Source organism: Anguilla rostrata, chromosome 15, assembly GCF_018555375.3.
Source record: "Anguilla rostrata isolate EN2019 chromosome 15, ASM1855537v3, whole genome shotgun sequence".
Classification (NCBI taxonomy): Eukaryota; Metazoa; Chordata; class Actinopteri; order Anguilliformes; family Anguillidae; genus Anguilla; species Anguilla rostrata.
In genome coordinates, this window is record NC_057947.1 from 23,205,431 (window position 1) to 23,327,326 (window position 121,896).

Here is a 121,896-nt window from a genome sequence, read left to right on the forward strand (position 1 = left end):
CATGTTTGTCTGTAATCATGTTCCAGATCAAGGGCTGTTAGTGTCGCAGTACCCTGGGGGGTACTCTCCTATCTCCACAGGCTGCTTCGCCCCGCCCAGCCCCACCCCACCCTACCACGTCATGCCACATCACAGCATGCCCACGCCCAGAGGACCCGCCCACAGGACAGCCCAAAAGCCAGTTAAGGAGCAGGTGTGGGCATACAGGGGGCAGGGCCAAACAGGTGTCACTCAGACATCAGAGCCCCGCTCTCTCTAAAGGCCTCCGACCCGCTGGAGCTCAGATGGGCGTGGCGTTGGGCAGCACTGTCTCTAGATGGCAACATCTCTTTCTGCTTCCGACCGTGGCTTATTGGCTGACTTAGCTGGATGCACCAATGGCAGTTTACTTGTAGATCAGGCCACAGTAAAACACTTTGCACAGAGACACAAGTCTATAGCTGTCATTCATGAGCTTATGGATAGATGCACCTAACAGGCCAGGTCATATAAACGATTGGGCTCGTGAGCAGAGTGAGCAGAAGCTGGCGCAAAATCAGGAGGCAGATCTGGCCCACCTGCAGCACGATTTCCCAGCTCTACTCAAGCATGCAGAGCACACTGTACAGGAACTGCACTGACTGCACCCTGCAGTGTAGAGCCTGTACCTTACACTGACCAGAGCAGACTGACTGTACCCTACACTGACCAGAGCAGACTGACTGTACCCTACACTGATCAGAGCAGACTGACTGTACCCTACACTGATCAGAGCAGGCTGACTGTACCCTACACTGATCAGAGCAGACTGACTGTACCCTGCAGGGTAGAGCCTGTACCCTACACTGACCAGAGCAGACTGACTGCACCCTGCAGGGTAGAGCCTGTACCCTACACTGATCAGAGCAGACTGACTGTACCCTGCAGGGTAGAGCCTGTACCCTACACTGATCAGAGCAGACTGACTGCACCCTGCAGGGTAGAGCCTGTACCCTACACTGACCAGAGCAGACTGACTGTACCCTACACTGATCAGAGCAGACTGACTGTACCCTACACTGATCAGAGCAGGCTGACTGTACCCTACACTGACCAGAGCAGGCTGACTGTACCTTACACTGACCAGAGCAGACTGACTGTACCCTACACTGATCAGAGCAGACTGACTGTACCTTACACTGACCAGAGCAGACTGACTGTACCCTACACTGATCAGAGCAGACTGACTGTACCCTACACTGATCAGAGCAGGCTGACTGTACCCTACACTGACCAGAGCAGGCTGACTGTACCTTACACTGACCAGAGCAGACTGACTGTACCCTACACTGATCAGAGCAGACTGACTGTACCTTACACTGACCAGAGCAGACTGACTGTACCCTACACTGATCAGAGCAGACTGACTGTACCTTACACTGACCAGAGCAGACTGACTGTACCCTACAGGGTAGAGCCTGTACCCTACACTGACCAGAGCAGACTGACTGTACCCTACACTGATCAGAGCAGGCTGACTGTACCTTACACTGACCAGAGCAGACTGACTGTACCCTACACTGACCAGAGCAGACTGACTGTACCCTACACTGACCAGAGCAGGCTGACTGTACCCTACACTGACCAGAGCAGGCTGACTGTACCTTACACTGACCAGAGCAGACTGACTGTACCCTACACTGATCAGAGCAGACTGACTGTACCTTACACTGACCAGAGCAGACTGACTGTACCCTACACTGACCAGACAGACTGACTGTACCCTACATGATCAGAGCAGACTGACTGTACCTACACTGATCAGAGCAGACTGACTGTACCTACAGTGTAGAGCCTGTACCCTACACTGACCAAGCAGACTGACTGCACCCTGCAGGGTAGAGCGTACCTACATGACCAGAGCAGATCTGACTGCACCCTGCAGGTAGAGCCTGTACTACATGATCAAGCAGACTGATGCACCTGAGCGGTAGAGGCTGTACCTTACATGATCAGAGCAGACTGACTGTACCCTGCAGGTAGAGCCTTACCCTACACTGATCAGAGCAGAGATGACCTACACTGATCAGAGCAGACTGACTGACTGTACCTACACTGATCAGAGCAGACTGACTGTACCCTACACTGACCAGAGCAGACTGACTGTACCCTACACTGATCAGAGCAGACTGACTGTACCCTACACTGATCAGAGCAGACTGACTGTACCCTACACTGATCAGAGCAGACTGACTGTACCCTACACTGATCAGAGCAGACTGACTGTACCCTACACTGACCAGAGCAGACTGACTGTACCCTACACTGACCAGAGCAGACTGACTGTACCCTACACTGATCAGAGCAGACTGACTGTACCCTGCAGAGCAGACTGACTGTACCCTACACTGATCAGAGCAGACTGACTGTACCCTGCAGAGCAGACTGACTGTACCCTACACTGACCAGAGCAGACTGACTGTACCCTACACTGATCAGAGCAGACTGACTGTATCCTACACTGATCAGAGCAGACTGACTGTACCCTGCAGAGCAGACTGACTGTACCCTACACTGACCAGAGCAGACTGACTGTACCCTACACTGATCAGAGCAGACTGACTGTACCCTACACTGATCAGAGCAGACTGACTGTACCCTACACTGACCAGAGCAGACTGACTGTACCCTACACTGACCAGAGCAGACTGGTCCATTACATTACATTCAGGACTGACCCAGTCCTCGCTATCCACAGTTATAAAATTAACAAAAAAGAACCAATTTTGCATGCATATTTTTTGTAACTATTAGACATTGTTAGGAGTATGATATAAATAGTCATGTTGTTTGCCAAGTTCCACGGTGCATCATAATTGTATTCTCAGTAAGTTCTAAAGGTCATAATTTATCACCATCCTCTTCAACATCACCACAATCATAATAGCAAAATGACAAATAATAAGCACGACACTGTCATTATCACTGTTATTACCATTACCGTCATCATTACCAATACTGCCATCATCATTACCACCATCAATCTACCCGCGACACCACCTACTAATAATAGCACTGACATTATCATCATGGCATTAAACCAGCTAATAATAAAAGTGACATCATAACCAAAACTACCAAAGGAGTGACATCACGGTGATGGGACGTGCAGCGGTACAGACAGGACAGTAACCGAGCCACAGGGGCAGGCCGCGCCGGGGCGTCTCACCGATGTGGTACAGGCCGATCCAGTCGGTGGCGTCCACCTCCTCCTTGATGTCCCAGGAGATGATGAGGTTGGGGGCCCTGCCCAGGGTGAACTCGTAGGTGGAGGCGGTGAGGGAGGAGCGGCTGTCGGAGGTGACCAGGTCGGTGTCGCTGTTGGCGCGGGTCAGGCCCAGCGTCTCGGGCGGCCCGCCGCTCTGCGGCGCCAGGCTCTGCAGGTTCTCCGGGCTCAGCGTGTAGCGCATCTGCGGGCTCCGCCGCCGCACCACCAGCAGGTGCTCCCGGGCCGTGGCCGCCATGGCGACGGCGGGGGGATGCGGCGGCTGGGGGCGGGGCCGGGGGGGGAGGACAGCCGTGGTGAGGGAGGGGCGAATGGTGGACACCCGGCGCGGCAGAGAGCAGGCCAAAAAATGGTGGAGCTTTGCGGGTGAGGGGACGAAGAGAATGGGGGTCCAGAGACCAGAGGAGAATACGAGAGAGAGAAGGAGAGAGAGGGAGAGAGAGGGGGGGAGAGAGAGAGGGAAAAGGAGAGGAAGAGCGCGAGAGAGAGAGGGAAAGAGAGAGAGGGAAAGGGAGGAAAGGGAGAGGGAGAGGGAGAGACAGAGGGCACTGGGGTGGTGAGGGTCGTGGGAAGAGTCCGCTCAGTACGATTTATCCGTTGTTCGTCCAATCATAGATGGGTTGGCGTGGGTGAGCCACTCGCTAAAGAGCTGTGGTCAGTCCATAGCCGTTTGTCCAGGACTTTAATCATGGCCTCTCTGTGCACGCATCAGCATTCTACGCATTCCTCCTGTGCAGCCTGTGTGACAGGCACGGGACAAAGTCAGCCCAAAAGAACGCCCCTCACCAAAGCCGCTGATCTGCAGTCAGCTGCCCAGGTCCCAGAGCAGCGACTCCTGATGTTTTTTTCGGGTAAACAGGTTCCGGGTTTGGGAAGAGGACAGGTCCAGTTTGGGAGGGGCTTCCAGGGGTGGAAAAAGGGGGAGGAGTCTCAAGGTTGAGGAGGTAGGGCCTGAGCTGGTTTCCTAGGAGAGGTGGAGAGAGAGAGGGAGGGAGGGAGGGAGAGAGGGAGGGGTAAGTAAGTTTATGCTCCACTGCCTGAACATAACAGGACTAAATTCAGCTGTGGGAAAAAAAAGCTTTGTTTGAGGAAAAGCTGCTGATCTCTGTACCAACAGTCCTTGGACTGCTGAGTATTGTCAGGAATTATGCAATAGCAGAATTATGCAATGGCAGGATGCTAGATGATCCTTCATTCAATCACTGTTTCAACTCAAAATGGGGGGTTTACAGGCAACCTTGCTTTCCTCTAATGTTCTTCAAGCACACATGCTGCTCATGTGATGAAATCCTCACAGCGGAATCGCGGGCCGAACATCATTGCAAGGCCGTCTGTAATCGCTTCTGTCAGCCCTGCTAATCCGCCCGACGACAGACCCACAGCCCTGCTTAAAATCGGGCTGTCACTCTCTCATCGCCTCCAGTGAGAAGAAGAGACCCACATGCGGTGATGGGAGACCCCAGCTTTGGCTGAAGGGGAGGGAGGAGAGACAGACGCTAGGAACCCCAACCCCCCCCGGCCCCACCGACAACAGCGCTAACCAGCACTGCACCTGCAGAGACAGACCCATTCTCACAAGGGTGGGGCAGAGGGAACAGGGCAACAACCTGTCCCTCTGCGAGAGACTGACAGTGGTGTGTTGGGCATTCAGATTCTCCCTGTCCAACACCCGGAGAGTCCGCCCCCTTTTCCCCACCCACTCAGCACAGCTCAGTTGTGGGGCATTTCCTGTCTGGGTGACTGCACCTCCCTCCTCGCTGGCCTGCCTGCCTCTGCAGTCAGGCCTCTGCAGCTCTCTGAAAACAGCGCTGCTCACTCGACCTACGACCTCCCCAGGCCCAGCCATGACACTCCCCTTCTCGTCTCCCTCCACTGGCTGCCAGTGTCAGCTCAAATACACAACCCTGGTGCTCGCCTTCCAGGCAGCTAAAGAGGCTGCTCTGGTATGTCATCAGAAGATCATCAGACCGTACACAACAGCCAGGCCTCTCCCTTAAGCTATCTCTTGGTGCATATTCATACTGTACACACTAACACTGAACATACACATTCTGTACAGACTGATACTGTGCGCACTACAAAACACACTGTATGTACTGATATGGCACACACTCACACACTGGTACGGTACACACTCATACTGTGCACACTGATGTGGTGCACACTCATACTACACACACTGATACGGTACCCACTAATACCGTATGCATCAATATGGTACACTCTCCTGCTATAAGGACTGATACTATACACTCGCACTGTACACAATGATATTGAACAGACATACCGTACACACACTGACACTGTACACATGCACACCGTGTACAGTAATACTGTACACACAGACACAGTAAACATATGTCCAGACACTGTCCACGTTCTTAACATACACAAACCTGCTCTAAATGTGCTGTGCCCACTGATACTGTACCCATACTAACGCTACTGGTTATATAAGCACACACAGTCCTCCACAGCTCAGCTGAGACAACCAGGAAATAGTGCGCTGCTCTATCTGAACCAGAGGAATCCCACTAACCACCCCCCCCCCCAGCCCTATGAACAGCAGCTGTACTAAAATTAAATGATTACACATGGAACCTTGAACTGCGCTTCTGCTGTGAGGATAACAGTCTCTACTTTCTCCCTCTCATGCTTTGTCTACTTCTTTATCTCTCTCTCACTCTCTCTCGCCCCACATCTCTCTCTCCAGTTGATCTGGAGCCAGCGGAGTGGGGGCAGCACATGACAAATTCCAGCCAGCGATTTGTGTTGTAGAAATTTTAATCTTATCTGAGAGTTAAAGAGAGGGAGAAAGAGTGAAAGAGAACACGAGAGAGATTGCGTTACAGCAACTAAATCAGCCAAAGACAGCACCCCACTATTGTGTTAAAAATCACTTTCTCTCCATCCCTGTCCTCAATGACCCTCCTCTTTCTCTCTCTCTATTCTTCTCTCTTCCTGTGTACAGGGTGTATTTTAAGCAGCATACTTTAGCAGCATGCTATATCAGGGCAACACTGACAGAAAGAGGTGACAGAAAACAAACATACAAATATGATTAGAATTAGAATTACATACAACCCAAAATGAAAAGAATCTGTACCCCCTGACACTGCTGCTCAGAGCTGCCGATCAGATCTGCTTTCCAAAAACCCAAAACAGCCAGGCGGAGGAAAACAGGGCCGGGGGCTCCCAGGAGGATCCTGAATTAGCTCCATTCCGACAGGCCTGTCAGCGGAACATCGCGGTGCGGTGTCCGACAGCGCTGAGCGCGGCTGGCCCCGATGATCCCCCAGCCCCACCCCCACCCCCGCACACCGCGGCTCGCCGTCCGCGGCCAGCCTGCGGGACGGGCAGCCACCCAAACGCTGACGGCGCGGCCCCGCTCCGATCCGACCGCCTTCCACCCGCGAACGCCAAACGCGCTGTCTGCGAGGGTTGTGCTGAGGCAGGGCACAGCGCTGCTCTCCCATCCTCCTCTCCTTCCACTGTCTGTCTGAGAGCGGGAGGAGGGGGGAGGGGGCGTGCAGCGTGAGACGCTAATGTGCGGTGTCAGGTCGGCTCATTCACACATCCTGTGCAGCCGGAGCTCGGGCCTGCAGACCTCTGTCTGAGTGGAGCTGAGTGGAACGGTTAGCAGCCCTGGACCTCAGCGTGAAGCCATGTGTCAGACTATCGGCCACCGGCCCTCCAGCTACAGTCTGGACAAACACTGAGCCTCGTTGGCCCAGTTACAGGGAGATCAAGGGGTCGGGATAAAGCAGCGAGGAGGGGTTGGGGTGGTGTTGTGTGGGGGGCTGCAGAGAGGGCAGGTTGTGGGCGGCGCTGTGGGCGGGGTGTGGGCGGGCGCTGCAAAGAGGGGAGGGCTTTGTGCTGAAGGGCAGGGCTGAGATTCGGGGCATTCCTCAGTGTGCTGTGGAACAGGAGCACTGTTTCTGATGAGAGGAAAGCCAGGATGTCCCTGGAGCAGCAGAGCGGCCAGCCAAAGCACTACTACAGCTGGAGTCCTGTCACACACACACACACACACACACATACACACACACAGGCCCACACACACACACACACACACAGGCACACACACATCACACACAGGCACACGCACACATCACACACAGGCACACGCACACATACACACACACACACACAGGCACACAGGCACACACACACATACACACACACAGGCCCACACACACACAGGCACACAGGCACACACACACACACAGGCGCGCACACACTCGCCCACACACATGCATACATACATTCCCCCACATTCAGACTCTTAAACGCTCTCTCACTCACTCACACAGGCCGACACTTCTGTCAAACTCTCGCACTTACAGTGAGTTGCACATTCTCCCACGCTCACTCTCTGCCCCTGCACAAACTCACAGGCACAGAGAAACAGGCGCACACACTCCTGCTGCTCCTGTACAAGTGTGCTGGGACTGCATACAGCACACACACACACACACACACACACTCCTGCTGCTCCTGTACAAGTGTGCTGGAGCTGCGTACAGCACACACACACACACACACACACTCCTGCTGCTCCTGTACAAGTGTGCTGGAGCTGCGTACAGCACACACACACACACTCCTGCTGCTCCTCTACAAGTGTGCTGAAGTTGCATACAGCACACACCCATTGGAATGTACGAATACACGCACGCACGCACACACGCACACACACACACACACACACACTCCGTTAACATCTAAGACTTGCTGCAGCATACTCGCAAATGCTCAGATGGTTATCATAAATATGCACAGGGCCCGGCGGAGACAGATGGAGGGAAAAGGGAGAATAAAGGAGGGAAAGAAGGGATTGACAGAGGGAGAGAGGGAGGGAGGAGGGATTGGCGGTTATGCAACTGTGAAGGGAGCTGGTGGACGGACAAAAATGGAAAGGCTGGCCTCCCACAATCTCTTTATCAGACCACAATATGAGGATAGGGGGAAACTAATCTATAAGGTTAAGGGGGTACCATTCTATAAGAGGGGGTACGTTTCTATAAGACAGGGGTTCACAAATTGTGGGTTGCCCAACCTAACTCAGGTCATGGGGGACAGCTATTCGGTTGTGGTATCGTGTAGCATACCACAGTACTGCAATGCAATTAGGCCTGCATGAAAAGGTGTTAGCTAGTATGCATTAAAGTTATTCTGTGTTTGTATAAGCAAATGCTAAATATAAAAAAAATTATTTAAACTAGTTAAAATGCATTTTTATTGTTTGCATTTGACAGTGCATTTCATATAATAATCTAAATGCCTGCTTTAATGTTGATTGGTGCGTCATTCCCACTGCATTAAACAAGATTCCACCTATGTAACTTCTTCACTGCTCGTACAACATAGGATAGTTAATGGCTTTAGCTAATCATAGGGGAGGTGGCACCCTTCTATAAGGGCAGAGGGTGGGGTGTGCTCATAGAAAGAGGGCATGGAGGAAAGCTTCACTTTGGCTGCTGGGGTAAATATTACCTTTTTTTCCCCCACTCTGGGTTTTAAATGTTCATAATAAAACTGAATTCTGAATGATCAGTGTGAAGAGGAAATGGGGGCCAGAGAAATGATCAGTGAGAGTCACAGGGTTCAAATCCCAGAAACAGATCTAAAGACCGTGTGCCCTTGTCTGTGGGTGTGTGTGTGTGTGAGCAACAGGTGGAGGTGGAGTCAGACGAACCCACAGAGAGGAGCCCTGGGGTAAGTGCTCAAATCCGCGTACTAAGGTGTCTAAAATCTATAGCTCAGGCATTAGGGAACCCAGCTGGGAACAGAGGCAGGCGGATGAATGAACGCCAGGAGAGAGGGAAGGGGAGCCGGCACCCAGCACCGGATCTCACGTGCCCTTTAACGCAGCTAAGGACAGAGCGGCCAGGGCTAGCACAATCAATAGGCTGCAATAGAGGCAAACTGAAGCATTTAGTGCTTGGAGAAGAATCAGCAGCGGATGAAGCGAGCGGATTCTCTCTCTCTCTCTCTCTCTCTCTCTCTCTCTCTCTCTCTCTCCGTTTTCTCATATTCGCTGCCCTCTCATCTCCGCGCTGTCACGCGGCTCGGTGGGTCTCGCCATGGCTGATGGCACGCACGGCGTTGCCGTGGAGGCGGGGGCGGAGAAAGCCCTGCTCCTGCGGGAGGCCACCCGGCTGTTGGCCAAGGGTGCTGAGGTGTCACCCGGAAGGGGGGGGTGTCTCCGTACTCCTACCGTTTGAGCTTGTGCCCCTCCCATCTAGCACAGGGGAGTCCAGCCCCAGTCTCAGAGGAGCCGTAGGGTCTTCCACACTTCAAATTCACCTTAAAACCAGTTGCCCAGGAAACCAGGAGAGGGGAACCAACTGTGTATCCAACCGCTCTACGCTAAGTAGCAAGGAGACCCAGCAGACTCCGTGGCTCTCCAGGAGCAGGACTGGCAACCCCGAGGCTGAGAGGAGGAAGCACCGCAGCTCTGCTGAGTGTGTAAGATCGCAGCGAGGAAGCCCGGCGGAAGGCGACTTCCCTCGGCCAGCCCCGCGACGCCAGAGACGCGCCAGGCTTATATTTCAAGCATCCCCCGTCCGGACAGCGGGATATTTGAGAAGGGTCATTCCAACAAGGAGGGTCTGCCTCAGAGCTCGCCCGTATCAGATCTCTGCTCGGAAGATGCGCCAAACTGCGCGCAAGTTTGCGGCTCAAAGATCGGATCGTTTTCTTTATCAAGGGTCAAGCAAAATGTGCATCGTTGCAGCACCGTATCACATAAAAAAATAAAAGCTATGGAAAAGCTCTCTGTGCTCATTTTGAAAGCAAACGGTCATGTGTAGCTCTGATTTGAGGATTCTGTCCTGCTTAACCACTTGCACATGAAAAAAAGTGGTTTTAAATATCAGTGAACGAATAAACAGAAAGCGTTAATGACGATAATAATTGATTAGACTGAATGTCTGCAGCCTCACACTTAACTTTTTGTGTGTGCACAGCAGAACCTTCACTAGATCTGCCATTCAGCGTCTGGTCAACCGTGGAAACCTACAACATTGTCTAAGTGTTGTTCTGATGTTGCACTAAGGCAATGAGATGCAATCAAGCATGAAAATGCGCCAACTCCACTGCTGTGGGTACTGGGCTGATGATGTCACCTTTAGTGTCCCTCTATGCTGGTGGAGGTGACTGCAGTGCTGCCCAGACTATGCCCAGAGCGGGCACACTGCAGAGCTGCAGATACACACACACACGCACACACGCGCACAAAAACACTTACACATACGCACACTCACAAATACACACTGCAGTTTGTAACGACAGTTCCCAAGGCCCACACAAACGCACAGACATGTACACGTGCACATATGCGCGCACACACACACACACACACACACACACACACACACACGCACACACACGCACACACACACACGCACACACACGCACACACACGCACACACACGCACACACTCACACACACACACACACACACACACACACACACACACACGCACACACATGCACACACACACACACACACACACACACACGCACACACACGTTCACATACGTGTACAGAAGGTGAGAAGCTCTGATCCCTTGTGTGGGATTAGCAGGAGAATGGATGACTTTCCTGCCCGCAGACTGCCTGCACTAATCACTGTATTATCACTAAACTCCCTACTGCTGGCCTGTCCACTCTCTTCTTCTGCATCACACTCCTCCTCTCCCTCTCTCTCTTCTCCCTCCCAGTTTAGATTCCCTGTGCTACCACCAATCCTCCCTCCAATCTCTCTTCCCCTTTTTCTCTCTGTCCTCTTCTCCTCTCTCTCTGAAAACTCTATTCCTCTCCACTTTCCCTCTCTCCTCTCCAGCATTTGTGGTTATTTAATTCAATAAATCAAAAATAAATTTTTTAAATTTATTGTGTCAGGATTCCAGTCTTAACAAAAGGGCAGAGAGCTGACCAAAAAGGACTGTCAGCCTGTCCCCACACACCTAATGTTTCCCAGAATGGTGGGAAACAGGGATTATATATGTCTCAGATAAACACACTTTAGCAGTTGATATAAAAACAACAGGTCAATTGATAAGATAATGGATTGATTTAAAAGGGCAATACAGACAGTAAGACATATGTTCCAGCAATGATAGTCTACATTTTCCAAGAAATTCTTGAAGCAAATATAATTTTGTGAGATTTAGTCTGATAAACTGGCAGTACCGGTTACTGCGAGAGGCATTGGTAACATAAGAAAATGAATACTGGTATGAGAGTGCATTTGCTATTATAACCATTTTTAATATGTTTGCATTGAGAGAAACAAATTCCAAACACTGTATGTTCTCTGAGCTAATACACCACAGAAGCAGCTGGGGGGCGCTCTGCAAGTCGGCTTTGAAACCTGACACCATTTTTGCTTCCTGTAAGGCTGCTGTAGTTTTTCCAGCTCAACGCTGTCATCACGGTTTAGAGCTGTTAACCAATGAGCAATAAAACCCCCGCCCGCATCCCCCGCCTACTCGCATCAGACCCCAATCCCATTAACGTGACACCCTTCAAAGAAGGGGCGTTCCAAAGTTAGCCTTCTCACAGTATACAGAGCTGCGATTGGGGAGGGCTGGATACATATGGGGTGAGGGGTCAGGAAATTAGGCCTTTCTCCACCCCCCAGTCTCCCAGCTAGCCCCACAGGCCAATCTGCATCTGTGTCCCAACACCCGCTATTTATATCCCGGGCAGGGCTACACTATTTATACCATATATATACATATATATATCCCCAGCTCTGAGCCACATCACTGCCCCGTGTGCGGGCGTGGCCCCAAACTATGCCCCACATCTCTGCCCCCTCTGCGGGAGTGACCCCATACTCTGCCCCACATCTCTGCCCCCTCTGTGAGTGTGGCCCAGAGTTATGCCCCATATCTCTGTCTCGTCTGCGGGCGTGTCCCGAAGCTCTGCCCCACATCTCTGCCCCCTCTGCGGTTGTGGCCCAGAGTTCTGCCCCACATCTCTGCCCCCTCTGCGGTTGTGGCCCAGAGTTCTGCCCCACATCTCTGCCCCCTCTGCGGTTGTGGCCCAGAGTTCTGCCCCACATCTCTGCCCCTCTGTGGGCGTGGCCCCATACTCTGCCCCACATCTCTGCCCCCTCTGCGGGTGTGGCCCAGAGTTCTGCCCCATATCTCTGTCTCGTCTGCGGGCGTGTCCCGAAGCTCTGCCCCACATCTTGCCCCCTCTGCGGTTGGCCCAGAGTTCTGCCCCACATCTCTGCCCCCTCTGCGGTTGTGGCCCAGAGTTCTGCCCCACATCTCTGCCCCCTCTGCGGTTGTGGCCCAGAGTTCTGCCCCACATCTCTGCCCCTCTGTGGGCGTGGCCCCATACTCTGCCCCACATCTCTGCCCCCTCTGCGGGTGTGGCCCAGAGTTCTGCCCCATATCTCTGTCTCGTCTGCGGGCGTGTCCCGAAGCTCTGCCCCACATCTCTGTCCCCTCTGTGGGCGTAGCCCCGAACTCTGCCCCATGGGGATGCTAGCATACACATGGATGGAGGGACGTGACTCTCTAACGCCAGGAGACCACATGGTGGCAAAGTAGGGTTGGCAACAATCCCACAGCAGCCATGTCGTCCCTCATTTCAGTCGAGAACAGCCTTTCCTGTACAGGACGCTCTTTTCTTAAGTCTTGCAACATTTTGCACAGCGTTAATGAATGACCATTTGTAAATTGCTAAATTGCCGGTTTGCGCTGGGTCTAACATTTGAGGGAGGGAATGTTGGTAACCCTCCGGTACAGGAAGAACTTCCGCCGCCGTCCGTATCCACCCCGGCGAGGTCAGGGCGGTGGTAGCCTCGCAAAGCAGCGTGGTTCGGCATGGTAAACCCGCCCACATTTCAGCACACAAATATTTTCTGAACAATCACATCAGCGCAGTGGCTCTAAGCTCAGTGCAGTGATTCAAACCAGAAAACAATTCTGGGAAGCACCCTTGGAGAATCTGACCGATGTCTAAGATAAGCTGGCACATCCCCGGCATGCGAATCGTTGCTGCAGTAAGTGCTGCTCCCAGATGGTAAGACAAAAGTGTCTGCAGATCTCTGGCGATCTCAAGAGTGCCATAATCTCGGAACTCATGCCGTCTTTGCCTAGGGGGCATCAGTGGACGCCCCCCTCCTCAGAGAACAGGCCAGGGAATGCCCTCGCCTAACAGGTCATTCGAGGGGACTCTGGGCAGGGACGTAGCAGGCGGGTGAGCGTGGGAGCTCTCCTTTTGTGACCCCAGCTGTCAATTTCCGAGTTATTCATTGCCAAGGAATTCACTTTTCCTGTCGAGCACTAACTGAAGCCTTAACCTTTTCTCAAAAACAATGGCTATGCAAGCTCAATCACAAAGGCGCATGCAAAGCACAAAAACAAGTGCGCACGGAAAAGAGACCTTGCTTTGAGACTGTGTGTGTGTGTGTGTGTTGTGTGTGTGCGTGTGCGTCCATGGCTTGGACTGATACTGGATTCTGTGACCAGCTGATATTCTTGATTTATATTTTTTTATACAGGTTCAGCAAAGGGCCTCATCGCAGTTCTTCATTTCACAACACGTAGGCACCTTTCTCAAGGGTGAAGCAACACCCTGCTCCGCACAGAAATGGGACCCGTAGCCCCCTGGTTGCGAGCTCAGGTCCTCCCGCTTGACCAGGGCGGCTTGCGGGGGCTCCCGTGCGGCGGGGCTTCGAGCGGCTGACAGCAGACTCATAATTAGAGATGAAAGAGGACGGCCGACCGAGCGGAGATTAGACCGGCGATTACCGCTGGCCTCTGCCGCTGTCAGGTCATTTTCTCATCTCCAAAGGGCAACGGATTTGTCTCTCCACTTCTCCCGCAGCTGGAGGAATTGAGCAGACAGGAAATGACCCGGTGGTCGCCACGGTGATTTCACGGCACCTGCACAGACAGCGCTCGTCGAAATTCCCCACGGCCAGAAAAGCCCGTCAGAAAGCATTTCACTCATCGGGTTTTCTCTCCATCGTATCATTTTGCGGCGATGACAAAGAAGAGGGCAGATGTGTTGTACAAATGAGCCGTTCTGAAACATTTCTGTAAAACAGTAATTACTCATCTGAAATGTTCGTGAGAACGCAGCCACTTCTCTACTAGACCCAGAGGCATTCCATGTCAATAGAAGTATCACTCTAGGAGGAATAAGGGATTTTCTGTTAATCGGTTTTTGGTGGAAAACCAAAACATACGACAGTCAAGGTCAGTATAGCAAAGCAATCTCCTAATGAAAAACTACAAGTTGAACAATAACCATCTAAATAAAAGTATCACTTTTTCTCTGGAACATCAGAGTGCGAGTTTTCATTCTGTATTTCCCAATGCAGCAAACCTTGGGGTTTCTTCTGATAGCTTAATAGCCTGCATAAAAATAATAATAAATATACTATGTGGATGAGCATTTCCTTTGCTAATATTTACAAACGGCCTGCCTAGTGCTTTAAATATTCTAGTTTCTCGCAGAATCGCAATTCACACAGTCTCTTCAAAATTATTTACATTTCATAATATAATTTACATATTGTAGTGTACTGAGCAAGCTGTCTGACATTTTGTCGATGGGGAGACTTGACACTTGATGTCTGCGGTCTCATGCTAATGAGGAAAACCAGACTGTACCTGTAACCTCTGCTGTTGCTATGTGTGAATTGTGAATGCTTTAATATTTGTGGAATGTTGGCCGTGCTTTAAAATGAATTCAGTTTTATACGGACTCCAGTTCTGAATTACAAACCTCAGCTGAGGAGAAGAAGCATGCAGGCAGCCACTTGGCGCAGTCGCTGATGGGCATGTGATTCGATTACGAACCCTAACACATGCTTACATTTCCCGCAGTGACTCAAGCGCAGGTTTAAAGTGGGCTCGGTAATTATGCCACACCCCCCCCCCCTCCCCCGGTTAAGAGTTATACTGCAAATCAATGCAAATGCCTCATACCTCAAAGGTGACCCAAATCTATTGAAGTTGCAGAATATTACAGGGGATAACAGGGGGCCGTCAGATATCATAGCCAGACATCAGACAACTGGAGACAAGAGGAAGAGGCTTCCCTCCTGAACCCAACCTCCGCCAGCCCCTCGCCATCCCACTGAGCTCCCACTCCAGCCTGATGCTGATGTCCAGCGACAGTCAGGGGGCAGGGAAGACTGCCAGGAGCACACATCTGTGCAGCAGTGTTACGCAAAGCCTGAGGACCTGTGATTGAAACCAAGTGAACAGAAGGCTTTAAACCTCAAGCAAAGCACTGCCATCATTTCATCCTGCGAAAAGGATGAATCAAAAATGCTTCAGTAAATATTCAGCTTGGTGGATTTTTGTGAGAACATGGCATGTAAGTAAGCAAAGACAATAATATTGCTACAGTAAGGCCTTGGCCCTCTCAAAGGGTAAAAGGTATTACTACTTGTTTCAATGGAACTGAAAGCTCGGAGTTGTGTGAGAAACTGAAACTGGGAAAGGGGGGGGGGGGTTGTGTTTGGCTGACCTCAGATCAGTCCCACTCTTTCCACCAGCACAGGAGAAAGAGCATCTGCTAGGTCACGCTTAAAACTCCGGAAAAGAAAAAAATTAAGAAATAAATGCAGGTTTTAATTAAGCCCATCCAACCGGTAATGGACACATGAAAATAGTGAGCCAGCCTTCACAAGCTATTATGTGCTGTCAGTCATTGCCAGATTTGAACCAACTGCAGTGTTTCACTAAGCAGAGAAAAAGTCTCCTCATTAGTCCAGACGCGTCACAGCATATCACCCTACCACATTACAGGGCAGGCGACATCTCACTCCAGCCCTGCTGTGTGGTGTACCTCACTCCACAAAATCAGGCCAGGATAACCTACTTTAGGACACATAAGGGTTCTGACATTGCTTCCAATCAGACGACACTTCTGATATGTTTTCCAGTCAGATGATAGTTCTAACATGGCTTCAAATTGGATTATACAGCAAGACAGGGTGTTAAACCCAATTCCTGTAGAGCTAGTGTGCATAACATTCTGGTTTTAGCTGCAAATTTCTCTCTTTATGCGTTTCACTTGACCAATCCTTCACTCAAAGTAGTATCTTACAGATGAAGAGTGGCTGATTTCCCAAGATATTGTACCACAATACATATACAAAAATGTGCTCTGCATTAAAATGAATGTAGTTTGGCAATTAATTGGTAAAAGAAAGTAAAGGGTAGTTGGTTGGAACCAAACATCAGGGTTATAATATCTGCAGGTTTCTGTGATTTACTTTCAACAGCCAATTTAGATCTTGGTAACAAGGTGTATAGACATCTTAGACAACAAATGACTCAAGTGCTGAAACAAAAACAGACACAGCACTCCAGGACTGGAGTTGGGGTCCCTTGTACAGTGTCCAATGCAGGTAGGTGTGTTGCAGGGGGTCAAGTCAGCCTTATGCCTCCCTATAATTCACCAATCCCTGATAATTGGCCGTCTGGCTCCAGTGCCCTGGGAATGCCCACTCTAATGAGCGGAGGTCCCAACCCCTGGGCCTGGAGAGTCCGCAGAAGTACTGCTCTTCCTTGTGTCTCATCACTTGACTAATCAATTCAAGCAGTTGATTACAGTTCAGGGTTCACATCTGCCTGGTTTCTCTAGTCTAAACTGCTGGCTGGTGTTCAGGCAAACATCCAGTGGACCCTGCAGTCCTCCAGGACCAGGATTGGGAACCCCTGCTATAGATGGTTTTCCAGAAAACAAAAAGGACTCTCAGACCCCTTCCAGAGATGCCCCTCTGTAAAGGCCAGGGGCACCGATCTAATTTCCCAGCGGGCTGTGTGCAAGTTTCTGCTCCAGCATCTGCTCTTTACATCTCAACCTCCCCAGCCACTTACTAGATTAGGTCCTTTTGTTAAAGTCATCATGCTTGAAGATCTCACACGCTCCTTAACAATCAAACCTATTTTGCTGCAACTTGTGGAAGAGAGGCCCATATACCTGAATGAATGCCTAACACAGCACCTTTCACACACTGTTATAGAGGTATGCTGGAGAGCAGTGTGCTCTCCATGACCGAGGGGTTGGAGGCAACAGGACCCCAGGGGTGGAACCTGTTAACGTTGCCCATGGGACACTCAGCGCAGGAAATTCCAGTCATGTCTACAGCGTTGTTCTGCCTCATTGTTCCCTATCGCGCGGTGGGTATTTTTAACCCCTCTAACCCCCCCACCCCTGCAGCCTCACTCCCAGGGGAGGCGTTCCACCGTTGCTCCGACCCCCCTCCTCCCCAACCTCGGGCCAGCGAGCGCTCAACCAATGAGTCGAGCCTTGCTGCTCAGCCTGGCTCAGCTGCTTGCAAGCTCATTTCCTGCCCCCCACCCCCTCCCCATCCCTTTCTTTCTATCCCTCCCTCTCCTCCTCCATGCCTCCCACTTTCTCTCTATCTCTCCCTCTGTCTGCCAGAGATGGTTCTTGCAGCATTCACAACTGCTTCTGCCACTCTGCTGCACTCTGGCAAGAAGGTTACAGTGAACAGGGGCAGATTTCTCCCATCAACACTCCAGACATAGAGGCTGATTAAGCACACTGACTGTCCTGGAGAGGTTAGGGAAGAAACCAGGCTCGGGAAGAATTCACAGATGTATTAAGTCGCATGTTGATGACAATGTTTTGAGATAGGCAAGCATTAGTCAGGAAATGCAGAAATAGCCTATTTAAGGGTGAGGGTCTGGTGTCCGTGACACTGGCAGAGATCAGACGCAAAAGATTGTAGGCTATTTCTGTTTTGTATTTTAATTCCAAGTGGGGGGGTTAACCATTCGTCATGAGAATAACATGGCTGTCGCTGACTGACAGATTACGCGTCTTTTCAGAAGCCAAAATCAGAATCATGTCAGTCTTGGAGATAGGAGGGATGGAAGAAAATTGTCACCCCTCCCCTCTACGAAAGACAGCCTGTTCGGTAAAATCTAGGGCCCTCCTAGTCGGTCTAGATAAGTTTTTCACTGTTCCCTACCCACCGCGTCAGGTTTGAGAAACCCACAGCGAGCGCGACTCCCTGCTGCGACAGCCTCGAATGCCCCTGGTCCTGCTGTCACAGCTCCACTACCGATAAGATTCACCATCAACAGCTCATATGATCTGGAGCAGTCACTGTCACTTAACATCACGATATAGGCTACAGTGTCACGGTATCGTTTACGCATTAAGGCCACGGACTAGCACAGTCTACGCATTTACAGTACAGACATATTGAGAGATAAATAAATAATAACTCTCTTGTGTGTTGATGGCCCTAAACTCTCGTGAATTCAATTGCAAAGCTTGTTGGAGTGACGCCGGTTGACAGGCACACTGAAATCCATAACATTGCGTTTGTCATGAGAAAACTGGATACATACCTCACAGCCATCGCTAGTGTCCGCTACAGAGTTACTTAGGGAATTCCCTCTATGATTTGGTATTTATTTGTTTCCATCAGTGTCTCAACACAACGCAGTAGGCTACAGCTCATTGTAATGTCGGCTTCAGTAAACAAACTAAACGTTTTCTTTTTTGTTCATTTTCTTTTTCTGTTTATTTATTATAAAGTGCGGTTTCCACGCATAACAGTCAACTGCAAAAAAAAAATGTCAATGCCAGGTTTGTTATATTTTACTGCGGACCATATGCCTAATAAACAACGCCTTCATCGTTTGCGAGCGAAGCTATTTGTTTATTTTTGTACTGTACCAAGAAAAAAACAATTTCTGGGCATTTGAAATCAAAGCAAGCAGCGCATTACGTAAGCACACACCTCACCACTTACCCTCAGAGGGACGTAAATCCGAGGAAAGAACGAATAAAACAAAGGTGTTCAGTACACCGGCTTGAGTTAAAATGGTTGCGTTTCACGGTTCTCATGAGATGCAGAATTTCTTTGTAATTCCTGCTCAGAATCGGGGTCGCAGGCGACGTTTTACTGTGGGCCCAACCCTGCTGTCGAGAGTCAGCCGTGATCCAGCGCTCGCAAACCGTAGCGACGTCTCCCTCTATACGAACAAGGATTTCACAACACCGTTGGCCGTGGTTGCAAGGCTGGGGGGTGGTATACGTCCGTGTCTGTTATATTTCGCCGTGCAATGGTTCTGGAATTGTGTTCGGTTATGACAGGAAAGCTGGACCAGTCTCCCCTACATTGCTCAGCTCATCTTTTATTTATTTTGAAGACCCGTATCCGCCCGTCCGTTTCCGCTTTTGCAGCAACAGCAGCTCGTTCTTGACGGGAGCACACTCGGTTTCATCTGTCCCGACGGTGGCCCAAAATACACTGCGCTCTATCCCGTCCCTTTCGTGTGTATGAATACGTACATTGAGAAAAAAAATGGACTATTAATTAGTCGTATCCAGTTTTTGTTAAAACATATGAATAAATAATTCGACAAATATTCTTCTTACTACAGCCTACAGACTCACGTAGCGTTAAAGGGCCGTTGCCTATGGATATCGTGTGTTGCGTGGACCCCGGAGCATTCGTTTTTTTCTAACGTTTGACGTGTTCCCGTGTGTGAGAAAGACTGTTGAGGCAATGAGAGGGGATAGACCAAGCCCACAGAGAAGGAGGGGGATTAGGGGCTAGCTGGTCCCTGGATACAAGGTCCTTTTATTTAGCGTACCTCAAGATACATATTGCGCGCATGTTCGCCAGGACTGTCTCCACTTAGATCATTGTTTAATGATCTTATGAAGTTCTCGTAAGACGTGGTTTCGTCTGCGATTTTACATTGTCACGTGACGCAATAGCACAATTCACACCAGAATTCATTTCAAGAGGATAAACTCTTTGTCTACGGCAGTTTTTATTTTATTTTTTATTTGCAGTCCTAATTAAGCGGTTCGACAAAGTGAGGAATTGTGCCTCCACACCAGTAATGTAGTCGAGACTCCAAGCAAGGTTTTATATATTCTCTCAAATTGTAAAATCGAGAGCAACAACCATATTTCTTTAAAATAGCAGCGTATAGGTTAATTTTTTATAATGTCTCCTGGAAAAACCAAGTCTGACTTTGTTTTATAATCGAATTCCATAGGTTCCTCAGTCAAATCGACTTTTAAAATCAGGAAGCCACCTGTAATGCCACTTCAGACTGAATATTAAAACTTCATAATTAAGATTTGTTATTTATGATCTTATCATCTGAATCAGATGAATTCTATAACTAATTAAACAATCATATTTGTAAACATGTTTTAGATGCCAATATTATTCACAATAAAATGTCACCCAGAAAGTTCTGTCATTTTCTGGGTCAGTGATCTCTTTCTTTTACAAATAAGGCTACATTTGCAAGCTATGGTTTCTGTGTGTATTATTTTAAATATACTCTTAATCATTAAAGAGTTAGAACAGACATGTAACATAATTGTTAGGTATTACCGTTTAAAGAAGCATAAACAGAGAGAGAGAGAGAGAGAGAGAATGCATGTATTGTGCACACAACCGCTCACACTGAAATACAACAATAATATGGAGTAGTGACTATAGACAATCACAAGTCTTTCACACGAAATGTCTGGTGGTTTTGATCATGGAAGAGTATATCTGTCATGGAGGCAGCATGACATGTAGCAAACATAAACGAGTATGTGTTGATAATAGTCATGAAGCTGTGCCAACAGTTTGTCTACTCAAATGTGAGAGGAACAAGAGAATATTATGATAAATTATCCACAAGTCTAAACAGGCTGTTAGGAGGTCATACTGGTGGGGTTTTGTACCAAGGTCACATTTTGTGAACACAGTGAACATGTCTGGTGGTCAGAGAAAGAACATAAAATGAAGTCACACCCAGCTATTTGCATACATCTACAGACTGTGTCCGAACTATTGTGCCAACTATAAGAAATAAGTACCTTAAAAAATTCTTCATATGGAAAAATAGATTTGATAGCAAAAAGAGTTCAGTGGCACTAGACCTCCTCACAATGTTAAATATTTTACCCAGATATGTGAACCAATGAATGTGAATCTGGAACCAAATCAGACAAGAATAAGTTATGCAAGGAAACTAAGGAATATAAATTAGGAGCAAACTGATTTGCTTTCAACAACAGCAGATATCAGGCCTGACAATAGCCTCAATACACATCGTTATTGGTTTTGACAGCCTAATTACGGTAGCTGCAACTATTCTCTTCCAGTACTGAACTCGCATACTCAGTATATGCCTTCGAGCCAGCTCGTTAGTTCCAATTTGCAAAACAAAATAGTATGTTAGTGACCCCCAGTGGTTGTTTTCATAACAGCATCTCAATCTACAGTAAGAAGCTTTTGTCATGGAACTGGAGACCTGCCTTTGTCTGAATGGAAATCAATAGGGAAAAATGGATCACAAAGGCAGCAATTAATTTTAGTTTGACAGCATCCGATAATAAAATCCATCATGTATATAAGAGAGTCCAAGTGACTAGTGCCTCCGGAAACTAAGAAAGATGATTAGCCTACAACAGCCTGGGTTGTTAGGTAATTTACTCATGTAGTCTACGGGAATGCATTGATTCGGACCTGTGTTAGATATACTCTTCATCTTGGCTCATAACTTAGTCTGATTCAAGTATTCGTCGCGATTGCATATGACTAATTTAATTATATAGAAACATGTTTGAAGCTCAAAAGTTTACACTTTTTATGCACTGTCGAACATGGCCAGAGAAAATGGTCACGCGGAAACCAAAACGCTAAAACGGCCGCAAATTGAAAGTACAGAACGTCGGGGTTATCATGTAGCCAAGTGCTTCTCCATACGCAGGCAATCCATTCACATTTTACAGTACAACTACAACACAGTCACGGAGACGTTAATAACACCGGACGTTCCAGACTGGTGCAGCCTATATGCCACGCAGACCCTGTATTTGGATTGGAGCATAAAATAAACTTCGTGCAGCTTTTTCAAAATGAAACGTGATCCCACAAAGGCAAATCAATGTTATTGCGTTATTAATTCCCAGACGGATATGCGCATTGACCCAGTCACAATAGCAGCTTTTGTTTACTGACGGTTACAGTAGGCCAAGTAAATGTTTTTAAATGTTGCATATGAATCATGTGCAGTCTATTACTATTGCATAAGACACATCTCAAAGTAAACTGTTAATATTGTATATTACAAATATACTTGCATTGCGTTCTTTCTTGAGGCTATTTAATATTTGTTGTAGCATTGAAAATAAATTTGGCCTTCTATAACATTGCTCGCTTTAATTATTATTTAATTTATTTTATTATTATTATTATTATTATTATTTAAACGCTCACATTCAGAGCTGTATACTATTCGATATTTCATAAAGTGCTCTCGGTTGACTGTCAGACTGCGGCTCACATCGGAGGCGTGGTTTTTTGTCTCCGAGATGAACTCCGCACAGCGCAAATCTGGAGAAGCGCCAGATCGCAGCAAGCGCTTCCAATATCTGCAGACCCCGCTGCTAAAACGTACAGCATCCGCAAAAAGCTCATGCCGACAAAAACCAGCTGTGACAAAACTGACAAAAACGCTTACAAATCCCATGTCTTACAAAGGCCAGGTCCTCTCTAGCCCTCCTGAGAACTCTACGGACACTGTACGGATGACATTAGCGTTGCGCTGCAGTCTGTTTTTATGTCATTGAGCTCCTATACACTTCAATATCGCTTTTTTTTTTAATGTGCTAATATAGTTTGATGAAGATGACGTTACCCACATGCTACAGGCATTCTGGTGGAATTTTGCATTAGCAGTACTGGCTAATAAAATCCACCTATGCATTTAGCATAGTACTATACATAATCACAAATAACATATCTGACATGTTTTATTTTACAATGATTTTCTTAAAAAAATAAATGTATTTTTCAAGTCCAACATTTGTACAAAGGAAAACTACAGATCACACAAATAACCACGGGAGTGAAGCTCCATGATCGTGGAAACTAAAACATTACCCAAGTGTTTTCTCTGATCTTCTGTCGTCACATCCAGAGGGGAAAGGTGAGGTCCAGACCTATGCTCAGTCCAGACTCATGTTGAAATACTAGTCAAAGTCTTACAGATCTCTGACAATGGAATAAAGAAATGATCTACCCACAATATCTTTTCAGAGCAAAATTCTTCACTCACAACATTGCACGGTCTCGTACGTAACATGCTTCTGTAAAAATCCACAGGAATCTGCAGGAGCATTTTCTAATTTTACCAGCACCTGGAGTTACAGGCTCTCCTGTTCCTCCTTCCTGTTCCTGCAGGTGCCGTATCTGACAGCAGGTGTAGATTCGGTGCCAGGATGGAGGTATCAGATGGTGCAGTAGGTGTACAGAAGGTGGCGCACCATCTCTTTGTTACCACTTGCCTGGTATATGAGTGACAGGTTGAAGGCAATTTCTCGGCGCAAGTCTACCTGGTCGTCTTCAATACCCTGCCAAGTTAGCACGAGGGATAGGTAACAGAAAGAGAAAGAGAGAGAGCAGAGAAAATGCAGAGAGGGAGAGATGGGGTATGAAAGGAACAATAGAAAGAATCAGTGTAGACAGACTGTAAATTCAAACTGAAAACTAAAATGCTCTCCAGGTCGACTGAAGCTTACAGTATTTCAATAACAGCTGCAGTGATACAATTTTATCTATGATTTATGCTCCTTATATTTTACTGTCTGACTGAGTAAAACATATTAGAGTTGTATGTAGCATTTCGGCGCTTACTACTGCTTTTCAGATTTTACGTGTGTGTGTGTACGTGCGTGTACATTTGTAGGTGTGTACGTGTGTAAGAGCTGTTTTGAAGGGGAGTACCTCCAGTGAGGGTGGGGGGGTGTTCAGGGCCTTCTGGTAGTAGTGTATGGCCAGATGTGACAGCCCCAGCTGTTGCAGGGCGCGGCCTATGTTGTACAGGCTCTCCTGGGAGTGGCCACGGAGCTCCGAGTATCGCGTCAGGAAGGAGAAGCCCTGGCAGGCAAGGGGGGGGGTATTACTAGTGCTAGTGCTACACACTGTATGAGCCATGCAGTATAAAAACCTCAAATAAAAAAAGAAATTAAAACCATCACCTCTCTTCCATTTCCTTCCTTTAAATATTTCTGCTTACCGTTTGAAGAGAAAAATGCTGACTGTAATGCAAAGTTTAAATTCAAGTTGAATGTAAGGTGATATCGAGGGGGCGGAGCTGAGGGCCAGCGGTGCCTATGGGACTCCTCCCCCATCATGGACCCCTGACCTGTAGGAGCAGGGGGCGGAGACGAGGGCTGCTGGAGTCAGCCCTCCTCCCCCCTCACGGATGCCTGACCGGGGAGACTGACCTGCAGCAGGAGGGGGTGGCGCTTGACCACAAACTTCTGCGAGGCCATGTGGAAGAAGGTGAGCCCGATGCACAGGTTATAGAGCGGCTCGTTGGGTCTGGTGCGGAAAGCCTGCATGTACTGCCCTGTAGAGACAGAGAGGTCCTACATCAATGCACAGGCCTTTATCAGCACATATACATATACATATACATATGCCTGTAATTACCGCCTCAATGCACAAAACCCTTTCTAAAGATGTGCATGCATACACCCACAGATGCATGCATGCAGACCCAGACACAGTAACTGCCTCAATGCACAAACCCATGTCTAAACTGCGCATGCACCCACCCACAGATGCATACACGCATGCACGCACATACAGGGTCAGCATATCGATGCACCTCGCTAACCTTCACTAACACAAACCTTTAGTTCAGTGCACTAGGCATAGCATTTTACATTCGGGCATTGGACAGATGTGACTCGCACAGCTTGTACTCTTTGCACAGGACCCATTAGCACAGCTGGACGTGGGACCGCTTTCTCGCTGGCGTACCGAGCGCGTGCTTGAAGCTGCCCGAGACGAAGCCGTTGTGGCCGTTGAGCACGCACAGCGCGTGGTTCTCAGGGTTCTTCAGCATCAGCCGCAGGCAGAAGCGATGGTGCCGCACGTCCTGGGAGTGGATGGTCACCTGATTAAAGACGTTCCACAGCTGAGGCCGATCCACACTGTCCATCAGCATCAGCCTGCAGCACACAGACACACGGACATGTCCTATAGACTTCACACTGTGAGCACAATATACACTTACATGTCCTATAGACTTCACACTGTGAGCACAATATACACTTACATGATCTATAGACTTCACACTGTGAGCACAATATACACTTACATGATCTATAGGCTTCACACTGTGAGCACAATATACACTTACATGCCCTATAGACTTCACACTGTGAGCACAATATACACTTACATGATCTATAGACTTCACACTGTGAGCACAATATACACTTACATGATCTATAGACTTCACACTGTGAGCACAATATACACTTACATGATCTATAGACTTCACACTGTGAGCACAATATACACTTACATGCCCTATAGACTTCACACTGTGAGCACAATATACACAAACACACGCCATTATAAGAGCAATATATTACACCTGCACACCATTATAACAGCTATTTACATACTTACACACCACTATAACAGCGATACAAACACCTACACATTACTATAACAGGCTTATCACCTGGAACAGCCACACACACAGTACACAGTTACACACACATACATATACAAACAACAGCAGACTCCACTGCCTGTGAAACACATCAGTGTATGCATATCACAAACCGTCACACCCCCACACACACACACACACACACACACACATCATTGATCTGACCTTATGTAGCCGTAGGCCCTCCTGTAGTTGCGGTCCAACATGGTGGCTGACAGGCCAAAGTACTCCAGCTCCTTCCTCTTGACGCGGTCGTCATAGAAGGAGTAGAACTCCAGGGAGGAGTCCACCAGAAGCTCCGCCTCCTCGTACCTGTGCAGCTCACAGAGCACGCACACGGCGCGCAGCAGCAGCTGCCACCAGTCGTCCTTCGACAGCACATTCGTCTTCCCTGGGGAGGGGGAGGGGCAGAGGGCGGGGCCATATCAGTACCAGCGTGAGAGGGCGTGGCCATCTCAGTACCAGTAGTGGGCGGTGCCATCGTTCCTGTAACCATAAGCAGCTACAGGTTACAGTTTCCTGAGAGAAATGACAGACAGGTGCCAGGGAAGTGCCAGTCAGGGACATTACCTACAACATCCAGGTAAGCGGCCTCCTGGTCATCGATGTCAGAGACCTTGTCTGGGGTCACCTTGACGAGGTAGAGGTGCTTCTCTCCAGAGCGAGAGCTGGAAACCACACACACCTGGGCCCTGTTCATCGCCACCTGAACACACAAACAGAGGAAGAGGGACAGAAAGAGCGAGAGAAAGAAAGGAGCCACAGAATGAGTAAAAGGGCACCACAATTTTTCACAGAAGGACAACTTTAGATATATATATATACACATTGTCTTTGGTGCTGGGTCCTCATTATGTGCTGAATGAAACAGAAGCCCATCATTCACAGAGTGATTACACACAGCATGGCATTAGAGGGACCATGATAATACACTCCTGTACTGTGGAAACAGAGACGGGAGTAGTGGGGACCTTGAGCAGCATGGCCAGCATGGTCAGCACTGTGTCCATGTAGTCCTCCAACCGGCCCTGAGAGTTCAGCAGGGTGGAGCGGTGGAGAAGCAGCTTCAGCTCCTGTACACACACACAGCATGGGGTCAGAAACCAGGCAGGAGAAACACACGCGCTATACATGCACATTCACTATACACACATGCACACACACACACTATACACACACATTTCACTATACACACATGCGCGCACACACACACACACACAAACACACCCCTCAGACACACACACTTTGTACACACATTCACACACACTCAGTATATACACACACTCACCCCACAGACACACACACACACACACACACATGCACGCACGCACGTACGGACGCACACGGCGCCCCCTGCTGGTACCTGCTGAGCGGCGGTGGAGTCCTGCGCCAGCGTGTCGGGGTCGTGCATGGACTCCAGCGCCTGCAGGGCCTGCTCGGGGTGGCCCAGCTGCTGCTGCAGGGTGGAGAGGGTGAGGCGGGCCTCCAGGTGCAGGGGGGCCATCTCCACCACCTTACTGTAGCTCTTCACCGCTACCTCCATATGGCCCAGAGCCTTCAGACACTCTGCACACAGCACACGGGCACACACGTGTTCAGAGCACAGGCTCGACACAGGCACATGTGTGTACAGAGCACAGGCTCTACATGTGCTGTGTGTACATTGTTGAGAGGTGTGTACATGTGTACATTGAGCAGCAGCATACTGCATTGAGGGCAGGTGTGTGTGCGTGTGTTCAACAGTAGCGTACTGCGTTGGGGGGCAAGTGTGTGTGCGTGTGTTGAGCAGTAGCGTACTGCGTTGGGGGGCAGGTGTGTGTGCGTGTGTTGAGCAGTAGCGTACTGCGTTGGGGGGCATACCCGCGTGTCGGAGCCACACCACGGCCAGGTTGTATCTCTCAGAGCAGACGAGAGCAGACAGCAGGGGCAGGGCGGAGCTGTACTCCCCCTCGTCCAGAAAGGCCTCGGCCACGTCCAGGTACAGATCACCCAGCTCCTCCGGGCTCTGCTCCATCAGCGCAGTCAGCATGGGCTGCAGCAGGGAGACACAGTCAAATATACGCACACTGAGTCATACAAACACACACAAGCCAAGGCATATATACCCACCACACACACACAAGCACACAGGCATATATACCCACACAACAGAGCATTATAACACACACACACAAGGATAATCCAAACAAGCACAGAGGGATTATATAGCATAACCACAGCTATACACACGCATGCGCCACACACACACCACGCACACAGACAGAAGGAGCACTGGACGAATGAGCATGAGACGAGAGAAGTGAGCACTGAGACAGAGGGCACGAGACAGAGAGAAATGAGCACTGAGACAGAGAGAGCACTGAGACAGAAGAGCACTAGCAGGAGGAGAGCACGAGACGAGAGAGCACGAGCGAAGTGAGCACTGAGACAGAGAGAAGCCTGAGACAGAAGGCACTGAGACAGAGAGGAAGTGAGCACTGAGACAGAGAGGAGCACTGAGACAGAAGTGAGCACTGAGACAGAGAGGAAGTGAGCACTGAGACAGAGAGGAGCACTGAGACAGAAGTGAGCACTGAGACAGAGAGGAAGTGAGCACTGAGACAGAAGTGAGCACTGAGACAGAGAGGAGCACTGAGACAGAAGTGAGCCTGAGACAGAGGAGCACTGAGACAGAGGCATGAGACGAGAGAATGACACTGGACAGATAGGCGTGTCCGTACTTACGCCCAGAGGTTTGAAGATGTGCTGGTGAATCAGGCAGACCATCAGCTTGATTCTGATGTCCACTGGGATGTGTTCTGGGATCTGAACACCCTGGACCTCCCCTGGAGAGGAACACAGTGAGGATCAGTCCAGTGTGTCGAGAGGGGTTATAATGTGTGATAACTACTCATAAGCAACTTCTATATGCTTTCATTAACCCAGCAGAGGCTGGCACCCTTGAACAGCTTGGCCTGATAAAAGCCAGCCATATGCACCTTCCTCTTCCTCCTGCGGTTTCTCTCCCTCAGGTTTCTCTGGCTCGCTCTCTCCGGCCTCGTCCGGACGTCCCCCTGCTGCTTCCTGTTTGGACCCGTCTCTCTGCAGCACGATGCCGCAGAACTGCAGCAGAACCTGGGAACGAGCGAGACTCACTGTCCTCCACTGCGTCACAGCTAGCGCCTGACTGTCACTGCACAAGAACACTGCATGCTTACACTACCCCTGTACACACACACACACACACACAGCTGACCTGCAGGGCCTTGGCGTGCTGGCGGTTGACGATGTATAGCTCGGCGGCCATGTTGACGCACTCGTGCGTGACGAGGTCGGGGTGGCGGGACAGCGCCTCCTCGATCACCCCGATGGCGGCGGGCAGGTCGCAGGTCTCATAGTAGCTCCTGGGACAGAGAGCCACACGGCCGCTTCAGAGCACGCTCCGCCTCCTCTCACCTCCTCTCACCTCCCTCACGCTTCGTTTGAAATGCACTACGCTCTTATTTCAGTCTGACGCGTTATACACAGCTGTATAGATCATAAGTGTTCCACAAAATAAACTCTTAAAAGCATTAAAGTCAATGATTTTCCCATTATAACAGGCTGAAGGGTTGGGTGTGTGTGCAGCGTGAGGCGTGTGTGGTGTGCTTCTATGTGTCTGTATATGCGCGCGTCTGTGTATGTGCATGCTTGTGTATGTGCGTGTGTATGTGTGTATGCGTGTGTGTATGTGCATGCTTGTGTGTATGCGTGTGTATGTGTGTGTGTGTGTAAGTGCACTGACTTGGCCATGTCCCGTGACAGCTGCATGAAGTGCTCTCCGTCTGTAGGGGGCAGCAGGCTGAGGAGGCGTCGGTATCCATCCATGGCCAGCTTATGCTCCCCTATCTGCTCATACAGCTTAGAGCGCTCCCACAGGTAGCGCACGTTACTGCTGTCATACTTAATGGCTGGGGGGAGAGGACGAGGGCAAAGAAGAGGAGAGGGAAAGGAGTCGGCGGGGGGCGGGTTGGGGGTTTGAGAGAGAAAAAAGAGAGAGATTTACTGGCTATAAACACAAGCAATAGCATAAAAGGTGCGATTCACATCCGTAATCCACAGCAGAGAACAGCTGACTGATGCATGCACCAGCAGAGCCAGATGTCCGGAAAGGTGCTTCCCGCGTGTCCTAAGACGCCCAACACAGGGAGATGGAGGGGCTCTCCCCTTAGAGTAGCAGATGGGGGGGGAGGGGGGCTCTCACCCTTAGAGTAGCAGATGATGGCCTGCTTGATGTTGTCCTGCTCCAGCGACATGTCGGCCAGCTTCACCCACTCCTCGCAGTCGCTGGGGTTGAGGTGAGCGGCGATGAGGCCGAACTGCAGGGACTTCTCCATGTCGCCCTGGTCCTCATAGATCATGGCCAGGGTGGAGAAGGGTTCATAAGCCAGAGGGGCTGGAGAGAGCCAGGGACAGAGGGAATGAGGTTGGGTACAGGACACATACAGGGTAAGAGAGGCAGCACAGGTGAGCACAGAAACGGTAGTGTTGGGGACAGGAAACAGATGCAGGGAGAGGGTATAGGAAACAGGCGGTAGTGATGCGTAGAACACTCAATCTGCTTACATATGTCTGACTACTCTGCTGATTGCCAGAATGAGCTTTACTAAGCAATCACCCTAGATGAATAATTCTCTTCCTTCTTACTACCTCTAAGATCTGTTACAACTCCCACTGCTCTCACTTAGAGAGCGCTGTGGGATTATCTCATTGTGAAAAAGAGTGGCTTTAAATAAAGTTGGAGTGATTGAATCTCACCCTGCCTGATGATCTCCATGCACATGGTGATGGCGTCCTCCTTATCCCCACGGGCGTAGCGGATGTTGGCCTCTCCCATGAGACCCCGCAGGGCTCGGGGAAGCTTGCTGCGGTTCCGCCTCTCCTGTAGCACACACACACACACACACACACACACACACACACGCACAGACGCACACACACGCACACACACAGATACAGACACACACACATTAAGCCAAGTTTCAAATCTACCAAGATCAGGCTTGAAATCAGAATGCGTATTATAGTCTATTAAAGTTAAAGTACAACACACAAAGCTTAATGAAGAGCATGTGCTTGAGCGTTATGATACAGGACAGCATAGGGCCTGAGTGCTCATGTGTGCCCACACACAGTCCTCACCCTCATCATCTTCTTGTTCTCTCGATTCAGCTCCATCTCCAGGGCGAACACGTCCCCAGCGGAGGGCAACTCTATCCGCTCCTCATCCTCGTCCTCTCCCGCTGCCTCCTCCTCCTCCTCCTCCTCCTCCTCTTCCTCTTCTACACCTCCTTCTCCGTCGTCATCGTTGTCCTCCTCCTCATCATCATCCTCATCCTCCTCCATCAGTTCCTCATCTTCCTGCTGAAGCATGGAAGAAAAGGCCTTGTGGACGCTGGGGCTCACCCCCTCTTCCACGCCCTCTGTAAGGCAAGAGAAGAGACGCATCAAGCTCAATTTCTGCGGCGCTACTCTGTTCAGAATGTGGATATGAGGGAGGCCCTGAGACGGGGAGGCAGACGGACGCACCTGCCTGGCGCTTGCGAGTTCTCCGGGGGACACGGGACGTGCTGGGGACAGCATCGTCAGGTGGAACCGCATCATCTTCATCTGAGCCCGCCTGTCAGAGAATGAGAAAATAAAAGCCACCCTTTGATATTCTCCGTAAACACAGCTTTCTAGTCAACAATAGCCATTTCTGATAGTATCGCAAACCTATAAGTCTAAAAAGTTAGGCAAGCATGGATAAGATAAGGCCAATAAGATATAGTATTTGCAATACTAATGGAGGCACATGACTTCATACCAGTCATACCAGTGAATTTCAAAAGCTATAGCTCAGGGGCTAGTAACCCTTTCCGTTCAACCTTATAATATATAATTGTCTTAATTAAGAGGCTTAACAGATGTGACTGTGTGTTAGAAGCACACCGCGTTACACCACTGAGACTGCATATTCAGGTTCATAACAATCCAACTCCAGTACCAAGCCCAAGGTTTGCTGGTCCTGCTGCAGCGAAACAAAAATAGGTTGCTACATATAAGCTAATATTATTAAGTTAGCTATTATGCGTACGAGACTTAACATAATATGACTACTGATAAAATAGCTAACAAGCAAAGTCAGCTATTAACGTTACTTCAAATATGAATGCTTTACAACTCGGTCAGATAGCCGGTCAAGGAAAAAACTTTACCTTCTCCTTGGATTTTCGCTCTTCTCTCCGTTTCTCAAATTCTTCGAAAGAGATTTTGCCTTCTAAATAGTCAATGAGTTCCGGGTTAAATCCAGACATAATGCACAGAAGTCGTACAATAATACTATAAATGCTGATGTGGACTAGCTCTGTAGCTTGTTACTGTGCTTGTTCAACTAATACCAGCTTGGACCACACTCCGTGGTATTCAGGGAGTTAACATGTTAACATGTATTGGTATCGTGAGCTTATTTTCATATTAACTTCATTGAACTAGATGAATGCATAAATTAAGGACATGTGTGATAACTTCAGCTAAATTAAATGTTGTTGGTATAGTAGCTAGCCACAGCAACTAACACCGTGAACACAATTCATGCATGCCACACTGAATTGATGACAGCAAATCAACAAGACCGCGGTAGTAGGTAGACTCGCGAGAAATCCAAGTCCTATCACAAATACCTTCCCCCTGCATCCAATAACGTACATTCGTTCCGTTTTTTATCAAGCTATTTTATTGTTGGATTGTTCACATTGAATAATCAGAAGTGCCATCTAGCGAGCTGTTTTTCAAGATCACAGTAGTTCCACGACGGATTACAGGCAGAACATAGGTAAATACGGGGCAAAGGGCTTATCCTGGACTGTTGGGAACTCTACAGTTGTGACAGTGAAACTGATGCTATCCCATTACTTAGTCTTGAAAATATTCCCAAATTAACAAAATTTCCAATAGCTAAATTGAGTTTATCAGGTCAAACACATTCAGCATAGCTCTCTGCAATGCATTTATGAAATGAGGGAGTACTTTCCTGCTTCTGTAGCGTCCTGCTGTTTCCTTTTCAGGGTCGTTTTGAATGGTTTGTTCCAAGTTTACAAATAAAATACAAGGACAGACAGCTTGTTTCCCTCATTTATTTGTACTTTCATTGGAACAACAATAGTGTGCACAAATTGCACAAAATGTCAACTTAAAAAACAGTATTTTAAAAACTGTGAAACGAAAAAAAATAAACACCACCACCTGACATCATCTTTAGTAACAATGCTTACACCTGAGAACTGAGTACGTGTCTTCGTCATGTGACCTTGACCAGATAAACCAAATGGTTACTGCTCAAAGAGAGATGTCTTTAATCTTTGTGACCGAAACAGGTTAATGAAAACAGTTCAGAAGGTGAATTGCAAAGATTCACATCTTCAATCGACTCCACCCCCCCCCCATCTTCAACTGACAAATTTAGAAAATTTCTCCCCCTGCAGCATAATTCCCCTAGTCAGGTAATCCTGAGGACACCTTGTGTTTATAATTGCCGTGGTCACATGTGCAAAAAGACTGAGAAGTACTCTGACCATCTCCACACACAAATGAGGAAATGACTTAAGTAGATAACCTCACTAATTCGCTCATAGGAAGATAGGAGGGCCATTAAGATTTATAGCTAGGTAGATTCTCAGGTAAAAAAAGAAAAAACAGTTACAGCATTGATACTATTAGGCATTTATAGACATTTAATCTCAAGCGCAATACCAGAGGGACATTTTTGACTGCAACTGAACCCCAACAGGACCAGGCTGGTAAGATCCAAATCAGCGGTCAAAGAAGCTGAAAACAAAACAAAACTAACAAAAAAACAAAAACAACCCTTGGGTCCTGTTTAGAGTATAACGCTAAAATAAGCCCTCAGCTGGGCTGACGGCGACGTGTGCTTGTACTACAGACACCACTGAACACAGATCAGTGAAAAAAGGCATTCACAGAAGACCAGATGTGCCTTCCGCACTCTTATTACTCCAACATGGTCAATAAGCAATTTCCTAGTGCGCTAAACAAACAGTGTAGACAGCCGGAAAATGGGAGAGTCCTATTCACAATGTGGAGCTACCACAGGCCATACATTTTTTTTTCTTCCTGAAAATCTGATAATCATTTCTTCATTCCTCATCCATTTAGGTGTATCCATAGCTCCACACAGAGCAAGGCTGGAGTACAAGGTGCAGCCAGACCAGATATGTGACTTTGCTTGGGCAGACTTCATTTGGACCTAATGGTAACGATGCCACAAACCACACATAACTGGCACAGAAGCACTCTAAGTTAGCAGAAATTTTAACATTTGATAACAGCTGGTAAACCACTCTCCTACATCACAGCACAGTCACATTGAGCACTGATATAAACCACAATCATATCAATATAAAACATCTCATTGTGTGTGTGTTTTTTTATTTCTTTTTTTAAATCTTTTTTTAAAATTAAGACAAAGTTCGGCCTGTACAAATTTGTTCACAATTAACATTTGGTCAGAGGCAGGGTCCGTACAAGTTAAAGCACGGGAACTGCACCATACGCACATGCACACAGACATGGACACACACACGCTCACATACGTGTACACACGCACACACGTAGCCTTATGCGCAAACACAGGCACACACACACACACAGAGGTGCAGGTACAATCACAGTGCAGGAGACACAGACCTGTGTCGGAGGTGTGTATGTGTGTATCACCCTAGCAACCAGGAGAAGCAGAAATGCCAGAAATGGAGAGGGGCTACGATATTACAGGGAGCCAAACGCTCATCGGTTACAGGTTGAGGCAATGGTACATCTCCAACAGAGCGGTATTCTCAACGAGTTAACTCTGGGGGTGGATGGAGAGCTGCACAGAGAGCTGCATATTCTGCATGCACACAGGAAAGCAACAATCTGAAGGCCTCACCCCAGCAAATGAAAATATGAACGGATGGGGTGGGGTGGGGTGGGGGGCATTTCTGCATGAAGGCACCGGCTGTGTAATTGAGGAGGGAGAATGGAAAGGCGATGGGCGGCACTCCTGTTCAGAATCACGGCGGATTTTCCGCCAGGCCTTGCAGGAGAATGGCCAGGGCCTGTATCATGAAGCCGGGTTAGTGAGCTAGCTGGATAACTGCCCCGACTAAAACTAATATATGCATAGTCCCCACTGGCAGAATGCAGGACAAGCCCAGGGAGGCTAACCATAAGAGAGCTCATGGGTGCCACTGACATTCCTGTCCCTTCCTCATTCTCCACCGGTTTTAGTACACACATTCCGAGGAAGTCTACATCTCAGTCTCCGCTCATATGAGGGAAACCCCCACCCCCCTATGTGCACAGCGGCTGGACAAACTGGAGTGAAGCGTAAGTAAAAGTGAACACTGTTACAGCATATGATTAAAAAAAGTTTTTGAGCATACAGAGACAAAGAACTGCAATAGCCTACCAAGTAACTGTTACTAAGCCACTGATTGACAGCAACACAAGGAACTCATTCTTGTAAAAGTAGAGGGCTGGGGAATTACAGGGGACCAGGCTAGTGTAGCGCCCCCTGGTGGCCGTGAGGGAGTGAGGTAGCAGGCGCGGCTTGGGAGCATGAGAACAGCTGTTCAGGCGGGTCTCACTCACACACGCACACACGCATGCACGTACGCACGCACACACACACACACACACACAACGCAACAGACAGCAGGAAAGTTAGCAGTTGTAACCTTATTTGCACATCTAACCCCGTACGATTCAGTTTTGCCTGGCAAAACGGCTAGGTTTTTTTTCCCACCCAAAATCGGTAACCGAGAGTTAACTGTGCAATCACTTGCTTTGACTGATCAGTTAAGTGCTGAGTAGCAGTGAACACCTGCACACCCTGTGGCTCTACAAGGGCAAGCCTGAAGACCCCTCATCCAAGTCAAACTTAGAATACAGGGTGTAGAAAAATTCATTGTGCGAGCAGGCCAATATATTGCACCTAGTAAACACTTTTAAGGCAAATGACCAAATTCACAATATTTGAGCCATTCAGCCCCTGGGTGAACGATGGAAAAGTACCAGTAGCAAGTTTTCTATTGATGTGCGGCCGCTTTTCCTTCCTTGAACTGAATCTGAACGCTTCACAATACATTTCGTAGATGTGAAAGTTTCTTTATATAAAGGGACATAAGAAGGGAATTAACAACTGATTGGTAAAACTGCTGAACCAATCCATGGAAAGGAGGTATCTTCACATTGTGACAGTGTGCTGGTTTGATGGAAAGGCTCAATGTTGCCCCTGTAGAGTGACCAAACTGCAGGGCATGCTGTCCGACGCCCTGCTCATGCCCTGCTCACGCCCTGCGTTTGCACAGCATGCAGAGGGAGTGTCAGGGTCACGCGGATCATCACAGGGCAGGGGGGAGTTTGGGAGGGGGGAGGGCAGGGGCAGGCAGGAGGAAGAGGTTGAGGGGTTGAGGAGTGAGCCTGCCTAACAAACAAGTACGGTGTTTAAAAACAAGAAATCTTCTGTCAGGCTCATTCCATTGGCCGAGAAGCAAGGCAGTGGCCTGCCTGCTCAGAATGACGGACACCTCTTTCAGAGAAAAGGCAAGTCAGGAGTTGTAAGGACATCAGAACAGATGCTAAAACATCATCCACACATTCAGCATGTCCAAACTTTCAACTTGACAATTGGAGCTGGCTAGTTTGTGGCATCTGTGCTTGTTTCAGGATGTGCAGGTGGACAGTGGGGGCAGGTGGATTTTGGGTATCAGACAGGTTCACCTTCCTGCTCTTTCCATACTTCCGGGTTCCGAAGTCACTTGGTACAATGCAGCCAAGATTCCAACTGCTTCCATTCTGTTGCTTTGAGTAGTGATGATTGCTTAAGGCTAAGAGTGTTTGGCCACTGAGGTGACAGCACAGATCATCTATTGCAGCCAGATGGTCAGCTCCATATTTTTCACAATGAAAGTTCTGTCCTTGCCACTGATAAAGCTGCAAGTGTTCCAATTTGCTGGTTCATTATGAATATTCACGGTGGGCATGGCTGTATTCAGAACATACGCAGCTACCACAGCAAAGCAGATGGCAGAGGAACCACCTGCTGCCAACCAGAACCTTACTGGACAAGGAAGTACAGAGAAAGGGATGCAGGAGCTGACCATCTGGTTTGCACATAGAGCATCTGCGGTGACAGCGATGAAGCGCCTGGTAAGGATGGCAGTGCTGGGTTACAGGTAGGGACTTACGGAGAGAGACACTAAAGTCTCTCCCAACGACCAGATTATTAACATAACACAGCCACGTCACAATACCAATAACAACATGATATTGGAATAGATAAATTAATGTACAATTATAATAATAATAATAATAATAATACCCTGTTGGGAATCCCCAGGAGTGACATCATGAGACGGGGGGTGGGTTGGGGCGCAGGGTAACTCCACAGAGATTCCCGTCGTCCCCCACAGGGCCCCGCAGAGAAGCATGGCGGGTGGTCCCGCCCCCCTGACCCCGCTGTGCAGAGAGCCCGTCTCTGTAGGCGGAGCCTGTACAGGTGCGGGAGGCGGAGTCTCACAGGCGCCAGGCCAGGGCCAGTAGGGCCAGCGGCACGCACAGAAAGTGTGTCACACGGTAGAGATGTAGCATGGAGAAGGTCACCATGGCGATGCACAGGGGCAGCAGGATGTGGGAGCTCAGGGCCAGCAGTTTACTGCAAAATAAAGACGCGCACACACACAAACATACACACAAACACACACACACACACAAACACACACACACACAAACATACACACAAACACACACAAACACACACACACACAAACAAACACACAAACGCATATACACACAAACATACGCATGCATACACACACACACACAAACATACACACACGCAAACACGCATGCACAGTTCAATGAATCATGATACCATCATTATAGCACGTGTGCCAATAAGTTGATTTGTGATATCCAAAAAATACTGCCATACTGTCCATAATACTGTCCATACTGCCTCTACATACACAAATAAGATATACAACTGAATGTTGCAGTATAGCAGTTACATTGAGTTCTCTTTGATAACCAAGTGAGACAGTAAAAGATACAGTCACAAATACAGTAAGAGTGAGGGACACCGAGAGACAGACAGAGACAGAGAGTAGGTGAGAGATAAACGCAGACATTGAGATAGACAGTAAGGGACAAAGACAGGAAAATACAAAGAGAGACAGACAGACAGGCAGAGACAGACAGACACAGGGAGATACAGATAGACAGACACAGGGAGGGAGAGACAGACAGACAGGGAGAGACAGACAGACAGGGAGAGACAGACAGACACAGGCAGGGAGAGACAGACAGACACAGGCAGGGAGAGACAGACAGACACAGGCAGGGAGAGACAGACAGACACACAGACACAGGGAGGGAGAGACAGACAGACAGGGAGAGACAGACGGACACACGGAGAGACAGACAGACACAGACAGGGAGAGACAGACAGACACACAGACACAGGGAGGGAGAGACAGACAGGGAGAGACAGACAGACACAGACAGGGAGAGACAGGCAGACACAGGGAGAGACAGACAGACAGACAGGGAGAGACAGACAGACACAGGCAGGGAGAGACAGACAGACACAGGCAGTCACACGGGGCAGTCACACAGGCAGGCTGGTGGCTGGTGTACCTGCGGCGCAGTATTAGTGTGTTGCAGTTGACTAACAGAATAGTGGCGGTGAGCAGAGGAAGTGCAAATGGCCAGCAGGGGTCAGGATCCAACCGTACAGAATACCTGCAAAGAGAAGAACGAGAAGTGTGTGTGCGCGGGTGTGTGTATGGAGAGAAACAAAGACAGAGTGACAGAGAGAGAGTGAGTGCATGTGTGCGCGTGTGCGTGGAGAGGGAGATAAAGAAAGAGAGATAGAGAGAGTGAGTGCCCGTGTGTGCCTGTGTGTGAGTGCTGTACCTCAGGCTCCGGGCCCAGTGGAGCAGTGATGGAGCGTTCAGCATCAGGGGCACAGTCAGTAAAGCAGACAGACTCAGGTGCAGCTGCAGGTCATCTGTCACCTCCTGCAGCGCTGACTCCGACAGCAGGGGGGCGCCGTTACATTCTTTTGAGCAGCTCTGACCCACAGCGTCCCCTGAGTCTTTCTCTTTCTCTCCGTTCTGCTGCTGGGGAGCCTGGGTAATGCGGTGCGAGACAGGACAAAAATCAGCTGCCTGCAGTAACCGCCTGAGTGGAACTGAAAGTGTATGCTAATGCTAACATTTTTACACAGTCCATAGCTGGAGCTGACCTCACTGCAGTCACACTTACCAGGTTCAAAACGTTCTCCAGCGTCCGCTTTGACATCTGCAGCCGAAGCACCTGTTCAAACAGAAAAAACACACATGAAGGCACAGTCCAGGGCAATGCCCTTATTTATTGTGTGTGTCAGTGCACACATCTGTAATCCACAGTGACTTATGTTTCCACACCTCAGGATTCCTGTCATCCATTTCACACAGCTTCATGTTTACCGGACAAAATGGGACTTTGCTCTCCCGTATCGAGAGTGGAACCTACGCCCCTCTGGTGCTCTGACGGGCGGGCCGACTCACCCGGTACAGGTGGAGCAGGAAGGCGGCGGTGAGGGCCAGGGCCCCGCAGGTGGCCCAGCCCAGCAGACCCAGGGAGGGGATGAGCAGCAGCTGGAGCCAGGGGTGTAGCGTTCCCCCGTCCCGGGACGCACTGGGCCTAGAGGGACACACAGACAGACCCGGGGGGGGGGTGAGCACAAACTACAGAAAATAAACAAGATGGGAGCAATTTCCTAATTCAGCGGGTTAGCGGCGCCGAATGTTGTAGGTCATGACCCCGAGTTAAAGAGAACCTGCAAGGCACAGGGTGATGAGGTCACAACACGGCGCCTTGCCTGTGCAACGGGGCCAGGACCAGGGAGAGCATCCGGAGGAAGAGCTGCAGCAGGGTGCTGCCCCAGAAGGCCACAGTGACCCCCAGCACACATAAGACCAGCGACAGGAGGCGGGTCCATTCCTCCTCAGGGGCCGGCCAATCAGAGGGCTCCGAGTCCCCGCCTCCAGCGTCCAGCGACGACAGCGGCAGGCCGTCCACAGGGGGGAGCCAGAGAGCTGTCCAACCCTCCTGGAACCAGCTGAGCCTGAAAAAGGGCGTTACAACTCTTTCTTCAGCAATGTGCCATAACACATTATCTTCTCAAAAGTGAAATCAAATCAAAATGAGCTGTTATTTCCTCCATTCAAAGAATTCTGACACAAACCCATTTCCATCTCTGTGACAATGTTATTTCAGTGGGAGAGATTCAAAACCAGGTGCCATTCAAATGAAACCCAGTAGGTAGAGTGAAGAGCAGTTATATGACTCACCTGAGCAGCAGGTGCAGCAGGTAGACGGGCAGCTCCACCTTAATGGGCAGAGCAACTCCGCCCACAGCCTCGCTCATCTTCATCGGATGACCTGCAGGGTGGCAGCATGTCACTCACTAACACACACACACACACATAGCATTACACACAAGCACACATACAGAAAAACACACAGAGTGCATCACTCACCAGTCCTCACAAGGGCCTTCAGCTGTCCCTCTAAAGCCAGCAGAAGCCCCACTGCAGTGTAGACAGGCAGGGTGGATCCACAGAACCTCAGGACCTGAAAACACGCACACGCACATGCACACACGTGTGCAAGGACACACATGGAACATTGTCAGAGTGTTACCATTTGTCCAACACATCTCTCACCAATGACATTCCATCCCATTATCTAGGATTCACATCCTTCACGTTCCTTTAGGTCTGAATATATGAAGCTGCTGTGGTTTTCTTTGAACAGCCTTCCTCAGGTCTTACCTGCCCCAGCACCTTGGGAAAGGAGGTCCTCACAAAGATCTGGAGCAAATGAAAGAGAGAGAGAGAGAGAGAGAGAGGGATAAAGGGAGGGAGAGAGAGAGAGAGCGAGCGAGAGAGAAAGAGTGGGAGAGAGGGAGAGGGAGAGAGGAATCATTAAAACCATGCCGCGGACTGTGGCTCAGTCAGAATGGAGCATGGTGGGAGAAGCGATGGATGCGTTTACCTTGTACTGGCAGTTGGGGGCTGTGTGGAGTTGAAGCAGAGCGCTGGATGTGTTGCCTGGGCGACTGGTGTGCAGCATGGCAGCGATCTCTGTAACCGACGGTAAACTGAGGGACAAGACACAGAGAACAACATCAAGAAAACGCCTCAAATGACAACGGTGAGTGGGAAAATAAAAACCAGACAGACGGGAAGATCTACAGACATACAGATCTAACCTGGCTGTACTGAAGGAATCTTCTCTGAACCACGGCACTGTCAGTCTGTACACACTGGGCAGTCTGTCTGTACAGCGGAACAGGGATAGAAAGAGAAAAGGAGAAGGACAGCTGTTTGAGGCATGCGGTTGGGAGCAGTTAATCCTGGTACAGATATCGGAAAGAGGCGGGGCTGGGGGGGGGGTTACGTCATTTGAGATTATGTTACTGACACACTGCTGGTGAATGAGAAACACAGAGAGGAAGCTACTGACACACTGCTGGTGAATGAGGTCCTCAGTGAGGAAGCTACTGACACACTGCTTGAGAATGAGGTCTTCAGAGAGGAAGCTACTGACACACTGCTGGTGAATGAGGAAAACAGAGAGGAAGCTACTGACACACTGCTGGTGAATGACGTCCTCAGAGAGGAAGCTACTGACACACTGCTTGAGAATGAGGCTCTCTGATGCAGTGAGGTTTGAGGAGAAAGCAGGCGCTCACCTTTGGCAGCTTTGCACTGGCCCACGATGGTGATCCTGAAAGCCTGATAGACCTGCCAACACACAACAGCACATTCACAGAGGGTCACAGAAAGAGATGGAGCGAGAAAGAGTGAGAGAAGAAGAGGAGGAGAGAGAAAGAAAGAGAAAATACCTGGTGGAAGTGCTGAAGCTGAATGTTGTGAAACAGCCCAGATGAGCTCAGAGTGACATCACTGACCGTCAAACCTGAACACAGAGAAATTTGCTCAGGTCAGCACACAAATAAGCACACACAACACATATTTAAGCTCGCCATACTCCGTATATTTTTTATCTGTATAGCATTCAGGTGTGGGAAGTGGGTGGACTAAGCCAATGACTCCTCCCACTTACCGAAGGACAGCACATGAGGGACAGGTACGGTCACGGTCCGAGACTCCAGGATGAGCCACTCGCACTCCACGCTGAACTGTGACACAAACGTACCAGAGCGAAAAGTTATCAACCAAGTCTGCAACAAATACAGCTAATACCAACAGAGTCAGAAACTTATGCTGTTATAAAGCACGGGACAGGCTGGTTCCAACCATGGCTCCAAACGGACAAGTAAACTATCAGACGTGTCTAATGAACAGGAGTGAGAAAAAAGCAGAGGCCTTAAGAGGTGGTACCTGCTTCCCACTGAGGTTGGAGGCACCGATGACCAGGTGAGAGATGGAGGATAGATCGCTGAGCTTCACTGTAATTGCCTGGGGGGGGGAGTGTGACAGATGGACAGACCAATCACATCATGGATTTATCTGTGCTTCAAGCAACAGTGAAATTTACATCATCATATGCACACAGGACTCTGGGCTTGGTTTGGGTATGTGGAGGGAGGTCATATCTGGTAGGTGTGAGTATCTTGAAGGAGAACACATCTGGGTATGTTTGAGTATGTTGAGGGAAAGTGAATCTGGGTAGGACTCAGCATGGTGAGGGAGAGTATATGTCAGTAGGTTACTGTATGCTGAGGCACTGTCTCTGGGTAGATTAGTGTTAGGGGTCTAAGGGTTACCTTGTAGGCCGGCAGCAGCTCTGTTTCCCAGGAAAGGTCTACACCCTGCACACTGAGAGAGGGAGCACAGTCAGGGGTGAGAGTCACGTGAGCTCGACATCACCTAGAACCCATATCACTATACTTTCTGTCTCACGTTTACCTGAATGCCCAAGCTAGTTACTTCATCTGAATTGGTACAGCAACTATTGTATACTATAAAAATGAAGACACAAGACATGAAGAAGTCACAACATACTGCCTCCAGTTGTTCAACAACACATCCTTTCTCAGTAGAGTCCATCTCACTAAACTTTTGAGGAACAAAAGAAGCCAAATTGACAAGAGAGGGGATTGTAAAGGAGGGAGGAGATACCAAGACTAAAAGCGAGAGAGAGAGAGAGAGAGAGAGAGAGAGAGAGTGAGAGAGAGAGAGACCGAGAAAGGGAGTGAGAGAAGTACTCACCACATGGAGCCCTCCATCCGAGTGCAGCCATAGAGCCAGCTTGTCATCTCCTGTGAGCACAGAGCAGACACAGAGCACGCTCAGACCACACCCCACACAAGAAGCCACTGACGCTCCAGCCAATCAGCGGAGAGGAGAGCCGTTCACTCACCATGTTGCTGCTGCGACAGTAGAAGTGGCTGTAGGCTTTTCTGCGACTGGAGAGGGCGAAGAGGAAGTACTTCACTCGCGGCTCCTGAAAGAAAAACATGAGAGACACAAGATACGTGACGTGTATCCACTTAGCACACAGGACTCTATTGCACACCTGCACTGTAGAGTCGCACCTTAGGGCTGCTGTAGGCCAGTCGCAGCGTGTTCACCTCCGTCCAGGCGTCGGCAGGACCTGGGGAAAGAAAGACAGGGAGGCGATTCTGAAAGGGTCCAGGCACCTTAATGTCTGTGTCCTGACCACTCATGCACCTCTGGTCCCTCCCCCTTTCTCAGGCCCCTCCCCCGTCCCTCCAGCCCCTCCCCCCTGCTGGATGCTGACCGGAGAATCTGATGTGAGTGTCCTCCTGGACTCCCAGCAGCCGCACAGGGTGCCTGACGAAGTGATGCCTCAGCACAGTCATTCTCAGCACAGGGTCATCTGTGAACTGAGGAGATACACACAGCTAACACAGGGGACCTGAACACAGGAGATATGTACAGCTAACACAGGGGATCTGAACACAGGAGATATGCACAGTTAACTCACAGTAAACAGAGATACATATGCAGGTAGTGCAATCACCATACAGATGAGACAGGTTAACCAAGCACAGCCAGATAGAGAACAAATGCAGGTGAACTACAGATACATATTCATACACACAGTTGGTGGGGTAGATACTACAATACAATACAATAAAAATAAACAACAGAAACATATGCACGTATTAATACTCAGTTTGCATTATTCACCTGTCTTGTGTCTGGATCGATGAGGTCAAAGAATGCCCGTACCGTAGCAAGAACCAACTCCTTGCACCTGTAACACACACCCACACATGCACATATACACAACCAAAGCATTAAAACTGCAGTTTGACAAAAATAACAATGAACTACCATTTCTCTTAAATAATTTTGGGTCAGCTAAGGTTAATGGAGAGCTGGGGTGTGCGTATTGAACTGTCAGGATTTAATTACATGATTTAACAGGAGCCACTGATTGGACGATCTGAGCCTGCAATCTTTCTAGGTGACAGTTGGCTAGAAGCCATCCCTAAAACCCTTGGCATTGTTCTCTAAGAAAGGGAGTGAACGCAGAAGATGTAGATCATCCACAATCTCCACTGAGCCACCCAGGAACTGACCACAAAACACTGCTACAGAATACCTTCATCCATTTGATTGGCTAAGCCTGTTGGGATATTTTCTGCTTTAAAATATGACGACTCTTACCTCCGCACCCACAATTCCTTGCTCCCCTCATCCCGACCCCATTCAACCCCCTCCCTCCTAGCAGAGGGCCCTGGCAGACCTACCACACAATGGAGAGGTGGTCCGTTGACACCCAAGTCCTGGGGACAGCTGTGGCCTTGCAGAGAGAGAGAGAGAGAGAGAGATAGAGAGAGAGAGAAAGACAGAGAGAGGGACAGACAGCATTATTGTTCATTGCCACTGAATCCAGAATGGCCCACTGTGACATCAGCTTAGTCTGTGATAGAAACGGAGGACGCAATGACTCAAACCTACCACTAGGGAGAGCTTGTTGGGGTCCCCCGCTGGACAGGGCAGGGCAGTCAGGCCTGAGCGCACCTGGTAGTCACGGTAACCGCCCCCAACTGATAGCACCGTCACGTTGTGCACGTCCGTCGCACCACTGTACCAGCGGCCCTTCACTGCAGAGTAAAACTCTGGAACAGGGACGGACAGACAGCATATACACTCAGCAGCACATTTAAGAACGCAAAGAATTCTTCCCCTTCTTTTTTTTCCTCATTATTAGTAACTTCCAACACAATATTATTGAGAATGACATAGAGCGTGTTATTAACAAGAGAAATACAACAAACACAATTACATTACAATCGCTTGGCAGACGCTCCTATCCTGAGCGAGGAACAGTAGTGAAGAATGCCAGCGTTACTCTCAGGAGTACAAAAATGTAGTATCAAAAATGAATGGTTTAAAGATCTCTGGCAACATAAACTTTTACATTATATCAAGGAAAAAGCATTGATAAACATAAACATAAAGATCAGTGAATTCTTGCCACATAGTACAGACTTCCACATATTGAACACGATCATACGAGCTGTATGAGTTTCACTAGGTTTACATGAACACAAAGGCCAGTAGATGAACCCAGCGATTTGATAACCCCTCCATGCGGGGCAGCGGGGTGGGGAGTTACCGAGCAGCTGGGTGTCCAGGGGCAGCACGGGGGCGCTGTGGGGGGACGCCTGGGTCAGGATGAGGCTGACCAGCTGGGGGCTGAAGCGGGGCAAGGTGAAGAGCGCCCGGGCCACCACGCCCCCCATGGAGTGTCCCACCAGCACCACGCTCCGCGGGGGCTGGGCCTGCTTCTGAAGGTGGACAGCGGATGGGGGAGAGGGGGAGGCGGTTAGTTTGGGGAGGGAAGGGGGGCGTCAATTATGTTTTCACCGACTTCCAGTTTAATCTCTGCCTATTTTTTCGGTTACATTAGACCTGCTGAACTGGTTTTTCCCATGGCTACAAAATGCCATCTGCCTGCAATCCTTTTGTGTCAGCTGTTTCCAGCTCCCCATTTACACCTCAATTTCATGTTTTATTTTGTTTTTTTCATTTATCTCCCCTCGAGCTTGATTTCCACTGGGTTCAAAACCTCGTCCTGCAGCCAGGTGCGTCTGCCAATGGACTCCCAGGCCAATGTCAAATCCATCAATCTTTCCGAATGCAAATGTACAACACTCTTCAATAAGACTCTGCTTGCTTATCCATTGTGTGAAACATGTATTCTACTCAAGAGCAACACACCCATTGAAAGCTTTCTCCTCACCAACCAAGTACAGGTGGAGTGCAATTATTTCAATTGGTAAAAGGCCAATAGAATGTTATGCGAAGGGGCTTATGGTAGATGGAGCTCTCAAGCTCTCACCTCCATTCATGAATTTACCCTTGACCACCCCCCCCCCCAACCCCCACCCCAGGAGATCACGTGACCTTACCCTGTACAGCCGCAGGATGGCCTTGATGCACTCGTGCAGGAAGTGCGTCTGCCTGTACAGGCTCCCGCCGTACAGCGCCACCAGCTCCTCGTTGAAGTCAACAGTGAAAACGTTTAGGTGGAACTTGTTATCCATGGCTTCTGCTTTCCGAAGGGCCACTGAACCCAGGGACCGAGCTGGATGGAAGGAACAGGAAATGTTTCTGTGTACAAAACCCATTCAGTCAAAATCCCATTCAAGTCTAATAACATGGGTTCAGCAGGCAGATACAGAATTGCATCTGGATTTTTCAAATTGGATCACAAAAATATATATACACTTAGAAAGGCCTAAACTTTGTCTACAGACATAATCAATATTGAACTCATGGTCCTGTCAGAGTACTTTCTTTCACTCACCCATGGAGAACATTTGTATCTCCTGGTGGAAATTCCATCTACCAGACTAAGATGGAATCGAGCTGGAACCAGTTTCTGCTCCAGCTGGATACCATCTGGAATTTGGGGATGGTCTGTTGTCTGTACGAAGCTGGCCCACCAACTGGACATGGTCTTGCCAGCATGGCTGCTATCTCAATCATCTTGTTGCCAGATTGACCATATCCAAACCAGCTTCAAACCAACTGGACCAGCTTAAAACCAGGCTGGTCCAACTTAAAACCAGGCAGGAACCAAGCTGGAATTTCCACTAGAGTTCCATTTCCACTAAGTATGTGAATCCACAATTGTAGATTAACAGTAGTAACTTCAACGATAATGCGTTCCCTTTACTAAGGAAAATTCCAGAGAGCGCAAGTGTTTTAAGACAGCAAGGAATGATTTTAACGTTTTGTAAAGAGGTACTTGCAAATCTGCCAAATAACCGTTAATCCTTAATACCCATGACGTAGTTCAAAGTCACCTAAGCCTGGTTTAACAGATGAAAATGAAATAAACATTTTTAGAGCGATTGCCCTCCCTCCTGCACTAGTTCAAACCCTAAAAGCTTGAAAAAGCTCAGATGCTGATTTTACCCAAGCTGGATTTTAGAGGGCTTACAGACAACTTTCAGGCCAGGACAAATGCCCCACGGCTCTGATGCTGGAGTGCCCTGCTGGGTGTGGGGCCCTGTGGGCGCTGCTGGTTCTCACCTTGCTTGTAGCTGCCTGCATTTCCTGGGAGAAAGAGGACAGGGGCGCCACTGAGCTTCAGGCCCCGCGTCTCCTGAGCGTAGAGGCCCTCTCCGTACAGGTAAAGCCCGTATCCCGGATACCGCTGAGCCACGCGCTGGGGCAGGTGCACACGCTGGGAGACACAAAGAAACGCACGGTGCAGCAGCACAGCATAGCGGTTAGGGAACTGGCCCGCTAACTCAGAGGTTGCTGGTTTGAATCCCAACTGGGACACTACCATTGTGCCCGTCAGGAAGATACCTTATGCGAATGGCTGTAGAAATGGACTGTGGGACCACATCAATATAAAACTTAGGCCTAAGCTATTTAAATTTATATGGAAAAGACTGTCTGTTTAATGCCTAAATGTAAACAAATGGGGCTGTTGTAACAGAAAAAACATAACAAAAAAGTACCTGGTCTGGTAAGACTCCCATATATTTCATTGCTGAAATCTCCGCCACTTACCTGCTAAAGCAGGGAATGTGGCCTTACAATTACAAACTGGCCATTTCAGTTTTGAGTATGCTGATATATATTTTCAACTTATTTCAGCTTCACAAAAATACTCAGGTGGGGTGCTATGCCCCAAAAAGAATGAAGCAGTTTTGTTCCACTACTTCCCAAAATGTAAATGGGAAGTAACAGGGAAAAGGCAGCACTCCCAAAAATAACAGCGCAGACAGGGAGCAACCTGGTTTCAATTCTTCACTATCAAACTTACGAGATTCATGCAAATGTGTTTCACTGGTATTTCCTTATGGGAAGGCCTGAGCATCCACAGAGACAGGGATTCTCAGCCCTTCAGACCCTCAGCTCAGACTCAGTTCCCTTCAAATCAAATGCAAAAATGAAGCATAGCTATGAGAGTTGCACCTTCCACCTACCATTTTCACTCTTGATAAAGTTCTGACAGTATTCAAATTTACAGCTATTTAAATTATTTCACAGTAAAGATGTCCCCTTCACCACCCCCATCCACACCCTTACGATTACCTTGAACAGGGGTGAGGAAGGAGGAGTGTATCTCTGTCTGGAATTAATGTGTCCACTCAACTCTTGCTCTTAATGGTCTATTTAGCCCAATCATTCATGTGAAGTTACATTTAGCAACATTTCTTGATAACATCATGAATGAAAGCTGAAGATTCCGATTTAGTCCCAAAACAAACATTTTCGTGTGGTCTAATCTGAGTGAACTACCATTAGTGTGCATGGCTAATTAGCTAATTGAGCCAAGGTAACTGCTGGAAACAAAATCCTTAGTACACACCAGCTCTCCAGGACATTGGACCCCATTCCCAATTTACACAATGAAATAATGTAGGTCAAATGACAAACATAAAAAATCGCAGGCTATAATGACAAGACAACAGGCATTGTGACAGGCTAATGGAATGAGGATCCGATGAACACAGGACACAATATTCCTTAAATTGTCAAAGGTGGGTAATGTACAGAAAGCATAGATACGCTGATGCAGCAGCAGCGTGAGCACATATTTGTATTCCCAAATCAAGAGCAAATTAAAGACAGACTTTACTGAAAAATTAAGAGAAAAATATAAACACATGAAAGTATTCGCAAGAGGTGAAAGACGCTTTCCACATGGAAAAAGAGAAACAACTCTTATTATGAATTTCCGAGAAAATTCATTTTCAAAAGATAGTAAGATATGAATAAAGAATGAGTTTTGGAAGGAACACGTGACCATCCTGTCTGGTAGGAAGCAAGCTGTCGCCACAGGGACCACCTTTTGATTATAATCTCATGGGGGCACAGCGGTTGATCCACCGTTTGGTACAGTAACTAGACAGAGACGTGCGATTATAATGGATGATCCGAGAGTGGCAGACTGCTGATTTATTAATCACCTTAACGTGCTCAACAGATTTATTCCAAATACGTGTGATCCCGCGACACAGCAGAGATCAAACACCCGACACATGAAAGCGCTGAGTGGCCCACACGCCCAGTTACTATCACGTTAACACAGTATCACACATATTCGGTGTAGACGGCCGGCTGTCCAGCTGTTCAGTCGAACAGTGGGAAAAGACAGCGGCCTGGCTAAAGTGATACTACTTGTAATATGACATTTGTCTCCAGGAAGGCGACGATCGAGCTACACTTGTTGAAGAAAAAACCCAGTTCAGTACCAAAAATGTTATAACTGGGTGTGCTGACAATATCGCTGGAATGGACAAGTAATTAAATCACGACATGGTGTGAAAGCGATCAATACGGGGACGGGATAGGTTGAAGGCAATTTCGAAGCTTGTTCCAGGTGCCAAAACAACAGGACGTGCAAGCAAACTAGCTAGGCAGCAACCTTACTGAGGAATTTAATGGCATTTCCGCGTGATTCGTTCCGGTTCTAGAGCAAGATAACGAAATCATAACACCGTGCTAGTTTTGCATCGGTGCGTCTCCAACGCTCACTCATTAAATGGAAAGACTCTTTGCTTTCCGCATGGGCAAGATTGCTAGCGAGCTACTCACCCGGTACTCGGGGTATTCGAACATGTAGGTCATGCTGCATCTGTTTTCCTCGAACCCCGATAGCAGCTCACGTAGCCCCATCGCCAAAAGCCCCAGGGTACAACCATAGAAGGCCACAGTGGCGATTTTCATTGCTTTAATTTGACGTCTCTATTTATTGTTGAGCCGTTTCCATGTCTACCCTACCCTGTCTACTATCTATCTCTATTGTATCATTCCAATGCATATAGTGGTACTGCCAATCTCTTTCCCGGTAACGTCAGTGTGATTGTTGTTGCTGCTGACCTATGAAATAATACAATGTCAGAATACAAGCCAATGAAATATAAGAGTAGGCGGTCCTTAAGAAATTACTGATGACGACAGTGTCATATGAAACGTACGAGCGCAAGGTAGGCGTTGTCGGTTTCAAGCAGCCTATATGAAGTGTAGGGTAAGAGAAAGGTAATTTAGTAAAATTTTCCAAAAGGTTCAAATAGTACCATTTATTACAAACAGTTTTACAGTTGTATTTAGTACTGATTCGATGTGACGTCGAAGTGATGACAGCTAAAAGTCTTAACAAGGGCATAATTTATGTGGGGGGTAGTGGGAGTTACAATCCTCCCCAATATTTCAAAACAGGGCAACCTCCCCAAATAATGTAGCTAATAATTTCAGAAAATAAAAATAGGATCTCCATGGTATGATTGGGATATACTGATCAGTATTCTGAAATATTTCTCCCTTGGAATCCAGAAATGGTCATTTCACAGCTGTTCTTTTAAAAAAAGTTTCAGGGGTCATGCTCCTGGACAACCCTAGAGGGCTGCAGTTCTCAAGGTCTATGCGTTTCAAACCCCTCAAAATTCAAACTAAAGTTAGGCCCTTGAGTCTCATATTTACAGATGGGTGTTTCAATTAAAATTATTTACATTACATTACATTACATTATAGGCATTTAGCAGACGCTCTTATCCAGAGCGACGTACAACAAGTGCATAGGTTTCATGATGTAGAGGCGCAAAATAAACACTAGAGTGAAGTAAGGATCGTAGTGCCAGAAGTGACCACATCGATCAGGACTCCAACCCTGTAGAGTAAGCTTGTTCAGCAAGCAAGAATCCTACCAAGTACAAACTAGCACTGGAATCACACCTAATCATACAAAAACAATCCTGCCAGATACACTAACATAATCAAATTATCCTAGCTAGGTACAATGAGCTGAACTATAGGCTAGGGAGGGGTGGGGAGAGGTGCAGCCTGAAGAGATGAGTCTTCAGTCTGCGTTTGAAAGTGGTGAGATTCTCTGCTGTTCTGACCATCACGGGGAGGTCATTCCACCAGCGAGGGGCCAGGACAGACAGCAGACGGGAGCGGGAAGTGCAGACGCGAAGAGGGGGAGGTGCCAAGCGTCCAGAGGTGGCAGAACGGAGAGGTCTGGCTGGTGTGTAGGGTCTGATGATCCTCTGAATGTACCCTGGTGCTGACCCCTTAGCTGCCTGGTATGCAAGCACCAAGGACTTAAATTTGATGCGAGCCATAACAGGCAGCCAGTGGAGGTCAGTGAGCAGGGGGGTGACATGGGAATGTCTGGGGAGGTTGTAGACCAGACGCGCTGCAGCATTCTGGATGAGCTGCAGGGGTCTGATGGCGGATGCTGGCAGACCAGCCAGTAGCGAGTTGCAGTAGTCCAAGCGGGACAGGACCATCGCTTGAACCAGGAGCTGGGTTGCGTAGGTGGTGACTCAAATGCACAAACAGTGCATGCACTTCAGAGTTGAACCTTCTGATTAACGGCTAAGTTCTCAGTCCTCCTGATTATACACTATATAACTGCAAAACCAGGGCCATTTATATTTTATACATATATCATTTTTGTTACGTATATATTTAAACAGATATATACACCATATTTCTTGATGGACAGATGCACATACACACTTTCAAATGGCATCACAAAAGAAGAAATGAGCAATTTTCATTTTCCCCCCATTTTTTAATGGTTACAAGTAACAAAAAAAAAATTATGACATCAAGTCAGTTCTGAAATGAAACAGACATGACCTGATGTAATTCCGACATCCGAGATTCTTTTCAACCACTTGCATGGAGTTATGCACACTTTTAACACAGGGAAAATACTGCCACAGATAAAACATACATACCATTGCGCTGTATGCTGGCCACACACATAAACATATGCTTACAGAGCCCGAAAACACACAGAATCATGTAGAAAGAAACTCAAGGACACACACACTCCAGGAGCATCTTAGATGAACAACAAATTGGTTTTCATAAGATATTTTAATAGATTAATACCGGCACCAATCATCTTTGACACCACAATATCAATTTGCAAACCGTACTTTAAAATGAATAAGGGATTTGAGTGCACGTTTCCTTTATTTTTTCTCCACATTGCAATGGTGTTGCAAGCTCTTCTGCACTGTAGACGTCCACACCACAGATGACATGGTCCCTGCAGCAGATACACAGGTTCTGCCACTGAACATTTCTCAGATGTTCCCAGCGGTGACACAGTCAACCAATCAAAGTGTAAAGCTGACAGTGAATGGGATCCTGGAAGGTATTCTTCCTCACACTTTTACATATCTCTGGCCTTCATCACCATTGTTTCCATTGCTCTCCTGGCCCTTCAGGCCATGTTCAGGTCATTCGAAGGTCATTCTTAGTGCTTTGCAGGGGCAGGTTTGTTTACAGGTTGGGGCTACAACCTGGAAGGTTCCCCCATTGCCCCTGTGGTGTCTGTCTCTGCTGTAGGTCTTCTTCTGTCATATTACCCCTTACCACCAACCCATCCCCCCCCCCGCCCCCCTCAGTCAAGCAGTTTTGAGTGCTCTATTCTGGTGATGGTCCAGTCCGGTGGAACCCCCTGGGTAAACTCCCGCTGAAACCTGCCGAAAAACACAAGAAATCTGATAGAAGTACCTCTCATAACCAAAGCACCCCCCCTATCCATAAAAATCTCTCTAGCTCCATACTAAAATGCACACCTGCATATAACATACTTTTCCCCCACTAACACCCTTTTCCTGGGGCAGTCTCCCATTGGAGAGTCCTGAGACAGTCTCTTAGTTACTTACTCGTAATTGGCCGTGAGCAGTCTCTTTTGTTCTGATATCCTTTCTCCACCAAGGGCTACCTGGAAGACGCGCGCGCCATCCAGGGATTCATCCGGAAGCTCAGCACTCGTTAAGTACCAGAACCGCATCAGAATACTGACAAACTTACGACCTGTGAGAACGACAGGGAAAAGAGTCAGTGTACGCTACAATGTGGCAGAACATGGTGTAGTTCTGTTTAGTGCTCGTGGTTCAAATCTTGTGAATAATGAGTTGTGAGCACGCAGAAATAGATTCCCACTTAAGTATTAAGTGATTGTTATCTTAATGCCCATCTATGCATTGCTACACTGTACAACATTCCATTGTTCACTGGTTCTGCTGTTACCATTGTCGTCATAATAGATCCCCACATCACTTGGTGTGGTGTACATGATTTCATCTGGTTCTGCAGAGAGTGCCTCCCGGTGGCTTGGAGAAAGAAGGTTACATTTCTCCTCCAGTTTGCCAATCAGCTGTATGGAAAAAAATAAAATGATCCAAGCACGTATTATGCAATTTGCCCCACTGTCAAAACAAGTTTGACAAATATGGTAAATAATCAAGTAGGAAAAAAAAGTTGAAAGTAACTTAACATGAATGTTATATAGGTTCACTTACATCTTTGGCCACCAGACCTTCAAGAGCCTCAAACTGGCATTGAGAAAGAAGTCTTGAGACAAGGGAGAAGGCCTGCAAAAACAAAAAAAAAAAAAACAAACAAAAAAAACAATCAAATCATTGACAGGGGTTAAGACATTGATACACTGACATTGTTACCATAACAATTCTACAAAAAAAAAAAATTATGTTAATATATGTCCAACTTGCACTTTCAGACAAACAAGTCTAGCATTACTTTGTTTTTGCTAAGCTTCAAAGCTAACGTTATTAGTCGTTAAATAATTCTGACTAAATTCTAACCCTTGTGTAAAGGTATTTGAGTCACGTCAGCTTGACAGGCTTATCGGGTCAAGTAAGGACGTATGAAGCCCTCTGCCCAAGAGTTTGTGAACCGCCAAACCAACGGTTATATTACTAGTATTTATTCCACCACTATTTTATTGACGTTACAATACTGTACGTTTGATGATCTGGGTGAGATTGCGTATGCAAAATACGTTACAGAAATGTATCCAGCCAGACCATACATTTACGTTAAATTCAGTGTGTTGATTCGTAACGTCTCATCACATTATCCCGGCACATACCTACCTGCTTTGCCCCATCCGTAAAATCCTCGATATTAAATTCCTTGTCAAAATAGGACCTGATCAAGAAGTAGTATATTCGGGTTCTGAACCATACAAAAGGGTTGGGGACACCAACTACTACCACTTTCTTTGTCTGTCTGTTGGAGTGTCCATCACGGCGTGAACTGAACAGTCGAACCGTGGACAGGACAGGAGCCACCGGTGTCCGATTTATGCTCGTAGTACGGACCAGTACACCCCGATCAACTCTAAAGAAACGAGTTAGTAACGTTGGAGGCCGGGTGCAACACCTCCCTAGAACGGGCAGCGCCATTGTGTGACTCCCATCTACCCCTGGGCTCCGTCTGTAATAAAGTCCGACGGGAAACATTTGGCATAAAGAAGATATCAGCGAACAAATTCGTTAACATATTATCGACCTCGGAGAACTGTATAATAAATTTTATAATGCAGTATAATAAGATCTTGCACAGTTCTGTAATCGGTCCTCTTCATCTTTTGGAAGTGGACATAAAAAATACCGCCTGCTCATGTAAACTCTAGCTTGTTACAAGATGCAAACACATAGCCTATGTGTTGTTACCTACTAGTGTCGATTTTGACCGCATGCTTATCTTATTATATTAGCAATACAGTATCTTCTTATTTAATATAAAATAACTCTACAAACCAAAAAGACAGCTGCCTGTCTTTAAATTGAAAATTAGGTTATGTTTCCGGGGGAACATATAGAGCAGACACTCGTAAACAGCACGCTGGACAACCTGCACCCGGGGTTTTCTTTGCTGCAGGGTATCCGTTGAAATGTACCTTATGTAGTTAGCAACGTGGTTGCCAGGGTTCGCCCACAGCCGATTTTATTTATTTATTTATTTGACAGAACTACTGGTCGGATTGCTGTGATGATGCAGCATCCCGAGAAAGTTTCGGTGCCCGTGTATACAGCGGTAGATAGGGAGATCTTCCTGAGAGAGATTTACCCAATGGTAAATATATCACCACTACAAAAAGCTGAGTATGTACATGAACTGCATTGTATGCGGGAAACAAGTTAAAGAATTGTGTGTTTATGTGTGTTGCAGCGCACTCCGGCTGTGCTAAGGGGTGTCTCCCTTGGGTCTTGCCTTGACAAGTGGACAGTGGATTACCTTCGAGAAAAGGGTGGTGACAGAGAGGTTAAAGTTCATGTATCTTCTGTACCACAGATGGACTTCCTAAGCAAGAATTTCCTGTACAGGTAGTGCCCTGGTTTTGCTGCTAGCTATGCAGCTGAAGAAATAATGTTAAGTTCCCCAAAAAGAAACTATAAAATACTGGGCTTTGAAAAGACTGATCGTATTAAAAACAAAACAAAAAACTTCTCATAGTTTAGTATTTTCCCTATGCATGCAGAAAAACCCTCACCTAGACATCTCTCTTCTGTGTGTTGTCTCAGGACACTGCCATTTGATGTGTTTGTCCAGAGAGCTGCAGAGGCCAAACACTCTGATTTCTTCATCTCTGAGGTCAGGGAATGTTTTAAAAACTTTAATATTAATTTTGATTAAGTTAGATGTGAGTACCATAGGCAGGGTGAATCTATGCACCTGCCACATCTCTGAAGAGAAGGGGGGTTGACATTGCTGGTTTTGAGGGTTATTAGTCTTACCCAGTCTGATTTTGTTTGTGTGTCCCAACAGGAGGAGAGTTACTACTTGCGCTCACTAGGAGATGACCCACGCAGGGTGAGTTTAACTCGTGCATATGTATCTGTTTAAGAACCCTGCAAGACATGCGCAATGTATTCCATGATAATCAATGGCTTCTTTCACTGCCTTCATCCCTTGGCAGTTTTTTCGCTTTTAATGGGATTAAAATTCTATAATCTGAACTATCAGTTATTTATCCTTGCTGAACTTGGATTTAGGAGCTTGTTGAGGGTGTGTTGAACCTGAAGACTTCTCTGTCTTTCAGGAGCCTGCTGACCTGAGGAAGCAATTTCCAGGCTTGGCGGAGGACTTCTCTACCCCAGAGTTCTTTGAGCCTGAGCAGTTTTTCTCCTGCGTGTTTCGCATTAGCTCCTGTGGCCTACAGCTGTGGACACACTATGACGTGAGTGATGGGAAGAAGAAGAGCAGGGTGGTGTGAAATGAGAAGAAATGAATGAGGGATAGATGAGAAGGAATGGAAACGTAAAAGATTAGGAAAGTGTGAGGAACAGAGATGCATACAGGAAAGATAAGGACAGCCACACCCTCCTCATGCTTTCTCGTTCTCTCCTCTGTTAGGTGATGGATAACCTGCTGGCTCAAGTGAGCGGGCGGAAGCGTGTAGTTCTGTACAGCCCTCAAGATGCAGAAAACCTCTATCTATCAGGTAAGACAATCAATTTTATTTACACAATGAACCTGTAATTCTTGTCTGAAGAATCCTCACCAAGTTTCTGAAACCTGAATGGGTGTTGTGATATATTTTCTAGATGTGCCGAGGGTGCTCCTTTCCCTTAAAATACAGACAAAGAATTAAGTTAAAGGTTAGGACACAGAGTGTAAGACATCAGATAAAATGTTCCTTTGGTTTCGGCCTTTATACTGTATGAAAACTGAAAGTTACAGTGATTCAAATCTATGAGGAGTCATTGGAAAGTAAATGCTTCCTGAATCATCTCATTACAAATGAACATCCAAATGTGGACTACTGGTAGCAAAACGATGGACCTCTTAATCCCTTAGTCATTCTACATTTTGGTATTAAGTGATATTTTGTGTTTTTGGGACCCCTTTTAATCTAATTACATATTACGTTACAAAGGGTTTTTAGTGGCTACTTTTTGTCATGACTGTTGTTGCAATTATCAGCTGCTGCTTAAGCTTCTCATTTCTCTTGTAAGGTGACAAGTCGGAGGTTCTGGATATTGATTCGCCTGATCTTAAGCAATACCCGAGATTTGTGAAGGCCAGGCGGTACGAGTGCGTGCTTGAGCCCGGAGACCTCCTCTTTATTCCTGGTATGGAGGCCTGGGGGTCAAAAAGCATTGAGGCTAGTGGGTGGGGTGAGAGTTAGGAGATAAAATGTGGGAGAGGCCGGAAACAGGACCTCCACTTTTGAAAAGGAAAAAGTAACTGCAGATTCACAAGTCCTCAGCTCCTTATTCCTGGCATTGAAGGTCATGTCTACTGTTGAAGTGAAAACATTCCAATTTCATGTGTCTTTGGACAATTTGTTAAAGGAACAAGTAGAATACTGCTCTGTATTAAAACATGAAAAGGTGAAAATAATTTCAAATAGATCATGCACCATAGAACCTTTTGCTTCCCTCTAATGATTCCCTTTTTCCCCCAGCTCTGTGGTTTCACAACACCCTTGCTCTGCAGTTTGGGGTCGGTGTTAATGTATTCTGGCGCCACTTGAAGGCTGAGAGCTACGACAAGAAAGACCCTTATGGGAACAAAGACCCTGTGGCTGCCGCCAGAGCGATGCAGGTTCTGGAGCGTGCGCTGCAGGCCCTGGAGGAACTTCCGCCTGACTACCGCGACTTCTATGCTCGTCGCATGGTCCTGCGTATCCAGAGCTGTGCTTACTCCCGCAAGTCAGAGGTAGCAGTGCAGGGGTTCAGCCCCACTGAAACACTGACTGCCAGCGATTCAGAGACTTCAGTTCCCAGCAGCCAGATCACTCACCAGGACTGAACATTTCGCCTTATTCACATCATGTATCAAGATAACCATTACAATTCAAAGATGTCAGGTTTCTCACCTTATTTATTTTGATTTCCCCATGTAGAGAAATACATGGGGCCGTTGGAAAAGAAAAAAACAATCAATGACCAAACAAGACCGAGACAATTTAATATACAAAATGCAAAGTCTTTGGCTCGCACAATCCAAAGAAGCACTCTTCCCAAGCAGTGTAACATGATGCCTAAATTCTTTTAACTTGGTTCAGTCTCTGCCTCCCCACCCCAAATTAAACATAGTACTGTGCAGTGCTCTTAAGAAATATTTATATTTAAGGGCTGAGGCCATACACCATAAATACTGCTGAGCAATATTTGACCCCCTGTCTCTTAAATCTAACTGCTCATTGGCTGGTTTGTTTATTTCTGAGCCACCGTCTTAACAGCTGTAAAATAATGTTAGCCTTGCAATTTTACACCATCAACTAGTGCTTCTATGACCAATTGAAGAGCTGTTTGTTCTCAAGCGGTCCAAACCAAAAGAATAAATTTAGATACACTTTGAAGATTTTTTTTTTTCCAAATGAAAATAAACTATACATTGCATATTTCTAAAATGGTTTTGGTGTCAATTTTTTTTCAATGGGTCTTTCATGACTGACTATGATATGAGGAGGAGACATGGCCTTCTACCGTTTAAGCTCTCGCTTTTTCAGTCACGGCAGGCGGACAGTTGAGGCCAGGTATTTGAGGTGAGACGGTCAGCTGTAATTGCAAAATAATTTTTGATGGTGCTACTGCAAATCTGCCACTTTAGACAGCTCTTTTTAAACAACTATAGACCCATACCTAACACATTCTTCTTCAGTAAAAAGTCAGGCTTTCAAATAAATCAAAGCATGGAAAAGGCTCTAGTGAAAATATTAAATACCCTCAGGTTAAGTTTTGATAATAATAATGTATCACTTCTTATCCTGAATCTAAGTTTTGCATTTGATATAGTAAGGCATGATATATTAACTGACAAACTGGGTGACCTTTCTGGCAGGTCTTTTTGGTTCTGTACAGAAATATAACAGGGTGACCATTCTTTATCTACAGTACTTTGGTCACCTTGTGTCAAAGACGGATATTACCAATGGAATTGCAAAGGGAAGTATTCTTCGGCCACTTTCTCCCAATGGACAATATCATAATGTTAGTTTCCATTGTTATGCCGATGACACACAACTGTATCTGGGGAACAAAGCAACCCGAGTGTGCTCAATGTATTGACAACTGACTTGTCAGCCATTAATGAGTAGAACATGCCTGAAATTGAACGAGGTTAAGACGCTCGGATGGACAATCCAATCTGTTTTATCTATCGCGGCTTTCCATCTCGAGATAAAAATTTGAAATCTGGGAGTTGGACCATGGTCAGTGACGAAGAAAAATTGCAAGTGAGACCCTTTTAAATACAGTAATATGAGGTGCTTTATAAATAAAGTTTATTATTATTATTAAATCACGTCTGTTATTTTTTCCCGATGAAATGAAACGTCCTTGCCAGGCTAATACCGCCTCCGTCGTGAATCTCCTGAGATTCCCGAGAAAACATTATGCATTTTGGGAATCACCAACGCTCAAATCGCGCAAAAGCAGTTTGCGTGTTGCGATTGTTGCAAGGGAAATTTAACATTATCTCGACGTCTGGTGATGCACAGGTTGCTGGTGGAAGGTACTTTGTTCAGTTGAAAAACGTTTTCTATTTATCTACTATTTTTCCATTCCCCAAATAACCGAGTAGCCAAAATAGCTACAATCAAGGCATCACTGCTGAAATACCATACCCTAAATTAACCGGAAATATAAATCTCTGAGTGCATGGTTCTGTGACGTCGGTGCATAACCATAAATTCTGATTGGGCCCGGCACTTTCAAAGCCAGTTGGGGGGTGCGAAACTTGGATGACGTCACAATAAGGACTGTGAAGACTCGTAATTCCACTCTATAAAAGAGCGATCTGAAAACCTTGACAATGATGTGAAAATGGAGGAAGGCTCTCTCACCAGGATCCAGGGTGACAGAGAGCATGATGCCAAGGGCCTGCTTGGGAAAAAGAGAGCTGAGGCTCTGGCTAAAGCCACGCGCCACCAGTTCTACCAGAGTGACCGCGTCAAAAAGTTCAACAGCATGCTCCTGCTTACCGAGACCCTGAAGGTGAGAGAGGAGCAGATGGAGATAAAGCGTCAGATGGAGATCGCTGCCGAAGAGGAGACCAAGAAGTTCATGGCAGAGATCAGGCGGCAGGAGCTGGAGGCCGTGGAGAGGGAGCGGGAAAAAGTGAGGCGGCGCGAGAGGGAACAGGCGGCTAATGCTGAGTGTCTGAGGCAGCAGCTGAAGAATCCGGACCTCACGATGAAACTTGAGAGGGAAAAGGAGGTGGAGGAGTGCCAACGCTGGCGGGAGAGGTACGAGCGTGAGAAGGCTGAGGTGCGGAAGAGGGAAAAAGAGGAGAAAGTGAGCGCCAGGAAGGCGCATGAGTTCCTCATATCCGCGCGGGACGCTATCCGGGCAAGGGAGGCGCAGAGGCACGAGATGGAGGAGGAGCGGCGGAGGCTGGCGTACGAAGAGAAGGAGCGGAGGGCAAGGAGGAGAGAGGAAGAGGGGGCAGAGAGGCGCAGGCAGATCCAAATGTACAAGCAGAAGCTGGCGTATCAGCTGGCTGCACAGCTGCGGGAGAAGGCCGGGCGACACGACGAGCAAACTGACAGGGCCATGGAGCAGGCCGACGCCCGCCACAAGAGCGAGGTGGAGCGCAAGCGACAGGAGAAGGCCGAGAAGACCAAGGCCACTCTCAAAGCCATCGCTGCCGCGAGGGAGCTGAGATGTAGGGTGCTGGAGCAAAGGGTGCAAGAGGAGCAGAGGATTGCGCGGGATGTGCTCCACGCCAACCAGGAGGCAGACCGCGCCCACTGGGAGGGGCAGCAGCTGAAACGGCAGAAGAAGAAGGAGGCGCGCGGCTCTATGGACGGCATACTCCGACAACAAATGGCCGAAAGGCTCACCAAGGGGCAGCTGTCGAGGAGCGAGCTGCTGGACTTTGAAAAGAAGAACGCTCAGCTGCTCGCAGAGGAGGAGGAGCAGTTCCAGCAGTACACGGCGGAGGTGATCGAAGCGGCCGCCAAGACCAACCGCAACACGTGTGCGCTCCGCAAGGCCGCCAGGCAGACCATGGTGTGTGGCCTGGGCCCTATCACCGGAGGAATGAGGGCCGGTTATCTGATCTCCAGCAGTCCCTCCCATGCAAGGGTGCCCAATTACATCGGCACCACAAATGAGAACATCAAAAGGCTGTACGCCAGCACTGGTGCCCAGCACGACAGAAGAATGGACTTCATATGGTGAAGATAACCTGAGTAATAGTTCCTAATGAAATATATCATCTGGCAGCTGCATTGGGATGCAACGTGTATGATTTTCCTTATATCACCTCCTTGTGCTATATCACCAAATATAGCACAAGGAGGGTACAACACCAGAGAAAAGAATATAAAATTAACAAAATACTTTAAATACAATGAAAGTCAATTATCCTCCACACCCCGAAAGGGGACCAGGAATAATCTAATGCCAGAGACACTCAGATGCAGGAGTAGCTCATTGAGCAGGGGGTGTAGGGTGGAGCAGCTCAGTGAGGTATGAGCAGGGTGTGCTGTTGGAGCAGCTCAGTGAGCTATGAGCAGGCTGTAGTGTTGGAGCAGCTCAGTGAGCTATGAGCAGGGTTGTGCTGTTGGAGCAGCTCAGTGAGCTATGAGCAGGGTTGTACTGTTGGAGCAGGCCAGTGAGGTATGAGCAGGGTGTACTGTTGGAGCAGCTCAGTGTGGTATGAGCAGGCTGTAGGGTTGGAGCTGTACAGTGAGGTATGAACATGGCGTACTGTTGGAGCAGCTCAGTGAGGTATGAGCAGGGTGTACTGTTGGAGCAGCTCAGTGTGGTATGAGCAGGCTGTAGGGTTGGAGCTGTACAGTGAGGTATGAACATGGCGTACTGTTGGAGCAGCTCAGTGAGTTATGAGCAGGGTGTACTGTTGGAGCAGCTCAGTGTGGTGAGGGGGTGAAACCCATTTAGTAGGTAAAATGAAGACTTTATTCTGATTTAATGGAGAACCAGTACAGCTTACAGTGGATGGGGTATGCTTGGATTTTTATTTATTTATTTATTTATTTATTAACTTTTGTGGTGTGGGTTGTTACTTTTGACAATAGAAATACAGTAACGTTCCTATTAATTTGAAGGGTAACCTGAAGATATAATTAAATTCAGTTTGAGCTATAGCAGGACATGTGATCAAACTGTCAGAACAGTTTCAAGACCTGATTCTGCGGTAGTGTTTTCATAATGAAATACTGAAAATAGTATCTATAATTCACACAAATTTTGAGGAGAAAACATAATTTAATAAATATATTCACTTAAGGTATAAATGCTTTTTTTTAGGACATTGCTTATTTGAAAAATTCAAATTTTGTGCTAGGATGGGATGATATGATGGCACACAGTGCCACCTACAGACAAGTATGTTGAACTGCACTTTTAGAATTTGGCCCAAAACAATAGCCTACTTAAGTACGCAAACACAGATGCTTTGAGCAACGCAACGTCCATTTCATGCATTGTTCAAAAATGTCACCTGAAATTCCTTATGCAAAGCAAGCCTGAGCTGCGGTGTCAAGCGTCGCAGTGTCGCCGCGAGAGGCGCTATAGCAGGTATCAACAGGATGAAGCCATCTTGGATTTGTGCCTTCTTCCGCTCAGTCTTTTCACAACTGTCCTGGATCGCCCCTTAATTATTAATAATTATTATCAGGTTCATTACCTCTACCGGGACATAAGTACGTGAATGCAAACGATTCAGTGCCGGGCTGAAGCACTGTAAATGCTCCGTTAGCAATGATCTGGGTACATGCTGTGGGTTTTCAGAAATAATCAGAAGACTGGAGAATTTTTGCACAAGAATTCTCATATGTTAAACACATGAGGATGGCAGCGGTGTCGTAGCGAGCTTCAGGAAAGCATTTGAGTTCTTGTTGTTGATAATGCAATCTGTTAACCAAGTTGTCTTGCTAATAAATAGTATGGGACATCACACCAATAGTGACAACTTACTATCTTTTCATCAGATCAGGCAATATTTTTGGCATTCACTAAGCAGAAGACAAAACAGCTTCAACTTCCGCTTTAATAGACATTTCAAATATTGCACAAACATTACAATTCCTTCTTTTTTCGTTCCTTCTTTTTTTAAAAACAGTTTTAAAGCTTTGTAAACAGGGTGATGCATGGTCTCCCAAAGTTTGCGGGATCCAAAGCTCGGGTGACAGCAGGCTGGAGTGGGGTGGGGTGAGGTGGGGCTCAGGGGGGAGGGGCTTTCCTCAGCTCTGCTCCGCCCCCTCATGTTACATCATCACCATCTCTGAGGCCTTGCTCATTTCAGACTGCATGACATTGAGGCATGGAATGCTGACCTAAAGCGTTTCTACGAGATCGGTTTGAACTGAGCCAGGCTGTTGAGGTCCATGTGTCAATGCAACAACCGATACATTCAGCAAGAATTCAGCATTATTGCAGCACATTATTAATTCGATTTTCTTAATACAAAATTAATATATATTTATTTTTTTCACGAAGGGTGATAGTTAATCCATGACGTGCTGACATACTTTCTGTGATGATGGCTTTACTCTTTTCTTTGTGCCAAAAAAAGTAATAAAAACAAAAACATAAGAAGTGAAAAGTAAGCTTCTTATACATGGCCATTGGGGCCTGTCCCTGGCCACCTAGTGTTATGCTTGGCCAATGTGCACCACAAATGTGAACATGAATGCAGGCTAAGGAAGAACAAGCTCACACGCGCACATAAAGTATCACGGGGTTCCAGGGGCGAGAGAGATGGAGGTCTTTAAAAATAAACAAAACCCAAAAAAATGAAATTCTCAGCAAAGAAGAGAACACACAGTGAGCCTGTTCGGTCCAGTAACAGGTCACCTGTGTGAACAAAGTCACCCACCCACCCAAAGACAAGTGCTTGTCTGCATGGACTGTGCAGTTTAGCAGCAGAGGGAGAAGACCCGTAGCTAAAAGCGCAGTGAGACCTTGAGCACGCAGTGGCTGCAGGAGCAATATCATCGACGGTCATGGGAACACCCAGTCTGTGGTGTTGAGTGGAGGGGGAGGGGGGTGGCCCCGCTAGCTTCACGCACCTTTCGGTCCCAATCCGAAGGTGCTCACAGACCGGAACGTTCCGGAAAACCCGCCCCATCCCAGAATGCTGTGAGCTCCGTTTTCCAATCTTCTCTCCCTTCAGTGCTGCTGATATGGGGTCCAGAACCATCCTGAGCGTGCAGTCGCGTGGTCAGGTCATCCGCGTGCGGTTCAGAGAAGCGAGGCACAATGATTCAACTGCCACCCGGTTTGGCATGAATGATACTGCCGGGGTTTGATTTGCTTGCTAAAATATCATTATTCATTCTCTTTAACAATAGAAAAAATAAACCCTAGGAAACATGGCACATAGCATATGTCTGTGTGTGTGTGTGTGTGTGTGTGTGTGTGTGTGCATGTGTGTGTGTGTGTGTGTGTGTGTGTGCGCGTGTGTGTGTTTGTGTGCGTGTGAGTGTGTGGTTGCATATGTTTAGGATAAATTTCATTTCATATAATCTTCATTTTTTCACTGTTTCGTTGAAAATGGGAGTGCGGTGTGCTGGGTGAACGGCCGGTGGAAATCTTGAGCCGAGCTACGCCGCCGACGTTCGGTCAGAGATGTGGTTGCAGTCGGGGGGGGGTCAAAGGTCATTATTGCTGGGAGAGCAGGGCGCTCCGGTTGGCTTTCATTTTCTCTAGTCGTTTGACCAGGTGGCTGTTGCTGGCCTCCAGCTCGTCGAGCTTGTCAAGCGCTGACCGCAGCTGTGCCCGGGAAAAAAAGGGTAGACTGGCGTGAGAAAATCAAATCCAATCCAATCCAATCAAATCAAATGTATTTGTATAGCCCACTTTACAAATATTTGTCACGATACACTTTGCAATGGACACATAAGCTAGCCTATGGTGGTGGTGGAGAAGAAAAACTCCCCAGGTGGGACCAAAGGACCAGCCAAAAATGGGAGAAAAGTAAAGAAAGGAATCCTGTGCCTCTGTGGGATGTTTGCCTACCTCTCTCTGCAGCCTGCGCTTCTCAGCTTTCAGCTCGTCCTCAACTTTCTCCGCGTTCTCAGAGGCAGACTTGTAGCGTGTCACTTGACCTTCCAACCGTATAACCTGCAGTGACAAGAAGAGAAGGCAGTCCAGTGTGAACTTAGCGGCAGATGCAGTGTAACTTAAATTCAATCATCCTGAACTCTGTACTTACGTTCTGCTCCAAAGCTGTCACCTCCTGCTCTGATTTGACAAGTTTAAACTTGAGGTCACTAATTTGCCTGTTAGCATCTCCTGTGAAGGGGGAAATGTTGGATGTTAGATACAAAAAGGCTGTGCAATACGTTAGTCTTTTAAGTACCTCTTCAACTGAATAGCCCCTTTTAAAGAAAGCAAAGTCTGATAATGAGGTGTGCATCTTTTGATTAAATATACTACAATACAAGTTCCTCTCCATTCCAATCAATAGATATTTATTGTCTTCCAGGGGTGATTTGGTGGCAGCAAAGAAAACGACAGATACACAAAGATACACAGGACACAACAGACATGGGGAGGGATTTCATGGCCATGAGCATTTCTGATTGTAACTTATATACAGTATCTGCAGCACAGGCCCAGGCGCACGTTAGCGTGGCTTACTTTGGACATCCAGGATGAGTGGGTCGGTGCCGTTCTCCAGGACCTCGCCCTCGGGGCTGGCGCCCTCCTGCGTGCCATTCTTCTGCTTCTGCTCCAGCTGAGCCTTCAGCCTCTTCACCTGTGCGGGGCAGACGGGTGGGTCCCCCCCGATTCAGCTCGGGCCACTGCTCCGACCTCAGCCCAAATCACGGTTTAACCAAGGCCCCCGCTCTGACCGTTCAACGGCCCATCGCAGATCAGCTGACTGCTCGGTTTGACAGGTCAGCTGAGCTGCCTGACAGCTCAACACAGCTGTACACTCTGCTATAGGTCCTCCAGGTGCTCAGGATTTTGAGCTTAAAGCAAGATAAATCACAGAAATGTGTGAAGCACAGCTGCGACAGCCAGGCTTACCTGTTCCATCAAAGTCTCCCTCTCATCCACCAGCTTTCTCAGGCGAATCTCTGCAAGAGAAACATTGAAGATGAAATGGCGGTTTGGGATATAAGGCATGAATCAGAACTTATAATATAAGACTCTGGTCTTACAGAAAGATTAGTACAAAGGCTTGGTAGGGTAAGATTTTGTCAATGGTACAACTTTTTGGTGCAGCAAAGGGTTATGCTGTTTTGTTTGTAATATTACATTTAAGGTAATATTACTTACTGTAGCAAACAGACAATAGAAACTTTGGCCATTGAATTATTTCATTTACAAATTTAAGGTCCAAGATAGAATGAAAACTCTTTTCCAGAGCTTTGTCTTCATCAAAACATTGAAATACAAACCACTCATCATTCTTTGCTGAGAAAAAAACAGTCCATTATGATCAAAGCATAAATGTAAAAAAGTCAAATGTTAACATACCAGGGAGAGGAGCCAGAATGGTGGGTAAGGGGCTGGGTCAGGGTAGGAGGGGTTTATGTCACATGAGGCATGCAAATGAGCTGATATCCTCTACTGTAGGTTAGCATGCAGACTGTGGAGTGAAGACACAACTACAAAAACCCAATTGTTGTGCTGCTGACATCACACTCGCTTACTCGCTTACCCTCTCTCTCTCTCTCACACACACACACACACACACACACACACACACACACACACACACACACAAAGAATGGAATTCTCTCTTAATACTTATTTCTCCATGGCTGTAAGATTAGACTGATACATTTTTTGATACAAAAAATAAACATTAGCACATACCTTAATTTATCTGAGCAAAAAGCTAGGTAAAGTGTAATCAGTAGCTGTTCATTATAAGCTGTAAATTATTAAATTTTAAATGCTGTAACTGCTACAAAATTCCAAAGGAGTAATATCTTTTTTATATCAAAATTTAAATCATTTTAATTTGAGCATACATAAATGCTGTAGCAGTCATTTCATATGGTGATGCAAGCTTTCAATTTGACATGCATTAAAAATATTAAATTACAATCAACAAAACATCATGTATTGCATCAGTGTTCATTTTATGTGCTCATAGTCATCATATTACTTTAAGATGGTACTGTATCATAAATTGCACTACAGAATATCATAAGTTATGCAAGTGTGCATTTTCTTAATCAGCATACATCACATGTTCACAGCAGGCATATACTGTATTTGATATCAGAACTGCAACATACATACAACCAGTTTACATAGGGGAATGTGTTAAGCTTGGCATATTGCAGACATCTTACCCATGCATTGTTTCATCTCACCTCTACTCAAGTCAATGTGCAAGTAGTATTAAAATGAGTAATATTTAGTCACTGCTTCAGTCTTCCAAGGCTTATGAAGAAAAAGAATGGGCATGCGAGGACACAAGTGTATTGGCTGAATTGGGTGAGGCAATACACTAAATGTCCAGCAGGTGGTGAAACTGAGCATCTAAGAGAGCCAGGCAACATCTCAGCCAATCTCAAATTTGGTCTGAAGCTCTGTTGCAGGAAAGAAATGCCTGCAACAGTTCATGACGTCCATTTTATTCTATAAGCCTTTTAAGTTCACGGTCAGTAATATTTTGATAGCTAAAAACCCCTGACATGTGTTCAATGTCTTACTCAAATGCCATATAAGGAAAAAGGCTGCAATGGAGCTTCATAATCTCCACCAAGACCAGGACTCAGTCTCAGTCTTCAAATTTTATTAATCATAGAACTTTGTTCTTTACACCTATCACTCGCAAAATGTGACACCCCTTGGCATGTCTGTACAGCACATTTTATACAAAAACACATCAAGGGCCATCAAAGACAAAAAACCCTTTATGCTTTATTTCATCATAAATATATAATTCTTGCACAGGAAAAAGAATGCATTTCAGGCAGGTACAGCTTTGTCAAAGTATAAGAAAGCACTTTATGTGACCAGTGACCCTTCTTGGCAACCTATCTGCATCAATGCCCAGATGTAAGCTTGAAAAAACAAAATTTAATACTGCTTCAGTCAAAGAGAAGTGAGTCCCGGTTTATAATTTAGTAACTTTACCAGAGAACAAAAAATCCAAACTAACCACAGAACAGCTTTTTTATGGTTCATATGTTCAAGAGCATTAAGAATCCAATTGTATATGGTGTTGCATGCTCACTATGAAGCTAAACAAAAACATGACATACTGCTTTAAAGATTCTCTCTGATAGTGACCACTCACAGAACATTAGGATGGTTCTACATGGGGATGCCCCATATTCTGAAATCAGTCCAGAAATCAGAAATATGTATTTTTGAAAGTTTTAAAGTGTATTACGTTTTACTTTTGTCCTTTTACCATAAAGCAATTCTTTTCTAAAGAGGCTTTGGTACATGACATGGAATGACACTGTTCTTCACACTCTATTAAGCAGGAGTATAGTTAACTGAATAAGCTATTCTCCAATACTCAGTAGTGTTCTTTCTTGCAGTCACTGAATACTAAGAGCGTTTCAAAATACTGCTCATAGTCTAGAGATCTCTTTAACTTAGAACTTTGTAGGCTATTTTTGAGGTGAGTTATCTGTTAATTGCCTATTTAAATGATTATACTTTTAGAATTAGTTCATTTCAGTTGGTGAAATAAGCACTGCAGCCGTAATTCACAGCAGAAAGAATATCTCAAACTTAATGACGACTGAAACAAAACCAAGTGACTAAAATGTTATTTGCTGATAATTGATTTACAGATTTAAACATTTGCAAACTGCATATATCATCATTTATCAACAACTGGAAATAACCATACAATTGACAAGAATAACCTAACCTAGATAACCAATATAAAAAAATAAATACACCTTCTGTTGTATACTATCCTTACTGTAAACTATAAGCCAAAATACAATTACTGTGTGATTAAATTAAAGTATTTTAAATTTAACCAATTTTACATCTTCATGTAAATATTCATGAGAAATAATCAGATACATTTAAGAGGATTTTCTGCACAGCATATTGCCTCATCAATGTCATGAATATTCCTGGCACAAATGTACAATTTCTTGGAAAAAAAATTAAAGAGGGAAATCAAAGTGAATAACGTCAGGCTCAGAATTGCACTTCTTAGTGCAGCTATCCTTTTTGTTAAAGTGTTACTAAATATCAAACAGGAACTGAATGCAATACTTCCTGCAAGAAGTAAAGGGGTACAATCAAAACAACATTTTCTGTAAAACACCTGACAATACAAGGGTTTAAGGATAACCTAAAGCAACTAATAGTAATAATGGATAATTGCAATTCATTGAAACAGTTCTGATAATTGTAAACACGTTGTGGTGGATATGCTGCTATTGTAAGTGTGTCCAACAAGGACACACTACATTCAGTGTAACATTATAAGCCCCTATTAAAACACATATACTAAAATAAGCATGAAATTGCCATATTATAAATCACTCCTTCTTAACTGCAGTGCATACTATGTAAAAACATGAAGTTAAAAACATGAAAACATGTTTTATGCCACCCACCATAAAGCCCATCTTTCCATAGAAAACTTTCTTTGATAGGTTCAGAGCCAAGAATGTTTTATGTATGCTTTAAGACGACTATGAATTAGACTTGACATGTGACATCCTAGAGTATCAGTGATCTAAGAAGGATCAGGCTTGTAGGACTAAGACATGCGACAGTCTTCTTTGCCTTTACCCTTGCCTTTCTTATTGCTCTTGGATGAATCTCTCCTGCCATTTTGTTCGTTGGTCTGTGATACACTTTCCTCCGTTTCCTGGCTGGCCGTTCTCTGCGTGACATTTCTCTCTGCTGCAGTCGTACATGTCCCTTCCTCAAATACGTCCTCTCCTGGTTGAGTCTCATTTTGCACTTTATCAACCTGCGCTGTGTCCGGCTCGTATCTTGGCTCTTCAGATTTGGTCAAGTGGGCCTCCACATTATCTTGGGTCTCGTTTTGGTCGGTCCCCGCTTGGGGTTCGGCCTTGCTGCCATCCTCCTGTTCTCCCCCACCTTCTGTGGGTGTTGATCCTGCTCCTTCATCCTCATGGGTCCCTCCTCCTGAGACCAAATTTGCTGACACTTCAAGATCATCCTCAAATTCAAATGATTCTCCTTCCTCATTTTCATCCTCCTCCTTGTGGTTGTCCACCTCCTCCTGGGGCAGAGGCTCAACCTCATCCAGCTTTTCTTCTACCACCAATGTGTCTTCCTCTTCTTTGGATAGGCCCTCATCTATCATGCTGTCTACCTGCTGCTGGTCAGCAGATTCCCCACTCTCTCTTCCTGAGTCCTGGCTATTTGTTTCAGTGCTGGAAGTGCCCAGTCCTTCAGCATCATCACAGTGTTCTTTCCCAGGGCAATTCCCATCTTCTGTGATCCCCTGCCCCCCTTCTGTAGATTCTTCTCCGTGTCCCATACTGCCCTCTGGTGGTACGTTTACACTGGCATCCTCTTCTGGTATTGCCATATTCTCTGACTCTTCCGTCTCTTGCTCCACAGAGTTGTCTATGGATGGCTGCTTTTCTCCAGGAAAGTCAGGTGAATCAGTCAGCTCATCCTGCATCAGTGATTCAGCCTCCTTACAGCTGTCAAGGTCTTCAGTTGCTCCTGTCTCAGATGGTGCGGCAGCCAGTTCTTCCGTTTCTGAGGATGGACTTAAGAGTACACATTCCTGGGTGCCTTGATTCTCCACACTTTCCTGTGATGGTGCTTTTACACTGGGGTCCTCTTCTGGTATCGCTATGTTCTCTGGCTCTTCCCTCTCTAGCTCCACAGAGTTGTCCACAGATGGCTGCTTTTCTTCAAGAATGTTGAGTGGGTCAGTCGGTTCATCCTGCAACAGTGATTCGGCCTCCTCACAGCTGTCAATGTCTTCAGTTGTCCCTGTCTCAGGTGGTGCAGCAGCCAGGTCTTCAGTTTCTATGGATAGACTTGAGGGCACATATTCCTGGGTGCCCTGGCTCCCCTGAGGTTGCACCTTGTTCCTGTCTGTGCCTGTCTCCATTTCCTCCAAGCTTTGCTCTTGGGCAGAGCCTAAGTTAACACAATCTGCAATATATGTAGTCAGGTCAGATTCAGATTTACCTGCATTTTCAACCTCCTGGTCAAGCGCACTTTCACCCTTGAGGTCATCTGTGTTCTCAAGCTTTGGGTTTGGTTCATTTGCAGCCACTGGGTCACCAGTCTTGCCGGCCTCTGCCTCTTGAGTTTCAGGGCTTTGTTCTTCCTTCACCTCTTCTGTGTCATTTCTTGTCTGAGTTTCCACCTGAGAAGCAGGCCCTGACAGCTGAGTGTCCTCCACCTTCTCAAACCCGTCGGCATTATCAGCACCAGCTGCGGACATGGGACAGCCCTCCAGAGGCTTGACTTTCTCTGTTTTTGCCAAGATTTCGACTGCCTCATTATTAGCCCGTTCTCCTTCAAAGAGTGAGGGTTTGTTCTCTCTATTAGTCATGGTATCATCCTCCAAGCCTTCCGGTAGAGTGCTGGTCTCAGATTTCTCCCCTTTTTCTGATGTGAGGTGCTCCCTGCTGGATATCTCAGCTTGCTCTACTAACTCTTCCACTGTACTTACGCTGCTCTCCGGCATGTCCCCATCATCGTCATCTGGTTTTTCACATTCTTTGGAGCTGCTCTCATGCACTCCACCTTTCTTGCCTTTCTTCTTCCTCTTTTTTTTCTTTTTTCCTGAGGCGCCACTTCGATCTTGTTGCGGTGTATTCGTGGCCGTCTGTGCAGGGGGTTCTTCTGCTTTCTGTTGGCTCTGTTGAGCTGTCGGAGGATGAGGCAAGCCTGTGGTCAAAGAGTCACCTGACTGAGCTTTGTCCTGATCAGCGCCATTGAGTTGCTTTGAATCCATGGCAAAAGTCCCTGGTCCTTGTTCCATATTGGGGACCTCTGTTGAGCCAGGATCCTTTGCGGCCAAACTTGAACACTTCTCGTCATCCTCACCACTCTTCATGTCCCCAAACTCACCCATTTTAGCTGATTTCAAAACTTTTTCTGCCCCATCTCTGTCTCTAAACTCCTCTATCTCACTTCCCTGTTCTGGGCTGAGATGGTTGGTTTCTAGCCATTCGGCTGTGTCTTTGCTGTCATTCTTGTGGCACTCCAGTGCACTGCTCTCTGCAGCGTTTTCCAACATGTCTTCAATTTGGATGGATCCATCCACACATGATTCTGTATTTTCAAAGCCCTCTTTGAAATCCCCCTGTGCTGCATCTTGTACTGCATTTAGATTTTCATACGCTACTTCGTCCTTTGATTTTTCCTGTACAAGGGCTTCACTAACTGATCTGGCTTCTAGATTATTCTCAGCAGCACTTTCCACCTCTCCTAACCCAGCACTGTTACATCTTTCACCTACATCTTCTGACCTCTCATGAATGACCTTGTTCTCTCCCTTATCTGCGCTGTTTCCTACACTTTCTACTTCACCCGTCATCTCTTCCTCTGGGCCTGTTATAACCACCTGTACCTCAGGGTGACAGACAGGTCTGTTGTCAGACTCTGTGATGCTATGGGGGCAGGCATATGACTCTACGCCATTACTGTGCCCAGTATCAACAGGTGCGACCTCATCAGTGCTCGTGGTCGAGTCAGACCGGACCTTTTCCGGGTACTGTCTTTCAGTTATTTCACAATAACGGCTGGAGTTTTGTGAAGACACATGATCTTCACTTGGATGGCCTGGAATCATTGTTTTATCATGCTCTTCTAGAGATTCTGTCTGCCCTTGCTGCCTTTTCTTTAGGTGAACTGAAGCTTTATCCAAGACCGCTCCACTGTCCACCTCCTCCACATCTCTACCTCCCAGCTGTGCCTCCTTGACTTTGCCTGGAAGACCATCAGGAGACAATTGTAGAGCCAAACAGTGAAGAGACGGCAACCATAGCCTGCTAATTTTAGCGGCGTCAAATTAGCGCAGGAGGAAAATAATCGCCACAGGAGAATTAGCAAGAAGGAGGAGGAGGAGGTGGCGGTGGGAGAGAGCGCCAAAGCAGAAGTTCTTGATCCCAGACGAATCAACAGGTGGAGGCACCAGATACTAACCAGAAAGTTGCACTTGGAGCACAGGGGAGAATTACCTCTTACCCTTATAAACGTCTGCCAGGCCTCTGAGCCTGGCTGTTTAAGCCTGTGTTGGTTTATCCAACATCAACCTCAGATTCTCATTTGATTGTATTATTTTTGGACCAGCATCATTTATTAATCTGGTGTAATGCCATAACAAACATTTACAAGGGCAAATTTGTCAATATACTAATTATAAACCCATTTGGAAAGAAATCTACAAAAGCTCTTTCATAGAGGAGATTTGTGATTAGTTGAGTGAAGTTACAAAGTAATATTTTCTCCAGAAATACGTTAACCCAGAATGAAACCCACAAAATTACACCAATTATTAGTATGTCCACTGCAGCATAAAGAAAACATTAAAATGTAAATATAGAGGGCGAAAAATATAGTGTATTTCCATGGTTACTCAACACCAGGAAATGTGATTGTAGTATGATTGCACATGAATCTTTCTACAGTTTTAGAACAGAACTGGAGTCAGGTGTAGGAAACACACAGGAATGCAAGTGTATTAGGGGATTTACAAACAAGTAGTAAGCAGCAAGAAGGCCATTTGGTTAGTGGTAAATGATAGACAAGCAATGTTAACTGCAATTGCAAGTGCACAGCAATGTGCAGCTACGTTGACAGCGTCTTACCTAGCATGCCGTCACCGCCCGCATGGGGTGTCTGGGAGTCCTGAGCCAATCTTGTAGCAGAGTCTGCATTGGCCAGCCCATCGAGTACACCTTCTCCTGCTTCCCCATTGGTTGTCAGGTCAGCCCCCAGTACTATCCCGTGTTTCTGTACAGGGGTAAAACAAGGACTATAATTGAATATCAGACTCCACAAAACCCCACAAAACTTTTTCCAAAGTTCGATCTGATTCCAAATTGGCATCGATCGTAGATTGGATAACACCTAGCCACATGCACTATGAAATCATCACACAAGAATATTCAAAGATTGCAAATGATGCTGTAATCGAGTTAGCCACTTTTCACATCTTACATGAGATCTGGAGTTGTGTCAGGAAATTGACAATATACACTACTAATTTTCTAATTTTCAGGTGTACAGGTAATCTCATCTGAATTTAAAGATAAAAAGGATTGGCTCCATTGTTTATGGGGGAAATCCAATATGCACACCAAAATACCTTTAGAACATCTTTCAGTTGGACCACCTCATCCCTGAGCTCATCCCGCTCATTCCGGATTGCATCAGAATACTCCTTCTGCCTTTCTAAGGCCTGAGCAATGCCCCCAGAGGGCGAGGAGGAGCAAGTGCAAGCAAAGAGGGAAATAAGAGATTTGTGAAGCAAAGAGTAGTGCATGTGACACTGAAGAACTGTGGAAAGCAAGGCCTGACTGCTTCTTAAGCAGCTCTAATGTCATTAAATACACAATCCCTCTGAAACTTCATTTTCACAATCCCTCTGGATCATTTTCACTGTATGTGCACCATCATTAACACGCAATTAAAAGTCTAAATTGAACTATAATCTTTCAGTTTCATGCTGAATAAAATGATGTACCATTATCTTCAATAAGTCATATTTTCAGGAGATACCTTTATCCAATATGACTTGCACATAATAATGCACAATACATAGAGTCTACATCACATATAATGTAGTCCTAATTTAGCTAATGCAGGGCTAATTTAGCAGACATTTTCCCTTAGACTATGTCTGATGGTTTTGAGGGTCCACCCAGCATACCCCAATCTTTTTATCCTTCCACTCCACGGTTTCCTGCAGGTCAGAGATCTCCCTGACAAAGCCGTCCTGTTTCATACGGAGCTGACGGATTTCCTGGCCATCGGAGGATGGAGTGGAAGGGTGAACGAGAGCAGAGACAAGGAAAGGAAGGAGAAGAGAGGAGAATGAGGAAAATCAGCATGCACAGAAAAACATCAGAAGCAAAAGGGGCCGGCAGACAAAAGACAGGGGTCGTTCCACCAGAGAAAGGTCCATTTCAGAAAGTTAGATTTTTGAATGGTGCCAAGCTCTCCAGCCATTTGGGAAGACAGAAACATAGCAGGTATGCCTCCATTGAGGTGCATGAAGGCAGCCACTGTTGTTGTCTGTCTGCAACTCACCAGCTGAGCTGCACAGTTACTGAGACTGCAGAACTGGTGCAGGGGGACTCGGTACCCAATCAACAGGACAAGTCACTACTAAATGATGGGGGGGGGGGAGGCAACCTGCTGACTGGAACTCTCCTCCCCTGGGCAAGGATGAGAAGCCTAGCCTAGTGAAACAGATGATCGGAGGGCATGGTGGTCCATGCTAACAGAGGCTCCAGTGACAGTGACACACAGAAGCTTCGGTTCTGATCAGAAGCGCTTGGGTACTCACGGTCAGCAGCTCCTCGCTCTGTTTTAGGGTCTCCTTCATCTCGTTGAACTGGAACTGCAGCACGCTGTGGGCATACTTCTCACGCTCAAAATCCTGCAAGGAAAAGGATGGTGGGAGATGAGTGCTTGCACTGGGGGGGGAGGAGGGGGCTGTGCTCAACTGTATTTTTATTGTTTTTCATCCAATGAATATTAAGAATTGCACACATTTATGTATTAACAGTATGACAAATCATTTGTGGCATCAACCTAAGGCGAATTGTCATCGTTCAGAATGAAACTCACTCAAAAATATGTGCTGTGACATTGCATGCAGAGAAACTGTGGAAACGACACTAGTGGTGAAACCTCTCCACCTCTATTGAGTCATAATGCTAACAATGCTATCGGTATATGTTTTTTAATTGTGGGCAGGGTTTGTCCAAATTGTCGCTCTCCTATTGGTCCATGTGTCTAAGTGGGGTGTTTCCCTGCCCAATCGTGGCTCACCTTGGCCTTCGCCTCAAACTCTCGGCGTGCCTCACACAGCTGCTCCTCCAGCTCCATTAGAGAGTCCTTCAGAGTGTCCACCTGGTACATCAGATTGGACTTCTCATTGTCCAGCTGGGCGTTGGACACCATGGCCTTACGGTATTTCTCCTCCACCTCCACCAGAGAGTCCTGCAAAAACATGCACGCACATGCACAGACACGCGCACACACACATACAGACACACACGCACACGCACAAATACATACATATACAAACGCATGGTCAGAACTGTCTATGGAAAAAATGAACATACGTAAGCACACACGGAGCTCATGCAGACAAGCTATGAACACTTTCCAAAGGACAATAAATTACTGGATATGGAAATATTTTAGGAAAAAAAAAAGAAGAACATCTCTGGTATGTTCGACAGAATTTCTGGACAAAGTCAAAGCCATTTTCCAAAACGATCCTCTATCTCACACCCAACACTCTGGATATGGAAATATTTTAGGAAAATAAAAAGAAGAACATCCCTGGTATGTTTGACAGAATTTCTGGACAAAGTCAAAGACATTTTCCAAAACGATCCTCTATCTCACACCCAACACTCCGTATATCCATATGAATATGCTCAATATTAGGGATGGTGATTTTCAATAATTTCCCAGATCGAGTGATCACATAATGTGCTTGATTCCAAATCGATTCCTAGAATTGGGAAGATTCTATTATTAGAAGGCATCTTGGCCAGGCAGCCCACTCAATGTACAGAAAGTGCATGCATAACAATGCACAGCGGTACCTGAGTTTTCCATGAAGTAACCAACATTCTCGTTAATTTATTAGAATTGAACTAATAGGGGTGGTTTCATAGACACAGATTAAGTTCAGTTCAATTCAATTCCGTTTTTTGATCTGAAAATTAGATTATTTAATAATATCATTTATTATTGTACATGCACCTCTCTTTGGGTTACTAACAACATAAAGTATCTCAGTGGTAACAATCAATGCAGGAGCAAAAAGAAATTAATCATCTGGGAAAACCTGTAAGGTCGAAATCCCTTAAACTCTGAAAAACCTCACTGAAAGGTAATGGCACGCCAGCATGCTTTGAGCCTTCACAAACAAAAATCTTGGAGCCACTCAATGACACGGGTGAAGAGCCAAACTCAACCCCAACCCATGCAGACCAGAGCTGAGAAGCTCCAGGGGGTTAATGGGTTAGTCTGCACTCTACAGGCCCCGGGTACCTTGACTTCTTTCAGGCTCTGCATGTGCTTGGCTTCCACATCTTGAATCTGATCCTTCAGCTCATGAATTTCCTGGGACGAAGAGCGTGAGGAAGTTCAGAAGGGAACATACGCCGGGCGCGGACGCGCTCGCTGTGAGAGCGCCTGACGCATTTGTGCTGCGCGGGAGTAAGGTGCGAACCGGAGAGGAAAGAAAACCTGAGCTTCCCCTCTCGTTGTCTTACCTTAATCTCCCGAATGGAGGCCTCCGTGTCGACCGAGAGGGCGGTGTCGCCACTTCCTCTCCGGGAGGAAGTCCCGCCCAGCGAGGCGAGGGTAGCGGCCGATAGGGTGGAAGCGGTCCGGGACCCCTGTGGAGAGACACGTTTACTGCATTTGAGGCAGGACAACATCGGCGTGTGCTCTACGGTAGGAAGGCCTTGCACTCGATTAGGCCTGCAGCTGGACCCTCAGATATAGGAGAGTAGAGCAGATCACACCATATCTACTGTGAGACGCGTGGCTACAGCTTTAAAACTGGCTGAAAGAGTTAGACATAATTACATCTTTACCACAAGACCCCCAGAAGATCATATTTTGTGGCTGTGTTTGTAGGATCATGGCTTTGACTTCCTGTCGCTGTAAGTGCAGGAGATATGTTTATAACTTCTGTTCCTGCTTGATAAACAAGTTAATATTTACAGCAGGACCGCATGGATTAGACTAACCCCTCAAGCTCTCTGAGTATAAACATCTTAAGAGTCAGGAGGGATTAAGAAGAACGGCTAGAGAACTGGAAGGTCTTATGATTCTTAAAGAGGTCTGTGGGCTATGTCTGTTTCAGCTGCACAGAAAAATCCTCACATACATGTCCAGTACATACACGCAGAATGCATGAGCACACATGCACACAATGTCTACACACACCACACACTCTCCCTCATTCTCTATAACACCAGAGTGAACGTACATGACTGAGAGAGAGAGAGAGAGAGAAACTTGACACAGCTGCTAGTAGTTATATATCTGAGAGCACTGGAGGCCCATCTTCCAGAGTATTCCTAGTAGCGACACACACAGATGGCCTTTCATCAATACAAACAGCTGGAAGCAAGCAAATACAGTACAATAATAAACAGAAATTATACAGGATACCCCCTGTCAGATGGGTGGGTGGGGGGGGGGGGTTGTCCGGCTCTTCCAAATTAGATCTTGAAACATTAGATTCCCTATCTCATTCACTAACTCACTCCCCAATGGGGAGGCCCGTAAATGGAAGGAGATACTCACCTTTTCCAGAAAGTCTCTGTCCGACCTCTCTTCCACCTGCAGAAGGGGGAAAGGGGAATTTTGTAAGTGGTGAGGATGCCGAAATCACAACGGGTGGCACGAGGACCCTGCTTTTGTGGCTGCCAGCCTCTTGGCGGACCGCTGATACGAGAGATGGCCAGGTGAAATGCATGTCAATGTCACTGCCACGGCAAGTACAAGTCACAGAAAGCATGAGTCAAGACAAGTGCCTTTGTATAGCTTTATACCGTCCTGTCACCTACGGCCACTGAGTAGCCCTTTTTAAAAACAGACTGGCATATCTATGGCAACAGAAAATGTACAGAAATAGCAGTTTTAGATTTTGATCAGCTTCACAGCAAACACAAAATGCAATCATGTTTTGAAAGAGTTTTAAAACAGACCATTAATTCAGCTCACACTACTGATTGATTAGAACCATCTCAAGACTGTTTTTGGGCTTTTGTGGTACGTTTTTTTGTTTTTATGTACAGATTAAGAATCTGGTGTGGCAGTACCCTAAAACAAAACCCCAGAAGTTGCCATTAATACGATGCACACAATGAACAGAACCTGGTGAAACAGTTAGTCACAAACCTGCAAATTAAGACACAGGTGTGCTGGGTTAGGGAATGGAATCTAGATCACTGCAAGTTTATCTTCCGCCACCCAATCTACAGCATGGCATTTCACAGCACACCACTGCACACGCATGCAGGCCTGCCACGCTTAAGGCCCCGCCCACTCACGTCCGGCAGCTCAGGGATGCTGATGTCATCTAAGCTTCTAATGACACTGCTCCCGCTGGCAGCACTGCGCAGGATGCTGGCCACTGAGCCGGAGTCCTCCTGATACCACCAGGGGGTGCAAGATAACGCAACAAGCTTCAGCTTCCTGTCTGAACTGGGCCAGGTAAGCACATGTATGCGCAAAAACTCACAGACCACAGCGGCCAAAGCTAAATTCCCATCTAGAGGTGAACCCAGTTACACACTACACTTCTGTGGTCAGACTCCAATCTCAATATGATATGTAAAGCACAAGCGTGGAACTTCCTGTCATAAGATACACTATAGCTGACCTCCATTTCCAGGTTCCACTTTATGAAGGTTTCTTTATGCAGAAAGGTGCATCTTCACAGGAGAGACAAAATCCTGAGGAGCCGGCTCAATTATTGCATCTCAAACTGAAAATACTGTAAAAATCAAGGTCCGAGCAGCCAGCGATTGGCTGCCACCTAGACCCCGCGTCCCCAGCTGCAGTCACATTGAATGGGAGTGTTCCCCATGCCTGCTCTGAAGCTACCGTTTAATACTGGCGCCCGAGTTTTCACCCAGCTGCATGGGTTTCTGTTTCCACACGCACAGAACTTGCATAAACAAATAGGCGTCTCTTCCACGTGTGCATGTAAAAAGCACACTGCAGAACGACAGTTCACAGTGACACAACCAGATATTCTGCTCCCTGCTCCCTCCGGGGCCTACTGCTCTGAAAGCTAGCACGACACCCCTGCTTTTGGAGCGAGCTTGCCATTAAATTATGTTTAATGTATCTTTTTTTTTACCGGTCAAACTCGCAACCAAGGATATCCAGATATTCAGACGCTCGCTCTAACCAGGAGTATTCACTTTTATCTGAAAAGCCGGTGTGGGTGCAGGTTTTTGTTTTTTTACCTTCTGAAGCTGATGTCTGTCCTCATATATGTCTTCCATGAATATAGTAACCTGGTTTCAGTTTGCATTTGTGCTATAATGTAAAACGAGGAAGTAGCCTATCTGCATCGGCATTGGCCGATATGGCCAGTCAAATATCTGTTATTGACATCTGCCCCAGGATTTCCATACTGTGCACCCCTAGATAGAATCACTAAAAGCACATGGTGGCTCCACCCATTCTGGGGTTCATGAAGTTTCTGCCTACAATTGCTTATATCATGCTTATACACATTTATAATTGCTGAATCATTAGAAGGCTTCAACATTCTCCTGACTGAATGATAAATGACTCTGCAGCAAAGATGATGAAAATGGTCAATTGTCATGACTGCATGCATATTCTAGAATAAGGAATATATGAGTTAGAGTATAAAGATAAAATACGAGATAAGCATGAAAGGCATGCAGACAAACGGCTTCGGACAGCATGAATGGTGATATATGGAAAAATGTATCAGTCCTTTCCATTCATTATCAAAATATCTGGAGTTTCATCCTAGAAAGAATGTAGACAAGCGGACAGGCCGGCCTTCAGCCTGGGCTGCGGGTTGGACTGAGTGACTGAGGAAAGAGGGCTCACCACTGGGCTGGCGCGGGCAGAGCTGGCCCTGGAAGAAGCGCGAGAGTTGGACCCCAGAAAGCCACTGTACTCCGATGGCTGGAGGACAAGCGCAAACGTGCGTAGCGCACAGCGACAGATGCAGAGGAGGACAAAACAGGGAGAAAGAGAAGGAAGAAAGCACCTTATCAGCACAGACGGGAAATCAGAAACTGGTTAGTTAGCAGGCAGAAGTCATGCCACAGTATATCACTTACTGAACACACATCTCAACACACACACTAGTTATACATTTGGAGCTTAAGAAGGGAAAGAAACAAGGCAGTCATACAAAATAACTATTTTAACTTTGGGACCGTAAAACAAGACCAGGGAGAACTGGCCCTGTTTAGGAGCTGCCACAAATTCTGGGGGACCCTCTGTATTACTTTAGGTAGTTTTAACCACCTCATGGCAACACAAAGGTATTTTTTATGACGTTGGGAGAGTTGCTCAAGTAGTCAGTCAGACAGTCTGCCAGCTAGCTAGCAATCCAGCCAGCCAGCCAGTAAGATGGCTGCTAGCCAGCCTGCCAGTCAGCCAGCTAGGCAGCCAGCCAGCCAGCCAATCAGTCGGTCAGACGGTTCAGCAAACTCCCATTTCTATGGCCACTTAATCATAGACAGATATAAAATGGCTCTGTTCACTTCCAGAGAGTTTCACATTTAAAGTTATATTTCACTAATCTCACTTTTCTACCATTGGTAATCTATACTCTGTCTTATAATGCTCTATAAGCACACCTGGACACAGGTGTCAGTCAAATGAAAAACAACAATAATATGAGTATTAATATACCAACTTATGCTGCCTTCCTGTGAAATAATTAAGGTATATAAAGTATATAATACATCATATTAAAAAGACTGACACTCAAAGAAGATTTAATGTATATTGTATATTTTAAAGTCATTTGCATAAAGTTTTATTAATCATTACCAACAGACACATTCAACAGTAATTACAGTGCATTCCCTCAGTTGTGAAAAGCATGCTGTAGGAATGTAGAATAAAACATGGAGGAAGATTTTTTGGCACTGTCAACAAACCGGGTCTCAAGGACGCAATCTAAATGGTTGACGTTCGTAAATTCCTGTACTTTTTGGGAAGCACAGCTCAGTGGTGGAGAGAAAAAAACAACAACTTCACAAGCCATCAGACCCACAGGGGACAGATCCCACAGAACAACCATGCAGGAGAATGGCACTCTGGGTAATCTCACAAAGCGTCAGTATGGGGGGGTCTTACAGCACGAGAACTGGAGCCACTAAATCGCCGTGCGCTGCTGTACAAGCTGTCCTCATACACAGATCCCTGCAGACGGAAGAGAGCCACACACACACTGTCAGCATACACACACACACACACACACACACACTGTCAGCATACACACACATACACACACACACACACTGTCAGCATACACACACACACATACACACACACACACACACACATGCACACACGTACACACACACACACACGCATACACACACATACACACACACACACACACGTGTACACATACACAGATACACACACACATACACAGACACACATTCATGCACACACACACACGCATGGACACACATACACACACACACACACACGCATGCACACATAAACACACGCACACGCACACACACACGTGTACACATACACACACACACATGCACACACACAGACATGTATACACATACACACACACACACACACACGTGTTCAGGCAGCAGGCAAGGTCTCTGCTTGGGGAACATGGGGAATGGACGTGCAGCAGGGGGAGAGTTGGGTGAGATGGTGAGTGAGTTCTACACCAAACTTGCTACAGACCACCACTGACTCAGAACCTCTCCTGAACGATGCTGGTGGAGCCCAGCGGGCTGACTAATTTGATAGGTTCATAAAGTGATATTTGGGATTAGCATCAAGTAATTGCAGTGTGGAGCCACTTGCTGTCAATCACTGACTTGGAGCAGCCAAGCAACTGAAATCCTGCACCTCCCACGACAAGTAAAATGCACTGCTTTCACTCTCTATAGGTCAGGGAGGAGGAGAGGGCAGAGGGGAAAGAAGGATGAAACTGGTGGCGGGAGGTGCAAGATTTCAGTTTCCAGCTCTGGCACGTAGCTCAGGGGTTGCATGGCAGCCGCACAGGTGAGCCATGGACCCCTCGCATCGCTGCTTTAGGCTGCAGAGAGTCGGCCCTCTACCCAACTCTGGCCCCTCCCTGCCTGTACGGAGAGTTCTGGGGCCGGGACGGGTGAACGTGAATGGGGGAGGAGTTGATGGTGGTGATGTAAAAGGTCAGAGGTCAGAGATGAGAAACACAAACCCTGAGGCTTCGAGAGTGGGGGGCGTCGCTGCACAGCAGGGACGGCTAGAGAGAGAGGGGGGAACCCACGCACACACACACGCATACATGAGTACCCAAAAATACACCAAAAGCAAATCACAACCCCTGCCCTAAACCACATGTAAACAGATTTGTGCTAAATAGGCTGACGATCTCTACAGATAAATATGCAGTATTACCAATGTGGACCACGCCGATTCTTAGACTGCCCACTGTGTGGCTACAGCTGTTAGTGAACCAGAAAAGGATAAAACAGGAAGCTAAAGCACTATAGCAGGTAAAGCAGACGTGAGGTAGGGAAACCAGAAGGGTGGAAAAGAATGGCCAGTGTCCCAGAGCAGGGGGTCAGAGTGAGGGAAAGAAGGAGGAATCAAAAAAGCCAAGGAGTAAGAGGAGTGAAGGAGGTGATCTGAGGAGGTGGAAGATGGGAGGAGGGGGCTGGGGAGAAGCGAGGGAGGAAAAGGGAGAAACACAAAGAGGGAAGAACGAAGACCAGGGAGATGACACAGGAAAAAGGGAGAAGAGAGGGGGAAAGGGAGAGAGCAGAAAGAGGGGAAAAGAGCAGGGGGTTCGTAAGAGAGAGGGGGAGGAAAAGTAGGAGGGGACAGACCCTGGAGCCGTTCTGGGTGGAGCTTGGCAGTCTGGAGGAGGGAAGGCTGTTGGTACTGTACAGGTCGGAGGAGCTGTAGTTTCCCTGTAGAGGACCACACCCACACAGAGAGAGAAAGAGAGAGAGAGAGAGACAGAGAGAGAGAGAGTCAGAGAGAGAGGGAAAGGTTGCATGGGAAAGAGAAGCAAACAACATTGTCAGTAAAGAGGCAGCAAACTTTGGGAGAGCCACAAGAGGCGCAGAGGAGAGAAGCACAGGACTGATGAAGAGAGAGTGAATGCGAGAGGGAAAACCTGAAAGGACAAGTACTCAGAAAGCAATATCAGAGAGTGACATCAGTCCAACCAGCATACACCTCCTGCGCTGCTGTACAGCACTGAGGTCAGTGCAGAGTGAGATCTACAATACTGTAGACATGCAACGCAAGTAGCAACCGAGTACATACTACTCAGTGTGGAATAACAAGTTCATGCTTCCCTATGAGTGGTTAGTGGGCTGGAGGGTGCTGTCCCACAGAGAGCTGAGTGCACCCTGAGGACCAGCAGAGTGACTTACTCCCTCACACGTGAGGTACCCTCGAGAGCGATTCATGATAAAGCAGTCAAACAGGATCCCTGTGGAGTGTGACAGTGGAGCGTGACAACCCAAACTGCAAGGGATTGTGGGTGGGAACACGGCGAGACACGGACTTCATCATCAACGTGAGAACAAACGGGGGCGTGCGTGTGGAGCGTCGGTCGTGCACATGTCGCGCGCGTGCCGTTTGTGCCCCACCGCTCGGACAGGCGGACGGGGGGGGGGGCGGGGGGGGAGGCCACACCCACCAGTTGCAGGTCGAGTCGTGGCGGCCTGGACGCTTTGCTCTCGTCGCTCAGCCTCGAGCTCTGGGCGTAGGGAGGGGAGAGAGAGGGGCTCCGGTAAAGCCATGGCTTTGTGACCACAGCGCCCCCTGTCAACCGTGCAACCACACAGCACGCCAAACACACCTGAACCCTATGGAACCCGCATGTTGTAGGCCCACTACGAGTAGTGGCAAGATTAAAATCCTTGCAAGATTAAAATCCTTGCCACACTAATCACTCTGCTCAAAAAAATGTATAAATAAAAATAACACGTCATGCAGCCTACTCATTTTCCCCACAGTAATGGGGGCCATGTTAGTGTGTTCTGTTCTGCCTCGCATTGACATGAGACACACAACAGGTGGCGCCACTGACCCGACTGGATATTATGCTGTAATCATCCTCATAGCCATTGCTCTGTCAGAAGGAAAGAAACACAAAGCCTCTAAATGGACATACACAATCTGGAATGTCAATCGTTACAAAAAATTAAATTACAAAAAACATAAACAAACAAATAAATAAATCCACTGTCTTGGCCTTCCATGCAAGCTTCTGACTGCACTCCCAGTTTGTAAAGCACAGAATGCGCAACGCATGCTAAAAACATCCAACTGTCCAAGTGCAGAATTCAATCTCACGCATTGCGCATTTGCCTGAGTTCTAAGAAACAAAACTCTCCAGTATATTCATTTGCAGTAAATAAAAGAAAAATGCACGAATGCAGTGTCGTAAGTGGAGAAAAAGGAAACAGAAAGAATGATAATTTTTTGCCATTACCAAACAATAGTAACAACTTAAAGGCTCGTTAGACCTAGTTGCTGCCATTGGTTTTTTTGTTGCGCAATGCTTTTTCCATTTCCTGTGAAAATACAACCTCGATATCATTACTGAAAGGTCGAAGGTTAAGCTGCCCTACGGGAGAAGTGAATGTGACAGTAATGGAGACTCTGGGCTGACCTACGGTGTGCACTCAAAAACGAGCAGACGTGCATTTAGGGACGGACGGCGAATGGAGAGCAAACGGAACTCGCTGTTAGTGTCACTCGTTAGGGCGCGACCGAAGCGCGTCACCGGGAGGCGACGGCTCGTTAGCGTGTGGCTACGTACGGCCCGGGAGTGCTTCTTTTTCTTTTTCTTTGACTTCTTGAGCGAATGAGTGGATCCCTGTGAGAGTAGGGGGGGGGGGACAGGGGCAGTGAGACGTGGGAAGAAAGAGACATGATAGATCCTCTATATTGGCAGGGCCCTTTGCCCTCGTGCAACAGTTCAGACAAGCGTTCACAAGCCACCAGCTACAGGCTCGCCGTCTACTTTCAGAAGGCCATTCAGGTTATCAGATGTCATTCTGGGCTGTTGACCCCAAGCCACCCTGTTTCACCAATCAGCTCTCACCACAAGAGAGCATCAAACTTCTGAACGTCATGAGCACCATTTAAACTTCTATGTCTGCACTCACACAAGGCAGCACACACACACACTTGCAAGCACACACTCCACGCGTGAAAATAGCAGACAGCGCAACCTCAGACATGCAAGATCCGGCGCAGCGTTTCCCAATCCTGACACTAGAGGGCGCCGTCTAAGGCGCAGGGCTATTTTCAGCCCGGAGGAGAGAGAAACCCTGCTTCCTCAGCACATTCTGACACAGCCACCGTGTTTTTCCATGATTTAAAAAAAACCCTCTCGCTCACAAAATAAACCTTTGCGCTTTGGAGCTGTAGCCAGTCAGAGAAAATTGAAGCTGGGCTTCTGTTTGCACTGGAACAGAGAGCTCAAGAGTCTGTTGAGGCCAGCACATTCTGACTGTGTGTGTGTGTGTTGCACTGCAACAAGCCCTTAGCGTCGATTTGTAGCAATGGCTCTGCCAGGTAGCGCCCAGCTGTAACTCAGAACCACTAAGTGCACTCTTTAATGCAACAGAGAACGCATCAAGCGTACCGGATTAACCGTGGACAGCAAGGCAAACCGTGGCCAATATGGCACTGCTCCCATGCTGCGCAGTCATTTCTCATTACTGCTGCTGGTGTTATGACGGGCCACTCAAGCGCTAACGCTGTGCTACATCCTACAGTCCAGCAGACACGCTCGCAGTCTCGTGTTCCAGCTCCTCTGAGGTTAGTAGCACACAATACAGAAAAGGAAGCAAACTGAGACTGGTCATGTATGATCATGTGGCTGTGGCTATATTTAATATAAACGCACACGCGCATAAAAGTGAGGATTATTACATTATTATATTACAGTAATGCGCTATTTTAAAGTGCTTTCAGTAGAAACCATACGTACAGCCTCTGTAATGGAGAACGTGACTGAAGCAGTGTTAGGACACACTCTCTTTTAACCCATATGATCATACAAGGCCACCGGGGGGTTAAACTGGTAAACGTCAGTCTGGGGGTCAAACTGGCTCTCCTATTCCACCCCACTGCCTCTTCAGCCCTTCTTACCCCAACGCTCGCCCCTCCGTAGGCTCCTGCCGGGTCCAGATCCGACTGTGCAGAGAAACGTCCAGGGGAAGTCAGGGAAGACCTGCCCTGCCCTGCCCTGCTCCACCCACCCCCATGAGAGCACCAGCACACCCAACTCTCAACCATCATCACTTAAGAAGCTACCAACACCTTAAGCACCACCACAGATTCTTCAGTCTAGCCAGACGGTCAGCTCCATGTTCTTAACACTGACAGCTGGTGCTGAGTTTGGTAAAGAGCAGAACATCTTTCGCCACGATAGAATATACACTAATTGTGGATGGAAGGAATGCAGGAGTGGACCATCTGTTTTGAATTATGAATCTGTTTCTCTGGGAAACAAAAGAAACACACAGCCCAATGAAAAAGCATACCTCTTATTTATAAATGGAAAGAGAAGCCATAAAGCTGTCACTCAGACTAGTCTATAGACTGCTTTCTTTGTAAGATGATGCCATTAAAAAGGTTTAGCGTGGTGGTCCTACATAAAAGGGAGGTGGAAATAAGACAAGAATAGGCCACGGGAAAAAAGGTTAAGCTTCATCAGTATCAGCTGGGTGGTCTGGATCAAAGAGGAATGCTCCACAGAGCACCTCATCTGAATTCATCACCACACACGTGGCCAAGTGGACCTCTTGAGAACCTCTTGAGAAGCAACACCACATTAATTCAGTTTTCATCACATTCTGTATATATTACCCCTCTACTGTGACATCACAACCACAACACAGTGAGACCTTGCTTTGCCAAAAAGATGTCAGCACAGCAGTGACCAATCAGGTGACAGCTACATGTTGTAATTGGAACAATTCCTAGCAGGATCTCAACATTTTGGGATCTCATCTATCATTTTGTGTAACAGTGCTCCCTGCTGTCATGCAGAAGGATACTTCATCTCGCCTCTCTCTATATAACTCACATTACACCTGCCATAACCGCATTGCTTCAGGGTAACATTATGTGGAACACTGTATGAAAATCCCTGTGCTGAAAGACCTCTACTTAACTAAATGTGATTAATTGACCAGTTGATTAAGTTGGCGTGTGAGTGACGAACTGAGACGCAGACATCCTGGTCTGTAGGGGGCACCGTTTCTTTTGAACAGCGAGTGGGAAGGAAGGAAGACTGAGATACTGACCCTTAAGCTGCCTCGGCTCCCCACTGACATCCGCTCTTCATCATCTGAGACCTGAGAAAACAAAAGGAGGGAGGGAGAGTGGGAGAGAGTGAGAGATCAGATACACAGCACAAGCAAATCAAAACCCCATGCCACTTTCCCCGACAACAGAAAAGCAATCACAATAATATAGTACATACTGTATGTGCTACAGTACATTGTATATCAATGGCACACACAGATCCAACATTGCTGGCAGGCACCTCCAGTTGCAAAATCAACAGCATGAAAGGTTGTCTGACAAGACAAACCACAGCATTCAAGAAACAATTGATGAGAAAAATCTAAATGGGCGGGATATTGGCAGAGCACCCCTGGGAAAAAATTTGACCTCCGCATATTAAAATATGCAAGTTCAGGAACGAAAAATGAAGAACTGTCTGGGAAAGAGAAAAGCAGTGACTGGCTAAAATCTGTGAGTCACTATAACAGCTCCACACACTTTGGGGTCAAGAAGCCGCCTGTCTGAAATCATTAGGACTGCTATCATTCTGGAGAACAGTGTGACTGAATAGTAAACTGGCAAATAGTCAATGGCTTAGGAACAATGAACCCTGCTGTGAGTGTGAGCCAGGGGGATGTACAGTAGATACATGTGTAACAGTCCTTCTAGCCTGCAGTACAGGATGTATTATTCTTGATGATTACAGAGAAGAAGCAGGCACAGTGAGCAGAGGGATAGTTACAAGGAAAAGGGGGAGAGAAAGACAGAGGGAGAGGGAAAGACTGGGGGAGAGCAGACAAGAGAAGTAGAGGAAGAGGATACCGACCGAGGTGTTTCTCCGTGAGTGGCGGGAGTACCTCTCACTGTCTTCCTGAAAGGCAGAGGGGAGAAAGGAGAAAGAGCAGGAAATCAGAGGTCAAAGGTAAAGAAACAGGAAACACTATTTCCACTGCCAGGTGCAGAAGCAAGCCAGTGAAATATTTGTAGAGGTCCTGTCCTGTAAAAAAACAAAAACAAACATGTTCCTGCTGGAACCATTCACCTCAGTTCATCAGTAAGAATGTGATTCAGTCATTCAGTTAATAAGAGAGTGAGTCTCTTTCAGTCAGTCAGAAAACAAGGCTGATTCTGTCAGTGAAAAAGAGTGACAGTCAGTCACTGGCAAAAACTGTCAGTTAGGAAAAGAGTAGAGTTATTCAGTTAGTGAATAAGGGTGAGTCAGTCAAAGAGGAATACTATGTTCCTAATGTTTGTCTCTCCAGTTTAATCTAAAAGCACACTATGCTATGCTTGCACAATTTCACTTTCATGTTGTTATTTGCACAAGTGGGAAAGCGGTAAAACAGGTAACTGTCAAAACATGTTTGTGAACTTGGGAACACAGGTGAACATTACAGAGCGTTCCTCTGCAGTCTCCAGAGCTTCAGACCGCGAATCACACGCCCAATAAGAGCCCTGTCTGTACATCATACCTGCTCTGGATTTTGATGACCTTCCAGCCTCACTGCCATTTCCATAAGCGCTGACCCACTTACAGAAAGTTCTGGATTACTGCCAGTACTTTCTTCAGTCTGAGACTGTAGCTTGATTATTCACATCTACCCGTTTTCACTTACTGATATGATGTGTGGCAATTCCATTATGCTATTAAGTGAATACACATACAAATAAACAAGAACAGGTCAAAACCTAGTATATGGCTGGACCGAACAGGCCGACCAATGGTGTAACTTCATCAGTCAGTCACTCAGTCACAGACATGCGCGGTGTAACTTCATCACTCACTCAGTCACAGACATTCACGTTTATAGGGCTGGCCTCGCTGTTGCGGTCCAGCCAAAAAGTGAAATTCCACATGGGAAAATCTCTGTGAAGTTACCCGTCTGGCGTGGAGATCACAAGATGACAACGTATCCAACTCCGCCTCCACTCAACCAAAGATGAAAGTTCAACTCACAAAATCACAGGGTAAATATGGTACTTTAACTACAATGTCAAATGTTTTCACGTCTGGGAAATAAATATATTTAAATTTGGAGACTAGTTGGGGGGAGGATTTTTTTTTTCTATTTCAAATGTGGTGACCCCAATTACCCCTTGTGTCCCTCTGCGAGGTGAAAATCCTAAGATTACATCAGCAAGGGAACAGCAGAGCAGCTGCCTGACTCTCCCAAAAAGAATCTGCTGCCTGTTCTGTCCTGGGACCCCCAGCCTCATTACAGGTGCTGAGCGACAGCAGCACTCGGGATGTTTAAAAATGGCCACCAGTAGAGGACCGAACTGAGGCAAGAGCCAGGCTGCAGCACAGACTGTACAGACTCACTAGATACTCAACTCATGCGTTTCCTGTCCTCTGGGGCCGGTAACAGGAGGCTCTAGTGCTATGCTACAGTACAGAACATCCAGTGCCACTGATATACTTGGTCACGCCCCTTAATTATCAGAAGAATTTTTGTCGAAATAGAATTTCTTGGTTTTAATTTTAATAATTTAAATAGTTATGATATATACATTAAGAACAAAATTTTACCCTAAAACTTGAACTGTGGGCACATGTGCCCAGTTTATTATTTTCCAGGTTCCAAATTTTAAAAAGTGGCATACATGCTAATTGTGTGGCTTAATGAACACGGTAAATGCAAGGAAAAGGTGACTGCATGGGGATTTTAAGAATACGGAGCTGAGAATCTGATATGCCTGCAGAATCGGCGGCTACGTGCTCCTCCTGGTGTTCCTGGTAAAGGGCACGTGTCAGATGAACCCTTGTGGATCCACAATATTCCCTGGAATGCCAGTCATCTGTCAGGATGGTAACAGTTCATTATGGCATGCTTTTACACATAAAAAGCACAAACTCACAAACACTCCCATGCAGGTCCAACTATAGCATTCAACACCAAAGTGTAATAAATAAATAAAAAACAAATAAAGAATAAAGAGCTGAATATCATTGGGCACATGACATGCACAAGGCCACATGCCACAAAAAAAATAAAAATAAAATAAATTCTCCATGAGTCCCAGTGTGTTAATTTCGTTTGATACAGGGTGAATATGAGGTATACCGGCAACCCTGTGCAATGTTTTTTTTATTGTCCACTGTTTTAAATATTTTCTTATATTGTCCATTGTGACCCTTCTGGTCAGTGCAGATTGAGAATTTTAAAAAGTATTAAAATACATTTCTGGTGAGTGATATATTTCACACTAAAAGTCATGTTAGGTAAAACTGGAAAGTGTGCAGAGCATGCTATCAGCACAGCACCATAAAACAGCTTTCACCCTTATCAAAATGACTCATGCTTTTCCACACACAAAAGCATGCGGCTGCCGCCCCGGCCGTACCATCCACTGCTCAATGTCACCCCATTTGTTGTCCAGGCCGTAGTATTTCTGGTGGTGGTGACGGAAGAAGAAGAGAGGGAAGAAAGTAGAAAGATTTGAGGAAACAGTAGTGAGCGAGGCGAGGAGTTTGTCTCGGCCTTTCTCTCAAATGCTAACTTTTTTTTCAGAGGTGTGTTCTTGGGCCTGTGGGAAAAATGTTGAGCTCTGGCAAGGCCTGGCCCTGGTTCTGTTAAGAGGTTTAGGTGACCAGTGGCACAGGTTTCATAGCTTATACCTGACTGAGGTTTGGATACCAGAGTCACCGGTGAGGGTGGACATCCCAAAATTGTGCTCAACAATAAGCAGTGTGAGAAAGCCAGAGAGGAGAGAGAGAGGCCTACCTTCTGGACCTGATAGATCTACACATCACAGCAGGGATCAGGAGACAGGGATGGGCAGCGGAAGGAGATATGGAGAGAGTGAAGGTAGCAGCGAAAGAGAGAGAAACAGGGAGAGTTCTGATTAGAGCAGGGAACAGAAAACAGATCTTGCACAGTGAAATGCAGGAGAGTGGAATGTGATATAAACCCACAGAGCAAGGAGTCCTGAAGTTTCAGCGGAACATGTGACCAGGTTGCCAGGGCAACCGGAATTCTTTCCATTGCTCCTTTGATTCCGTTTGCTGTCCGGCAGCCAATCACGCGGCCCCTGTCGCCGTGTCACCTGGTTGTGCCGGTTTTCATGTCACCTGTGCCAGTTCACTTCTCTGTTAAAGGCTTCTTCTCCAATTTCCCCAGTATTTGCATTCAACCTCATTTTACAAGTTTTTTATGTTCTTTCTAAATCATGGTACTTAATGTGGTTTCTGTTATGGCACCTAACATTGAGGCATTACAAGCCACTCTACGTATCTTATGAATGAAGATCTAGTCTAATGAATGACTTCACTATTGTGCCTTACAATGACAAAATTATGAAATGGCCTCATCGACTTGTTAGCGTCTAAAATGCCAAATGAATAGGTGACCTTCACACTCATGATTTTAATGCCTTTCTGGAACACTACATTTGCCAAATTATGAATACATATTTAGGTTTCTCTCTGCCTCAAAAAGTACCTGTCTTCGGCATTTACTGTAGGCTAATTCACAATTGCATTTTTTGGATATTAACTATTAAACATAAAAGGGCCTTTAGGAGGTATTCAGCGAACTCTGTTATATTCTAAGTTAAGTAAGACGTGTGAGTGTCATGAGAGGTGTTCACTGGTCCCAGATCAGATGGGATCAGGGGACCACTTCAGAACTGCTGCTTCTGTAACCCTGGTGACATATTCTACACATGGATACTTGCATGAAGGGGAAAAAACTAAAAATTAAATGAGACAAATCTGAACTGCTGAAATTTAAGAGTGAAAATCATGGGGTTCCGTTCATTCATAAAGAATGATCACTGAATTTACTGATAGCTCAGACGACAAAGGTAAACAAAGTCAACATGAACTCAACACTCCAGATGGAATTACTGTCAGAAATACAATAGGTATAATAATGAAAATAACAAGACGGGAGCCAACTGAAAAATGCGATTACTGGCACAGATATCAGTGCCGATCGATGTTAGTCTAGACAGCTGCTTAAACATGCTGTACTGTATTTTCGTCCTATGGTTGCATCAGACATGGTTGTCTTTAACTGCTAGCCATGCACAGCTGAAGTAAAACATCAGGAAAGTCACGTTTTACAGGAAGAAAAATCGCTTTCTGGTTTATTCCAGGGTTATTAAAAGAGACCAGAATATCACATAACCACTTACATGTGCCAAGACGGAACCAAACAGAACTCCATTAATTTTCATGGAATCGTTTTGTTCCCGTTTGACACCGGTAAGTAGACACTTTACTGCCTGCATCGACCCCAGTTTAATAACAGGAGCATATTTGGCACCAGAGCTCCAAATCTGTCATCCCAGTAACAGCGCCGATATAATAAAACTGGGCTCCTACAGTAGAGAGTACTCCCTCAAATGAACCATATCTGATACATTTCCCATAATGAAACCAGGCCAGGAAAGAACACGCGGTACCGCAAATGTGCTGGGTCAAATGCGCCACCCCAGGCTGGGCGGTGCGCCAGTGGACGGGACACAAAGGGGCACGCAAACACCACCTGGGAGCGAGGAAGTGTGTTCCAGTTCGGGCAGTAATGACCGCCTTCCTGAGCTCTCAACACCAGACCCGTCTCGGAGAGCGGGGGGAGAAGGGCGGGCGACAGAGGCTCCGCTCAGTGCCGTTTCCATAGCGCGACAGAGCCGGACCAGCCAGCATAGGAGACGCCGCACGTACCGCCCCACCCCAGGCCCCGCCCTTTCCTGTGCACCGCCAGCCTTCCTCCGCAGGGCAAACACACTCGGGAAGCACTGATTCTTAGACCCTGAATGGCTCTGTTTGGTTTTAGTGCCCAACATCCTCTCCTGTTATCAGCTGTCAACGAGCGCAGAAAGCTCTTGATTTGCGTGTTTGTGATGTACCCGAGTCCACTGTTTTGGCTCGAGACATGTAGCGTCTGAAGAATAAGTACTTCCTGCTTAATCAGGAAAGAAAAATCTGAAAAACACACACCCCTGCTAACTTTAGCTGCCTCAGGCTGGATATTCTCCCACTCCACAGGGGGAAAGGGTGGAGAAAATGCACCAAAACAAAGGCGGTGTCCAAAGGGGACATCCGGTCCGCTCTGATCGAAAGCCTCGCCACCCTGCCCCTCCCCCTCCTGGCACCATCCATTTTCTCATTTAGCTCTGTATGCTAGCCTGGCCCGGTCTATTTTCTCATTTAGCTCTGTATGCTAGCCTGGCCCAGTCTATTTTCTCATTTAGCTCTGTACGCTAGCCTGGCCCCGTCCATTTTCTAATTTAGGGGCGACATAGCTCAGTAGGTAAGAGCGGTAAGAGCGGTTGTCTAGCAGTCGGAGGGTTGCCGGTTCAAACCCCGCCCTGGGCGTGTTGAAGTATCCTTGAGCAAGACACCTAACCCCTAACTGCTCTGGCGAATGAGAGGCATCAATTGTAAAGCGCTTTGGATAAAAGCGCTATATAAATGCAGTCCATTTACCATTTAGCACCGTATGCTAGCCTGGCCCCATGCACCGCCACTCCACTTTGCAATGTTTCTTATTCAGTGTTAGCTGTCATGTTCTTACGGTAACATTGCCCAGCCTCGTCAGAATACTGGTTTAAATTCATCAAATTACACAATTGTCTTCAGATACTTTTCAAATATAGCATGCAATATCAGCTCTGTCAGCCCCTCTGGATTAGGGTCTGCAAAAGAAAACTAATAACAATCATAATTTTGACAGTAATCCTTTGTCTCAATCATCTCCAGTACCATTTAGCTCTAGCTCCCAAGCAATATTGCATGTGTATCTCCTTCTCATTTGTAAATCATCTCTGTTATTTGCCACAGTGACATGGCAGTTTTGTGACAGTTCTGCCCTGCAGGATTCCACACTGAATAAAATGTGATGCAGACCAATAGAACAGGAAGAGAAACGCCCTCCGAGCTATCAGGAATGTCCTCTAATTTAATCTCACATTTTATGCGTATTAAATTCTTTTAGAGCAGCACCTGTTTTCCCATGAGAGGACCTGCATGTCTGCGGTCCAGAGCAAGTCTGCTACGGGCTGACAGGCCTAGGGTGATGTGGCGATGCGACGGGTTCGGTAAATGGTACGGCGCGGCAGTAACGGTGGTGCTGGTGGCCAGCGGTCCGGTCCGACTCACCGATGGCGGCGGGTCCGACGGCGGTATCGGCGCCCGCTGATCTCCGAGGCCCCGCTGTTCTCACCCTGCCTCCGCCGGCGGGACTGTGCCCGCTGCCCCGTCTGCGTCCCGTTTATAAACCCGCTTCTCCCTGGCACTGCCCCGCCCTCCCTCCGCCCAATCTCCATTAATCCCGATTTGCCGTCCGACCGATGCGTTTTCTGCTGACCCTGAATCTGCGAGCGCCTTCGCTGCGCTGTCCCTGTCGCCGATGGCGACGCCCGCTTCGCTTTGCCCTGCCGGTCGTCCGCTCACCGGCCGCAGGTGGCCGGCTAACCCCGTCTCAGATTTACGGCTCTAGTTCTGCGAAAGCTCCTTCGCTGCAGATCGCTGACCGTGTCCAGAGCGGTTCCTGACCCACCCCCCCAAATGACCGCAGTCAACCGCAGTCTCACCACCGCGCCCTCTCTCAGATTCAGCCATCTCACCCCAGACTCCTCTGCTGTTCCTAAAGTCAGAATCCCACTGTTCCCAATCCAACATGGTTAAACAGGGCTCTTTGTTCATCCAGCCTTTCTCTTATTTTCTGCCACAGGTGTGCACGTTTGATAAATGAAAAACAATGCCCAGGGTCATTTGAAATACTGGAGGTTGATAAAATTTGAAAACACTTCTGCAGATCCAGGAGAATTTCCAATGAAACTTCTCACTAACCAAAGACATAATCATATGAAATAATAATTTTCTTCTGAAGTGTGAGTAACCTGCAGGGATTTAAAATAATTATTTCACCCTGGCTTTATTAAAAGTACTAGATACAGCATTAACCCCCTGTATTCCACTGTTCTGCCACCAGAGGAGCTGTGGGACTCAAGATCACTTTCCAGTGTATGCAGTATGACCACAGAAGAAGAAATAGCACCATGTTGCCCAGTAACCTTTACCCTCTCACACAGTGAGAGCGCTGATAATAAACAGCTCTAAGCTTGTGCTGTAAGACAGGGAAAATGACCCACTGTCGCTCAACTACAGTAGCTACCATGATAAAAATCATTATAGCACATTATATAAGTGCTCAATATAGACTACAGTGCTTAATAATAACATGCACTTTGAGGCGGTCTCAATATTGGCATAACACAGACATGTTTCATGTTCACAAAGTTGAAAAACAAAATCAACTTAATATTATAATGCCGTTATTTTATGCATATTTGAAACAAGAAAACTGTTATGCGCTGCATGGTAGAAAAAAAAATACCCTCTAGAAATTCATCACCATTTAAATATTGAAATATTGCACATACAGAACAACTGACAGGATGAACAAGTATGAAAGCTCTTTGCATGAAAATGACAGGTGATTTCCTGTGGGTAAAATTAGCAAGAGAGTGTGAGATTAGCTCACCTAACCTCAAATGACAGTCAAATTACTTAGTGATTTGGCAAAAACCAGAAACCCAAACTAGCAACACACACAACTATCTGCATTTTTGATGAACAGAACTATATAAATACAACCACACACACACACTTCCTGTCCATTAAACAAAGGTCACTCTTAGAAGCATATTTAACCAAAAGTTTGAATATCTCTTGTCCTGCAACATCCAAAACACCTTCCCCCTCCCCCAGACTTTGCCCACCTTCCTCAGCAGTGGGGCACCGGGGTGGCCCCCCTGTTGGGCCCCCCTGCCTACCAGACGCCTCCCGGCCGTCCCGCCAGCTCAGGCCGACCCCCAGGTTTCCATGACTCCCCGCTTAACTGCGCCTCCACCGAGGGCGAACGCTTCACGGTCCGAGGTTACCATCCACAAAGATCTCGGCCGAAAGAAAGGTTCTCCGCGGTCCTGCTTCCAGCAACAGCCCTTCCTCCTCTCCCACCCTGCACAGTCCTCTTCGTACCCGTGGTTGTAACCGACCCCCCCACCCACGGTCCTGTCTGGACACTTCCCCAGCACCCCAGTGCCCCGATCCGGCCCTGTGCTCTTCAGAAGCAGGAGAACAGAAGCAGGGACATGGTCTCCATCTCGCCCCGTTACAGCAGAGAGAAAGAGAAGGAAAGGAACAACCCAGACCGGCTCAAAACAGCCCCATAATCCACTTTAGGATTTGCCTGGAGACTTAAAGCTGCATGGCCACTCTGAATAATCCGCAGCACGTGCATGTCAGTGCGTATGTGAGATATGCCCGTGTGCATGTTCGAGGGATACACATTTGTGTGTGTGTGTGTGTGTGTGTGTGTGTGCGTCTGCTCATGCTTAGGTAAATGTGTGTGTGTGTGTGTGTGTGAGTGTGTGTGTGTGTGTGTCCATGCGAGCATGCTCGTGTGCACGTAACATAAGGCCTTAATGCAGGATACTTTTTCCATTAAAGGTGATATGGCTGCAGATACAGCAGTGTCAGAGACCGTAAGACTGCAGCTGCAAGGAGAGAGCAGCAGACTCAGGTGGAAAACAGAGGAGCTAAATCACAAGGCCGGTGCACAGCCACCTCCACCTGCCTGCAGCCGGACGCTGAATCAGACCTGCACTGAGCACTGTGGGGTTTTAAATCTGTTAGAGAGGGCCTGCTGGAGTCAGCACAACCCAAGCATTTTCTTATATCTTTTGTAACAGCAGTAAGTTAACTGCAAACACTGTGTCTCATCCTGGAAGGCAAGATTAATTACGTGACCCTTGAGCCTATGGCTGCCCATCTCACAGGTAATGGGAAAGAGCTTTGTGGGGCCACTAGTGGTACAATCAACCAATCAGAATGCTTGACACCAGAGACAGACACAGCATGATATGCGGTCGCTCACAGGGGGTATATGAGCTTCTGAACCCAGGGCTGCACTTCTTCAAATGCAAGTTGCATTTGGATTTGCAGGGCTCTAGTCAGCATGTTTTTTTTTGTTTTGTTTTTTACAAATAGTGGACATAGTGGACATTTACTTAGGAGGGTGAAGTGTTCTTAGGAAGTTGTACGTTATATTGTGCGATATATCTATTCTCACTTACTTGCAGTTTAAGGTTTGAAATGCTGAAATAGAAAAAAAAAGAAGCAGAACGAAAAAGGATACTGGGTCACAAAATGGACATGCGACAGCCTGGCACCGAACAGAAGCAAAAACAATAACAACCAAAAAGGACTGGGACTACCATAAAAACCACAGAGCACTGACAGATAGCCTGACTGCTTCATCCCGTCAAAGGCAGACTTAGCAGAGCCCTGAAACCCAAACACAGCGATTACGGAGCGACTGCCACTCAGGACAGACAAAAGCTGGGCTGGTGGGGGGGGGTGGGGGGTAGGGCTAAGACCGACGCCACCCGCTTTCCACAAGCTAAATCCCCACACATCCTCCAGGGGAACCTCCGTCCCCCCCAAACGAGGGAAGAGTGGGCTTAGTGGGGCTTATGGGATTGTGTCGCTCTTGTGCCAGAAATGGGCTGTCATGTCTCGCAGACGGTTGTGTGGAGGAGGGAAATGAGAGCTGTTTTTGTAGGACTTTATCTGTAATTGAACAAGCCCATTCATCTAAACGGGCGTTGGTTAGGCCCCTAAGGGACACCACCCCCCCTTCACGCCCCACTAATTCAACAGCCCTTCACTAAGAACCACGTTCAAAGCCCGTACTACTATATGAGGTAGCATCAGATGTGACAGATAGTAAGGACCTTTTCTCTGGTTTATCAGAAGCTCTTATACACTGTCACAGTGACGAAAAGAATGAAAAGTCCAAAAAAAAGTCACATACGAGAGTGGCAGGCTCAATTCTACATGGAGCACTTAACCCAAGGAACTGCCCTTTATATCCAGATAATACGTGACGGTATGTAAGGTTCTGTGGGTGCCTGCTATGCAAATAAAAAATATATAATATAAATAGTATGAGTCACAGGGTCTGTCCAATCTTTCAGTCAGCAATCACGTATGTTAATGCATATGTTCTAAAAGCAAAACAAAAATATAATCAAACAGAAATGTTACATTTGAGCTGATGCCAATGCTTCTCTTTCGTGTTTTAACTGATTAGGCTGCCTCAGGAATTCAGGGGAACGCGAGGAGAGGAGTCTTTAAAGAGAACGTTCTTTGACACCATGGTGCTAGCATTAGCCTAGCCTAGCTGCTGTCCTGTTCAGTGGCGTGTTGCTATGAACCCGACTGCAGTCGACTGAGCATCTGGGACAGAATCTTGGTATAGTGAGGATTGTTTATCGTAGACGATCTGGGGTTGGGGGCGGGGGGGGGGAGGGCGCCCCTGCATCGTACCGCAGGGTCGGTTTAGCTGATTATTAAAGCCGAACCCAAAGCAACCTGGCGCTACGCTAATCCGGCTCACCTCCTGCACCCCTGCCACTGCGCTTTGATCTGCTGTTATCTGCCGTTTGGGCAGTGTGGCGGAAACGTGGTGCGTACAGCGCAGATGGGTTAATGACAGTAAACAGCCCCTCTGGCGCAACATGAAAGGCTCGTGGATTCAGAATGGAACTCCCTGTTCAAAGGGAATACCTTAATCCTTCATCATGAGCACAGTCTCGCGACTAGCTGCCACACACACACACACACACACACACACACACACAGTCATTTCCTGGGAACTACAGAAGGTGTACCTTACCCAGGCACATAATAAAGGATCCTTATCAGTCTTAACCAAACTTACCATGCCGGTCCTGCAGACTCCACAGTTCTGTACAGTGTACGCTGGGGACTATCATGCTTTGAAACAATGCAGCCTCCCCACCCCACCCCCCACCTGATAGCCAACGGTATACTCTTGCCAGACATCATCATTGACCAGCTGCCCATATCAAAATTGCGAGAGTGCAGGTCTGAAACAAGACAGGGTTCCTTTGCTTAGCTTATCAGCAATCAGTGTGAATAGACTTGTCTGAATAGACTTCATCACACATACAGTTTGGCGTCAAAGCCACCGGTATGTGTGAAGAATGAAAAGGCGAATTTATTACCGCAACATTAAGCGAAACTTTTAAGCGAAACATTTTTCAGAATCCAAGACATGATACAGTATTGAGAAGACTGCAGATAACGATTCAAGTACTCCAAGCACCCTGAGTCTGATATAACCATCTGTGTGCGTGAGGCCTCCATTTCAGATGCGCTCACACACACACATGCCATGACTGGGTTTCTCTAGTCCTTCATTTGAGTGACAACGTCAACACAGTATGACATGCACAAGCGTATTTGGTGTGCAACTCTTGTCTAAATATTGACCAGAGGCAAGCTGAACTTGGCCCAAGAGACCAGTGATTGCTGCCCGGGTCTATGTATAGCCCAGTTTGAATTCCTGCTGTTCCTCTGGACCAGAGCCAGAGATGGCAAAGCCCCTTCTTCTAATAGGCATGGAACTGGCTTCAGAAGAGCTTCAGATCACTTATCCCCTGCACAGATGAGGCCGTAGAGGGGAAACTCGGGTATGTTTGTATTGAGGTCAGAGTTTCCCCCAGAAATAGTTTTAGGGTAGGTGCTGACCTGAGATACTTCACCCGCTCCCCCCCCCCCCCCCTCAGTTGATTCCAAATAATTATTTTCTTGTTTATTTAACTGATGTGGTCTTCTTAAATATTAATTATTTATGACAAGACAGCAGTGGAAAATATTCATCTAGGTGGGTATTACTGTGTCATATTTCAAAAAGTTCATCCCTTGACATTCCAATGGCACATGAGTGATAGCATGCTGCAGGGACCCCATGCGCTGCTGTTAGATACTGGATTCTAATGCAGTAATCAGGCTGGCAACTGGTCGCAAAATTAAGTGTTTCAAAGACGGCGAGTCACCGTTGAGTCATAAACTTGTTTTTTAATCTTTCATAACAGAATGCTGCAAGTGCCTCTTACTGTGTTTTTCCTTAACGTCAGGTGAGGTGTTGGGTAATTTAGGGGGGGCGCACAGCCTCTCCTATAAAGCACTGGGGGAAATGCTGGAGATGTGCTTCGGACCAGTGAGTGTGAGTGTGAGTGTGCGTGTGTGTGTGTGTGTGTGTGTGTGTGTGTGAGTGTGTGTGGTGGTGGTGAGTGTGGTAGTGTGTGGGGTGTGGGAGTGCGTGTGTGGTGTGGTGTCGTATGTGTATACCTCTTTCTGTTGTCTCTCCAGCTCCTTCATGCGGATCTCTCGAGCCTCTGCCCGTGCCGCTCTCTTAGCTGCGAGCCTCGCCTCAGCCTGAGAGAGAGAGAGAGAGAAAGAGAGAGAGAGAGAGAGAGAGAGAGAGATCAGATTGACATTCACAGACCACTGCCATGTTACACCAGCAGCGTCAGCACCAGTCTGAACTGCTCTTACAGCCCACAGTCCTAGGTCACCCAACCTGACACTTCCACACTGAGCTTCTGGTCAACAGAACAACCTCACAACCTCTGCAACCGACTTCCTGCGACTGCTAATCAACCAATTTACCACCCAAACCACCCAATGACAGCACTGCCAGTAACCACAATGAACTGAATGCCCGTTGAGGAGGACTCCCTTAAAACTCCACTAATAAAAGACGTATTTTTAAATAAAAAAAGCAAAGAAAAAAACAGAGTAAGCAGATCTTCAGTAACCAAAGTGTTACTGCCTAATTAAGTGGGCTCAGTGCCTAAGATCATTCACTTTGCCATTTCTATGGTATTCTCTGTGTATATTTGAGGCTGAAGTGCCCTTCAAAGCAGCTCTGACTGTGATTGGACAGGATCATAAAGGCTCACAGGCATCATTGTGCTGTCATAAAACCCCCTTACTTGGTGAGGCCTCTTAAATGTTAGCTAAACACAGAGTATTATAAACAAGTGACTGTTACAGAGAAATACAAGGATAACACGCATAGCAGCATCTGATAAGCAATTTAACTGAATGTCTAATAACAAATTATTTGGAAGGAGAGTGCAGTTTCTTCTGTAAATCTGTAAATAAATCTAAATATTTACACATTATGTATTTATACTATTCCACAAACACTACACCTGTGTAAATGCTACATGAAATCACTGGACTGGGTTGAAAAACACCAGGAGTCTACGAGTGCTTGTGACTGGTTTCTGTTCCTTCCTGTCTCTCTCTCTCGCTCAGAGCTCGCTAGATTTTAACCTCAATTCCCAGGATCCGCACGCACGCACGCACGCACAGACGCACGCGCACATTATTTGGCCTTTCTTCTACATTCATCTGAGGCAGATTTCCCACCAACCCCACCTCCCCCCACCCACAACTCGCTCCCAGATTCTGGTCATCGAGAGGGGGCTTTCTCTCAGAAGGACACAGAAGGACTCATTTTGGTGACTCACCCCCCCTCCCCTCCCCACCATGAGCCACCCAGCACCGTATTCAGCAAGTCTGCAAACCAGGAAGGAACCTCACACTCACTGGCTCACAGAGAGCACTCTGCCTTTCCTTAAAAGGCTCTTTTTTCAGGCTAGTGCGATGGAAAAACACACAAACACACACACACACACACATTTTCACACAATGCCCATACAGACAAATTCAAACATGTATGCAGTCACAAATACGCACACAAGCACATGCACACACATGCGCGCACACACAGACTAATTTTTCGCTATCATTAGTTTACCAATGAGAGCTCAGTCTGAGAAACGGTACAACTGTGACCAACAGCTAACGCAAGGCCAGTGGAAACCTGGCTGAACTGCCAGCTTACACGTTTCAGTTAGGCCTCTGCTTAGCAGCCTAAACTCACATCAGGGAGCCACCTTATCACAGGAGAAGCAGGGCAGGTGTGGGAGAAACAGGGCAGGTGTGGCACTCCCGCCTGGCTGAACAGCATTGCACCATGACAACTAACCACAATAAATCAAAAATCAACATCTTTAGATTTTAGGGAAGGTTTGAATGGTGTCATCAAATTCCAATTGGCTCACCCAAACAGTAGAAAATGCAAGTGACAAATGAGGTAAACAGACGAACAATGTACTAAGCATGACAGAAAGCATTCTGTGCTTATTCAACTCCAGTCCTTCATCGGACACCACAGTTAACCTTCATGATAACCTTGAGCAAATTGACACTTTTTTGCCATTGTTTACTCATTCATTTTTGATTGTCTTGTTTAACAGATGAACACCTAGCCACCTTGCTAGCTGTTGATATTTCTCACTGCATCAATCTCCTGAGTTTCAGACCCCTGAGAATGACTCCTGACATGACAGGTGGAGCCAGTCCGGCTTATCATGGCTTTTATCTGACTTTATCGTGAATTCTTTGTGGTATTTCCCCAAGGCTAACTACCTCGGTCTGGTCACCACCCCTCCCTTTGGACTACACTTTCAGGGCAACAGAGGAATGTCTTTGGGACAGGAGGATTAAACCTTAGCAGCTTGTCTCTCCAAGCGTTAAAAGAGGCTGTGGCAGGCAGCCCCAGTAACCAGGCTACTGGGAAAAAAACATCAGTAAAATTAAATACATGAAAAGATGAAGATTTTTAAAAAAACCAGAATGAAGCTGGTGATTATAGCTCCTTCTTGATATCACTGCAACTGAACCCCAAATATATTCAGAAGCTAATGCTTACGGAGGAACTCAAATGAAGCACCATAACAGGAAACCTCAGCAGCACACTGCAAATACGGTCTTTGTTTTGTCTCACAACACGAAGAATACTGTCCAAGAAAAAGAAATAAACAGAATACCTGTCTGATGTCAACACTAAAATTTAGGGCAGAGCGTCCTAGACTGAGAACTGCATAGCACACAAATACTTTTGGGCTCTGTAACAAAGGGAATTTCACTTAGCTATCTAAAAGCACACAATAAAGCTACTCTTCACCAGAACTGTAATCATTAGATGGGTGCAATCACCTTAAACAATCATTAAGAAGCAATACTGAAGAAGTCAAGGCAACTGCTCAATGAGTGAATTAGACAGATTTCCTGGAATGTGATAAAAGGCTGCTATCACCATGGGGCCCAAAAGACCAGCAAGACAGCATTTATACACAGAAATTCACCTGAACTGCAGCTGTGGTGCAGAAACTGTGTGCGTGAGTGTGTGTCTGTCTGTGTGTGCATGTGTGTTGTTTGTGATCCTTTACCCAGTAGTCTCCCTCTACGATTGCTTACTTGTAATATAGAGTTAAATATTTGGATAAGCAGGAATGTGGTTAGACAGTTCAGGGAAGCAATGTCACCCAATGCCACGTAACCAGCTGGTTGACCCTGCATCCACCCCTCATTTTCTGTCAGGTGACCTGCGGGCCACTATAAAGGTCCCCTACACAGTGAAATTTCCAGTGTTTATTCAGCTCCAACAGTGTTAATTCAACTCTTAACCGATAACATTTGGTCCCACATTCCAGAGTGGGACCAGATGCTATCTGTTGAGAGTTTAATTAACACAGAACATTTTACTGTGTAACACACACAGGCAAGTCTGCTTCAAAACCATGTCATTCATGTGCAGCTGATTTGGTCCCTCCTTAACAGACATGCGGGTACACATACCACTATGACAGCTGTGATTTATGAAGGGCACTGTTTAGCTTCTGTGTGAAATGAAAAAGGTCCACTGCCAATCCACGGAAAGGCAAGCCTGTCGATAAAGTTATTAAAAACCCAAGGAGCTCACGAAAGCACAGCAGCTCAGCCCGCCACCAGCCCCACACCCTGCACCCCACACGCTCCTCACCTGCAGCTGCCCAGCAACCGTCAGGAAATCCATCCCCCCGGCAACACCAAACTGCGTCTGAAGGTTTCCGCTCCAGCGGTCCCGGGCTAACCCAGACGCTTTTCGATCCGACGGGACTCGCGCGCTGTGACCCCCTGCCGCGCTGCGAACGGCGAGAAGGACTGGCGGCTGCCTCCGTGAGCCGCGTCTCGCCTCAGATCAGCCCCACGCCCCGCTACGCCCTCGCTACGCCTCGCTACGCCCCGCCCTGTCTCCCAGGCGTCTCCCCGCTCACCTGAAGCGCTGAGCCCTGTGGCGTGGGTCGCGGCGTGTGTAATGGAGGCAGAGAGCTGGCCCTGACTCAGGGCTTTCTGCCCCGCTGCTGTCAGACACCGGAGTTAATCATTGCCTGAGAGAGTCGATTCCCCTGACGCGCTCCGTAGGCCACATAGTACCTGCTGACTGTGACGGGGGCAGGGGGCGGGGGGCAGGGGGGTGGGAGAGGGCTGGATCGCCACTTTCACAACCTTTGATGACCTCGTCGGCTGTAGGATTTTGCACTTTTGCATGACCTGTGGGTGAATTTCAGCATCGCGTATTACCAGTAAAACCACTGAGAAGCAACTTCCACTGTCTCTCATTGTTTAAGAGTCATTTATCATGCCAAAATAAGGCCTGTTGGAAACAAATGCCTCATTCAGCACAAGCCTTTGTAGTAGGGCAAAATACATATGGTGCACATAGCCACTGTTTGAAATCAGCTACTATAATATTCAAACAATTCAAACAGCATATTACACAACCTAAGCGATCAGCTATAGGGGGGCAGGGGGCCTACTCTCCTCTACAGACGACATGTAGCTTCATACATAAACAGGACTGCTCCTTACCCTCAGTGAGTGAGCTGGCTTTTGATGACTTTAAACAGTGAAGTACCACAAGGAACAGGAGCAATAATGTCATAAAAATGCTATCTGACATTCATTCACTGGCAACTGCATCACATATGCATCACCACCTAGCCAATAGAATTATGGGAGACACTCTGGGAGAACCCTGAACTTAGTCCTGATTAGGGGTTTCCTTGCTTTTGTAGGACTGACTATAGGTTTAAAACAACGTTATGACTAATTATTATTACTAACTCTAGTATAATTCAGCCAGTCACCAACTCCCAACATCAAAATGCAAGTTCATGTGGAAGGGCCTGCTTGTCACAATTACAGTCATATAGACAGACATCTCTCTCCATGCCAGAGAGGGTGCGAATATTCCCAGTTCAGGTCCAGGGACCTGGGGACGAAGCCTGGATTGAATGCCAGCACCAAAAAGGCCAAGGTGAAATCGGACACCACAGTTAACATGGCAGCCACTAGAGGACAGTATTTTCCATGGGCTTCCAAAGAGCTGAGGAGGTAGGTGTACTAGAACTGCTCTATATCCCTCCTTCACCAAAATCACAGCTAAGCTTATAACTGACCACTGAGTAAAAACAAAATACATAAACTGATACTACATTAAAAACCCCGAAAACAATTACTTAGTACTAAGTATGAATGTTCAACCATGACATCAGAAACAGTGCTAGCGGCAGGAAATGAAAGTGTGAACCAGCTGTGAAAAGGACAGCTGTACTGTGTGCTTGCGCTTGCTAACTACGGGGCTGCATGAGCAGGACCAAGGATGGAGGGGAGACTGGACGAGTGTAGACCTCCGGCTCCCAAACAGAGGGGAGGGAAAAGAGGACGCCTGTGATGGTGGCTCAGAGGAGACAGAGGAGGCGACTGACAGCACCAAACAAGCCCAAAGCCAGTGTGGTTAGCAATATTATTCACTAAACTCCTCAACTTCCAGCCCTGGACCCAAAAAAATACACTTCTGCTACTGCCAAGAGTACTAATTTAGTAACGTGTGGTCTACAGATAAATATAAAAGTTATGATTTTACACCACATGATCTGGTTAGCTTTAGACTACAGAACATATAATATTACAATATTATTGTACATACAATATTACAAAAAAGCACTGCATACATACGATGCCTGCCTACTCCTGTGACCATTAACCTTATTATACATTCTTTTTCTCACATGAAGAACAGATATTGATGCTGTAAATTTCAGTAGTTAGTAGACCAGAGGCAAGAATGAAAGGGCTGGTGTATTTACAGCTCAAATCGATCACAAGTGTAAGCTTAATCCTCAAAAGTAATAGTTTTATATCAAAATAGCCCTTTTCCCCAATATGGAAAGGCAAGGCTTTCATTATGGTGTTCACTTCAAAAACAACATCTTTCAGGGACCGGGCACCATAAGAAGATTAGATCGATTGGCAGTTGCCTAATCGGACAAGGCAGTTTATATTCAAATCAATTAACTACGATTCAGTTGCAAACTGCTGTGCCCAGGTGCCCCCAGGGTGGCGACCTCTGACCCCCGCCAGGTGCCGCAGCGAGCCCGCTTCGGCAGAGAGACGCCCCAGGAAGAACTGAGTTCATTTGAGGAAGTGAGAGAGCTGACTCACAGCCCCAAACCGCAATGCAAGCCAGCCCAACGACTGCACATACCCGTTCCCCTTTGTCCCGTCCCAGCCCGAAAACTCCGCCCCGTTCCCACGCACCCTTACCTCCTTGCAGTTGTTAAAGTACGTTAGGATATCGTTCATGGACAGGCTGCGGTAACGGGGGTCGTCCGCGTTGCCGCACATCGTCCTGTCCCCGCCGCGACCGTGCGGCTCCTCTGCTTCTCCACACAGAGTGCCAAAGTGGGCCAGGGAGAGCGAGGGAGAGGAAGAAAGGGAGAGATAGAGAGAGAGAGCGAGACCTGGCTCCCTTTTCTCCCTCTCCCACTGTTCAGCTATTTTTAATGACCCACATGCACCAAAATCCTATCAATATCCAGAAAAAAAATGCTTCTAATTCAACTGTGAAAAATAACTCTCCTCAAGGGGGGCCCTGAGCTAGTTTGCAATTTAACTCTGGGATGACGTACGCACACGCGTGCTTACGATTCACTGTACACGTGTACGTGTACTTACGATTCACCGTGCACGCATACGTGTACTTACGATTCACAGCAAATGCTGCAGACACGTCATACTTTTTATTACTACTGCTTTGTTTAACGCTTGTTCTCATTTACGTTTATTTTACAAATTTAAATGTGTATTAGTGCGTTAGGTTTCGGCCTGAAAATGTAGTCCTCCTCGCCCATAGATGGCACTGTTAGCTAGTGTTCCGCAAATAAAAATGTCCCCAGTCACAGGTACCAAGTCTGGGAGCTTTTCTGCTCCCTTCGCTGGGAATATGCCGTCCACTGATTGCAGGGGCAGGTAAAGATGCTGCGACTGGTCAGGACTACGAGAAGGGCGGGAGAGAGAGTCATGCGCCATTGTGCCAGAATGTGAGGACCCCCCCCGGAGTGGCAGGGCAGTGTGCCTGCGTCCTGTCTGTCGCAGACCTGGACGTGCGGACAACACGGAGAATGATGGGGGTCTTATCGCCGTGCACAGTTCCCCGCAGTGAATGCCAGCCTGCCCAGCAGGAAGGTTATCTCCCACACTCCGCGTGCCAGTAGGCCTATGCCTTGCAAAACGGGCTTTTTTTAGTCATTGGCGGCAATAAATGCACATTTGGCAGAACAATGGTAGGAGGGAAGTGAATTCTATGCAGAAAAATGTGTAAGGTCAGAATTCGGGGCGACAGCGCTAAATAGGGCAAAGAGATGACAGGTCCTTTCAACAGGTCCAGCCAGCACTTGCACCAAAAGTCTTCATTTACTTGTTCACTCGATGATTCTGTAAGTCATTCGCTCACATACTCAGAGACCCAGTGATTTGTTCACGGACTCCATCCTTTGGACAGATTTCCACCCTTCCCCCCCACCCTACAGGACCAGGCAAGGCCTGAGCATGTCACAAAAGACCTGGTGCGTGTCAAAGAACAGCCCTTGTTTAAAAACTGCCAAAAACAGGCAGTTCCAAAGATGCACTGATAACACCAACGGCACTGGTAAACAAGGGCCTGCACCCGAGGACGGAAAATGTAACAATCATGGAGGGGGCTGGAGCTGGGGGTGGAGGGGAGGCTGGGGTTTGGGGTGGAAGGGGGGCTGAGGCTGGGGCTGGAGCTGGGGGGGAGGGTGTTTTGGGAATGCAGCTGAGAATCCATAGAGACAGCACGACCTGTTACAGATGCAAACACTGAAATGCTCCCGTATGTGTCAGAGAGGTGAGAAATGCTGGGTCACAGAACAGACAGGGTTGGGTCAACCCAGCGCGCAATCTCTCCCCCCTCGTTTCAGGGCCAGCACATCGGCTGTCTTTGTGAATCATATCCCAGACCAGACATGCCCAGATAGCACCGGCCGGCCAGATCGCCAATAACACCCTCCCACACACACACACACAAATCATTCGTAGAAGTCCTTGGTGGTCAAACCATGTTTGTGCCAATGTTACTTTTTCTTTCCATCTAAATATGGGTAGAGTGAACAAATAAAACCAGAAACAAGCGTTTTATTTACATTTACATCAAGATGTTTAATAGACCTTCTATTCCATTTACAACGGAATCCGAGTGCGGCCAGGATCGCGGCGAGGTGGGCCTTGGGTGGAGCTCTCCGCCCGACCGGTCCGCCGCAGCTTTGGTAACAGGAAGGAAGCTCTTTTTTTCTTCCCGCCGCAGCGATGCCTGACTGCAATATGAGTCACAGGACCTGCAGAGGCAGCGCTCAGCCCTCTGCTCAGCTCCTCAGCCCTCACTGCTGCCTCTGCTGCCACGGTTACTGCATACAGCACGCACTGTAATACCTCTCAGCCCTGCCCCCGCAGAGCCCCCTTAAAATCAGGAAATCATCTACACCCGAGAAACCAGATGTGCAGAGTTAAATTAAGTATTAGTTATTATTTAACTATATTAAAGAAAGAATTATGTGCCGAGTAACAGCACATACCAGTAATGCTTTGAACCCTGCCTGAGGGACAGCCTTACCCTCGCAAAGCTGACAACATGTAGCCTATTTGAATACAGAAGTATCAATCTATGCTTCTGGAGGATATGCGGTGCACCTTGTGCAATGATACAGTGACTGTGAGCTGCAAACCCACGCTGGGGGGAAGCTGGATCTTTCGGACTCAGAAGCCACGGTGCGGAAAGCCCTGAACTCAGACGCCGCGTTCAGACGCATCGCTGGGGCGGGAAGCTGGACGCCTCTGAACGCCCCGCTGGATGACGGCGCAGGCCGCTATGCCCCGCTCGCGATCCCCGTAAACCCCGCCCCTCGCGCCCCGCCAGACTCCCGGTTATAATCGCTCACACATGCAGAACAAAAAAACACAAACGGTTTCGTCTTTCGCGCCGCCTCCCTCCCCTCGCCGCGTTTTTCCGTGACTGTCTCCTTCTCCCCTTTCGGGCTGCCTCCAAACGTGGCCCGGGACACACGAGCCGCCGGTCTGGCCGCTACCGTTGGCCTGGGCCGGGAGCCTGTGGCGGCTGGTGAAAAGACTCCCGCCCAAAAGCAGTCATCCGGCTAAAAACAGCACTGCCTCGCGATCCAGATGTTCTCAATTTTCCCCCAGTAGTGCTGAGACCTTGCTGGCTTCCCTGTGGAACAGCTTCCTTTGTCCCAGAGAAAATAACAAGCCCAGTTTTTTTAAGACGCTGGTGCCGTATGTGTGTGTCAGTGTCTAGAGGAAGTGACCTCAGTGCTGTAAAGTGCTCTGGTGAATAAGGCCGGAGGAACAGTAACAGGGCTGTACACTTTCACCACAGTTCTGTGACATTGACCGTGTTGAGCCCCACCCTCTTCCAACAAGTGCTCAGTCATTGGCTCAGAATTTGACAGGTACAATAGCACTACAGTGAGTGAAATACATGCTAATCAAATACTTAGTCGTTTCTAATTTGTGCTCAGATTATACTTTGCCATTTTCAGTTTTGTACTTTCTCTCAGCTCAGTCTATTTTGTTCAAGTATGCAGGCAGCAATGATCTTTTTCAACAGGAACTGCAGTATGCGAGCGTACGTCTGAAAAGCGTGTGTGAAAGTGTGTATGTGAGAGATAAAGAGAGTGACAGGAAGGGACTTAAATGGTGTATGTATATTTGTCTGAGGGGTGAAAAACTAAAAGTGATTGAGACAGTCTAAGTGCATATGCAATGCAAAAGAGGTAGCAATGTGGTTAAGCAGGTGTGAAGGACAGTTCTACCGCAAGTCTGAAATATAGAATTTATGAAAAATGATTTATTTAAATTTTGCAGAGGACCTCTTGGGATTCCCTTGCAGGACCCAGGCACCCCCAGGCACCAGTTCGGGAACTCCGGGATTAGCTGCTTGCACACGGTATCATTAGGACCTGATCAAGAGGCAGCTGTTGAGAGAAGGCCAATGGCTAAACCCAGCTCTGTGGCTGTAATGGACTCCGTGCACCAGCGCACCCAACAGAACCACAGGCCTTCAGAAAACCTTCCCTAAGCTCCCCCTAACCACTCTACTGAGGGCAGACAAACAGGAAGAGATCTGCTGAGACTGGGTTAGCCCTGCAAACCTACTGCTTTGCACACGGAAATTGAAGAATACTCTGCCACATCGCTCTCTCTTGCTCTTTCCCTCTCTCCCATCTCTCGCTTTCTCTCTCTCACATCTGTGAGTCACCTTTGAGGTAATTTAATTTAATTTTTTTTTTTTCAGACACCTGAACTGAATATCAAATTTCAACAGATGGTTCACATGGTTGATGCTTGTACAACTTATTAAAAATGAAAAATGTATGGATAATTGCCCAGAAAACAGCTATAACCTTTGCGTTTATGTGTGTGTGTTTGTGTGTTTGTGTGTGTGTGTGTGTGTGTGTGTGTGTGTGTGTGTGTGTGTGTGTGTGTGTGTGTGTGTGTGTGTGTGTGTGTGTGTGTTGTGTGTGTGTGTTTGTGTGTGTGTGTGTGTGTGTGTGTGTGTGTGTGTGTGTGTGTATGCCGCTCCAGCGCAGCACTCGGCAAGCCCCAGACTAAGCCACTCCAAACGCTCCGACTGCCAGATACGCGCCACTTCACCCCACACCCCCGTCACCCTGCTCCACTGGCCAACTTAATCTGAGGCTCAGCCACCCCAAATGGTCCCTCAGTCAAACCAGGCCACCCGGCAGACGTCCCCGGAGAATTCCACACTGCAAATCCCACTGAGGGAGAAATACATATTACTTGTGGTGGCAAGTGCTGATGGGCACTATGCAAACAAACCCAAAACAAGACCATGAGACCATGTCTCTCCAAATTTCATTATATGAGAGGTAAGTGAGGAGTAACCCTTGGACTTTTGCGATGGTAGACCTGGAGAGGGAGATGGGGCTTGTGTGCAAGGCCTGCTGCAGTTTTGGGTTCAGCAAACAGTGGACTGGAAAACTGCACAGCTGCTGAGGTACTCTCCACTGTAACAGCCTCCGGTTTGTCTCTACATGGCCATCTTCAAGCTGGGTGGACAAATACGCTTTCACACCACTATTCAAATACAGTAGTGCCACATCAGTGTTGACAAGAAATATAGGGCAACTTTCTACTTTTCTTTTTTGCGCACTCACTCACACACACACACACAATTTGTGTAATTTTAACTAAACTGGGTATTTGGTTTAATAGGCCACCTCAGCCCAAGTTAACTTTTTCATTTTCCAGAGCATATGCAGACTATTAGCAAGGAAAGGGTCCAGCTACACTTGAAGCAGAAAGGAAGAAACGTGCGCCTGAAGTGTTGGTTTTAAAAAAATAACAGAACTCTTCAAGTCTTCAAGTGTAGCTGTAGTTTTTTCTCATGTTGCCACCGTTTTCCACTTCTTGCACCTTATAGTTCAGTAAATTATAAATTAGAGTCCCTTATTTTTTAAGACTATCACTGCAGCCTGTCCAGTGAGAACATATTAAGGAAGGAAGATGTGTACAGTAAAGTGCAGTTGTGTGGTAATTAAGCACCCTTATCCACACCTTGTGAGGCTAACGATGAAACTGGCTAAATGGCCAGGGATTTGTGTGGGGGGCGCTGAGGTGGAACCAAGCTTTCAACGAACAGCCCGTGCCCCACTTCCACTGAGGGTTTGGAAGGGCCAGTTGTGAATTTATTTTTGTCTGCGCCTGTCTGTAGAGGACGGCTGCCAGAAAAAAAAAAGGAACAGCTGTCAGCCCCAGGCAGTCCCCGCCCCCTCCCTCCCTTACTGCCATCACTCACTGCAGTCACTCCCTTTCCAAAGACCGTCACCTCCCCCCTCCCCCAGGCCCTACTGAGCTGGGCAACAAAATAAAATGTGTTCCTTCCTTATTAGTCCACAGGCAAGCAGCCCCTGTGGACCCCAGACTCCGCCCACCGGATATACCCCTATTTCAAAACAATCCAGACAGGAAAAGGACTTTAAATGCCAATCCCAGCTAGCATAAAGCCCAAAGGAAACACAGAAAAAAAACTCAGAAAGAGAGAGAAAAGAATATCGCTAATGAACTCAAAACACAGTATGTGGGGTGCTGAGAGGAAGAGGAAGAAAGCAGAGGATGAAGAAGGGTGAAACACAGTACACCAATGCACGGTGCATTCAGACCCTTCAAGTTAGCTTTTTAATGAATAAACATTTCAGCTGTTTTCTTTACAAGGACAGTTCTTTAATCCAGAGGGTGATTTATTGAGTCCCGATTCTCAGAAGACGGGAGAAACGCGCATTCCTTCGCGCCTGCCACTGAAGTGAGACAGCCCACGCTCGTTTATTTGTCCAGCCGACGAAGCGGCTCTGGAGGGGGTTATGAGGAGAGGGGCGGACTAGTGCCGCACACTGCAGGGCGTGCTCTGGAGGATGACGGCTCCCTGCTGCTGCAGAGCCACGGCTAAGCCAGGCTCTCCACCGACGCGACCTCAGGCAAAGCAGGGAAATGATCTTTCCCAAACTCAGACACTGCGGGTTGATTGGCCCCGCCCCTCAGACTCAGGTGAGTCAGGTGGAAGTAGGCGTGTTTACCCTGTAAAAATACCACAGCCAGTGTCCATAAGGATTCTTTACTCCCAGGTAACAGTCTTAGCCAGCCTTTTGCAGAGACCTAGTGCCCTTCGTAGGCCTTGAGGTCCGTTAAAAGCGCTGTCCATCACAATCAAGGCTCATGAGCAAGCAGTGGTCACCAGTCACGCTAATGGCCAATCAGTACTCTTTCATGCTGCAGCCATGATGAATAACTGTGCAGCTGACACAAGCCCTCTGTCAGTTTCCTCATCCCAGGCAGGCACGCGCACACACACTCGCACTTGCACTCACACACGTCCATTTTTGAAAAATAACCTTCCACCTCCAAAAAAAAACGAACAACAACTGGCGACGGGGGTAATGCTTTTGTTCACTACTGCAGATGTCACAGACAGGGCCTGCAATTCTAAGCCTCCACTCCTGGTCTTAGGTGACAGTCTTGTTTATCCAAAGCACTGTAATTCCCTGCTTACACCGCACCCATGTTAATCTCTTAAGCTACCGGCAAATTAGCTTGTCTGCTGTCTTGTGTCAGGGGGGCCTGTGATATGTTAAAATCTCACATCTGTGTGGAGACGCGCAAAGAGCTCGTTGGGTTTCCAGGTCCTGTTTTCAGCCAACTCCTGAAATGAGTAAAGCTTTTCGGTGGCGACCAGTTGAGAGGCAGTTAAAACTAAACCAAAAAAAGAACCATCTTTGAGCACCACCTTCAAAGACAACTGAAAACAGACAAATGTTTACAAGCTAGCAATAAACAGCGCTCATGGCAGCAGGGAGTGGTCAAGGGGGGCGAGGCCTGAGAGGCTGACAGCAGGGCCTGTGGGGAAGTGCGGTGGGGGGCAGCGGGGGTGGGGGGGGGGGGGGGTTGGGCGGGGGTTGAGGAGAAACCGGAGCAATAACATCTCACTCGCAAAAGTCACAAGCCTCCGTTAATGAAGTCGCGAAGCGCACGGCACAAAATGGCGCCCTCCACCATCTTGCCTCGTCAAACACAAGGAGGGGAGCGGGCCGGCCAGAGCGTTCTGCAGATCTGTGGGAGTCCATCGCTTGAGGAAATGTCTCTGCTGTACAAGGGGCCCGCTGTAGGCCAGCCAGCATGAAAAAGACAATCTTATCCACCTTCTTCTTCTCACAGAGAGATCGCCAACCAGCCAGCTAGATCAGATCGTGAATACTTCTGTTTAATTCAAGCCTTAGTCTCTCTCATTACTCTTCTAAAGGGCAGCCCACTGTAAAATAATCCATAAAATTATAGTATTCATTCAACCCTCTCACTTTGAAAGTGTCAGCTGATAGGAACCTCTTGGTGGTACAATAAATCATTAAGAACTGGGAGTTTTGTTATACGTTGTACAGGTTTGAATGTTTAAGCATGATGCGGACCCATAGGCAGAGCAAGGCTTGGACTTCTGCTTCAGTGTGGGACAGTGTACATTTCACTGCCCCTTTCTGAGAGCAACACTAACACTCGATATGCCCCTGGCTCTTTCCTACACGAACTGCAGCCTGTGGTAAATATCACGGATCGCGGACAGGGCTGCAACAGAATCCTTTCAGCAACACGGAAGGGCTCAGGACTTCAAAGGAACCCCTGAAGTTCCACATTTTCTTTAAAGGACATCTGGCTGACAAGCTGCCATACAGCAACTTGTTTCAGTTGTGGTGCATAAATGGGGAGGGTTACTTTTTGAAATTAAGTTTAAAAAAATACCACCAAAATAATGAAATTAATTCCATGGTAATCAAGCAACTTGGTCAGTCCAGTGAGATTTCTTCCCTGCCACATTAAAGCTGCCTTGCTAAACAGCAGCAGTTCTGGGTCCAATCTGCAGACACCACCCTCAAAATTGTTGCAGTGGGGGGGTCTGGTATGGAAGCTCATTGTAGAAAATCTTGGCCATTGCTGACAAACCGTTTGGGCATGCTTGCACTGTGTAAGTGTAGTTACGAGTGGTTTCCACTGGTCCCTTAAACCGGCCGGCACTCATGTCTCAAGCTGTGTGAAGAAACTGTGCCTCCTGGTCCTTCTATGGTCTGTGATCTTCAGTAAGGATGACTTAGCGCATTAGAAAAGAAAGAGGTCAGCGAAGGGATGGCATTGACCTCGATTGTCAAACCCGAGGGAGATTACCACTCCCCCTCGTCTTCCAACACATTTAGACAGGAGGGGCTGCTTTCGCTGAAACACACTGCCAACCCAGAACACAGTGAGCCTTTCTGAGGGCTAGCACAGCTTGGACCCAACGTTTCAACATCACACTGTAATGAACAGTCACATTCTAACACAAGCACAAAAAACTCTGGCCACTTCACACCCACATGAATGGAGGAAACGAGTTTGTGTTGCTTGCAATAAAAAATTCTGTGAAGTCCAGTAGGTGGTTTCAATAGAAAGGTCCATTAAGGGTGGGTGCTTGGATACCTACAGTCCTAGATGGAACCTAGCTCCTCGCTTCTCCATAGCAACAGTGAGATTTAAAAGTAAAGTTCCTCTGCCCACCCCCCTCAAGCTATTCATATCCTGTCAGAGGGATGGAACTGTGTAGAGGAGAGGCGGGGCTAAAAATTCCAGCAAGCATAGATGATGCATGCATTTCCAAATTATAATGTCTGCTGGTGATTCAGGCCTTTTGAGTTACATACATCATATGTTTATTAATGGAAAGCTATGAGTGGAGAAGAGAAACCACTTTGCGCAGATGAGATTTGGAGTAAACCCTTTCTGACAGGGTTCCCCCCCCCATTCCCCTCCCCCACAGGACAGGAAATGCTTTCCAGATGAGCACTCCACAGCTCACGGTTCAAACGGTGTCACAGCGGTGAGCCTGTTTAAATACCTGTATGTAACCTGGAGTCAGAGGCAAGGCGAACCCTACACACTTTAACGGCTTCATAAACGCATCTCCCGCAGACCACCATAATGGCCTCAGGATATCGTCATACAGAGCGCAGTCAACAGCAGCCCAATCACTATATCTTGGGAGCAGGAGCTGTGTAGAGTTTAAAAACACGTGGACATGTCATCTACGCCCGACAGTGCTGCCCCTTAGTCCACAGTCAATATTTTCCCTCTAATAAGCACGACGTGAGAACGTTTTCCCCTTGTGTTGGTTTGCATGCTGGGTGCAACATCAGCTGATCTTAGAGGCATTTCTATTTTTGCAGCACCCGTCGCAGATTCCCCCAGCTCATCAGGATCGGCATACCGGGCTGTCAGGCTTTGGGCAGCGTCAGGCACCACCTGCCTGCAACCCCCCCGTCCCCCCCCCTCCCCTCCCCTCCCCTCCGGTTAAAGGGACAGCTGCTCCCTGGAACCAGAGCGGCCAAACCGCAGCACCCGATCAGCAACCCGGCAGAGGAGCTGACGTGAATCAGAAAATGAGCTTGAGGGACGTCGGCACACGAGGCCAAAATGCAAATCACACCGGCTGCAACATCCGCCCTCGCCGCTTCCTCTGACGCAACCGCCTGCTCTTTCCGCTGCCTGAACGCACCCCTTCCCTTCTTCCTCTAACCCCACAACTCACCATCTCTCTTGCTTGAGCAAGCCACCTCGAACACGCTTCCCTTCCAGGACATTGAGGCGCCATTTTTTTATGTCACCCCCCTCATTAAATGACAGGATTCCAATCTGCGCCCCGTGCAAGCTAGAACAACAGTTGCCAGTTTTATCCAATTTGTCCACAGAAAAGTACTCATCTGGCAACCATTTACTTTTTCAGTAAAACCTTTACAGTACATTCAAAGGACTGATTTTAAACAGCGTGTAAATGCGCTGCAGTATCAAGTACCCTAGATAAGAAAAGTCATTAAGTATATTCCACTGCAAAAAAAGTTTGTTTTCTGTAATCTGCCAAATCTGTTGATTGTAGTGCTTTCAAGGAAATGCTTATCACCTCCCAGATTTGCTCTTAATTGATCAGGAAGACGGTTGGGAAACCAAATGTCATAAATCTGTACCATGATGTTGCAATGCTGTAGAAATATGTGTGACATATCTTGGCTGAGGAGTTTTTATAATGCCATTTTTCTGTCATATACAAATGCTCATAAGAAGATGAGCTTAAAATGTCCATACAGTGGCACCTAGAAAGTCATATTTATACTTGGTCGAACTTGAATGTTTTGAGAAAGTACTGATCTGTAGAATAATGCATGGATTTTGGCCAGACAGGACAGAAAGCTGTTCTGTCTCTCACACTCAAACCACATCTACAGGCCATTGGATTGTCCTTTGATATTGCTCAGCTGTTGGCAACCCCAAATGCTGAGTAAGGCCTCATCACTCCTAAATAAACATGTCAGTTGATGTATGTGCAAAACACTCAAAGGCCACTGGTATTATCCTGAAAACTGCACACCTGTCAATGCGCATAACACATTCTTACTCACATTTTGACTGTATGTTGAACCTGTGTAAGTTCATGCTTGTTAAATATATATTTTATTTAAAAGACTTGGGAAAACAATATGGTCTGACACAGGAAGTGGGGAAGATGACGTTAAAATCAACACTATGGGGGACTCCAATACAATATACACGTAATTTGTCTCTTACAAAAAACTGCAATGGATGTCTGAATGTTTGCATGGCCAGGTGACTGCAAAATGACACAAACACCAGGAGAGAGGTTACGGACAGGGACAAACCTATCCGAACGCGATGCGAGACACCTGTCAGACCTTGAGGCTGTGACGATGCTTCGTCGGCTCACATTTCTGTCTTGGGCACAGGGTTCTGTATACGTGAATGCCAGAGAAATCACTTCTACTGTCCGTTTGTTCCATACACGGACATTCTATGCGTCAATATAGCATATTATAAATAAAACATAAATGTTAGCACAAGAATTGGAGGTGGACTCTGGCCATTGAAACATCGCCGATATTTATTATAATATTTAGAAAAAAGCTCTATCGTCAGTGTGACGTCGTTAGCCCCTGGATTCTCGTTTTCTCCTGTCGTCTGAAATTACAGACTACTCTGCATCTGCATGCAATCTCTAATACATAGCGGTTATAGCGGTAACAGCCACAAATAACGCTGCATCACGAGGAGACTGACCCCCGTCCATTCAATGTGATTTCTGTACTGACGTTCTGATCTGGGACGAGCTCGCATGTGCAGAATCATTGACAGTCTGCCCAAAATCCTCCCAAGACATTTGCGAAACAAGTGCACCATTCATATATTTCCTTTCGATCATTTCAATATACATACACAATCATGTAGGTCAAGCTAAGAGAATGCTCTGGCTCTCTGATGCAAACAATGCATCATTGTGCGCCGGTTGAGATAACGCTTCATGTTAGCCAGCTTTGACAAACTGAACCATTCTTACAATCAACAGAGAACGCTGCAACGCTGTTTTCGGAAGGAGGCATAACTACCGCATGTATCAAGCAATATGTTTGCTGCAGGGTAGGCTACCTTCAAATTAACATAGACACACGTGAAGCTGATAGCTAGACCCACTTAACCATTTACGTTGCCTTTAACACTAATAGTATGGAATTCATGGTCGGCTACATGTGCCCGACCACAGATAACAGTGTAGCAAACATTTTGCGCAATATGACAAGACGAGCCGGGAGCTATATCCTCAAGACTTACCTGTCTGGCTATTTGATTTAAGGCATCATCTTCGGCCGTCAGTCTCTCCCTGTTAGGAATTCTTTTCCTCCCAGTACCCTGAGTTCCCATATTTGGATTTATACTTGCTTTTTCACCGCAGTCCAAGTTAGAAGATCCCAAATTTGAAATGTTGCTACTAAATAGAAAATAATATGAAAGAAAGCCAAGTTCGCCAGACTGAGAGAAATTCAAAACGATTTCGGAGTCGTTTCTTCGAGGACAACGTCAAATGAAAGCAAAAAAATAAAAATGAACAAAAATTCTTAGCTGGCTAGATCAGATATGAAGTAACCGTTAGCTTTTCGGTTTGGCGTTGGGTCATTTTGATACATCCGTTGGATCTCTTCCTGGATTGTGACTATTCGAGTGCGATATGTATGGCAAATTGAAAATATACTACCCACATCTATTGCTCATAAACATTTTTGTAGCACACATGTTGCTTTCTTATTATCAAAATATATCCGACGATTAACAGCGTTTCATTTAGGCTACTGTTTCAAAGCGGTTGTCTTCTTGATAATCCGCCATTATAAAATCCAAATATATTTTCACCTACAAGAAACAACAAACCGGCAAAAACCGACTTCAGTTACTGGTGGCCAACTCCGTGGCAATTGCAGGTTATATTATTTGAGTTATCCGTCAGATGAAACAGAAATGATGGTAAACTGCCTAGATTACATTAAGCAATCCAATCCCGGATGAAGACCAGACCAAAATGAATACACGTTCCGGGGTACAGCTTTCTGCCAGGGACCGCACAGCATATGAAGTATAGCTGCTGCGTTCTCACACGCTTCGCTATTTTTAATGATGAGCGGCGAGTGCTAAAAACAGACATCTTATCTTGTACTTCTTAAAGGTGTAGACATTTCTCCACCTAATTTCTAACAATGTACCATGGGAATGGTGTTGTATTAAATTTAATTGAGTTAATAAAGCACACGCATTCTCATATGCTGGCTTCAGTAACCAAAGTCACTCTGTCATGTCCTTATTTGCCTGGCAACTGTGAGTTCGTGGGATTTTTTTTAGTCACAAACCAGTAGTTTTGGTGGTTATTCCCTTTGAAAATGCGTTTTTAAAAATGAAATCATTGGCCACACCTTCAGTCACAACTATTAGATGAAGCGACACATTTTAATAGCTAATCATAAAGAGATACAGGAAGTTAGTATAAACTACCAAATATGGGTATGGAGTACAAAAGAAGTGTGCATTTTCTTACAGTCCTGCCCATGCTTATCAGTAAATATCACGAGAACAAAATTTAATTAATGGCGTGCACTTCGCTCTTATTGAAATAAAATTATGATTTATTACTGATCAAAGAAATTATTGTTTTATTATACTCAACGGCTTTTTTTACTGCTCCCTGTACAGTATTATCCATAGACAAGTTCCATGGCAGCTTAATTTGTAGAATAATTAGTTCGCTCAGAACGTGCTTGACAAAAACCGTACTTGTTCAGATATCCTGGGTATGTATCTTCCCTTGAAAGTTCACTAATCCCCAAGACTAGAGCATACTGAAACAAAAATAAATAACTTGGTTAATTCAACGGGATATAATGAGTATTGTGTAACACGTGTGCAGCCAAACCACGACAAGGCATCCGACCACTGTACAACAACGACCTCTACTGATGTGTAAATTGAGCAGACAAGGCTAACGTTGCCTCTGTAGCAGTCTGGGTACCTCCTGAATTGTTCGTTCAATGTAACCAGAGTGGTTCTGTCCTCCAACGTTCAATAACGAATTTATGGGAATGATACAAGTTAGAGTAACTCCTTAATTGACTGGTTGTTGCCAATGACCAGAACCCTCAGTAAACGCAGGTCGTGTGGAAACAGGGAGGTTGGGGTATAAGAAAACTATAGGCAGAACCTTCTTATGCAAAAACAGTGTGTTGCATTCAAACGTGTAATCCCCCGATCCCCTCTGAAGTATTCAAGGTCCTTGTAAGCACCTGAGTGCAGCTAGAGCAATTTTATCCTGGTCTATTTTGAGTCTTTGATGACTGTTTACTCACTAGAATTTTTGCTGTAGCAGATGCATTTTTTTGTACAGTATTTTGACTTTCATTACTGAATGGTCTGCCCCTGGCAGGTGGGGATGTAGAGCACCTCAGTATTTTCCAGGCTGAGCTTCAGATGGTGATTTTCCATCCAGCTCAAGATGTCATTCATGCAGGCTAAGATGTGCCCAAGAGATACAGGTACAATGTCGGAAGGTAAAGAAAGAGATTATTAGGGTTTAGTGTATGCACTTATTTATGATGTTGCAAAGAGAGAGTATGTCACAGCAGTTTAATGTGCACTCAAGGAGCGGATTTGGTGAAGAGCTAGAAGAGG

The 121,896-nt window shown here is 46.9% G+C and overlaps 7 protein-coding genes across 46 annotated transcripts in view; 2 read left to right on the forward strand and 5 right to left on the reverse strand.

The window, feature by feature from the left end:
* The window catches only part of hecw2a (HECT, C2 and WW domain containing E3 ubiquitin protein ligase 2a), a 36,269-nt gene extending 32,445 nt beyond the window's left edge, over nt 1-3,824 (reverse strand). The window contains exon 1 of one of the 2 annotated variants that reach the window (XM_064311590.1): nt 3,188-3,824. In XM_064311590.1, coding sequence (XP_064167660.1) covers nt 3,188-3,482 — 295 coding nt within the window. In that variant the 5' untranslated portion in view covers nt 3,483-3,824. The remainder of the gene's footprint in view (nt 1-3,187) is intronic. The other variant, XM_064311589.1, reaches the window with a different exon arrangement.
* Nucleotides 3,825-23,033: 19,209 nt separating this feature from the next.
* Nucleotides 23,034-32,433, reverse strand: gtf3c3 (general transcription factor IIIC, polypeptide 3). Its single transcript, XM_064310705.1, has 18 exons — nt 31,987-32,433; nt 31,319-31,409; nt 30,932-31,212; nt 30,548-30,671; nt 29,994-30,185; nt 29,535-29,700; nt 29,007-29,154; nt 28,750-28,885; nt 28,496-28,596; nt 27,632-27,803; nt 27,135-27,337; nt 26,743-26,844; nt 26,342-26,477; nt 25,937-26,162; nt 25,069-25,259; nt 24,528-24,652; nt 24,025-24,177; nt 23,034-23,651 (listed from the first exon to the last, which is right to left on the reverse strand). The coding sequence occupies exons 1-18, from the start codon at nt 32,083-32,085 to the stop codon at nt 23,529-23,531; spliced, it is 2,769 nt and encodes a 922-aa protein (XP_064166775.1). The 5' UTR covers nt 32,086-32,433; the 3' UTR covers nt 23,034-23,528.
* A 457-nt stretch (nt 32,434-32,890) lies between these two features.
* On the reverse strand, nt 32,891-50,150 carry pgap1 (post-GPI attachment to proteins inositol deacylase 1). Of its 2 annotated transcripts, none has more exons than XM_064310152.1 (27): nt 49,888-50,150; nt 47,365-47,518; nt 46,236-46,411; nt 45,440-45,611; nt 44,779-44,939; nt 44,568-44,620; nt 44,002-44,068; nt 43,589-43,694; nt 43,383-43,441; nt 43,208-43,291; nt 43,057-43,106; nt 42,612-42,663; nt 42,226-42,303; nt 41,948-42,023; nt 41,727-41,800; nt 41,574-41,625; nt 41,082-41,157; nt 40,874-40,979; nt 40,651-40,689; nt 40,357-40,450; nt 40,168-40,258; nt 39,696-39,941; nt 39,382-39,517; nt 39,098-39,148; nt 38,747-38,961; nt 38,468-38,572; nt 32,891-37,484 (listed from the first exon to the last, which is right to left on the reverse strand). In XM_064310152.1, the coding sequence occupies exons 1-27, from the start codon at nt 50,017-50,019 to the stop codon at nt 37,346-37,348; spliced, it is 2,844 nt and encodes a 947-aa protein (XP_064166222.1). In that variant the 5' UTR covers nt 50,020-50,150; the 3' UTR covers nt 32,891-37,345. The 2 variants fall into 2 exon arrangements, with proteins under 2 accessions (XP_064166222.1, XP_064166223.1); XM_064310153.1 differs by having other exon boundaries at nt 41,091-41,157; nt 49,888-50,149.
* A 1,697-nt stretch (nt 50,151-51,847) lies between these two features.
* maip1 (matrix AAA peptidase interacting protein 1) lies at nt 51,848-54,555 on the reverse strand. The gene is made up of 5 exons (XM_064310419.1): nt 54,213-54,555; nt 53,619-53,690; nt 53,347-53,473; nt 52,980-53,130; nt 51,848-52,790 (listed from the first exon to the last, which is right to left on the reverse strand). The coding sequence occupies exons 1-5, from the start codon at nt 54,522-54,524 to the stop codon at nt 52,712-52,714; spliced, it is 741 nt and encodes a 246-aa protein (XP_064166489.1). The 5' UTR covers nt 54,525-54,555; the 3' UTR covers nt 51,848-52,711.
* A 26-nt stretch (nt 54,556-54,581) lies between these two features.
* tyw5 (tRNA-yW synthesizing protein 5) lies at nt 54,582-57,970 on the forward strand. The gene is made up of 8 exons (XM_064310418.1): nt 54,582-55,197; nt 55,294-55,448; nt 55,647-55,716; nt 55,891-55,935; nt 56,165-56,302; nt 56,479-56,566; nt 57,081-57,197; nt 57,533-57,970. Exons 1-8 carry the CDS (start codon nt 55,114-55,116, stop codon nt 57,877-57,879), a joined length of 1,044 nt encoding a protein of 347 aa, XP_064166488.1. The 5' UTR covers nt 54,582-55,113; the 3' UTR covers nt 57,880-57,970.
* A 1,927-nt stretch (nt 57,971-59,897) lies between these two features.
* On the forward strand, nt 59,898-61,256 carry LOC135241289 (cilia- and flagella- associated protein 210-like). The gene has a single exon (XM_064311545.1). It carries the CDS (start codon nt 59,898-59,900, stop codon nt 61,254-61,256), a length of 1,359 nt encoding a protein of 452 aa, XP_064167615.1.
* A 1,816-nt stretch (nt 61,257-63,072) lies between these two features.
* lrrfip1a (leucine rich repeat (in FLII) interacting protein 1a) lies at nt 63,073-120,585 on the reverse strand. 38 transcript variants are annotated; one of them, XM_064310415.1, is made up of 28 exons: nt 119,518-120,585; nt 101,386-101,472; nt 91,940-91,957; nt 91,560-91,607; nt 89,041-89,085; nt 88,232-88,282; nt 87,072-87,116; nt 85,732-85,788; nt 84,997-85,038; nt 84,604-84,663; nt 83,780-83,863; nt 83,149-83,193; nt 82,065-82,130; nt 80,799-80,876; nt 79,253-79,351; nt 78,504-78,539; nt 77,459-77,584; nt 77,235-77,306; nt 75,996-76,166; nt 75,508-75,600; nt 74,869-74,961; nt 74,305-74,397; nt 73,805-73,949; nt 66,078-66,127; nt 65,685-65,802; nt 65,257-65,336; nt 65,061-65,165; nt 63,073-64,814 (listed from the first exon to the last, which is right to left on the reverse strand). In XM_064310415.1, the coding sequence occupies exons 1-28, from the start codon at nt 119,605-119,607 to the stop codon at nt 64,704-64,706; spliced, it is 2,208 nt and encodes a 735-aa protein (XP_064166485.1). In that variant the 5' UTR covers nt 119,608-120,585; the 3' UTR covers nt 63,073-64,703. The 38 variants fall into 38 exon arrangements, with proteins under 38 accessions (XP_064166485.1, XP_064166486.1, XP_064166487.1 ...); XM_064310416.1 differs by lacking the exon at nt 79,253-79,351 and having other exon boundaries at nt 119,518-120,583; XM_064310376.1 differs by lacking the exons at nt 63,073-64,814; nt 65,061-65,165; nt 65,257-65,336; nt 65,685-65,802; nt 66,078-66,127 and adding an exon at nt 67,912-72,923 and having other exon boundaries at nt 119,518-120,548.
* Nucleotides 120,586-121,896: the final 1,311 nt, after the last annotated feature.

Bases quoted from the DNA above. Each gene is read 5' to 3' on its own strand.
- gtf3c3 (XM_064310705.1), bottom strand. From the start codon at position 32,085: ATGTCTGGATTTAACCCGGAACTCATTGACTATTTAGAAGGCAAAATC. The intron at 31,213-31,318 runs GTGCGTCCGTCT...CTTGCCTTACAG, and splicing joins AACTCGCAAGCGCCAGGCAG to AGGGCGTGGAAGAGGGGGTG. The intron at 30,672-30,931 runs GTGAGGACTGTG...TGTGTGCTACAG, and splicing joins AGAACAAGAAGATGATGAGG to GAGAGGCGGAACCGCAGCAA.
- pgap1 (XM_064310152.1), bottom strand. From the start codon at position 50,019: ATGAAAATCGCCACTGTGGCCTTCTATGGTTGTACCCTGGGGCTTTTG. The intron at 41,801-41,947 runs GTAAGTGGGAGG...CTCTGTGTTCAG, and splicing joins CCCTCATGTGCTGTCCTTCG to GTTTGACGGTCAGTGATGTC. The intron at 40,451-40,650 runs GTAAGACCTGAG...GCGTGTTTTCAG, and splicing joins TTCCCAAGGTGCTGGGGCAG to GTCCTGAGGTTCTGTGGATC.
- maip1 (XM_064310419.1), bottom strand. From the start codon at position 54,524: ATGGCGCTGCCCGTTCTAGGGAGGTGTTGCACCCGGCCTCCAACGTTA. The intron at 53,691-54,212 runs GTAGGTATGTGC...TTGTTTTTGCAG, and splicing joins TTACGGATGGGGCAAAGCAG to GCCTTCTCCCTTGTCTCAAG. The intron at 53,474-53,618 runs GTAAGTGAACCT...TTTTCCATACAG, and splicing joins AAGGTCTGGTGGCCAAAGAT to CTGATTGGCAAACTGGAGGA.
- tyw5 (XM_064310418.1), top strand. From the start codon at position 55,114: ATGATGCAGCATCCCGAGAAAGTTTCGGTGCCCGTGTATACAGCGGTA. The intron at 55,449-55,646 runs GTAGTGCCCTGG...GTGTTGTCTCAG, and splicing joins AGCAAGAATTTCCTGTACAG to GACACTGCCATTTGATGTGT. The intron at 55,717-55,890 runs GTCAGGGAATGT...GTGTCCCAACAG, and splicing joins CTGATTTCTTCATCTCTGAG to GAGGAGAGTTACTACTTGCG.
- LOC135241289 (XM_064311545.1), top strand. From the start codon at position 59,898: ATGGAGGAAGGCTCTCTCACCAGGATCCAGGGTGACAGAGAGCATGAT.
- lrrfip1a (XM_064310376.1), bottom strand. From the start codon at position 119,607: ATGGGAACTCAGGGTACTGGGAGGAAAAGAATTCCTAACAGGGAGAGA. The intron at 85,789-87,071 runs GTAAGAAGGGCT...CTACTCTCACAG, and splicing joins ACGGAGGGGCGAGCGTTGGG to GGATCCACTCATTCGCTCAA. The intron at 77,307-77,458 runs GTAAGACAACGA...TCTTCGTCCCAG, and splicing joins CCTCCATTCGGGAGATTAAG to GAAATTCATGAGCTGAAGGA.